General features: G+C 43.6%; 1 protein-coding gene across 1 annotated transcript; it reads right to left on the bottom strand.

Annotated features, from left to right (window-relative positions):
• Nucleotides 1–59,190: 59,190 nt before the first annotated feature.
• Nucleotides 59,191–113,841, bottom strand: TSPAN33 (tetraspanin 33). The gene is made up of 8 exons (XM_040343243.1): nucleotides 113,302–113,841; nucleotides 91,298–91,355; nucleotides 87,910–88,037; nucleotides 78,910–78,984; nucleotides 69,151–69,246; nucleotides 67,107–67,235; nucleotides 64,177–64,338; nucleotides 59,191–59,723 (listed from the first exon to the last, which is right to left on the bottom strand). The coding sequence occupies exons 1-8, from the start codon at nucleotides 113,401–113,403 to the stop codon at nucleotides 59,622–59,624; spliced, it is 852 nt and encodes a 283-aa protein (XP_040199177.1). The 5' UTR covers nucleotides 113,404–113,841; the 3' UTR covers nucleotides 59,191–59,621.
• Between the last annotated feature and the right edge of the window lie 30,338 nt (nucleotides 113,842–144,179).

Below are 144,179 nucleotides of genomic sequence, written 5' to 3'. Positions count from 1 at the left end.
GCGGACGCCGAAGAATTGCGTCTTAGATCCGAAGGCGTACGAAGACGTACGCCTGTCGGATCTAACCCAGATGCCGTCGTATCTTGTTTTGAAGATTCAAAACAAAGATACGACGCAGGAAATTTGAAAGTACGCCGGCGTATCAGTAGATACGCCGGCGTACTCGCTTTGTGGATCTGCCCCTATGTGTGTGATTATATGTCAGTATTACATTGTATATCCCTGTATGTTGTGGTCATTCAGGTGCTTAGCTAATAGTTTTTTGAAATTATTGATGCTCCTCGCTGATACCACCACATGTGGAAGAGAATTCCACATCTTAACCGCTCTTACAGTAAAGAACCCTCTACGTAGTTTAAGGTTAAATTGCTTTTCTTCTAGTTTTAGTGAATGGCCATGTGTCTTTATAAATTCCCTTTTGTGGAAACGTTTTATCCCTATCGTGGGGTCACGAGTACGGTATTTGTAAATTTAAATTATATCCCCTCTCAAGCGTCCCGTCTCCGGAGAGAACAAGTTCAGTGTTGGTAATCTTTCCTCATAACTAAGATCCTCCAGTGTCTCTTTATTAGTTTTGTTGCCCTTCTCTGGACGCTCTCCAGTTCCAATACATCCTTCCTAAGGACTGGTCCCAGAACTGGGCAACATACTCCTGGTGCAGCCGGACCAGAGTCTTGTAGAGTGGGAGAATTATCACGTTATCTCTGTTTAAAAGTGATTCCCCTTTTTAATGAATGCCAATATTCTGTTTGCTTTGCTTTCAGCAGATTGGCATTGCATGCCATTGCTGAGCCTATCATCTACTAGTTAGAAATGAGTTAATGAAACATTACAGAGATTACAGGGCCATTAGGTAGTGGACTATTTTTGGAGAATAAGGATATTGCGCTGTGTCTCTTTAAGAGCAGACCAGGGAATGATCAGGGGGTCAGTAAATGATTCAGTAAGGAATACAAATAAAGGGCACTTAGGGGGCACCAATGCTCCAGTGTCCTGGCAAACTGCCAGCTCAGCTTTCACAAAGATTCCTGCCCGACTCTAACAATCCATTAATATGCACTAAAAACAATGTACCCACCTGCACACACTTGTAGATGGTATACGCTATTACATAAAAGACTACCAAGCCAGAAAAGATTCAACAGCTGTATAATGTCAGCAGAAGCAATGCAACAGTCCAGCCATAGAAATTCTTCCAGTAAATGCCTCCGCTGTGCTCTACAAAAGCACGCTATCCGGTAATGAAAAGTGACAGCTTTTGCTGCATTTTCTGAGATGTTTTTAGTACTCCAAGATATAACAGGAATCGTATCCTTTTAGCTGGCACAGTATGTTGACAATTGCAAGTGATTTTGTACAAGTGTATATAGACAGCTAAAAGGCCCAGAATCCATGTACTGTGTTTGTATGAGTGTCCATGTACTGTATCTGTATGAGTGTCTATGTACTGTATCTGTATGAGTGTCTATGTACTGTATTTGTATGAGTGTCCATGTACTGTGTTTGTATGAGTGTCCATGTACTGTGTTTGTATGAGTGTCCATGTACTGTGTTTGTATGAGTGTCTATGTACTGTATCTGTATGAGTGTCCATGTACTGTGTTTGTATGTATGAGTGTCCATGTACTGTGTTTGTATGAGTTTCCATGTACTGTGTTTGTATGAGTGTCCATGTACTGTGTTTGTATGAGTGTCCATGTACTGTATTTGTATGAGTGTCCATGTACTGTGTTTGTATGTGTGTCCATGTACTGTGTTTGTATGAGTGTCCATGTACTGTGTTTGTATGTGTGTCCATGTACTGTGTTTGTATGAGTGTCCATGTACTGTGTTTGTATGTGTGTCCATGTACTGTGTTTGTATGAGTGTCCATGTACTGTGTTTGTATGAGTGTCCATGTACTGTGTTTGTATGAGTATCCATGTATTGTGTTTGTATGAGTGTCAATGTACTGTGTTTGTATGTGTATCCATATACTGTGTTTGTATGAGTGTCCATGTACTGTGTTTGTATGAGTGTCCATGTACTGTGTTTGTATGAGTGTCCATGTACTGTGTTTGTATGAGTGTCCATGTACTGTGTTTGTATGAGTGTCCATGTACTGTGTTTGTATGAGTGTCCATGTACTGTGTTTGTATGAGTGTCCATGTACTGTGTTTGTGTGAGTGTCCATGTAGTGTGTTTGTATGAGTGTCTATGTACTGTGTTTGTATGTATGAGTGTCCATGTACTGTGTTTGTATGAGTGCCCATGTACTGTGTTTGTGTGAGTGTCCATGTACTGTGTTTGTATGAGTGTCTATGTACTGTGTTTGTATGAGTGTCCATGTACTGTGTTTGTATGAGTGTCCATGTACTGTATTTGTATGAGTGTCCATGTACTGTATTTGTATGAGTGTCCATGTACTGTGTTTGTATGAGTGTCCATGTACTATATTTGTATGAGTGTCCATGTACTGTGTTTGTATGTGTGTCCATGTACTGTGTTTGTATGAGTGTCCATGTACTGTATTTGTATGAGTTTCCATGTACTGTGTTTGTATGAGTGTCCATGTACTGTATTTGTATGCGTGTCCATGTACTTACTGTGTTTGTATGAGTGTCCATGTACTGTGTTTGTATGTGTGTGTCCATGTACTGTATTTGTATGAGTGTCCATGTACTGTATCTGTATGAGTGTCCATGTACTGTATTTGTATGAGTTTCCATGTACTGTGTTTGTATGAGTGTCCATGTACTGTATTTGTATGCGTGTCCATGTACTTACTGTGTTTGTATGAGTGTCCATGTACTGTGTTTGTGTGTGTGTCCATGTACTGTGTTTGTATGAGTGTCTATGTACTGTATCTGTATGAGTGTCCATGTACTGTATCTGTATGAGTGTCCATGTACTGTATTTGTATGAGTGTCCATGTACTGTGTTTGTATGTGTGTCCATGTACTGTGTTTGTATGTGTGTCCATGTACTGTGTTTGTATGTGTATCCATGTACTGTGTTTGTATGAGTGTCCATGTACTGTGTTTGTATGAGTGTCCATGTACTGTGTTTGTATGAGTGTCCATGTACTGTGTGTGTATGAATGTCCATGTAATGTGTTTGTATGTGTGTCCATGTACTGTATTTGTATGAGTGTCCATGTATTGTGTTTGTATGTGTGTCCATGTACTGTGTTTGTATCAGTGTCCATGTACTGTGTTTGTATGTGTGTCCATGTACTGTGTTTGTATGAGTGTCCATGTATTGTGTTTGTATGAGTGTCCATGTACTGTGTTTGTATGTATGAGTGTCCATGTACTGTGTTTGTATGAGTTTCCATGTACTGTGTTTGTATGAGTGTCCATGTACTGTGTTTGTATGAGTGTCCATGTACTGTATTTGTATGAGTGTCCATGTACTGTGTTTGTATGTGTGTCCATGTACTGTGTTTGTATGAGTGTCCATGTACTGTGTTTGTATGTGTGTCCATGTACTGTGTTTGTATGAGTGTCCATGTACTGTGTTTGTATGTGTGTCCATGTACTGTGTTTGTATGAGTGTCCATGTACTGTGTTTGTATGAGTGTCCATGTACTGTGTTTGTATGAGTATCCATGTATTGTGTTTGTATGAGTGTCAATGTACTGTGTTTGTATGTGTATCCATATACTGTGTTTGTATGAGTGTCCATGTACTGTGTTTGTATGAGTGTCCATGTACTGTGTTTGTATGAGTGTCCATGTACTGTGTTTGTATGAGTGTCCATGTATTGTGTTTGTATGAGTGTCCATGTACTGTGTTTGTATGAGTGTCCATGTACTGTGTTTGTATGAGTGTCCATGTACTGTGTTTGTGTGAGTGTCCATGTAGTGTGTTTGTATGAGTGTCTATGTACTGTGTTTGTATGTATGAGTGTCCATGTACTGTGTTTGTATGAGTGCCCATGTACTGTGTTTGTGTGAGTGTCCATGTACTGTGTTTGTATGAGTGTCTATGTACTGTGTTTGTATGAGTGTCCATGTACTGTGTTTGTATGAGTGTCCATGTACTGTATTTGTATGAGTGTCCATGTACTGTATTTGTATGAGTGTCCATGTACTGTGTTTGTATGAGTGTCCATGTACTATATTTGTATGAGTGTCCATGTACTGTGTTTGTATGTGTGTCCATGTACTGTGTTTGTATGAGTGTCCATGTACTGTATTTGTATGAGTTTCCATGTACTGTGTTTGTATGAGTGTCCATGTACTGTATTTGTATGCGTGTCCATGTACTTACTGTGTTTGTATGAGTGTCCATGTACTGTGTTTGTATGTGTGTGTCCATGTACTGTATTTGTATGAGTGTCCATGTACTGTATCTGTATGAGTGTCCATGTACTGTATTTGTATGAGTTTCCATGTACTGTGTTTGTATGAGTGTCCATGTACTGTATTTGTATGCGTGTCCATGTACTTACTGTGTTTGTATGAGTGTCCATGTACTGTGTTTGTGTGTGTGTCCATGTACTGTGTTTGTATGAGTGTCTATGTACTGTATCTGTATGAGTGTCCATGTACTGTATCTGTATGAGTGTCCATGTACTGTATTTGTATGAGTGTCCATGTACTGTGTTTGTATGTGTGTCCATGTACTGTGTTTGTATGTGTGTCCATGTACTGTGTTTGTATGTGTATCCATGTACTGTGTTTGTATGAGTGTCCATGTACTGTGTTTGTATGAGTGTCCATGTACTGTGTTTGTATGAGTGTCCATGTACTGTGTGTGTATGAATGTCCATGTAATGTGTTTGTATGTGTGTCCATGTACTGTATTTGTATGAGTGTCCATGTATTGTGTTTGTATGTGTGTCCATGTACTGTGTTTGTATCAGTGTCCATGTACTGTGTTTGTATGTGTGTCCATGTACTGTGTTTGTATGAGTGTCCATGTATTGTGTTTGTATGAGTGTCCATGTACTGTGTTTGTATGAGTGTCCATGTAATGTGTTTGTATGTGTGTCCATGTACTGTGTTTGTATGAGTGTCCATGTACTGTGTTTGTATGAGTGTCCATGTATTGTATTTGTATGTGCGTCCATGTACTGTACACATTGATATGTGAGCGGAAGGGAGGAAGGCACACGGTGCGTACTTCACCCACATTGCTGCTCCAGTCCAAGTGATTGATTGCTTCCTCGGCCTCCTTTATACAGTAACTGTTTAGAGTAATACAGAAATGTTTATAGGATTGTTAGCCAGCTGGGTATTGTCATATGTACATAATGTCCACTTTCGGATCTGTCCTTTAAAAAAATACAAACGTTTCAAAATATAAAGGGTACTGTGAACGTGTACAAGTCCTATGTTTTTCATTGAATCCCTTGCCAGGCCCTAGTCATCTTGGGTACCTTGGGTTCTAATTACTACAGATGAGTGCATTCATTTTAGTGATCATGAACTCATCCCAATGACACCAATATACCCAAAGCACCAATCTGACAGGGTGGTTTTGACAAAACAGTTTTTATTAATTTCTACATTGTTTCAATTTTCTTAACAAAAGGTAAACATACTTATTATTGGTAAGATTTTCTTAACCACTTGCCGACCACACATTGTACATATACTGTGACAGTGTGGGCTGGCTGTGCAGAATCACCTATAAATACACGTGATTTTACTCTTCTGGGTAGGGGGCATGCATGCGTGCCACCAACGTGCCGCTTGTGCTGTGATTAGTAAGCAAGCTGATCAGCGGTTGCCAGCCAATGGATGTCCGCTAGCACCCGCGGATCGATGAGGAGAAAGACAGAACAGAGCTCCTACTATGTAAACAATACAGAGCTCTGGATGTGCTGGATTTTGTTTCCCTGCAAAGCAAGATATAAAATCCAGCACATCCCTTAGGCTGCATTCACACCTGAGCGTAGCGTCTTTGAGCGCTTTCCGGCGTTTTTTCACAGGTTTTTGCATTTGTCTGCAGCGGGTTTTTTTTGGGAATAGAGAAAACTATTATCTGTTGCTAGGTATTTCAGCTTTTTTAACTTTTCCATTAGCTTTTATTATTATTATTCATTTATTATAATGTTTTTCGTTAGGGTAAGTGGTTCGAGCTCGGTTTAGGTTAGGATTAGGAGTTGGGGTTAGGGTTATTTATTATTATTTTATTTGTTATTATATGAATAATAATAAATGAATAAATAAAGGTAAAATAAATACACAAATAAATAAAAAATAAATACATATAAATAAATAAGTGACAATAAATAAATAATTAACCCTAACTTTAAACCTTACCCCTAAAAAATGTAATTATAGGGCCGGATTCACAAAGAGTTCCCCCGGCGTATCAGTAGATACGCCGACGTAACTCGGAATCTAAGCCCGTCGTAAGTTTAAGTGTATGCTCAAACTGAGATACACTTAAACCTAGCTAAGATATGACGGCCTGTGACGTTAACGTCGAAACCAATGACGTCCTTGCGACATCATTTAGCGCAATGCACGTCGGGAAATTTTAGGGACGGAGCATGCGCAGTACGTTCGGCGCGGGAACGCGCCTAATTTAAATGGTCCCCGCCCCATTTGAATTAGGCGGGCTTGCGCCGGGCGGATTTACGCTACGCCGCCACAAGTTTACAGGCAAGTGCTTTGTGAATCAAGCACTTACGTTGAAAACTTGCGGCGGTGTAACGTAAATGTAATACGTTACGCCGCCGCAGCGTAGGGCAATTCTACCTGAATCTGGCCCTTTATTGTTATTATTTGTAATGGTTTTTTTTGTTTGAGTTTGGGTGTTTATTTTTATTTTATTATTATTATAATTATTATAAGTATTTTTATTAATAATAATAATAATATTAATAATAATAATGTATTTTGTATTTTTTAAGGTTAATTATTATTAATGTGTCATTACATATTATTAACTTATTTTACTTATTTGTGATGATTTTTAGTTATATGTGTATTTTTTTACATTTATTTTTTCATATATTATTACTATTTTATTTCTTAACGTTTTCATTTGAGCGGAAAATCACGTCTACACGCAAATACGCACAAAAATGCGTGAATGGCAGGTTTCCATTCATTTCTATGGAAATAAAAACGCGCAAAAAACGCCAAAAAAATAATCCAGATTAGAGCGACAAAAAAGCTCTAGAACTTGTTTGAGCTTCAGGCGTTTGGCTTCAGGTGACATGGAGTGGAGATGTGAACCATCTCCATAGAGAATGATTGATTTTTTTTTCTCCTCCAGCATTTTTGCGCTTCAAGATACAAAACGCTCAGGTGTGAATGCAGCCTTAGTAAAAACACCACATAGTAAGCACACTTAGATATTTAACCCCTTCCCAGCCAGTATCATTAGTACACTGACTGTATTAGTGTCACTGGTTCCCACAAAGTGTCAAAAGTATCAGATTGTGTCACCAAACAAACCATTGGAAACACAATACGTCGCCATGGATTGAAATTCCACAGCCCGTACAAGGTCCCCCTTCTCAAGAAAGCACATGTACAGGCCAATAAACATCTAAATGATTCAGAGAAAGATTGGGAAAAAGTGCTGTGGTCAGATGAGAACAAAATTGAGCTTTGGCATTCACTCCACTTGCCGTGTTTGGAGGAACAAAAATTCTGACTATGACCCTAAGAACACCATCCCTACAGTCAAGCACGGAGGAGGAAACATGATGCTTTGGGGCTTTTTCTCTGCTAAAGGTACAGGCTGACTTTGCCACATTCAGGGGCCAATGGACGGGCCATGTATGTGTAAAATCTTGGATGAGAACCTTCTTCCCTTAGCCAGAGTACTGAAGACGGGTCATGGATGGGTCTTCCAGCAGGAAAATATCCCAAAATTTACCACCAAGGCAACAAAGGAGTGGCTCATGAAGAAGCACATTAAGGCCATGAAGTGGCCTATTCAAGGGAAAAGTGTTCCTCTGCTCCAGGTGTATGCAATGCAGTGTAAACTTAAAGCAGGGTTCCAACCACAATTAGCATTTTTTAAATGTATGTCCTTTCATCATGCGTTTTTATAATATAAATCCGTTCACTTACTATTTTACAATCCGCCGCCGCTCCGCATAGTTATTCAAAAAAGATGTCCACACTGTTGTAATTTTGCTTGTGGGCATTGTGAAGCCCACAAGCACTTACTTCCTGGAAGTCTTGGATGGGGAATGATAATTGGGTAGCGCACTGCATCCTGGGAAATTATGACACACATTTCCCAGGAGCATTAAAGGGAGATGATGTCAGAATCCTAGGTGATTCCAAAGGCAGATTTCGTGGGACTGCATAGCAACAGGCATTTCCAGATGAGTAAAACATTTTTTTTCTTTCTTTCTTTTTTAGGTCTAATGAGCACAATAATGAAAAAAAAAATTTGGGATGGAAACTCCACTTTAAGAAAAATAAGAAATGGTTTCACATTCAAAAGTTCCAAAACAAAAATACCTTTTATTGAAAAACGACCAGGATGCATCAAGGACACCAGGTATTAGTCACGTAGATGCATTTCACACATCTGACCTGTGCTTAATCATTACCTATAATGATTAATAATAATAATTAGTAATGATTAAGCACAGGTCAGATTTTTGAAACTTGTCTACGTGACTAATACCTGGTGTCCTTGATGTATCCTGGTCGTTTTTCAATAAAAGGTATTTTTTGTTTTGGAACCTTTGGATGTGCAGCCATTTGTTCTTTTTCTCATGAAGTGGCCTAGCCAGTCACCAGACCTTAATCCTATAGAAAATTTATGGAGGGAGATGAAATTTCGAGTTGCCAAGCGACAGTCAAGAAACCTTAAAGCGTAACTCCACTTTTGCTGAGAAAAAAAACATTCCCCTCTAGGTGATATATGTACATTGCAAGGATCAGGGCTTTTTTTCAGGGGGAACTTGGGGGAACTCAGTTTCACCACCTTTGGCTCAGACCCTTTGGTGCCTGCTCACCACAATCACTTGTAAACACAGAAGTCTGGTTTCTGTGTTTACAAGTGACAGCTCTGCACTCCATGTGTGATTGTCTTTTGTGAATTTTCATCCTTTTTTTCCCACGAATAGAGCTTTCTTTTGGTGGTATTTGATCACCTCTGTGGTTTTTATTTTTTGCGCTACAAACAAAAAAAAGAGCGACAGTTTAAAAAAAAACAAAAAACTATGTTTTTTGCTTTTTGCTATAATAAATATCCCAAAAGTTTTTTTAAAAAACAATTTTTTTCCTCAGTTTAGGCCAATATATATTCTTCTACATTTTTGGTAAAAGAAAATCGCATTAAGCGTACATTGATTGGTTGGTGCAAAAGTTATAGAGGTAGATTGGCTTAATTTTCCGCGGGCGTAGCGTGTCACCGGCACCCCCGCACCTCTGGCCAAATGCGGTACTGCACACCCCATTAGCTTGAATTCTGCTCGTTTTGCGAGACAACACTCGCAAACCGAGTCAGAATTGATATCTCAGATACGCTACGCCGCCGTAACTTAGTGAGGCAGGTTCTGTATTCACCAAGAACCTGCGCCCTAGGTTACGGCGGCATAGCGTAAATCTGCTGGCGTAAGCGCGCCTAATTCAAATTGTGAAGAGGTAGGCGTGTTTTTTGTAAATAAAACATGACCCCACGTAAATGACGTTTTTGACTAACGGCGCATGCGCCGTCCGTGAAAGTAACCCAGTGCGCATGCTCCAAATTAACCCGCAAAAAGCCAATGCTTTCGACGTGAACGTAAATTACGCACAGCCCCATTCACGGACAACTTACGCAAACAACGTAAAATTTTCTAAATTTGACGCGGGAACGACGTCCATACTTAACATAGGATACGCCTCATATAGAAGGGGTAACTTTACGCCGGAAAAAGCCTAACGTAAACAACATAAAAAAATGCGCCGGGCGGACGTACGTTTTTGAATCGGCGTATCTACCTAATTTGCATATTCCTTGCGTAAATCGACAGAAGCGCCACCTAGCGGCCAGCGTAAATATGCAACTAAGATACAACGGCGTAAGAGACTTACGCCAGTCGGATCTTAGCCAAATTCCGGCGTATCTTGTTTTCTGAATACAGAAAAAAGATACGCCGGAGCAACCTAGATGTTACGCGGCGTATCAATAGATACGCCAGCGTAACTTTTTTATGAATCTACCCCTTAGCGTCTGCAAACTATGGGAAAGATTTTTGTCATTTTTATTTTACTAGTAATGGCGGTGATCTGCAATTTTTAGCAGTACTGGGACAATGCGACGGACAGTTTGTAGACTTTTTGGGACCATTGCCATTTATACAGTGATCAGTGCTATAAAAATGCACTGTATACTGTGTAAATGTCACTGGCAGGGAAGGGGTTACACTAGGGGGCAATCAAAGGGTTAAATGTGTGTTCCCTTAGCATGTTCTAACTGTGTGGAGATGTGAGTGACTAGGAGAGAAGCCATATCATTTTTCCTACTTTGTAGGAAGAAACTATATGGCTCCTCTCCTCTGACAGCACAGGGATTTGTGTGTTTACACACACAAATCCCCATGCTGGTGTTAATACACACGACCCTCTGGTGGACGAAAACAGGATTTCACCCCAGAGAGCCATTGTGCTGCAGTATATCTGCGTGACACATTTGGCAACTGGTTAATAACATTCAATCACAATATGACTTGTATCGCAATTGTACACGCTATATTATTTTTTTCCCTTCACGAAAGTAGAGTTACCCTTTAAGGATTTAGAGAAGATCTGTAAAGAAGAGGGGACCAAAATCCCACAGGAAAAAAGGGGGGCAGGTCCTATGCTCACCAATTATCAGACAAATGTGTGCAGGGTGTGCAGATGTTTGCAAACCTGGTCACCAACTACAAGAAACGTCTTACCTCTGTGCTTGCCAACAAGGGTTTCTCCACCAAGTCATGTTTTGCTTGGGGATCAAATACTTATTTTATTCTGGATTTTTGGTTGATATTCTGTCTCTATCATTTAAAATACACCTATGATAAAAAAAATTATAGACCCCATATTTCTTTGAAAGTGGGCAAACTTACAAAATTTGCAAGGGATGAAATAATTATTTTCCCCATTGGCGCAAACCAATCTATATACAGTGGAACCTTGGATAATCCATTCCAGGAGAATGCTTGTAATCCAAAGCACTCGCATATCAAAGCGAGTTTCTATATAAAGTCAATGGAAATGAAGATAATTCGTTCCACATTGACTTCTATGGCATGCAATACCGTATGTGGCCAGAGGTGGGGGGCGCCAGAGAACCTCGTAAATACTCAGGGACAGCTTGGCTGATCTCGGAAACACTCGGGAATAGAGGCCCAGATTCTCAAAGGGCTTACGACGGCGCAGCGCCATGTACGCCGTTGTAAGTCCTAATCTGGGCCGTCGTATCTATGCGACTGATTTTTAGAATCAGTTACGCATAGATATCCATTAGATCCGACAGGCGTAAGTCTCTTACGCCGTCGGATCTTAACTGCAATTTTTTTTTGCCCGCTATGTGGCGCTTCCGTCGATTTCCCCGTCGAGTATGCAAATTAGCTAGATATGCGAATTCCCGAACGTACGCCCGGCCGACGCAGTAAAGTTACAACATTTACATTAGGCTTTTCCCGGTGTAAAGTTGCCCCTGCTATATGAGGCGCAACCAATGTTAAGTATGGCCGTCGTTCCCGCGTCGAAATGTATAAATTTACGTTGTTTGCGTAAGTTGTCCGTGAATGGTGCTGAATGTAATTTACGTCCACGTCAAAACCAATGACATCCTTGCGACGTCATTTAGAGCAATGCACGCCAGGATATTTTAGGGACGGCGCATGCGCAGTTCGTTCGGCACGGGGACGCGCTTCATTTAAATGAAACACGCCCCCTACCCGCCGAATTTGAATTCCGCTGGGTGATTTACGTTACGCCACCGCAACTTTACACGCAAATGCTTTGTGAATAAAGCACTTGCCTGAAAAACTTGCGGCAGCGTAACGTAAATCAGATACGTTACGCCTGCCCATTTTTACGCCAATCTACGAGAATCTGGGCCAGAGTGTTTCTGAGTGATTCCAAATACCGTTGAGTAGAGTGTCACCGGCACCCCTGCACCTCTGGCCAAATGCAGTACTGCACACCCCATTAGCTTGAACTTTGCTCGTTTTGCGAGACAACACTCGCAAACCGAGTCAGAATTTTTTTTTTGAAAGTTCATTGTTATTCAAAACGATCATTAACCGCGTTACTCGTAAACCAAGGTTCCACTGTACGCTTATTGGGATTTTTTTGTAGCAGAATACACATTGGCCTAAATTTATAAAGAAATTATAATTTTAAAAATGTTGTTATTGGATATGTTTTATACTAAAAAGTAAAAACAAAAATAGTTTTTGTTTTTAAAATTGTTGGTCTTTTTTTGTTTATATTCGCAAAAAATAAACAACCCAGTAGTGATCAAATACCACCAAAAGAAAGCTCTATTTGTGGGGAAAAAAATGGCCTGACCATGAAGGGGGGTACATTTTCCGGAGGTTAAGTGTAATACCTAATGATGATATTTGGTTTGCTGAAGCCCTAAGCATCATAAATAATTGCCTCTTTCAGCTACTTCATGTCTCCATGTACCCTCTACAGCGTTGGCTGCACATCATTCCTCCAGACTGGATTCCAGTCTGGAGGAATCTAGTGACAACAGTAGACTTTGCCTGAACAATGTATGTTGGCATGGACGCTTGTAACCATAAGGTTGCATGCCACAGGGTGACAACACAGGAGCATAATTGTAAGACAGTTATTACCCAATGATAGGAATTACCTAAACAACTAAAGCTGCAGACTTAAAATGACTGGGGTAGATTCACAGAGCAATTACGCCTGCGTATCCATAGATACGCAGCGTAATTGCTTAGTTGCGCCGGCGTATCTACTTTCTGTATTCGGAAAGCTAGATACGCCGACTTTAGCCTAAGATACGACTGGCATAAGTCTCTTATGCCGTCGTATCTTAGGGTGCATTCTGACGCTGGCCGCTAGGTGGCGTTCCCGTAGTTGTCAGCGTAGAGTATGCAAATTGCATACTTACGCCGATTCACAAACGTACGTGCGCCTGACGGTAGTTTTTTACGTCGTTTGCGTAAGTCGGTTTCGTCGTAAGGCTGCTCCTGCTATTAGGAGGCGCAGCCAATGGTAAGTATGGACGTCGTTCCCGCGTCGCGATTTTCAAATTTTACGTTGTTTGCGTAAGTCGTCCGTGAATGGCGCTGGAAGCCATTTACGTTCACGTCGAAGCCAATGACGTCCTTGCGACTTCATTTACCGCAATGCACGTCGGGAAAATTTAGGGACGGCGCATGCGCGGTACATTCGGCGCGGGAACGCGCCTAATTTAAATGATCCATGCCCCCTACGGGATCATTTGAATTACGCGCGCTTACGCCGGCCCCTTTTACGCTACGCCGCCACAACTTTACAGGCAAGTGCTTTGTGAATCAAGCACTTGCCCGTAAAACTTGCGGAGGCGTAACGTAAATGTCGTTCGTTACGCCGCCGCAGTTTTGCGCGCCCCTACCTGAATCCACCCCACTGAAAACAACTCTCAAAGTAACAATGTTAAAGCTGAACTCTGGGAAAATATTTTATTTTCAATGTAATATATTGCAGCTTAAATTGTGATTAGCATATACAGTGGAACCTCAGATTACGAGCATAAACTTAAGACCCACCTCTTTTGAAGGATAAGGAAGACAACGGATGGAACAAGCGCCTTGAGGCGATTTAGTTTGCATGTGTAGCGCTATACAAGTTATTCACTCACTCACTCATAATCTGTTTCAGGAGAATGCTCGTAATCCAAAGTACTTTCATATCAAAGCAAGTTTCCCCATTGAAGTCAATGGAAATGAAAACAATTTATTCTGCATCGACTTCAATGGCATGCAATACCGCATGCGGCCAGAGGTGGGGGGCACCGGAGAGCCTCGGAAACAGCCGTAAAGGCCCAAGGACAGCTCAGCTGACCTCAGCAAACCTCGGAAAGGCTCAGGAACGGAGTATTTTCATGTCTTTCAGAGCATTTCCGAACAGCTGGGATCGGTGCCTTTCGGCCCCAGCGCTTCCCTCCCCCCTCAGGCCAAACGCGGTACTGCACACCGCTTTGGCCTGAATCCTGCTCGTTTTGCGAGACAACAATCGTTAACCGCGTTACTCGCAATCCGAGGTTCCTCTGTACAAATAAATGCTAACACCATCATCTGATTGATAGCATCTCTAAATAAAGTGCACTGTGCAAATTGTAAATCAACATTGGTAGTGTTGTCCCATTAAAACATTAATCCATTAGTATATATTGATGGGAAGGAATCCAGGAGGTAGGACTAAATGAGTCACTGACGTGTGTGCATCCACCACCCAGGTGAGAAGATTAAATACGCTTGTTAGAAGGTAGCATCAATCATGCATGTGATATTAAAGCTCTGGATAGAGAGTGGTGCAATTCCTCCAACTGAGCCACCTCAGGCAACCTCGACTCGGCATGAATATGATCAGGATGGCAATGTCCCAGATGGTAAAAAACCTCCACCACAGAATGGTTTGGTAGGTTTATGGTTAAAAGCATCCATAAAAAAACAACAGAAAGCCTCCACATAGTGAAAAAACGTATGGTTACGGGTTTATTTGGAATAAAAAGGATTAGATAGATTCCAAGAGGCATTGCATCAAGTAAAAAAATCTCCTCTGTGATCACAAAAGCATAAAATTCAAAAAGGCGCAATGGCATGGAAAGAACTGATCAAACCCAACGCGTTTCGTCCACAAAGACTTCAACTGGGGCATGAGTCCACATCCATACATTGCAAAATAATATACATTTAATAATTAATAATAATTAAACAAACCCGTATGCAACATAATGGCCACATTCAACATGGTATCCAGCATGTATTCCAAGCCTCAATGTGACCACCAATGATAGGTGCTAGACGACAGGGAGGCTTGGATAGAGCCAAGCCTCAATGTGACCACCAACAAGGATAGGTGCTAAACCACAGGGAGGCTTGGATAGAGCCAAGCTCCTGACGTCACTTAACTGCACAGCTGTTAGGTATTGTACAAAACATGATGCGTGTCCTCACACTATGTCCTCTGGAGGCTTGTTCCAGAACAGGACACACAAGAAGTAAATTTGGATTCCTTCCTGAGAGTATCTGTTGTGGTTTATATTTAAATAGCTTTATCTCCATCTCATAGTACAGGAACCTTTTTCCACATTTTCCACACTTCTTCACCTCTCTCTTTCTTTCTCCATCTCTATTTGTATTACAGTTTAGTGTAATGTTTTGAACTTTTTTTTTTTTTTGTATTCACATAATTTTTATTAATATCTTTATACAATATGAGGTTTAGGTCTTGTCTGAGCCATAACAAAAATAATTGGTTTCTTAAGCCTTGCACACACGATCGGACTTCCATCGGACAAATCCGTGGATTTTTGTCTGAAGGGTGTTGTCTATGAACTTGCTATGCATACACACGGCAGAACATTTTCAGCCAACAAACACGAACGTAGTGATGTAATAGATGTACTATGTGTTTTTTCAGCTCTTTAGTGAATGAATGAATGAAAAACATATATAGCGCGGCGCATGCAAACTAAATCGCCTCTGGGCGCTAGTTGACATCAAAAGAGCAGAGTTTTGATCTGTCTTCTGAAGGTTAGGTGGTTTTCCTCCAACCGAATGCTGGTTGGTAAAGCGTTCCATAGTCTAGGATCTTGTACCGCAAACCTTCTTTCTCCCCTGGCTTTGGGTATCTGGAGCAAATTTTGGTCAGTGGATCGCAGAACGCGATTGGAATTGTGGGCTTTTATCTTTTCGCATAGATATTGCGGAGCCTTCCCATGGATGCACTTATGCGTCAGACAGAGTGCTTTAAAAGCAATTCTGTCCTTTACTGGCAACCAGTGAAGGGTTCTCAACGAAGGTGAGATTGATTCCCATGTTTTTTTCCCAGTCACAAGTCTGGCGGCCGTGTTCTGAACGACTTGTAGACGAACGATCCTATACTTTGGGAGTCCGAGGTAAAGGGCATTTGCATAGTCCTATCTGGAATTCACAATTGTTCCCACCACGACTGCTACGTCTTTTTTAGGGATGAATGGAATAAGTCTGCGTAGTAGGCGCAACAGATGGTGAGATCGGCTGACTACTGACTCTATTTGTGCGTCCATTGTCATGTAGGTGTCGAAAGTGACCCCAAGACTTTGGGCACCCTTTGGGCAACTTCTGCTAATGTTGTTTTATGGTTAGCATTGCTTCCGAGCATGCATGTTTGTACTTTGGATTTTAGTCAGTCGGATATGTGTACACGCGATCGGATGATCCGACGTAACACATTTGTTGTCGGACAATTTGAAATCACGCACAGCCAACAATTGTCTGATGGAGCATCCAAAGGTCGAATTGTCCAACAAAACACATCCGTCGGACAATTGTTGTCGGAATATCCAATCATGTGTTCCATTCAAACCTGAGTGTAGCAATTTACTGGTGTTTTTTCATGCTTTTTTTGTGTTTTTGCAGCTTTTTGCAATCATTTTTAAATCATTTTTGGACATGTATTACAAGCGTTTTACAGCTTCAGACATTTTAGCCAATAGAAAGCATTCGGGGGAGGAGAGGAAATTAGGGGTGGAGAGCTGCTGTTTCAGCAGCAAGTGAGCGACAAAACACTTTTAAACCGCTCAAGCCAAGCATTTCTATTAAAGTCTATGGGGCCAGAGACGCTTGTAATCTGCCATAAAGAAGCGACAGAACACTCATATGTGAAGGGGCCATTGAAATAAATGGAATTTGGCTTGTTGAGCGTTTTAGAGCTACAAACTTCAAGGAGAGAATCGCTCAGGGGTGAACGGGACCTAAAGGTTGGACAGCTAGTCCAAGTTATCAGTGACATTCTGCTAATTTAAAATAAGTACTTAAGAGTATTTATTTTTCTGCTACAAGAAGTGTATTGAGCAGAGCTGATGTTATCCTCAAATGCACAGCTGACCCCCCTCCCATACCGATAACGGCAAGAAACCCAGTCTGACCCGGGTTGGTTTTTTAAGATGACAGGATCAAATTGGCTCTTTTATTCCACTAGCTTGGCACACAGGGGGGCAGATTCTTCAAAATGTCATGCAATTCGATACTAGACCCTATACCAGTCAGTACCTGCAGATAATGTCCACAAAACAACACATTTTTTATTCTGGAGAAAAAGTCAGTGTAATCCCGCGTACACACGATCATTTTTCGGCTTGTAAAAAACAAAGTTTTTCAGCCTCTAGAAAAAACAATGTTTTTTCCAACTTCATCATTAAAACGTCGCTGCCCACACACGATCGTGAAAATAAAATGCTCTAGCAAAGCGCGATGACGTACAAGGGCACTATAAAGGGGAAGTTCCATGCGGATGACACCACCCCTGAGGCCTGTTTTTGCTGATTTCGTGTTAGTAAAAGACGATTCACGCTTTTCTGTCTGTTACAGCGTGATGAATGTGCTTACTCCATTATGAACGGTAGTTTTACCAGAACGAGTGCTTCTGTCTCATAACTTGCTTCTGAGCATGCGCGGGTTTTTCACGTCGTTAAAGCCCACGCACGATAATTTTTTACAACCCGAAAAACAACATAGTTTAAAACGTCGTTAAAAATGAAAAATGCTCTGAAGCCCAAACACGATCGTTTTAAATTACATTTTTAAAAAACAAAGTTTTTTACAACCCGAAAAATAATCGTGTGTACGCAGCATCAGATTTTATTGTTTTTTTGTCTTCCTTCTAGGGAGATTCACCTTCTGTACTTGTCCTGTATTTTAACCAGCACAGTAAGTCATGAAATTTCAAAATGGTACTGTAGTTAGTACAACAAGAATTATTGGAGGAGCTTCCATTAGGGACCTTTATAACAGTGACTGCTGTCTAAAAGGGGATTTGAACTTATTTTGGAGATATTTTCTTTCACTTCCTGTTGTGTCTTTGGGATAGGGATTGAAAGCAAAGACACCCATTAAAGCTGGCCTTAGATGGATTGAAATTCGGCCTGTTCAGCAAGGACTGGCTGAATTTTGATCCATCTGTGTCTGTTTCTGTTCAAGACTAGGGATGAGCTTCGTATTCGAGTCAAACTCATGTTCGACTCGAACATCGTATGTTCGATCGTTCGTCGAATTACGAACGTTTTGGGCCGTTCGCGCCAAATTCGAGTTACGTTTCACAGCCCATAATTCACTGCGGCATGGCAGTGCATTGCTGGCTGATGATTGGCCAAGCATGCACTATGACCCGCATGCTTGGCCAATCACAGCTTGCAATAAACGGAGAGCCATAATTGGCCAAAGCCAGGGTGGCTTTGGCCAATTATGGCTCAGGGGGTTTAGTACACGCCCCACAATATAAAAGGCCGTCTGCAGGCCTTGTGTAGTGTGTTGCGGTGGTTAAAAGAGAGAAGACAGAGAGAGAGAGAGAGAGTGTCATTTTTAGTAGGTAGATAGAGCAAGCAGGCAGGCTAGTCAGTTAAAGTTACAGTGTGTAGAGGATATATATGCATCCCAGGTGTTGTATATATATTTATACACTGTATAGTTTAGCTAGATCAGCTCTTCCTAATTTACTGGCAGGCAGGTGATTGTGCTAGCTGCAGTATTCTCACGTGGTGTATTGCCTGTGTCCACCATAAAGCTACGTGGTGTGTACTGCCTTTGTCCTCTGTAGTTTGCACCTAAAGCTACTTGGTGTGTACTGCCCGTGTCCTCTGCAGTTTGCACCTAAAGCTACGTGGGGTGTACTGCCCGTGTCCTCTGCAGTTTGCACCTAAAGCTACGTAGTGTGTGTACTGCCTTTGTCCTCTGCAGTTTGCACCTAAAACTACTTGGTGTGTACTGCCCGTGTCCTCTGCAGATTGCACCTAAAGCTATGTAGTGTGTACTGCCCGTGTCCTCTGCAGTGTGCACCTAAAGCTACGTGGTGTGTGTACTGTCTGTGTCTGTGCTATTTTTCTCAATGATTTTCATCCATATTGCAGGGAACAGACATTACATTAAAGCCGCAAGCAGTTTTAAATTACTTTTTTCTTATAGTAATCTCATTTTGTGCAGGGACAGTTCTAAACATGTGCCACCTCACAGGCATACTATAGACACCCAGCAGGTACAATATTTAAAGGAATTTTTCATTTTTTTATTTTTTATTTAAGCATCATTAAAATCACTGCTCTAGAAAAAACAACCGTTTTTAAAACTTTTTTTACATTGATACATGTTCCCTGGGGCAAGACCGGGTTCTCAAAGACATTTTACGACAATAACTTGCATATTAGGCTTTAAAATGAGCACTTTTGAATCCGAACGTTCGAGTCCCATAGACGTCAATGGGGTTCTAAATGTTCGCGCGAATGGTCGGTCTGTTCAAAGGTTCTGGTGCAAACCGAACGGGGGGTGTTCGGCTCATCCCTATTCAAGACCAGTCGATCAGCACTGTGGGGAAATCACATTGCCAGAATACAACAGTGCAGAGGGGCAGATTCTATCATCAACCTTAATTGTGGATAGGGGAATCACGATCTATGGTCAGATTAAATCATAGATAGCTTTTTTTTTCTTTTACTTTTCTTTTTTTGTTTGTTTGTTTGTTTGTTTTGTTAAGTGTGATATACTGGTATTCTGGAGATTGTCTGAAACTAGAGATTGGTATTGTAAAGAAAATAAATAATATATATATTCTGCAGAAATAGTGACGTGCTTTGGTGTTTTGATGTAATGTTTGAAAATTCTAATAGAAAAGGAAGATTAAAAAATAAAAATCATAGATAGCAAAAAAAAGACATGAATCAACAGGCTTATGTTTGTGCCAAATTTTGGTTTGTCTCCCAAACAAGTCAGTGCAAAAGCATAGAAGGATGCCAATTGCAGGTCTGAAATGGTCAATGGCAAGTCAAACACAGCTTTTAATCAACTTGAAAGCATGCTGACTTTGGTCTTCCACACAAACCCCCAGGTGGGTTCTTCTAGGCTCTTTGTACAAAGTCACTGCCATACACATGGGGTACCATTACTTGAGCCACACTTACAACCCAGTACATAGGTGCGCGCAGCCTATTGCATTAGGGTGTGCACCCCAAAGCCCAAACACACACTACCGATCACTCACGATGTTCACTCAGAAAGAGAAGGGGCTGGTAAATTACATATTTACTGGCCCCTACCCCACCCCTAAAACATTGCACACCTATGACCCAGTAGATAATAAACATGAACAAACTCTAAAAAACCCTCTTGATATCATGTACACTAACACAAACACTTGTGCATTTAGGAGGGACACGTAGAGTCAATGCCCTCATCACCCATCCAGCATATCATCACAACCTTACTCCCAGGAACAGTCTGGGGCCCCCTTTGTGCACCTAGCACGGACTCTTTGCATGCACTTCACTTCACGTAACTCTTCTGTACCTGTGTACAGGCTGCGGACCTCTGCGACGTGAGTCTGCTCCCATTGCTATGGTAGATGGACCCGCTCACAGAGAGCGTGCCAACAACAACCCCCTCCTGCAAGAGGCTGTCCCACTTGCCACATGTACGCATAATGACAGGCTGCTTGATTAATTTCTGTTACCCTAAGTAACCACTTGTTTGTATTCCACACTGTGTCAATTCTTGCAAAGCTGTCTTCATATCCCAATGTGCTTAATAACCATAGACTATATGTGCTGATTACCTACATTAAACCCCTTGTATAACCTCTGACCAGGTGGAAAAAAAGTTTTAAAGCTTTACTTGAAAAAGTTCAAGAACATCACAAAGTCCAACATGCACAGCATTTCGCCTATATCCCTAATCCTAACTCAGGCTTTGTGCTCCCCCCGAAATAGGTAGAGTCCATGTATGAACAGGGAATCCATTATCAAGTGTTGGAATTTCCAGGGACAAGCACCAGGTACAGAGGACCTTCTCTATTACCGCAGATGACATTTGTGTACTACTCCCGGGTGCTGTTTTCAGATCTTCTCCCTTACAGGTTTCTCTCACAGCCTTTGGACCTCTCTGCTCGGGGGCTCTCTGTTCCAGACCACTGTGCCTCTTTTTATAACACAGGACCAGTGGGTCAGACCCAAAGACAACCTGCCAAAACCAAAGAACCAGGAACCCCCACACTCCCATCCAGGGCAACACCTAACATGATTTGAACCTGCTTACAGTCTCCTTGTCTATTATCACCAGATTGAGCAAAATAGTAAACAAATGGGACGATGAGGTGGAAGGTAAATATATTCAGGCCATATGCAAAATATAAGGAAGTTATGTAAAGTATTGCCTTGTGTACTATGTTTCCCTAGAAACAAAGCATTGCTCAAAAAGTAAGGTCTTATGCCCGGTACACACGGTCGGAATTTCCGACAAGAAAAATCAGACGTGAGCTTTTGGTCAGAAATTCTGACCGTGTGTAGGCTCCATCGGACTTTTCCTGTCGGTATTTCCGCCAATCAAAAATTTGAGAGCTGGTTCTCAAATTTTCCAACGGAAAAAATTCCAATCAGAAATTCCGTTTGTCTGTAGCAATTCCGACGCGCAAAATACAGACGCATGCTCGGAAACAATTCGACGCATGCTTGGAAGCATTGAATTTTATTTTCTCGGCTCGTTGTAGTGTTGTACGTCACCACGTTCTTGACAGTCGAAAGTTCAGAGAATTTTTGTGTGACCGTGTGTATGCAAGCCAAGCTTGAGCGGAATTCCATCGGAAAAACAATCCAAGGTTTTTCAGATGGAAAATCCAATCATGTGTACATGGCATTACAAGACATGACTATTTTTTGTATTTGCGCTAAAAATGATCACCCATAAGAAATCTGACATTACAGCTAGATCCACCACTAATTCCTAATTTATTTTCATAAAACGCTCACATTTTTTACTTATAACAGTGTGAATGAGAAGGGGACAGATTCATTTTATACATTTGTGCTTATGGTTGTCTTTTTACTTTGAGTCTTCATTTGCAACCATCCAAGGAAGTTTCCTGCAATAAGATTATAATAACAACTAACTATCTTAAAATGTGCTAACCACACCCAGAACAGTCTTTAAAAGAAAAAAAAATGTGTATTCTGGCCAAAGCTGAAAAGCAGGATGGTAAGTTCTGGCATGAGACACTTTAGTTAACTGCTGTGAGAGCATGGTGCCAGGAACACCACGGCATACCCACCAGAGCTACGAGCTCCGAGTATAAGAGGAACAGAATGTCTTACCCTCTAGAAACGTCCATTCTCCTGTGGGAGTTCATAATAAACCTATATACATATATACTGTTTACAACCCAGTAATACACGGTCTCACTCTGCTCTGCACATGCTCAATTGCTCTCTATTTTTAGGCACTGCCAAGTTTTCAGAGGCCGATCTACTGACCGCCTTAAGCTCCGTACACACGACACGATCATAAAATCATACGAAAAATACAGATTTCGGAGTGATCGTACGACAATCTGATCGTTAGTACAGAGCTTTCGAGAGCCGATTAGGACAGTCCATCCGATATTATTTGATCCGACATGCACAAAAATATTTTTCGGAAGATGCCAGATCGTACGATTTTCATTTAATCAGTACAGTTGTCGTTTAAAAATGAAAAAAAAAAAAAAGAAACACTACAACACATGACATCACTTCTGAATTTTTATTCTGTCGTACGAGAATTTTTCGTGACTTTAGTAAACTCTTCAGGTTCCATCTGAGATTAGCATGCAAAAAAAATGGACGATCATTCGTCTGATAATCTTATTGTGTGTACTAGGCATTAAAGCGGAATTAAATTCTCCTATCACAGCCTATCCTTTACAGCTGCTTCTGTTTGATCTGCAACTCCCATGGTGCTGCACATGTGATCAGTTATGACACGATGGTTGTACATGACTTTCCTTGTTCCCAGGGGCAGAACAGAGTGGTGGGGGAGTGAAAGGAAAACAAATGTAAACGCGGAAGAGAAAGGAGAGAGAATTAAAATTAACCTGTAACTTTGCCCTCTGTGTTCATGGCGCATGTTCACTTTAAGGCCTCATTCACATGACATACCAATCCGTACACCCGTGTGAAGGGCCATCTTCAGCCGTCTAGGATGCACAAGTATTCTGTGCAGGGGCGTGCAGGCAACCTATTAAAATCAATGATAGGTGGCCAGTTGCAAGAACCTTCTGGGATGTTGCTGGAGTGTACATAGTGTCCTAACTGATCGTGTCATAACTGATGTATATTTGATGGTTTGACAGTTTGGTGGAGGACACACGCAAATGTGACAGTTATTAATCCCAGCATTCCAGGAATGTAACTATTTTTTAAACAGTTAAATCGATGGGTTTAATTCCACTTTATGATTTACTGCTGTTCAGGGGCTCTGGGCTTCAGCAAAATGGCTGCAGTCAGCAAGACATAACAGGAGCATTGCTGGAGACAATTTATAGCACACCCTAATGTGAAAGTATAATTAATAGTGTGGAATGTATTTATCTTGCTAAAGAACATTATTTTTTATCAAGTTGTTATGTGCATAGTTCAATTTCAATGGGAAAGAAAACCCTAAATGTAACTATTTTTAAAAATGTTCCCTCCCCCCTCTTCCTACCTATCCTGCCTAACCTGTATAAAAAATATCTGCTTACGTGCCTATTTCTAATCTGCCTCGATCCAGCCACATGATCCTGCAGCTCTGTGTAAGAAAACACTGGACAATGGCTGTAAATTCTGGGACCTGTGACATCAAGCAATTCTTTTTTATGCAGTTCTCAAGTTTCTCAATTACTTCTAAAGGCCTGCCCATTAAAGGGATTATTGCTTAAAGCGGAGGTTCACCCAAAAGCGAACCTCCGCTTTTCGGAACCCTCCCCCCTCCGGTGTCACATTTGACATCTTTCAGGGGGGAGGGGGGTGCAAATACCTTCTATAAAACAGGTATTTGCACCACTTCCGGGTATAGACTCCCGCGGGAGTCCGGCTCCTCTACGTCACCCCCCATTGTGTTCAGGGAAACACTCGGCTCCCAGAACACAATGGGAACCATTGGTAACTGCACAGCGCGACTCGCGCATGCGTAGTAGGGAACCGGGCAGTGAAGCTGCAGCGCTTCACTTCCCGATTCCCTTACAGAGGATGGCGGCGGGGAAAGTCGAGAGCCGAGCTACCACTCGGCTTCGGCGGGTGACTTGGACAGGTAAGTGTTAGTTTTTTTAAAAGTCAGCAGCTGCTGTATTTGTAGCTGCTGACTTTTAAAAAAAAAATTCAGGTGAACCCCCGCTTTAAAGCATTTCTAAAGCCATGTTTTACCTTAATGCATTTCCCGTATTAAGGTAAAAAAAAATCCCTGTATTTGTTTTACCCCCTCACTCCCTTATAATCACCTGAGTCCTCACTCGATCCAGCGCTGTGCCCGTCTATAGTGGCTCTCTCCTCTCTCTCTGCTATCACAGGACAGAGAGGTAGCAGTGGGGTGGCTCCTGCTGCTGTCAGTCAAATCCTATGAAGGTGGTGGGACCAAGCTGCACATTGTGTGTCTATAGACATGCAAAGCCTGGCTCAGGAGCGAGCCCGCAGGTGCGGCATCATAGTAAGCAGCTTCCTATGGTGGTGCACTGAGACGAGAATAAGTCTAGAGCGCTGGCAGCAGACCCCAAAAGAGAGGCCATTGCAGAAAAAAGGGCACACAGAGGACAGTTGTTTTCTAGGTAACCTTAGATTCAGGCTGCATTGACCAATGCTGATCAGTGCAGCTCTATGCATCTGGTATAAACAAGTTATAAACTTTGACCCTGGCAAATCAGCTTGCACACGACTGTCCTTGTTCCCAGGGGCAGAACAGAGGGGTGGGGGAGTGAAAGGGAAAAAAAATTAAAACGCGGAAAAGAAAGGAGGGGGAATTAAAATGAACCTGTTCCCTTGCCCTCTGTGTGCATGGCATAGCTTCACTCTAAGGCCCCGTACACACGACCGAGGAACTCGACGTGCCAAACACATCGAGTTCCTCGTCGAGTTCTGTCTGGAAGCCGCCGAGGAACTCGGCGGGCCGACTTTTGCCATTGAACAACGAGGAAATAGAGAACATGTTCTCTATTTCCTCGCCGAGGTCCTCGTCGGCTTCCTCGGCCGAAAGTGTACACACGGCCGGGTTTCTCGGCAGAATTCAGCTCTGAACCGAGTTTCTGGCTGAATTCTGCCGAGAAACTCGGTCGTGTGTACGGGGCCTTAGGCCTCATTCACACGACATGCCAATCCATACATCCGTGTGAAGGGCCATCTTCAGCTGTCCAGGATGCAAAAGTATTCTGTGCATGGGCGTGCAGGCAACCAGGTGGCCAGTTGCAAGAACCTTCTGGGATGTCCATGCTGGAGTGCACATCGGCATGGATCAGGATGCCTACAGACTTTGAATCTGTGTATCAAACGCACGCGCATGCACATTGAGGTCTGTGTAGTGGCTGCTTATCAAAGATTTCAACAGGCTGCCTGCACGCCCCTGCACAGAACACCTGTGCATGCAGAACATCTGATGATGGGCCTTCACATGAGCGTATGGATTGGTATGCTCATGCAGATGAGACCTAAAGGAAACCTGTACCAAAAGGAATATGTGTTCTCCCATTTGTGAATTCTTTCTGAAAAAGCTAGGTGTCTTGCTAATGCTTTTGTGTCAATAGTTTTTGAGCCACTAATCTGGAACAAGCATATAAATAAGGAATTCAGATTTTTACCAGATTTCCGTTTTCTGCACAAAACACTGAAGCCATACACAGTCAGATAACTAGCATTTTCAGAAGGTTGGGCAGCGGTTGTAATACTTCTTTCACAGTGTACATATAGGGATAGTTCAATTTCCCAACCATAATTCATGTTACACCCATGTAGGCGGGTAAAGTTTGATTTTAAGGATTGCTTTTCCTAGCGGTGCTGTAGTGACGTGGGGTGCCCCTTTAAATAGTGAGTGAAGCTTGGGACAGAGGCAGTCTCTGCCTGGTGCCACAGAAGGAGAGGAGAGCTGAGGGGTCTTGGTGTGCTGTCCCCTTCCAGGGAGAGATGGTGGAGAACTTTGCCCTTACTTTTCAGGAACTGGTTGTGAGTAACACCTTGTTCTTCCACTGCTTTGCAAGATGCCAGACTGTTTCTTAATGGCTGAAAAGTAAAGAAACAACTTTTGCAACAGAAAGCCTGTTTGGTGCTCCAATGGGAGTAATGTGTAAAGTACAGGCAAGGCCTAGGGGAGAGTGTTGTGTTTTACCAGTGCAAGCCTGGTCGGCTCTGGAGCGGGTGGTAATGGAGGAGAAGGAGTCCCGGATTTGACCTTCAGAGCTCATGTATCATGCATTAGGTGACCCTGGCCCCCCAGTCTCATGGATCCAGGTGGACGGCTGGGCTTCTAGAGCTTCTATCTGGACAATGTCTAAAACATAGGCCTATGAAGCTTTGATGTCAGGGAAATAGGCGCATCTCTGTCCCCAATGCCACAAGGATTGTGAACCGGTGTGGGCAAAGACACGCTGACGCGCATCAGCGATCAAGGACACTCAGCATCACAACTAGACAGATGAGCATCGCCGTGACCAGGTGAACGCCCATGCGCAACTGTGTGTGCACAATATGATTGGGGAGCCGCTGCCTATTTAAACGCACTGCTGACAATGACGCATCGCTGGTTTATCATCAGCTACCACTGTGTTCCTGTGCCTTGTACTTCCTGCTGATCTGATCTCCTGTGTACCGACCCAGCTTGTCTGACCTGCTCCCTCTGATTCCTTGGCTTGACCCTCCGGGCTGGTACCTGACTTCCTCCTGCCTGCTTCCTGCATCTGATCCCGGCCTGGCTAACGGACTTCTGCTACCTGTGTACTCCATTGGTCCACACCCACTGGACCTCCTAAGCACGCCTGCTTCCAGTGACGTTGCCTGTCCTACCAAGTTCCTGGCAACCAGTTCTACCAATCAGGCAACATGTGCTTCTGTGGGCACCACATCCCCTGTGTCACCTTCAGGGTTGTGCTGCGCTCGGCCGCAAGGGGAATCCTCCCGGCATCTCAGCCTCCTACCAAGTACTTGACACTTCAGGCGTGAAGAGGTCAATGTGTAAAATGACCAGGAGGATGTGGAGTAGAGGTGTAGGGCCGACATTCATGCATGTGATGAACAGTATGTGGGTTTGGGCTGAACACCAGCATGACGCTCTGGAACCCTGCATGTATGGGCGGGGTCAAGCTGTGCATGTCAGCCATGTGTACATAAGCTGGGCTCCCCTTACACCCATATTTAGCATCCGGTTTATTTTTGATATTAGCGTGGCTTAGGGTGACCACGTGTCCCGGATTGCCCGGGACAGTCCCGCATTTTGCAGGTTTGTCCCGGGTACCTTAATTCCAGGACAATACAGTGTCTCTGAATGAAACTGACACAGCCACCCCCCCGGCCAATCTGATACCCCCAAAAAAGGCTGCAACATCACCGCTTTACTCACTGACAGTACTTGTCTTGGCCGGGAATGCCTGGAGGAGCACAATCCCCACCCCTGCTTGTGATTGGAGACATCATAAATCCCGCCTCTTGTGTCCAATCACTGCGCTGTGATTCGTTATAGCACAAGCTGATTTTTGTGAAGGGAGGGTGTCCCTGCATGGTAGTTTGGAAATGTGGTCACCCTAGCGTGGCTGTGTGCAGCTTCCCCCACATCATCCATTCACAGATCTGTGAATGGAAAGGCAACAAATACCATTTGTCACCACAGCAAAGGGCGTTACAGATCTCAATGAAGCACCACACTTGTAGTCTTTTGATTATATCCTCCAACCCATAGAAGAAAGTCTGTGGCCCTATACAGCCCTGGCGCTGGGATTTAAACAATGCAGGAGTCTGTGTATTGCACACGCAATGCATTGATCATGATTGCAATGCTCTTCAGGCTCAAATGAAAAATTTTTAATAAATGCACATTTTTTATTTGTGAGGTGAGTGAAGGATAAGGTAAGTGAAAGAGGACTGCACTAAGGTAAAGGAAGCTATTTAGGAAAAAAAAATTGTACCTTTACAACCCTTTTAATGATGACAGTTGTAGACAGGACTTTCAAGCATGTCCTTTACCTCCCCAGTGGACAGCATTCAGCAGAAGTGATGGTGGATATGATCTACATATGAATACTGCCTCTATTTACATATCAATGCAGAGGTCTGTGGCTATTTACATAATAATGCTGACACTATTTACATATCAATGCAGGTTTTTTACACAGGGTCACAGGGTCTGCAGGTGAGCCATCTGTACACAGATAGTAACAGAACTTCACGCTGAGATATCGGAACACAGCATGGGACTAAAACTTCTAGGGATAGTGGAATTTAAACCGGGATAGTTGGCAAGTATTAGGCAGCTGCTTTGGGCCCCACAACAATGATGGGGCCCAGGGCAGCTTCCCCTTTTGCGCTGCTTTAACCACTTGAGGACCTTGCCTGTTTTTCAGACTTGGTGTTTACAAGATTAAAACATTTTTTTTTGCTAGAAAATTACTTTGAACCCCCACACAATATACATTTTATTTTCTAACACCCAAATGGCGGTCATTGCAATAGTTTTTGTCACACCGTATTTGCGCAGCGGTCTTACAAGCGCACTTTTTTGGAAAAAATTCACGTCTTTAATTAAAAAATAAGACAACAATAAAGTTAGCTCAAAACCTGCAACCTGTAGAATTTTTTAAACGCTGCCTATGGAGATTTTTAAGGGTAAAAGTTTGTCTCCATTCCACGAGCGGGCGCAATTGTGAAGCGTGACATGTTGGGTATCAATTTACTCGGCGTAACATTATCTTTCACAATATTATAAAAATTTGGGCTAACTTTACTGTTGTCTTATTTTTTTATTTAAAATTTTTTTCCAAAAAAAGTGCACTTGTAAGACCGCTGCGCAAATACAGTGTGACAAAGTATTGCAACCACCGCCATTTTATTCTCTAGGGTGTTAGAAAAAAAAAAGTATAAGACATGCTGATAGGTTAATTGGCTTCTGTCTAAAATTGGCCCTAGTATATGAATGTGAGTTAGGGACCTTACATTGTAAGCTCCTTGAGGGTAGGGTAAGGTGACCAGATTTTTTTAATTAAATCCGGGGACATATTTTTTTTTTACTAGTAATGGCGGCAATCAGTGACTCTCTGCCCGTCACCGCCCACCTCACAGCCTGTCAAGTCTCACTTTCCGTGCCCCGGCTACTACTGTATGGGGTGCGGAGGAAGATCACTCCACCAGGGAAGGTAAGGAGATAAACAGCAGGCGACTGGCCGGGACTTGAGCCAAGGCAGAAGAACATGCGAGTGGAGCTGAATGGGTATGTGCCCGAAACTGAAAAAATATTCCCTCCGCTCCGACCAGCACATGATCATCAGAAAGGGGCACAGATGGAAAAAAATACACCCACCCCCCCTAAGCTAGTAGGAGCGGCGGAGTGGAGGTGTGTAATTCAGATTTTTTTTTTATTCTGCACTGAATGTCCTTGAAATTGCCCCAGCCCCTGTTCAAATCCAATCCAGGGACAAAACCTGGGGACAGACTTGGTCCAGGGACAGTGTCCTCAATCCCTGGACTGTCCCCTAAAATCGGGATGTCTGGTCACCCTAGGGTAGGGACCGATGTGAATGTACAATGTATATGTAAAGCGCTGCGTAAATTGACAGCGCTATATACCGTATTTATCGGCGTATACCGCACACTTTTTTGCCCTGAAAATCGGGACAAAATCGTGGGTGCGTGATATACGCCGATACCCGCTTCCCGCGATTTGTTTGAACCACTGCGCCGACATATACCGAGCGCAGTACACTTGGGTATAGTCGGGCAGGCTCAGCTCCTCTCGCGGTCATGTCCTGTACGTCCTTTACGCGAGAGGAGCCGAGCCCGCCCGACTATACCCGAGTGTACTCCGCTCGGTATATGACGGCGCAGTGGTTCGAACACAGCGCGGGAAGCGGGGATCGAGCGGGGATGGCCGCAGAAGGACGCCGGACCGGACGAGGCCGCCGATGGACGACGGGCAGAACGCGATGGACGACAGGCAGGATGCGATGGACGACGGGCATGACACCGACGAGGGGCATCCAAACTGTAAGTATTTTTTTTTTTTGCAGGAATCTTCCTTCAAGTTTGGGGGTGCGCGCTATACGCCGGGGCGCGTTATAGCCCGATAAATACGGTAAGTACCTAAATAATAATAATAATAATGTTTGGGGGTTCTAAGTAATTTTCTAGCAAAAAGAAAACGTTTTTAACTTGTAAACAACAAATCTCAGAAAGAGGCTTTTATACAGGCATCATATTTATGTTCAAAGAACGTTTAGCAGCCACTATTTATAAGAACAAAGCAAGTATGAGGAAGGAGAGTGGTGCTGGAAAGTTGTGCTGTGTTTTGAATGTCTTTCAGAGAAGAAGCAGTTAAAATCTAGCAGCCCGGTTGAGCTGTGAGGGTGGGCTCTGGACCTGTGAGACAGGAGGAGGTACAGGGGAAGGGATGGAGCGCAGACCACACACACACACACACAAGTCTTCTGCTCCTCCTGCCTCAGCTACTAATCCTCTATGTTTGGAGCAAGCAGGGCAGAAAGCAGCCAAAAGAAAAAAAAAATGAAGAAAAACACCCATGTTACCCCAAGCTGCCAGCTCTGTAGAAATTCACTTTAGGCTGACTTTCACCCTCACAAACTGCAAGAATGTGAGGAATCCATCAAGGCGAGCAGGAGTGTGGGCTTGTTAAAAAAGTGCCTTGTATTAGTGCAGATTAATGTTTCCTAGCACCAGGTACACAGGGTTTTACTAAAAGCTGGAAAACATCAATGTAAATATAACATACAGAGTTACGTACAGTTGATAACTGTTCATTGACGTGTTTAGGAGATGCTAAAGCAGGGATTATAAATGAGCTACTGGCATTTCTAGTCACCTCATGTAATATTAACAGCATAGTCCTCTTCTTTACTGTGTCTTTTTTCTATTATAAGTACCCCTTTTTATTTAACACAACGCAATATATAATATATACCCTTTTAAATCATAAATATAAATGATAATGATGTTTACATTTCTCCTGCATGTGCTCAGGTCAGCAGCTCAAGAAAAACAACATCTACTGTGCATTAACCCCTTCATAATAGAAGGTAAATAAGATCTTAAAGCAGAGCTCCACCCTATAGTGGAACTTCCGCTCATCGGAACCCTCCCCCTCTCCGGTGTCACATTTGACACCTTTCAGGGGGGAGAGTGGTGCAGACACCTGTCAAAAACAGGTATTTGCACCCACTTCCGGGAGTCCTCTCTGCGGGTAGGACGTCACTTCCCGCCCCCACCCGTTGTGTTCTCGGAAACACTCGGCTCCCAGAACACAACGGGAACCAGTGAGGAAGGAGCTGCGTGACTCGCGCATGCGCCGTAGGGAATCGGGCAGTGAAGCCGGAGCGCTTCACTTCCTGATTCCCTCACCGAGGATGGCGGTGGGGGCAGCAGAGTGACGTGCGATCGCTCGTCCTCTGCTGCCGACGTCGCTGGACTCCAGGACAGGTAAGTGTCCTAATATTAAAAGTCAGCACCTTCAGTATTTGTAGCTGCTGGCTTTTAATATTTTATTTCCGGCAGAGATCCGCTTTAAAGTGTTACTAAACCCAGGACCCTGCAGTCATAGCTCTCAACTGTCCCTGATTTCGAGGGACTGTCCTTGATTTGGAAAAATGTCCCTCTGTCCCTCTTTCCTCCTCATTTGTCCCTCATTTTGGTCTGATCTATATAGTTGTATATAAAATGCACTGTTTATCTTTCAAAAAGTGTTTTCCAGCGCTAAACCTTTCATCTGATTTCTAAATTGCTGCATTTGTAAATTCCAGAAGCCAATATAAAGGCATAGTTATGGTAAAAAAGCACTTGTGGGTTTAAAGAGGAAGTAAACCCTTGTTGTTGTTTAAAAAAAAAAAAAAAACTCCAAGATAAAGTCATAATGAGCTAGCTCATTATGATCGACTTACCTGAGAACGAAGCCCCCGAAGTTCTCCTCCGTGCCCTCCGCCACCCCTGCCATGTCTCCGGCGATCTTCTTCCTGTAATCTTTGCTCCGGCGCTGTGATTGGCCGGAGTGTCGATTATGTCATTCCGGCGTGCGCCGTAGACATCGGCCCTGTCATTTGGCGAATATCTCCTAAGCCATGCAGGTTTAGGAGATATTGCCTTAATCTAGGCTTACCTGTAGGTGTAACTTGCAAAAGTGGGTTTACAACCACTTTAATCTTGTTTTTTTTTTACAATTCTCCTTTAAGGGGGCGTGGCAAGGGGTGTGTCCTATGCTTGCATACTTTTGGTGATAGTTGTCCCATATTCCCATTTTAAAAATTTGGGAGGTATGCTGCATTCACTATATCTGGTCTCCCATAGTACACAGAACATGGAAATGCAATTATTTTAGTAAATATAAACTGCTAAATACCTTTGCTCATCAGCAGTTAAAGCAGTCTTGTGACTTCTATCAATTTCCGGCCGAGTACTGGTTAAAGCTTGTAGGAGGAGTTTTCATTCTCCTCTGAGGCTGACTTTCTGTCTGGACAGTGCTGATTGGCCCTGTGCTGAACACATGCCCGCTCCCTAAAATAAAATAAAAAACCTCTCTAGCTATACACACCAAACTGAGCATGTGCAAAGTGAACCCAAGGCTCTGTTCTATCAGCAGATGGATTGGGGACAGTGAAAGATGAGGAGGATCAGAGAAGACAGGATCAAACAGCCTTTGTACACAATGTGCAGAATTAACTACTTGCCGACCAGCTGCCAGAGTTTTGGCTCGGCTGGGTAAATCGACATTACCTTATGTTGCTTTTTCTTTTGTCCACTAGGGCGCAACGTGTACTCTGAGCCGATGCGAGTGCCTGGTGGGCGCGATGACTGCCGTGCACCCGCGATCGCTCGTGACAGCTCGTAAACACACAGCTCCCGGTTCTTTCAGGGGAGTAGAGACAGATCTAGTGTTCATACTAAGTATGAACACCAATCTATCTCTCTTAGGCAGTCCCATCCCCCTACAGTTAGTACACACATAGGTCCTCTAGTGTTAACCCCTTCCCTGCCAGTGACATTTATACAGCAATCAGTGCATTTTTATAGCACTGATCGCTCTATAAATGTCAATGGTCCCAAAAATGTGTCAAAAGTGTCCAATTTGTCTGCCGCAATATCGCAGTCCCGATAAAAATTGTAGATCGCTGCCATTACAAGTAAAATAATAATAATAATAAAAATGACATAAATCTATACCCTATTTTGTTGACGCTATAACTTTTGCGCAAACCAATCAATATACACTTATTGCAATTTTTTTTACCAAAAATATGTAAAAGAATACATATCGGCCTAAACTGAGGAAAAAAATTGTATTTAAAAAAAAAAAAAATTGAATATTTATTATAGCAAGAAGTAAAAGATATTGGGGCTGAATTACCAAGCCTTTGCTCCATGATTAATGGAGCAAAGGCTGGAGCAACAGCCGTTTTGGAATTTACTAAAGGAATTCGCTGGCAATGCAGCACAATTCCTTATTTACTATAATGCCGAGTTCGCCCAGGAGAGGGCACATGGTGCGCCTCTGGGGACCTGGCGCATGGCATTTAGAAATGTAAATAAAATGTGTTTGGGAGTGAGTTTATTAGGGGGGGGGATGTGGGGAAGTTTAGTGACATGTGTTTGTTTAACTTTTACGGGCCGAATTGAAAGTGAAAGTGACTTTTCTGAAAACGAGCCGCTACGTCGGCAAGTACATTTAAACCTGCGGGAGGTTTATTTGAGTACTGTGCATGCATGAGCGGCAAATTCGGGCACTTACGCACGCCGCTCCACTACGCCGGCAAAATATTGGTAAATACCAAGCGGCGTAGCTGCCTTTGCGTGGCTTGAAGCGGCACACGTGAATGCCCTAATCGTTTTCAGCTTACGCTGACCATGAAGGGGTCAAATAAAAAAAAATTCAAAAACGGCGTGGGTTCACCTTCAGGAGCATATCAGGCCCTTAGGTTTGGTATGGATCGTAAGGGGGAAAACCTACGCCGGAAAAACAGCGTGGGGTTCCCCCGAGATCCATTCCGAACCCTTATCCGAGCACGCTGCCTGGCCGGACAGGAATGGGGGTGGGGACGAGCGAGCGCCGTCCCCCCTCCTGAGCCGTACCAAGCCGCATGCCCTCAACATGGGGAAGTATGTGCTTTGGGACAGGGGGGCACTGCACCCCCCACCCCAAAGCACTCTTGTCCCCATGTCGATGGGGACAAGGGCCTCTTCCCGACAACCCTGGCCGTTGGTTGTCGGGGTCTGTGGGCGGGGGCTTATCGGAATCTGGGAGCCCCCTTTAATAAGGTGGCCCCCAGATGCCGGCCCCTCACCCTATGTGAATGAGTATGGGGTACGATCATTCACCTGGGGAAAAATGTAAAGTTAAAAAAACACACTACACAGATTTTTGAAGTAATTAATTAGTCAGCTGGGGGGTCTTCTGCCGTGCCCCCTCCCCCTTTTAAGCTCTTTTACATGGGGGGCAGGCCCGGTCTTCGCCAGTTTTCTGCCGGGGGGAGCCGGACTTCACCGCCGCCTTCTGCCCCCTCCCCATTTAAGCTCTTGTACATTGGGGGGGGGGGGGTGTGCCCGGTCTTCTCCGCTGTCTTCTGCCGGGGGGGGGGGGACCGGACTTCACGCTGTCTTCTGCCGGGGCCCCCTCCCCCTTTCTTCTTTAGGCTCTTTTACACATTCCTGTCCGGCCAGGCGGCGTGCTCGGATAAGGGTTTGGTATGGATCTGGGGGGAGCCCCCACGCCATTTTTTTGGAATTGGTGTTCCCCCTTACAATCCATACCAAATCTTAGGGCTCCTGAAGGGGAATCCACGCTGCTTTTTTTTTCAAATTTGGTACAGAGTTCCCCTTCATGGTCAGCGTCCCCCGCTCTCCCCTGGTCCTGACGTGGGTTCTCGGCGCGCGCGATCACCACCGGGCACCCTCGATCGCTAGTTACAGAGCGAGAACCGGGAGCTGTGTGTGTAAACACACTGCTCCCGGTCCTGTCAGGGGGAGAAATGCCTGATTGTCTGTTCTACAATGGTGTCCGTTTATGAAGCAGTGAAGAGTGGTGATCCCAGGGATCACCAGTGATCACAGCCCATAAACAGTTTATGAAACAGAGATAATCGGGGGAGAAGTGTTTGAATTTGTTCTCTCGCCGATTATCTCTTCATACAGTGAAGTCTCATAGACTGACACAGAAACGGCCAGTTTATGAAGCTGTGATCTGAGCTCTTCACTGGCGATCTGTGTCAGAATTCACACTCCCCGATTCATTATCTCAGAGCTGGTGAAGCGGGGAGTGAAGAGGGAATCCCGGGGGTTCTGAGGAGGAAGGAGGAAGATTTTTAACTTCTTTCTACCTCGTTCAGACCCCCCAACACTGTAACCATGTCCCTCTGTAATATTTATGTGTATACATATATATACATACATATATATATAATGTGTACATGTATATATATATATATTGTGTGTGTATATACATGTATATATAGTGTATGTGTGTGTATACATATATATATTATGAAGGGGGACTCGTTATTTTAATTACATTAACCACACGGTCTGTCAGTGTAATGAGCGGTGATAATTTATCACCGCTCAATAAACTGACATCTCGGTGTTTCTGTGAATTTCTGGTACTGTAATATCGTAGAGTCTCATGAGATTCCAGTATCAGGGGCCGTTCTCCACTGTTTGAAGCGTTGGAAGATCACTTCACTCCTCCGAGGGTGAAGCGATCTTCTCCGCTTGATAAACCGGCACACAGAGGAGAAAAATCTTCACTGTGATAGCCGGAGAACGAAGCAGTGAATAGAATTCACTGCTTCATAAACGGACACCAATGTATGAACAGCGATCAGTCATTTCCCCAAGTCAGTCTCACCCCCCCTTCAGTTAGAACACACACAGGGAACATAATTAACCCCTTCCCTGCCAGTGTCATTTTTATAGTAATCAATGCATTTTTATAGCACTGATCGCTATAAAAATGCCAATGGTCCCAAAAATTTGTCAAAGTGTCCGAAGTGTCCGCCATAAGGTCGCAGTACCGATAAAAATCGCTGATTGCCACCTTTACTAGTAAAAAAAAAAAATATTAATAAAAATGCCATAAAACTATCCCCTATTTTGTACACGCTACAACTTTTGCGCAAACCAATCAATAGACGCTTATTGCGATATTTTTTTACCAAAAATATGTAGAAGAATACGTATCGGCCTAAACTGAGGATTTTTTTTTATTTTTATATATTTTTGGGGATATTTATTATAGCAAAAAGTAAAAAATATTCATTTTTTTTAAAAAAAAACCGCTCTATTTTTGTTTATAGCGCAAAACATAAATACTGCAGAGGTGATCAAATACCACCAAAAGAAATCTCTAATTATGAGAAAAAATTACGCCAATTTTGTTTGGGAGCCACGTCACACGACCGCGCAATTGTCAGTTAAAGCGACGCAGTGCTGAATCGCAAAAAGTGGCCCGGTCATTGACCAGCAATATGGTCCGGGGCTGAAGTGGTTAAAAAATAACAAAACAGTAAAGTTAGCCCAATTGTTGGGGATAATGTGAAAGATGATGTTACACCGAGTAAATAGACACCTAACTTGTCACGCTTTAATATTGCACACACTCATGGAATGGTGCCAATCTTCGGGACTTAAAAATCTCCATAGGCAACGTTTGATTTTATTTTAAAGGTAACCAGTTTCGAGTTACAGAGGAGGTCTAGTGCTAAAATTATTGCTCCCGCTCTAACGCACGCGTCAATACCCCGCATGTGTAGTTTGAACGGCGTTTACATATGTGGACGGGACTTACATGCGTGTTCGCTTCTGAGTGCGAGTTACTAGGGACAGGGGCATTTTAATTTTTTTTTTCTTATTTATTTTATTTTTTTCTTTTTGCACCTTTTTTTTATCACTTTTATTCCTATTACAAGGAACCTAAACATCCCTTGTAATAGGAATAGTGTGTGACAGGTCCTCTTTATGGAGAGAGGTGGGGTCAATAAGACCCCACATCTGTCCTTCAGGCTGGAAAGCATGAGATCGGGGGAAAAAAAACCCACTGATCTCATGCTTTCAGCCGCGATTGCAGCTTTGTTTATGTTTTTAAATCTCTATGCTCCTCATTCGTTCTCCGGGCCTCCGATGGCACGGGAGAGCCCGGAGAAGCACCGGATGGCGATGGGAGGGGGGATGTCCCCTCCCGCCGCCTGTAAGAACGATCAAGTGGCGGAACTGCCACTATGATCGTTCTTATGGTGCGAACAATCGCCGCCTGTAAAAAAGGATATCTGAATGATGCCTGTAGCTGCACCCATCATTCAGATATCCCCCACTGAAGTCCAGGACGTCCTATGGTACGGAAGTGGTTAAAATTTGCCTTGGAGTCAGGGCCGATGCTACCACTAGGCAACCGCCTAGGGTGCAATGGAGAGAGGCGGTGGCACTACCACCCAGGGAGCCCGGCCACCGGTGATCCTACTCCCTCTCAGCAACTAACTCAACAGGCAGCCGCTCCACTATAGAGTCCCTCCGTACAGTGTTAGAGGTGCTGGCACAGCAGCGGTGGAGGAATGGAGGAAGGAAAGAAAACATCCCCTTTGCGCTCCTGATCAACACAGTGCCACTGGCAGTGAGTGTGACCTGTCTGTGTACCTGCGGTCACATCGTTACCGTCCACCACCAGTCTGCCTCTGATGTACCGCTCCGCCTCCGCTACAGCCAGCCAACTCTGCCTCTGAGCCTCTGCCTTTCTGCCCAGTGCTGCCTGTGCCCATATGTCGCATGTTCCCCTCCCTCCATCATGGAGGCCACTCTCTCTCTAACCTGTGTTTTTCCTATTGTGGCAGCCAGCGCAAGATTTACAGTACCCTGTCGCCAAGAACCAGATTAATGAGATAACGCTTAGGTGGGACCTGGGCCCCCATACCCATTTTAAGGCCAATTTATAGAAGATAAGCCAGCCAAGTGGGGTCTAGCAAAATTAACAAGTCATTTCCCATAGACTGCAATGGTATTTATGGTATAAGTTTTGCCCTTGTTAGGCTCTTTGTTTGCCCACCCGGACCAGGGGGTGTTTGTCCTAGAGTCTGTCTCTAATTTTGTAGCATGCTGGATGATGTGATTCATTTTGGACAGGGCTTCGCCTCTGCATTTCTGGTGATCTGAGCATGCCCAGGGACTTAGATTTTTTGATGTTGCTTTTTGTGTGTGAACAGCACATGGATGTTTCTGAGCATGCTCATACAGGTGTACCCACTTTAAAGTTCAGTCTCTACATTGGTTGAACTTGTGTTTTGTGTGTTTCATGGGCTGTGCATGTGTTTTCAATTGCCTCATTAGCACACAAGCCTATGTTATATAAAGCTTGCATAGAGCAGTTGTTACCTGCCCTGAAAAGAGGCCAGATTGTGTGTGGGGCCAGCTGGCAAGATTATATTTGTGTGTCCTTATCGAATGTCTTTGCAAAACAGATATGTTTTTGATCAAGGGTTTTTTGACTGGTTTATTTATTTATTTATTTTGGGTGGGGGCTATCTTCGCCTGAAATATTGGTGAGGTTGTCAATGTATGTTGTTTTTAGGGTGTTCACTTTGATGTATTTGTCTGTGCTGCATTATTTTGCTAAATATTTCTCAAGATATTGTGACTAATTAATGTTTCAATCCTTAATAGATGTCTGGGTCTATTTATCCTGTTTCCAAAGCATAAACCATATTCTGTTTACTGTCTCAAATGTACCTATGTTTATTTTTATTTTTTTATATTTATTTATTTTTGTTTGATTTTTTTGTTTGTTTTTGCTTTTCTTGTTTTGTTGACCAATAAAATTACTTTCAAATTTTGAAGTTTGTTTTTTGTTACTTTTTTATGCTACAGATTTTGACAGCTGCAGCTGAAATAGGCTGATTGGCCTAAAAAAACAGGTGTGATTTTTGTCTCAAAGCTCCTTTTCTGGTGCCTTCATGCATGGATTGTTTGCTGCCATGTATAATCACCAGGAAAAGAAAAATACAGAGCGGTAAGTATTCATTTTTCCTTTTTACTGCAGTGGTTCTCAGCCACAGTCCTCAAGTACCCCCGACAGGACATGTTTTGTGGATTTATCTTATCAAGAATTGCTGTCCAGACTGTCTTTTAAAGCACATGTGCAAGATGAAGGAAAACCTGCAAACATGGCCTGTTGGTAGGGTTGCCACCTCATCCCTTTAAAACCGAACACATATTAATTACACAGGTTCTGTGGCTAATTAAGGTGGTAATTAGACTCATTTGGTGCCTTACCTGCATTAAATTAGCCTCAGAACCTGTGTAATTCATATGTGTTCTGTTTTAAAGGGGTGAGGTGGCAACCCTACCTGTTGGGGGTGTGGGGGGTATTGGCGGACAGGCTTGAAGTGCTGATTTACAGCACTGTGCTTAAATCTAGCGCAAGGCAATTCTATTCTAATTGTGGGTGTTTGAGGGAAGCCAAGTGAGTGGTTCTCGGAAAGCGGTGGCCAGCACACGGGACATCACGCCCCTACAGGAAGTTGCTTGTACTGCTGCTAAAGGTCTCTGAGGCAGGGATGATACTTATTTGCAAATTAAGAAAATTGTTTATTTAACCACGTAAGGACTGCCTCCTGCACATATACGTCAGCAGAATGGCACGGCTGGGCACATGTACGTACAGGTACGTCCTGTACATGTACCCAGTCGTGGGTCGCGCGCTCCCGCGACCCGGTCCGAAGCTCCGTGACCATGACCACGGGACCCACGGACCCGATCGCCGCTGGGGTTTCCCGCGATCGGTCACCGGAGCTGAAGAACAAGGAGAGCCGCGTGTAAACACGGCTTCCCCGTTCTTCACTGTGGCGGCTGCATAGATCGTGTCATCCCTTTTATAGGGGGACACAATCGATGACGTCACTCCTACGGCCACACAGTTGTAAACACACATTATGTGAAACATAACTCCTTCAGCGCCCCCTGTGGTTAACTCCCAAACTGCAACTGTCATTTCCACAGTAAACAATGCATTTTAAATGCATTTTTTGCTGTGAAAATGATAAGGGTCCCAAAAATGTGTCAAAATTGTCCGAAGTGTCCGCCATAATGTCGCAGCCACGAAAAAAAACGCTGATCGCCGCCATTAGTAGTAAAAAAAAATAATTTATAAAAATGCAATAAAACTATCCCCTATTTTGAAAAACGCTAAAATTTGCGCAAACCAACCGATAAACACTTATTGCGATTTTTTTTTTTACCAAAAAGATGTAGAAGAATACGTATCGGCCTAAACTGAGGAAACATTTTTTTTATATATATTTTTGGGGGATATTTATTATAGCAAAAAGTAAAAAATATTGAATTTTTTTCAAAATTGTCGCTCTATTTTTGTTTATAGCGCAAAAAATAAAAACCACAGAGGTGATCAAATACCACCAAAAGAAAGCTCTATTTGTGGGTAAAAAAGGACGCCAATTTTGTTTGGGAGCCACGTCGCACGACCGCGCAATTGTCAGTTAAAGCGACGCAGTGCCGAATTGCAAAAAGGGACAAGGTCTTTTAGCTGCATTTTGGTCCGGGTCTTAAGTGGTTAACATTGGGTTGTGTTTGTGGGGGTCCCTAACACACATTCATACATATTAGCAATGCTGTATCCTGGCCTATTGGCATGGTTATTTTTTCCTAGTCCTCTCAATAAAATTATCAGAAATGTGTGCTTAAAGTAGAACTATAATGAAGACTTGTTTTTTCTTCATTTTGGATAGAGTGAGGGAGGGTGGGTTATAGCCCCTGTCAGTTTATTTTGTACCATCCCTGTCCAATTGCGGAGATTTGCCTTCACTTCCTGCCCCATAGCCAAACAGGAAGCGAGAGAAAAACTATGCAAATTAAGGGAATCCAATGTCCTCCCCCCCAGAACTAGTGTGTGCCCCCCCCTGAAAATTTCTGGGCGGGTCATAAAAAGCCCAAAAGGTCCAGTTGATCAGACCATCCTGGGAAGGGTGGAACTTGAATATTTAATGAAAGATGGCAGTCCTTGAATCCCTCAGATGGCACAAAATGGCAGGTCAGTTCAAACGATGTACCAATAGGTATCAAGGCTCCATCAAAATTAATGTGGGGTATGTCTGTAAACATTTGCTTTTACTCATAGTTATGGAGGCAACATAGAACATCTTGTGGCTTTTCTTTTTAGTAGGCTGAGCGGTTGTGGTGTTCTGTGCACTCTGTCACGGCAGAATTTAGTGGTTGCAAGTCTTTCCAAGATCCCTCTTCCTGTGTCAGCTAAATCAAGGACTCTGGTGGCTTCAGGGAGGCCTCTAATGGACAAGCTGTTACCTCAAGATGTTTTCCTAGTTCTACATCTTGAACATTTGGGATCTGAGCATGTGATGCCTTGGTGGTTTTGACTTCTTCAGTTCTAAAAAATAAGTGTTTCAGATCACTTCTCAATTAGTATACTTCAGATTTTGTTGTTATTATTATTATAAGACAATGCTCAATTTGCTCAAGCAGGTTAGCTAGAGCGCAAGTTAAAAGGAAATTGCTGCTGTGGCTTACCTACCTCTTCTCCTTCCCAGGGTCAGATCTGTGCATGGAGGAATGTGGACTGCCTGGGACAAGCTGTCTGGGGACTGCTGTGCTTTACTTTCTCTCTGTTGTAGTCCTGCAGATCTGAAGTGAGCATTATACTATCCTGTGGAATTGTGGGCCTCTGCAGTCAAATACTTATGGTGCCTGTTTTAGCTGTAGATGGGGTGGTAGTTGGGGAGGTGTCCTTCGCTCCCTTTTGCTCCATGTTAGTCTGATTAGCTTTTTTAGGGTAGTGGTAGTTACTGGAATTCCCAGAGCTGTGTAGAGGGGTTCCACCATTTATCTGACTCAGTCACAGAGTTGTCATACTGCAGGTTGGGTGGAGGAGCGGATGTACTCAATGGCGGCAGCTCTTTGCTTTCCCAGTCTGGCCAAGCCCCTCATCAGTCCTGAGTGCCTGGGGATTTCGACTGCGTTGAAGCTGCAATGCTGAGTAACAGCTGACAGTTCTGTGCTACACAGGGCTGGGTGTTGGAGCAACAAATGTTAAAAATCTTTTTCATTTCCTTTTTTTTTTCCATATATACCCGTATTTATCGGCGTGTAACACGCACCCTAACTTTAAGGCCGGGTACTCACGACCAAACATGTACGATGAAAGCGGTCCGTCGGACCGTTTTCACCGTACATGCCTGCCAGAGGGCTTCTGTACGATGGTTGTACACACCATCGTACAGAAGTCCGCGCGTAAACAATACGCGGGGCGTGTCCTCGTCGTCGCCGCGACGATGACGCGGAGACGTGGGCGGGCCTGCCATTTAAAGGCTTCCACGCATGCGTCGAAGTCATTCGACGCATGCGAGGGACGGCGGGCGCCTGGACATGTACGGTAGGTCTGTACTGACGACCGTACATGTCCGAGCGGGCAGGATTCCAGCGGACGGTTTTAAAACACGTCCACGAATATTTGCCCGCTGGGAAAAGGCCCGGCGGGCAAATGTTTGCTGGAATTCGGCCCGCTCGCGCCTACACACGACCAAACATGTATGCTGAAACTGGTCCGCGGACCAGTTTCAGCATACATGTTTGGTCGTGTGTACGGGGCCTTAGAGGGAAGTTTCAGGAAAAAAAACTTTCCACAGCCCCCTGCGTATAACACGCAGGCAAAGTTTACCCTCTATTTTCAGGGTAAAAAAGTGAGTGTTATACGCCAATAAATACAGTACCTATTGCACATTTACTAAATCAAAATGAGAATATATGTTGATTTCTTAAAATACATACATTTTCTTTGGAATTTAAAGGACATTTTCTGTGTGTTCAAAAGAATGAAATGTTCTAAAGTCTGATGCTGCGTACACACGACCGTTTTTCGGGTTCTAAAAAATTATGGGCCAGATTCATGAAAATTTACGGCGGCTTAACGTATCCCCTTTACGTTACTCTGCCGCAAGTTTTCGTCGTAAGTGCTTGATTCACAAAGCATTTACGTGTAAACTTGCAGCGGCGTAGCGTAAAGTCGTCCGGCGCAAGCCCGCCTAATTCAAATCGGGCGTGTACTATTTAAATTAGGCGCGTTCCCACGCGGAACGTTCTGCGCATGCTCCGTTAGTAAATTTCCCGCCATGCTTTGCGCAAAATTACGGCGGCCCGACGTGTTTTTTGAACGGCGACGTGCGTAACGTACTTTCGTATTCCCGGACGTCTTACGCAAAAAATAAATAAATTTGAAATTTGACGCGGAAACGACGGCCATACTTTAACATGGATGGTCTAATGTTACACCATCTAAATAGGACTCGTAACTTTACGACGGGAAAAGCCGACTAGCGACGACGTAAGAGAATGTGACGAACGCGCGTACCTTCGTGGTTCGCCGTAATCAGCTAATTTGCATACCCGACGCTGGAAAACGACGCAAACTCTACCCAGCGGCCGCCGGAGAATTACACCTACGATCCGAAGGCGTACGAAGCCGTACGCCTGTCGGATCTTAGCCAAAAGCCGTTGTATCTTTGTTTGTGAATTACAAAAAAAGATACGACGCGGCAAATTTTTTGAAAGTACGCTGGAGTATCAGCAGATACTCCGGCGTACTTTTTCTGTGAATCTGGCCCAATGTTTTTTTAATGTCATTAAAAACTATCGTGTGTGGGCTTCAGAGCATTTTTTGGGTTCTGAAAAACGGGCAAATTTTTTTCCGAACATGCTCTATTTTTTCATGACGTTTTTAACGTTGTCGTTTTTCGAGTTGTAAAAAATGGTCGTGAAAAATCTGCGCATGCTCAGAAGCAAGTTATGGGGCGGGAGCGCTCGTTCTGGTAAAACTAACGTTCGTAATGGAGTAAGCACATTCATCACGCTGTAACAGACAGAAAAGCGCAAATCGTCTTTTACTAACACGAAATCAGCTAAAGCAGCCCAAAGGGTGGCGTCATCTAAATGGAACTTTCCCTTTATAGTGCCGTCGTACGTGTTGTATGTCACCGCGCTTTGCTAGAGCATTTTTTTTCACAATCGTGTGTAGGCAAGACCGTTTTAATGATCAAGTTGAAAAAAACTTTGTTTTTTTCTAGAGCCTGAAAAACATAGTTTTTTACAACCCGAAAAATGATCGTGTGTACGCTGCATGAGTCTTTCGGGAGTAATCTAACTAAAGAACACACTAAGCCAAAATGTCAGTACTGTTCACACAAAAAAGAAAGATATGTGCTCATATAAGATAGTAAAAAGATATTATAACATAAAAAAAAAATTGAGTTGTACAATGATATTTAATATAACAAATCATTATAAAAAAACAACGAGAATGTAAAATACAGTGACCCAAGTATTTTGGGATACGAATGTCAGGAATGATCATTTAGATCAGCTACTTTGCACCTTGCTATTTTGTGAAAGTGGAAAGCAGTTTATGATGCACACATTGCATAATTTGATAGACCTCCTGGAAGCATGTTGGAAAAGCACTAGAAGACTGGCCAACTATTATTTCCTTTACTGTGAAGTAAGGAAAACAAAACTTTTATTACCATGCCTACACTTTGTCAAGGCAGACAGAAGATCGTGGTGGGTCCTGGCTGCACAGTGATGTGAGAGAGGGTGGACAAATACATCACAATTTGTTGCTCCATCTATGGTCATCCTAAAAATATACACTATACAAACTGCCATGAAAATAGATCATAAGGTGTCTGGATTTCTTTTCCTCTATATCGGGGGTCTTAAAATCTTCTAAACAAAGGGCTAGTTAACTGTCCTTCAGGCTTTTGGGGGGCCAGACTGTGGCCAGTGGGAATAGAAAACTAAGCATTAGTAAACGGTGCCTCCTTATTGGTTTTAGTGGGAGGAATAGTGCCCCATCATTGGCATCAGTGGCAGGACTAGCGGCCCATCCTTGGTGTCATTGGAAGGAATCGTGCCCCATTATTGGTTTTAGTAGGAGGAATAGTGCCACATTGTTGACATCAGCAGGAGAGATGGTGCTCTATTGTTAGTATTTAGGGGAGGAATAGTGCCCCATCACTGGTGTTAGTGGATGGAATGGTGCCTCAAGGGACGGATAAAGGCAAGCAAGAGGGCACATCTGGCCCACGGGCCGCAGTTTGATGGCCACGGCTCTAGATCAGGAAAACAAATTCTGCAGCTGGATACAGAAATATGCAAATACAATCCTGAGGAGTAAATTAACTTTATGATAATGCTTACGGACATGAATATGTAAACTGTGGACATTTTAATAACTATTTTATATTTAAATTGAGTGCTAGTTAGTAAACTAATTAATTTTGGGCGTGGACCCTGAATTTCTTGTAACCCACTGTCTGAATTTTTAGGGTGGCTTCGGGTCATGTTCACCCAGTAAATAAATGCCTACCTTGAGCCCGTCACGCACACATTTTTGAATCACTTGTACTTTGACTTGCTCTGTCTTGTTTTAAATTTTATGAAATTACGATTATAATTCCAGATGATTTGCATTTGATTTTTTTAAAAGTTATTACTGTTTTTAGCATTACAAAATCTACGTGGCATTATTGACTTGGTCACTGCCAAACTGGCTTTGACAATGCAACAGACTATGGATTCAGAATTCTGACCCATGAAATTCAGGGACCAGAGATTTTGTTGCTTTTAAATACAAGTAGGTGCATTCCATAGGGCTCAATGCCATCTCTGTACATTGCTATGAGCTACAATTTCAGAGCAACGGGTGAAATATACAGCTTACATACTGTGAGGACTTTATATTGACCGTGGGGGTAGGTCCTAATTTCTAGGTAAATATCAGCCCATATTTTTTTCACATTGGGTTAGTTGCGTCGTTAAAAGGGTAACTATGCTTACAAAAAAAAGTCATAGGACACTTTCACACGGGGCGGATCCGTGATGATCGGCCCCATGAACTTCCGCTTGCTCAGCGGGGATCGCGCCGCTGATCCCTGCTCAGCCGGTGGATGACAGGGCGGTCACCGCACACTGTGCAGGGACTGCCCTGTCAGATCTCCGCTCTCGGCTATGGGGGGATCGGATGAACACAGACTGTCTTTCCGTGTTCACCTGATTCGATCCGATGACGAATGGAAAAATAGGATTTTCCTCCGTCTGCAGAATCGGAGCATTGCGGACCCGAATGAGATCAGGTGTCAGTGGATGCTCATCTGCTGACACCCGCTATCTCATAGGGATCAATGTATGACCCTTTTTCATCTGTAAACGGATGGATGAAAAAGCGGACATACGGTCCGCAGGTGTTAAAGGGGCCATACCCATTCTAGTATTTTTTTATTTATGTCAGGAACTAAACTGGAGTGTTAACGATTTTTTATTATTATAATAAACTGTTGATAGTGGGGTTAAAACATAATACATTTTGGGAAAACATTTCAAGAGTCAAAGGGCCAGATCCTCAGAGAGAGTACGCCGGCGTATCTACTGATACGCCGGCGTACTTTCAAATTACCTGCGTCGTATCTTTAGTTTGAATCCTCAAACCAAGATACGACGGCATCTGGGTTCGATCCGACAGGCGTACGGCTTCGGATCGTAGATGCAATACTTCGGCGTCCGCTGGGTGGAGTTCTCGTCGTTTTCCGCGTCGGGTATGCAAATTAGCTTTTTCTGTCCACGATCCACGAATGTACGCGCGGCCGTCGCATTCTCTTACGTCGTCTGAAGTTTTTCCGGCGTATAGTTAATGCTGGTATTTTGCAGCGTATAGATAGACTTGCCATGTTAAGTATGGCCGTCGTTCCCGCGTCGAAATTTAAATTTTTTTTATTTTTTGCGTAAGTCGTCCGTGAATCGGGATGGACGTAACTCACGTCTAAGTTAAAAAAATGACGTCCTAGCGACGTCATTTAGCGCAACGCACGGCGGGAAATTTTGGAACGACGCATGCGCAGTTCATTCGGCGCGGGGACGCGCTTCATTTAAATGAAACCCGCCCCCTAATCGCCGATTTGAATTCCGCCGCCAGAAATACACTACGCCGCCGTAACTTACGGCGCAAAATCTTTGAGGATTCGAAAGTACGCCAATTCTCTGTGGATCTACCCCAAAGGGTATATGAGATAAGACAACCCACTGTTGGGGATTACCATTAAACTTTTAAAAAGGAGACATACTTTAATGAATAAACTAAAATACTTTATAGAATCGGTCAGCATAGTTACAATGTAACTTTAGGTACTTCAGTTTTAAAAGATAAGATTAAGTATATAATTGGTGTCTTGGTCAACCTTTTAGTTTCCTTAGTCTAGTTTTTACAACTAATGCCCTGTACACACGACCGTTTTTTCAGACGGAATTCCGCTCAACACGGTCACACCAAATTCCGACCGTCAAGAACGGGGTAACGTACAACACTACAACGAAAAAAATGAAGTTCAATGCTTCCGAGCATGTGTCGACTGATTCTAAGCATGCATGGTTTTGTGTGTGTCGGAATTGCATACAGACGTACGGATTTTTCAGTTGGAAAAATTGAGAACATGTTCTCTATCTAAGTCTGTCGGAATTTCAGATGGAAAAAGTCCATCGGAAATCCCGACCGTGTGTACAGGGCATAAAGGGTCCCATTTACAAAACATTTTACATTGCATATCAAGTGCTAACCTCTGTAAATGCATGCAAGAGGAAACTATTTTTTATTAAGATTATTTGTTGTTACAGAGTCAAATAGTTACGCAGCCATTCCACTCATGAATAGACAGTGGAAAGAGTAATATTTAAAAGAGAACAAACTTGTCCTGCCTTGCCCTGAGTTTCTGCTGCCAGCATCTTTCCTCTTTCTCTACGGTAGTGACTCACTTGTGAACACATTATTCACACCTACAGCATCAAGCTTCAGGAAGGAGAGCATGACTCTATGAAGAACTGTAGACTGTCTCTGAATAGGAAGGGAGCGCCCTCTTGAGTTTGGAGAAAAGTACTGCAGGAAGTTTGGAGTTTAGGCAATACCTTTTAATAGCAAACTTAAAAAATAACTGAACCCTCCTATTCCTTTCCTCTAGGAAAGCTGCCATCTTGGCCTCTGATCTGCAACTGCCATGGTGCTGCACATGTGATCAGTTATAAAACCAGTCATTTGATGGTTTGACAGTTTGAGAGCACAAGCAAATATGACAGTTGGCGTTCCCGGCATTCCAGGAATGTAACTGTTTTTTTAAATCGTTAAATAAATGGGGTTAGATCCGTTTAAGTTATTAAGGCTGCATTCACACCTAGACGTATGTTACCGCGGCGTATTTTGCCGCGACAAATTGCGGCGTTTTGTCCCGCGATTTGCCGCGACATACACAGGAGGGGTGACAACATTGTCAGCTATGGCCGAACGCTGAAAGCCGCCTGAAAAAAAGGTCCGGGACTTGTTTTGGGCTTCAGGCGTTTCGGCGTGGAGATGTGAACCATCTCCATAGCCGACAATGTAAACTCACCCCTCCAGCGTATCAGGGGCTGCTGCGGCGTTGCGCTACAGGCGTATATACGCCTAGGTGTGAATGGGCACTAAAGATGTAAGCTTTGCAAACCTTTGTGGAACTTTACCCATAAAAACTTGATAAAAATAATGTTCTTTAACAAGGAACATAGGGCCAAATTCTCAAAAAACCTGCCTAACTTAACTTTCAGCAGTTAAGTTACACAGGCGTTAAATTTCTACCTAAGTGCCCGATCCACAAAGCACTTACCTAGAAATTACACGCCGTGTAACCTAAGTGCCTCTGTCGCAAGGCGGTCGTCTGATCGAGGGGGCGATTCCTATTCAAATGAGGCGCGCTCCCGCGCCGGACGTTCGGCGCATGCGTGTGACGTCATTTTTCCCGACGTGCATCGCGCGAACGTACTTTACGCCGGGCTTTGTGGATCGCGACGGGACAATAAAGTTGCGTCGGGTAAAAAAAAAAATACGCGCCGGGAAAAAAAAATCGAAATTTAAAAAAAAACACGGCGATCGAAAAAAAGGTTTGTTTTTACAAGGTCTAAACAGTTTAGGCCTTGTAAAAGCATCCCTAATTTTACGCATGCAAAACGTAACTTACGCAGAAAACAAAAAAACAAAAAAGCTTTGTGGATCTGCCTAAGTACTCATTTGCATACGCAAGCGGCGGATGCGGTACTGCATCCTAAGATCCGACAGTGTAAGTCTATTACAGATGTCGGATCTTCTGACTATCTTTGGAAAAATCCTTCTGAGGATCGTTTCCAAAGATAGCCACAGGGATACGCAGGCTGAACAGCAGTTCCGCCTGCGTATCCATTTTGAGGATTTGGCCCATACATTCCACATTAATAATCATGCTACCAAAATTAGTGTGTGGTGTAAATTTCCATTTTGCTAAAGCCCACAGCAACAGTAAATCATAAAGCGGAACTAAATCTATCAATTTAATAGTTTTAAAAACTGTTACATTCCTGGAATCCCGGGATTGCTAACTGTCAAACATTTGCTTGTTTTCTCAACCAAACTGTCAAACAATTAAATGGCCGGTGTCATGTGCAGCACAATGGCAGTTTCAGAAGCAGCAGCTTCCTTGGCTGTAAAGGATAGGAGGGCCTAATTCTTCTTTGAGGCTGTCAGCAGATCGGCCTCTGCAAACTTGGCAGTGCCTAAAAATAGAGAGCAATTGAGCATGTGCAGAGCACGATGAGACAGTGTTATCCACTTCTCCTCCAGAAGATTCACCCTCCTTCCTGACCCGGACATTTTTTGAGAAACGGCACTGTGTTACTTTCACTGACAATTGCGTAGTCGTGCAATTTCCCACAAACAGAGCTTTCTTTTGGTGGTATTTGATTACCTCTGCGTTCTTTTTTTTATATAGCACAAAAAATAAAAATAACGACGACAAGTTTGAAAAAAATAAAAACAATATTTTTTACTTTCTGCTCTAAAACACATTTAATAAAAAAATAAAAAATAATAAAACTACTTCATCAGATTAGGGCAATATGTATTCTGCTACATATTTTTAGTAAAAAAAATCCCAATAAGCGAATAATAATTGGTTTGCGCAAAAGTTATAGCGTCTACAGACTATGGAATATTATTTATTTTACTAGTATTTGCGGCAATCAACAACTTATAGCTGGACTGCGATATTGCGGTGGATAAATTGGAGACCTGACACTTTTTTTGGGGACCAGTGACATTATTACAGTGATCAGTGCTAAAAAAATTATTTTACTATGGGAAAGCATGGATTGGTGTTTCTGCTTTACAGAAACAAAGACTCCATACCTTCTGTACTGACAGAAGTCAGTACAATCTGCCTTGTTTACATAGGCAGAGTGCCGTTCTGTCAGTGTACTGAAAGATCAGCGGGTGCCGGTGGACATCAAGTCCACGGGACCTGCTCATTAGCTCCCCGCCTGATACTGGGAAGTGCAGGATCAAGTATGTATATCAAGTATGTAATCTGCTATGGGGCAGTCAAGAAATGGTTATACTGGATATGAAACAGTATAGACACTTATTTTTAATGTTTTACGTAGCTATACCTATAAAAGGGGCCAGCCTGAAATGATCTACCAGGTCTTAATTTTATGACGAAAAAGTTCCACTTTAAGCTCCTTTCTCAGGAATTGTATAATTCTAAGGAATCAACCTGGGGAAGTCCTGGGTCCTGAAAGCTTGAATATCAGCTTGTACCTGAGCAGGCTTAGAATGTAACTGCAACTGGACACCTGGGCCCAGATTCACGTAGATCGGCGTATCTTTATGCCGGCGTAGCGCATCTTATATGCGCTACGCCGACGTAACTGTGAGAGGCAAGTGCAGTATTCACAAAGCACTCGCTCCCAAATTTGCGCCGGCGTAACGTAAATTGGCCGGCGTAAGCCCGCCTAATTCAAAGTAGGAAGGTAGTGGGCGTGTTACATTTAAATTAACCGTGACCCCATGTAAATGAAGGGTCGAACGAACGGCGCGAGCGCGCGAATGTTTAGAATCACGTCGCATATACGCCGGCTCAATGCGTTCGACGTGAACGTAACCTATGCCCAGCCCCATTTACGTACGACTTACGCAAACGACGTAAAATCCGACGGCTGTTCCCTGGTCCATACCCTAACATGACTTACCCCTGCTTTATGAGGCGTAACTTTACGCCGGACGTACGCCTTACGTAAACGGCGTAGATTACAGCGACGGGCGCAAGTACGTTCGTGAATCGGCGTATCTGGGTCATTTGCATATTCAACGCGTAAATCAACGGAAGTGCCCCTTGCGGCCAGCGTAAATATGCGCCCAAGATACAACGGCGTAGGAGACTTACGTCGGTCGTATCAAGCCAAAATTCAGGCGTATCTTGTTTCCTGAATCAGGCGCATAGATACGACGGCGCATCCTAGAACTTACGCGGCGTATCAGAAGATACGTCGGCATAAGTCGTACGTGAATCTGGGCCTATGTCTTGGTTGAGACCCACAGTGTCTACCTGGCAAATTGACAGTTGCTAGCACCTGAGCAGGGGCACAGCTAATTCACTCCCATAGGAAGAGAGTGGACATGCTGGTATCGGTGGGGAAAGAGTTATGAGACTTGGGGGTTTAGGTATAGGTGGGGGCCCGACTCCAATCGTGCTTTATTTTTATTGACAAAAATATGTAGAAGAATACATATCAGCCTAAACTGAGTAAAAAAATTGCCTTTTAAAAAACAAAATTGGGGCTATTTATTACAGCAAAAAGTACAAAATATTGTGTTTTTTTCAAAATTGACGCTTTTTGTTTATAGCGCAAAAAATAAAAATCGCAGAGGTGATCAAATACCACCAAAAGAAAGCTCTATTTGTGGGAAAAAAAGTATATCAATTTTGTTTGGGTACAATGTCGCACGACCGCGCAATTGTCTGTTAAAGCGACGCAGTGCCGAATTGCAAAAAATGCTCCGGTCATTGAGCAGCTAATTCTTCTGGGGCTGAAGTGGTTAAATAACACAATGCAAAGAGCAATGACTTGTAGAAAGATAAAAAGATTGATTTAATAAAGGCAAACAGGCTTTGCAAGGGAAAAAATCACTTTACAAAGAATTCCCAATCACATGTTTTTGCCTGTACATGATGTTGTAAGTCAATATCCCTTAAAGAAGCAAGCAGCCTATTGGCCTTTAGTAAATCAACTCCATAAAACCATTTCTAATGATTTCCTTTTCTGCACTACATATTATGGCCACAAAAAAGTTTCAGTAAGTTTAGTTACACAGCACTCTAAAACAATTTAAATGTAAACAGATTTTTAATACTACATTTTCAGATTACAAAATCAGCCATGAGATCAACAAATACAGTTTTTTTATACTAACTCAAACAAAATACATAGGCGAGACAACTGCTCAGGTGTAACACATGCTCCTCATTTACTAAGACTGGAGCAAACAGAATCAGGAGCAACTGTGGATGGCAACCAATCAGCTTCTACCTTTCATTTTAAAAGCTTAACTGAATAGACTAAAGATAGAAGCTGATTGGTTACTATGCACATCTGCTACAGTTTCTTTATGCTCCAGTTCTGGTAATTCCCCTAATAAATAATATTTTTTTTTTGGAGATGTACAAGTTAAACCCTTTAATCCAAATAACATGATTAGTAATATTCTGTCTAACCACTTAAGCCCCGGACCATATTGCTGCCTAAAGACCCAAGGTGTTTTTACAGTTTGGGACTGCGTCGCTTTAACAGACAATTGCGCGATCGTGCGACGTGGCTCCCAAACAAAATTGGCGTCTTTTTTTTCCCACAAATAGAGCTTTCTTTTGGTGGTATTTGATCACCTCGGCGGTTTTTATTTTTTGCGCTATAAACAAAAATAGAGCGACAATTTTGAAAAAAATGCAATATTTTTTACTTTTTGCTATAATAAATATCCCCCAAAAACGTATATAAAAATTATTTTTTTCCTCAGTTTAGGCCGATACGTATTCTTGTACCTATTTTTGGTAAAAAAAATCGCAATAAGCGTTTATCGATTGGTTTGCGCAAAATTTATAGCGTTTACAAAATAGGGGATAGTTTTATTGCATTTTTATTAATTTTTTTTTTTTTACTACTAATGGCGGCGATCAGCGATTTTTTTCATGACTGCGACATTATGGCGGACACTTCGGACAATTTTGACACATTTTTGGGATTTTTGCCATTTTCACAGCAAAAAATGCATTTAAATTGCATTCTTTATTGTGAAAATGACAGTTGCAGTTTGGGAGTTAACCACAGGTGGCGCTGTAGGATTTGGTGTACACTGTGTGTGTGTTTACAACAGTAGGGGGGTGTGGCTGTAGGAATGACGTCATTGATCGTGTCTTCCCTATAAAGGGGATGACGCGATCGATGCGCCGACACAGTGTTTACACACGGCTCTCCCCGTTCTTCAGCTCCGGGGAGCGATCGCGACGGAGCGGCTATAAACAAATAGCCGCGCCGTCGTCCCGGATGGCTCCCCGAGGGGACCTGACCGCCGCAAGTCGCGGGGGGGGGGTCCCGATCGGACCCCCGACCCACGTCTAGGCAGGGACGTACAGGTACGCCAATGTGCCTGTACGTGCCATTCTGCCGACGTATATGTACATGCGGCGGTCCGGAAGGGGCTAGACAAGTACAGGCTTCATGGAAGTAGTACAGTAATACCTTGGATTACGAGCATAATTAGTTCCAGAAGAATGCTTGCAATCCAAAGCACTCGTATATCTAAGCAAGTTTCCCCATAGGAAATAATGGAAACTCGGATAATCCGTTCCACAGCCACTGCTCGTCTTTGCAGTACCTCATGTGGCCAGAGGTGCGGGGGCACCGGAGACACTCAGAGACCCCCTGGGACACTCAGGAACGGAGTGTTTCTGAGCGTCACCGGCGACCCTGCACCTCTGGCCAAATGTGGTACTGCACACCACAGAGGCTTGGCTTGAATCTTCGCGAAATGTTTAACCGCCTTACTCGCAATCCGAGGTTCCACTGTACGTGGAAAATGTAATCTCGTCACATTAAGATTTCTCTTGTTCAGCCCTATGGGCTGAATGAGAAAAATCACTTGATTTCCCCATCAAAGCTAAACGGCGTAGATGGAGGAATCTGCAGTTGTTAGCTATTGTATTCTGAAAGTACCTGAATAGTCGCTGCATCTGAATTGACTTTTTTTCGTCCAGCCCATTTGACAAAAGTCAACTGAAAAATCGACTTTTCTAGTGATGGTGATGCCAACATTGCCACCCATGGAAAGAGTTCTGGCCAATTCAGCAGGAATTGGCTGAATTTTGATTTGTATATGACCAACCTTAAAGTGGAGGTTCACCCGAAAACTCAATTTTTAACATTAGATTGAGGCTCATTTTGTGAAGGGGAATCGGGTGTTTTTTTTTAAATCGAAGCAGTACTTACCGTTTTAGAGATAGATCTTCTCCGCCGCTTCCGGGTATGGGCTGCGGGACTGGGCGTTCCTATTTGATTGACAGGCTTCCGACGGTCGCATACAGCACGTCACGATTTTCCAAAAAGTAGCCGAACGTCGGTGCGCAGGCGCCGTATAGAGCCGCACCGACGTTCGGCTTCTTTCGGCTACTCGTGACGCGATGTATGCGACCGTCGGAAGCCTGTCAATCAAATAGGAACGCCCAGTCCCGAAGACCATACCCGGAAGCGGCAGAGAAGATCTATCTCTAAAACGGTAAGTACTGCTTTGATTTTTAAAAAAAAAAAACCCGATTCCCCTTCACAAAATGAGCCTCAATCTAATGTTAAAAATAGTTTTTCGGGTGAACTCCCGCTTTAAGCGAAGTTCCACCCAAAAATGGAAGCGCCACTTATCTGTCTTTCAGGGGGGAGGTGGTACCTGTTTTTGACAGGTTTCTGTCCCCACTTCCATTGGACCTCGCCATGGCGAGGTACGTCAGATGTTCAGCCTCCTTTCCCGCCGCTGGGCCATTCAGAAAGCGTAGCGTGCTTCACACATGCGCAGTAGGGAATCGGCTGTGAAGCCGCGAGGCTTCACTGCTGGTTTCCCTTACAGGCTATGGCAGCGGCAGAACCCGAGAGCCAATGAAAACTTTGACTGGGGTGTCGACATCTCTGGATCCCTGGACAGGTAAGTGTCCTTTTAAAGTCAGCAGCTACAGTATTTGTAGCTGCTGACTTTCAATTTTACGGTGGGTGGGCTGGAGCACCGCTTTAAGAAAATTGTGATTTCACACGTAATTTGATAGTGAATATCTTCAAATCAGGAAAATGTTGTCAAGGATTGGATTAATGGGAAGATAAAGAAGAGACAGGCATGGCTTTCTTAATGTATTTGAGGAAGAAATACAATACATACAGTAACAACTAACAATGTCACATTATTGGATAATCCTGTTTTTTGTTCTGAAATATATTTTTGTAAAACTTTGTAAATCTTCATTTTATTACACATTCTTTTTTTTACCAAGTTTACTTACACTATATATTGACAGCATACAGTACATAGTTACAGTACATGACCTATTCACTTTTGGGTTTATTTAATACGGCAGTGCAAAGAACAGGGAGGATGGTAAAAGTTTAGCAGTTTGGTTCATGGGAACCAAAAAGATTTCATGGTTTGGCGTTAAGATTTGCGCAAGATCTGATTGCTGGTGTTCTGTCAAGTTCTCCAACCCGTCAGAAACTCCAACCCCGTAACTTCTGGTTTGTTTAAAGCCCGCAGTAATTGGAGATTTTGATGAATTGGTGGTTGGACACAACACTGGCAACAGAATAAAGTCCGGTGCAGGATATTATGAGCAGAGATTTTTACTCCGCCTCCGATACTAGCCAACCAAATGGTTGCCTCCGAGGCGGTGACAACTCTGTCCTCGTTAGCCGCTGTGCTGTCAAAACAGCACAGTCTTCCTGTACCGGGACTCTATTCGGTTGTCGGTGTTGTGTCCAACCACCAATTCGTCAAAATCTCAGATTACTAAGGTTTTAAATAAACCGGAAGTTGTGTGGTTGGAGTTTCTGATGGGTTGGAGATATTGACAGAATACTGCTTGCTTCTGAATTTGTACAATGTTCAGAGGGACATTAGATGACAGTGTCCCATTCCAACTGATCACCAAGATTTCTGGGTTAGAAAAGCCTGAAGGTTATCTCGCAACCCTCTAATATCAACATGGGACTATAATCTCAAAAATACATTACATTTATGTTTTAACCTGAAAGTATAAATTCAGTTGAAATACTGTAAATGCATTTTCTGCCTGCGGATGTACACCTATTTTCACAACCTAGCATGTGCTGCCAGACTAATACTCCTAGTCCTGTTCTAAATGCGATATTACTAGAGCAACAGGATGGGCAAAAAAGTAAATTACAACCAGTGTCAAAACTGCTATATACCGTACATAAATTTGTAGTAAGCTTACTGCCCCCTGAAAAGCAATTAGTGGTGGATCGCTCTTTCCGAGGGTGGTATAGCATTAGCTGACAAGCATTCAGGAGGTGCTACTGCTGCCTCCTGGATGCCTGTTTTTTTAACACTTCGAGACCGCACTGCAGCTGCGAGCAAAGCAATTGGCTCACAGTTGAAGTGCAGTCCCATTGAACTCAATGGGCGAATTTGACAGGTGGCGCCACCACCTAAATCCTGCAGCCCAAGATAAAATGGCATGGCAGTTCTGTCTGGCTGTATTGTTACAGTTGGTGGGCAGCTGGGCCGGTAAACTCGGTACTCAAATAGTTATAGCATATGGTAGTGTTGTGACCTTTCTTTGGTTACAATACAAGAGTTACCACATGGTACCTCATAATAACAATGTAAACATTCTATATAGGCTTTAGCTAAAATGTAACCAAAAGAATGTTCTCATATGTAAAAAAAAAAAATTGTCTTAAAGTGTTACTAAACCCAGGACCCTGCATTCATTATTTCTGGTCTCCCACAGTAACAGTAATGTAATTTCAGTAAATATAAACTGCTAAATACCTTTTCTCATTAGCAGTTAGAGCAGTCTTGTGACTTCTATCAGTGTCTGGTTAAAGCTTTTAGGAGGAGTTTTCATTCTCCCCTGATTGTCTTATGAGGCTGCAGGTTTTTATTATTATTATTAATTTGTTACATTCCATTTGTTTAGATGTGACATTCATTATTTCGGATAATTCGTAACTTTGGATAAGTTCGTATTAGTTACGTTCACGAACAGCCAAATTTGAAAGGAAATTCCAATACCTATAATTTAATAGTTAGTTATTATTAGTCAGTTATTATTTCGGATTTTCTAATTTTTAAATTTTAGAAAAATTCGTTAATTCAGAAATATTCGAATTGACGAAAAACCGTTTAACGAATTTGTTAAATTTAGTCGAAAAACGAATTTGGTTGTACCAAAAATAGCTGTTTTTGAGACAGAAATCTAAACTTTTCACTAAATATTTTCATTGGACGCAAGGCAACGTAGTGTACTTTCTTAACCTCCATTTGACAGTCTCACTGGCTTGGTGATGGAGAATGACCGTATAAAGTGAGGAAACATCGGCCGTGGTCATAGTTTCTGTTGGCGGGATTTCTTCTAGGGTCTGTAGCATCTGCTTAGTATCCCTCACATATGCCCGTGTTTTTTGTACTGCCGGCTGTAAATAGTGATCGATATATTGTCCCATCCTAGATGTGAGGGAATCAATACCATTGACTATAGGTCTTGGGGGTGGATTAGTGCTGTCTTTGTGACTCCGAGACTGATTCTCTGCTGCCTGCCGTGACTGTGATTTGTGGCTCAGAGACTGATTCTCTGCTGCCTGCCGTGACTGTGATTTGTGGCTCAGAGACTGATTCTCTGCTGCCTGCCGTGACCGTGATTTGTGGCTCAGAGACTGATTCTCTGCTGCCTGCCGTGACTGTGATTTGTGGCTCAGAGACCGATTCTCTGCTGCCTGCACTGATCCCGATTAGTGACTCCGAGACTGATTCTCTGTTGCCTGTACTGATCTTGATTAGTGACTCTGAGACCAATTCTCTGCTGCCTGCACTGACCCTGGCTTGTGACCTCAGCACTCATTCATTGCTGCCTGCACTGATCCTGATTAGTGACTCCGAGAGTGATTTTCTATTGCCTGTACTGACCGTGATTTGTGACTCCGAGACTGATTCTCTGCTGCCTGCCATGACCAAGATTAGTGACTCCAAGGCTGATTCTCTGCTACCTGCAATGATCCTAATATGTGACTCCAAATGATTCTCTGCTTCCTGCACTGCCTTGATTGTGGCTTATGACCTGGACTACTTGCTTTCTCTAGATCCTCTGAGAAATGTGCCTAGCCTGATGTTCTGGCCTCTGATCTCCGCTCTCTACAGTTACATTTCTAAAAGGTGCATTCCCGCATTGGAAGTTCATTCTCCCATAGCCCATGTAGACACTGTGTAGACAATAAATTTAAAGCATGTCTGTGTTAAAAAGCCTGAAAATGCCCTGCAAAAGCATAAGACTAGTCAAATACAGGTTATTTTACTAAAAATGCAAATGGTCTGAGCATCTTTAGCAATTATATGGCCTGTGCAAACGATGCAGAGGAATGAATTCTGCATTAAGGGTTAGGGATGAGCTTCGAGTTCGAGTCGAACTCATGTGGCGTGGAGTTTCCCCAAAAATCCACACCAGACCCCTTTTCCGAAGCTTTGAGAATGGTAACAGAGTTTCTGATAAGGCTCTACTGAATCCACCAATACTATAGTATTTAAGTATTTACAGTCTTACTAAACCCAGGACCCGGCATTCACTATATCTGACCTCCTACAGTACACAGAACATGGAAATGTAATAGTTTTAGTAAATATAAAAACTTTTAAATACCCTTTTTCATCAGCAGTATATAGCAGTCATGTGACTTCTATCAGTGTCTGGTTAAAGCTTGTAGGATGAGTTTTCTTTCTACTCTGACTGTCCTATAAGGCTGCAGGACCTTCTGTCTGAACAGTGCTGATTGGCCCTGTGCTGATCACATGCACCCTCCCAAGAAAAAAAAACACACCAAACTGAGCATGTGCAGCTTGTCCCCTAGCCTCTGTTCTATCAGGAGAACAGAGAAGACAGGATCAAACAGTCTTTTTACACAATGCAGAGGATTAACTCCTTAGGTTCCACAGTGAGTATAACAGACATGCTTTACTGCATAGACAGACTGATTTTACTGTTGTGGGTTTTGTAACACTTTAAGCCAGATATGTCATGTCTTACGCCTAACTCCAAAATCACTGGTATGAAAAATATAACAAAGCTAATAAAGCTACTCTAATGCCATGCTGGCGTTGCACCCTTGCAGATTGACCTTCAAATGTAAATCCTTGAAATACATTATATAATACTTCAGGCAAAAAGCAACAGTCATTTATAAGGCTTGGCTGCTCCAGATCCCTTTGTGAAGCCAGTATTCTGAGTCTGCACGCTGTGCTGAGCATCCTGTGACAGACATGTGACCGATTCCTTTGCATCTTCTCCCTGCTTCTGGAAGAAGAGCTCTTGCTTACAGCAGTGTTGTCCACTCAACTTTGTCCCTTTCTCAATACCAAGGGTCTGACCGGTGCTGCAAGTTATACCTCTGAAGTTTTATTTGGTCTTTTATCTGGTTAATCAAGACCTGAGAAAGAAGAATTCCAACCAGCTTTGAAAAAAAAAAACAAAAAAAAAGATGTTACTAAGAGATTCACAGACTATGAAAACTTCATTATTTGGTTCACACATATTGTACCAACATCTCTAAAGAAATGCAAAGAATACACAAGTAACCCAAACTGCAGGACTTTTTAGGTACAGATACACATATATTAAAAAAAAAAAAAATTTTTGTTCTAAAAAAGTTTGGTTACCTGTGTATTCTTTAAAGAATGGAGGTTTGTCTTATATTTTGATATCTTTAGGAATAACATAGGAAAATGTGACATATTTCTTAAAGGGGTTGTAAACCTATGTGGTTTTTCACCTTAATGCATCCAATGCATTAAGGTAAAAAAACACCTTGCAATGACAAAGTGACGCAATGACACAGGAGTGCCCCCGCAAGGTAGCCCCCTCAGGAGACAGCTTCCCAGGGGGGGCCATCTAATGCGGGGAGGAGCCGAGATAGCCGCCGGTGGACCCCAGAACAGCTGGATTTGGGCCACTCTGTGCAAAACGAACTGCACAATGGAGGCAAGTATGACATGTTTGTTATTTAAAAAAATTAATAAAAATGGGAACCTTTAACCACTTCCTGCCGGCCGTACGACTTTATACGGCCGCAGTGTGGATCTTAATTGCCGGGTGGTCGTCTATATACGGCCTCCAGCCACTGGGGGGCGCGCGAGCGCCGCCGACGGCAGAGCGCGCGTGCCCGCCGCTTCACAGTTAGAAACACTATGCAGCGTACACATTTAACCCCTTCCTCACCCCCTAGTGTTAACCCCCTTCAATGCCAGTCACATTTATACAGTAATTAGTGCATATTTATAGCACTGATCACAGTATAAATGTGAATGGTGCCAAAAATGTGTCAAAAGTGTCCGATGTGTTCGCCATAATGTCGCAGTCCCAATAAAAATCGCAGATCACCGCCATTACTAGTAAAAAAAAATAATAAAAAATAATAATTCTGTCCCCTATTTTGTAGGCGCTATAACTTTTGCGCAAACCAGTCGCTTATTGCGATTTTTTTTTTTTTTTAACAAAAATATGTAATTTTGTTTGGGAGCCACGTCACACGACTGCGCAATTGTCAGTTAAAGCGACACAGTGCCGGAAGCTGAAATTTCACCTGGGCAGGAGGGGGGTATAAGTGCCCAGTAAGCAAGTGGTTAATATCACTTTAATCATATCATGGCAAGTACAAATCTTCTGGAATAAAAGTATCATATCTGGACGAATCCCAACCACCAAAAGTAAGTAGTGATAAGCCCTAATAACTAAACTGTCCTAAGTGTCAACTGTTAATCAGCCTGTGCTTACAACACTGTACATGAATAGAACATAGGCCCAGATTCAAGAAGCAATTGCATCTGCGTAACCGTAGTTACGCAGCGCAATTGCTTACTTGCGCCGGCGTTTCGAATGCTCCTGATTCAGGAAGCTCGTTACGCCGACGGCAGCCTAAGATATGACTAGCATAAGGCTCTTATGCCAGTCATATCGTAGGCTGCATTCTTACGATGGCCGTAGTGGTCAGCGTATAGTATGCAAATTGCATACTAACGCCGATTCACAACCCTACGCGAGCCCTGCGTACGCAGTTTACGTCGTTTGCGTACGTCGGTTTTTGCAAGGCTGCCCCTGCTAATAGCAGGGGCAGCCAATGCTACGTATACCCGTCGTTCCCACGTCGCAAAGTTTAAATTTTACGTCGTTTGCGTAAGTGAATCGTGAATGGCGCTGGACGCCATTCACGTTCACTTTGAAGCAAATGACGTCCTTGCGACGTCATTTACCGCAATGCACGTCGGGAAAGTTTCCCGACGGAGCATGCGCACTACGCTCGGCGCAGGAACGCGCCTAATTTAAATGATCCACGCCCCCTACGGGATCATTTAAATTACGCGCCCTTACGCCGGGCAGTTTTCCGGAGCGCACACGCAATTTACGGAGCTACTGTTCCGTGAATCAAGCGTAGCGCAGGAAATTTACGGAGGCGCAGTGTTAAAACGGTACACTGCGCCTCCGTAAGAAAGGGGCAAGTCGTACCTGAATCTGCCCCACAGTATATAGCAGTTACACCAAGGAAAGGGGTACAAGTTAAAGCTGGAGAGGCACAAGCAGATGCAATGGGAGCAAAGACTGCTCCATGACATGCTGGAACAAAGGAGAGCATAATGTGCTAAGCCAGGTCCATTTGCCACAACAAAGTTACAGGATGATGCATGGAGGTAAACCCTAAGAGCCGGTTCACACTGGGGCGACTCGTCAGGCGACTCACCCGCCTGACAAGTCGCGTCCCATTCTATTCACCAGAACCGTTCTAATAGGAGCGACGCAAGTCGCTCCAAATTAGAAAAAGGTTCTTGTATGACTTGGGGGGCGACTCGGGCGACTTGCATTGACTTCTATACAGAAGTAATATTGCAAGTCACCTCTGAAGCCGCCTTCAGGACGACTTTCTGAGTCGCCTCCCAAAGTCGTGCCGCCCCAATGTGAACCGGCTCTAACACACAAGGCTACATAAGAATCGGAAAGAGGTGCACTACATGGCACAGATTAGGGTAACAGAGTGTCCAAAATTGGACATAAGCTATGAAAATAGTGGTGTAATGTATCCTCAGCACCTAACATGACCGTTATTCATGTCATTGGAAAAAACAAAGTTTTTCTCGACGTGATTCCTCTCCAGCCTGCCTTGCATACACACAATCCTGAAAAAAAAATGCTCGAGCAAAGCGCGGTGACGTACAACATGTACAACGGCACTATAAAGGGGAAGTTCCATGCGAATGGCGCCACCCTTTGGGCTGCTTTTGCTGATTTCGTGTTAGTAAAAGTTTGGTGAAAGACGATTCGCGCTTTTCAGTCTTTGTGTTTTTCAGTCCGTTACAGCGTGACGAATGTGCTATCTCCATTACGAACGCTAGTTTTACCAGACCGAGCGCTCCCGTCTCATAACTTGCTTCTGACATGCACGTTTTTTTCCCCCTTGTTAAAGCCTACACACGACCGTTTTTCACGACGTGAAAAACGACGAAAAAAAATAGAGCATGTTCTAAATTTTTAATGCCCATTTTTATTGTCGTGAAAAATGCTCTGGAGCCTACACACGATCGTTTTTCACAACCAATTAAAAAAATTGCATTTTTCTCGTCATGAAAAACAGCTGTGTGTACGCGGCATGAGGTTGTTCTTTTATACTGTGTGCTGTTACTTTTCAGTGCTATACTGTATATATTTCTTAAAGGTGGAAACAATAGTTTGGATGAGCTGATAATGCACAACTATTAGGCTTAATGTACACGGGACGTTTTAAAACCTCTCCTTAACGATTTAATTTGACAGATAGTAACCGACATTTAAAAACGTCCATTTTGTCGCATTTTTTTTTTTAAATAGTCAAAAATGTATCTCCATTAAAAAAAGCCTGTAAATGAAACAGAATTTGGATATTTCGTAAAAATTCTTATATTAGTTACCAAAATACACATGTCTGCATTTGTTAGCCGTGTTCATGATGATTTATAACATGGTGGGTACCTAAGTTTAGGCCCTTATTGCTAACATTTGATAAATATTCATAAAATAAAGATGAGCTCCAGTTGTTTTTGTGTTCATTAAAAGTCAGCAGCTACAAAAACTAGATCCAGCGATGTGCTCACCTGAGCCGTCCCTTCCCATGGGTTTCTCTCCCCGGCATTTCAACTTGCAGCTTTACAGCCGGGTGCCCACTGCGCATGCATGAGTCACGCTGCGTATTGTGAATGGTCCTCCAGTCTTCTGGGACCTGTTACGTGTCCCAGAAGACTGCAGGGAGGGAGGGGGAGATGAGAACTTCCGATCCGACCAAAAGTGGGAGTGCATACCTATCAAAAAAGTGCCATTTGTGGTCTTAAATCAGAACTTCCCCTTTTGGGTGGAGCTACTTTTTTATAGTGGTTGTATAGGCAGAAGGTTTTTTACCTTACTTACCTTACGTAAAAACCTTCTGCATGCTGCTCCCCCTGCAGCTCTCCCTAAATACATACCCGAGCCCGATTTTGATCCAGTGCTGTGCACGAGAGCCAAAGTGGTCTCGCTCCTCATTGGCTCAAGTACAACAGCAAGAGCCATCAGCTTCCTCTTCTGTCAATCAGAGCCAGTGACAAGCGTGCGGGGGTAGGGCCAAGCCAGGCTCTGTGTGTCTTTTGGACACACACAGTCAGCTCATAAACGAGCATGCACGAGTGCCCCCCATAGCAAGCAGGTTGCTATGGGGATCACTTGGCAGGGGGGGTGGAGTCTGCACCGGTGGGGGACACCATTAGAGGAAGATCAGGGCTGCTCTGTGCAAAACCATTGCACAGAGCAGGTAAGTATAACGTGTTTGTAAAACTTGTTTTAATAATAATAAAATAACAATCACTTTAAGCATAATTGAAATATAGTATGTAAACAGTAAAATGCGTTACCTGAGGAATGGCCAGTCCCAGCGCCACCCCACCCAGCAAGAAAAGGTTACTGTGCAGCCAGTTAACCAGCCTGTCAATGCAGCCATTGGTGTGAATATATTCTCCGGCTTCCAAATAGTCTAAAGTTTGCATGCCATGTCCACACATGGTATTTATGACGGTCTGTAAAATAACAGGATGGAATTTTTAGAGCACATCACAAATGGAGTTCTACAGAACAACAAATATGGAAATGTATTTGTGTCAAATGAATATACCATATACTGTATAGTTGCCTTTTTCATATATTGCTATGGAAGTAAATATAAATATAATTTTGATCAGCTAAAAAATAGGTCATTAGAATACCAATTTGTAAAAAGTTCTCAATAACCCTGTATGCTTCTAGAAACATTTCTCTAGAAAAAACAGGATTACCTGTCTTAGATAAAAGCCTGACAATCAATACACATTCTGCCATTTTCTTCCCACACAACCCTATTGGGCAGTGAAGCAGCCTATCATAGTGATGGGCCAAGTGGTTATGCTTTCATAAGTGTGGGAAACAGAATCTTAGTTACAGAATAAAAATACAAGAGCGCATAAAGGATGTAAAGCCCTGGTGCCCAACTTGCAGCTCTTTGAAACTTTGTGTGGGTCCCTGCAGGCCCTAATTTGTGTTTCCCTATTGCCCTGTTATTGCAGTGATCTCTATCAAACACTCCTAATATTTCTCCAGTCCATGACTCTCTAAAAACATGTTCCGGTTATCCATCAACTCCTATATCACGTTCAGCCTCTGACATGTCCGCAGTCTCTGACCATCTCTTATATCATGACCATAGTCTCTGACCTTCTCTTGTATCATGTCCGCAGTCTCTGACCATCTCTTATATCATGATCATGTAGTCTCTGACCTTCTCTTGTATCATGTCCACAGTCTCTGACCATCTCTTGTATCAGGTCAACAGTCTCCAACCATCTATTGTAGCGTGCCTGCAGTTTCTGATTATCTCTTGTATCAGAGGTAATGTCTGACTATCTCTTGTATTAGGCCTGCAGTTTCTTACCATCTCTTTTATCAAGCCCACAGTTTATGACTATATCTTGCTGTGTGTCTGCTGTCTTCGAAAATGATTATTCACTTAATTTAATGTGTGACCCTTTGGTGATGTTGGTGGCCACACTTGAGGCCCATATCAAGAAACTTGACCACGAATTATGTAAAGCATGTTTTTTTCAGATTTTTCTTTTTAATGGGACTTGAGTAGTGAAAGCCTGCTAAAAGTGTAATACAAGCAATGTAGCTGACAGTCATACATGACTTATTAAAGGGGCTGTAAAGGTAAATGTTTTTTCACTTTAATGCATCCTATGCATTAAGGTGAAAAAACATGCGATGGTACTGGCCCCCCCCCGAACCCCCGTTTTACTTACCTGACCCCTCGAAAGTCCCGCGCGCGTCCATGTGATGGTCTTCGGTTCCCAGCCTGGCCATTGATTGGCTAGGCTGGACGGATTGATAGCAGCGCAGCTATTGGCTGGCGCTGCTGTCAATCACAGCGGATGACGCGGCGCGCCGGGGGCGGGGCCGAGTGATACAGTATCACGGGAGCGCGCTCGCAAAAGCTTTCCACCATGCGAGGTAGGTATAACATGTTTGTTATTTAAAAAAATAAATAAATTCTGCCTTTAGTGACCCTTTAACCACTTGACTTCCGGAAGATTTAATTATTAATATGTTTTTTCACCAGTAATGGTGGCGATCGGCGACTTATAGTGGGACTGCGATATTGCGGCGGACATTCTGACACTGACACTTTTTGGGGACCAGTGACGCTAATAGTGATCAGTGCTAAAAACATGCACTGTCACTGTACTAATGACACTGTCTGGGAAAGGGTTAGCATCAGGGGCAATTAAAGGGTTAACTGTGTGCCTAGCCAGTTTTTTACTACACTGTGTGAGGTGCTTTTACTAGGGGAACTGAAGGAATTTATTACCATTGCAGGGACACAAATTCCATCCCTTCCCTCCTATAAGATAGCCCTTCTGCCTTTCTGTAAAACAATCAGCAGGTGCTGGCGGACATTGGGTATTGTGCACCCGCTGATCAGCTTCCACTGTGTGTAATCACAGTGGAAGCGAGCCGCCGGTGGCACGCATCCTACCCAGAAGTGACAGATCACGTATAATATGTGTGTGTGTGTAGGTGTATATATGTATATATATATATATATATATATATATATATATATACACACACACACACACACACACACAAATGTGATCCGGCACACAGGTGCCACCCTGTAGCAGTAAAACTGCTAGAAGGCAGGCCTGAACTGGTTAAAGCACTGGCCCTCAATGTATTTCCACTGGGCGTCAGATGTTAAAGCGGAAGTCGACCCAAATTATAATTTTTTTTAAAAGCCAGCAGCTACAAATACTGCAGCTGCTGACTTTAAAAAAATGGACAATTACCTGTCCAGCACGCACGCGATGTCGGCAGATGAGGCTGAGCAAATCACTAATTTCTAAACCCATCCTCGTGTGGGAGTCATGAAGTGAAGCCTTGCGGCTTCACTGCCTGGTTCCCTACTGCGCTTGCGCGAGTAGCGCGGCGCGCTGTCACTTTGTCCATGCTCTCTCCTGGGACCAGTGTATTTCCCAGAAGACAGCAGGGGGTGTTGCCGGACATGGCGTAGACTCCCGGTAGTGGGTGCAAATACCTGTCTTAGACAGGTATCTGCACCCGCCTCCCCCCTGAAAGGTGCCAAATGTCACACCGGAGGGGGGGGGGGGTGTTCCGAAAAGTGGAAGTTCCATTTTTGTGTGGACTTCCGCTTTAAGCTCTGATGATTGCCACACATGTTGCAACCTTCACCCCAAAGCAACAACTACTGCCAGCTTTGACTATGTATCCATCCTAATTGCACACCAAAATGTACCTCCTCTTCCTCAAGTAGGCAGCAGGAATACGGCACTGCACAACGTTCTCTGCTTTGGTTTTCCGATGAACAGTTGAAGTATATATTCTGAGACCAGTCCTTGTAGGAGATGCCCCCGCAGCAATTAAACTTGTATGGAAAAAAAAAAAAAACAGAAAACAAAAGGACAATATATTAAGGCGAGGTGATGGCATCCACAAAACGTAGAGATCATTGCGGGCAATAATACCATAGAACATGCCATAAAGTAACTAAAAAAAGTATATATACTGTATACATAGCTAGGCTCCATGATAGAAAGAGCTTAAATTCATTGAATGAACGGGGTGGGACAGTAAGGCTGGATTCACACCTATGCAGTTTTGCATTTTGCAATATAGTCCATTTAACATGATTTCTTATGGAACACGTTCTGTAGTGCAAATCTGCAAAATCTAAAAAGCACTAAAACTGCATAGGTGTGAATCCAGCCTAATATTGGGATGAAAAACCTAGATAATGCTGGATATTCTCAAGCCAGGAAATGACTTTACTTCCTACAGCTTTTAATGCACACTGTGAGAAGTGGGCAGAGAAATCAAACTAAGCAATATTAGTACAGGGCAGAAGCCTGTTCAACTATGAAAAACTGAAAAAACTGAAGGTACGGCTGGAATTTGGCTTTAAAGCGGAGTTCCGGCCACAATTTCACTTTTTAAATATAAATACCCCTGTAATACACAAGCTTAATGTATTCTAGTAAAGTTAGTCTGTAAACTAAGGTCCGTTTTGTTAGGTTGTTACAGCATTTAGACACTTTATAAAATAGAAATTGACTGGGGCCATCTTAAGTGTGGGCATCATGAAGCCAGACTGTATGACTTCCTGGATTTCAGCCTTGCAGATCTTCGCACATGCTCAGTGCTGCACAAGCAGTGTATTAGGTTTCAGATCAGGTTTCAGCACCTGTACTGTCCAAGTCACATGATTCTTTGAGACTGGGGAGTGCACAGACTCCTGGAAAGTTACACCCACTACATTCCCAGGAGTCTGTGCGGTGTAGCTTAAGCACCTAGGTGCAGGAAGTGGGAAGATTAACTATTCTGCCTAGCAACAACACTTTGAAGGCATCTAAAAAAAAAAAAATGTTCTTAAAGGACTAATGAATTTTTTTTAAAACTACTGATGTAATGTTATATTTATGGGTGGAACTCCACTTTAAGTATAAAAAAATAAAAAAAAGAATAATAATGTAATGGAACCCCTACCTTCACGCACGCAAACGCCTATAGCATAACATAACATGTTGGCATTCCTGCGTGTGCAGACGGAGAAGAATAATTCTTGAGTCAATATTTACAGTTACCGTATTTATCAGCGTATAACACGCACCCTAACTTTCAGAGGGAAGTTTCAGGAAAAAAACGTTCCACACTCCCCTGCGTATAACACGCAGGCACAGATTACACTCTATTTTCAGGGTAAAAAAGTGAGTGTTAAACGCCAATAAATACAGTAATTCCAAACTGATAAGCTGAAAAGATTTTTATTGCATCGATAAATATGGGTATTGTAAATTTTACCGTTTTGCAGATGCACACAATTTTAAGATTTTATATATTTGCCATTTTTTAGTCTGACAGTCTCATATTTTATTTTTCACTAAAATATTTAGATTATATTGTGCGATCTAAAATTCATTTAGGTTGTTTGTTACTGAAAATATAGATTTGATAAGCATTTGCAACTACCGTTCTGTTATTTTATTCTACAGGTCCTCTGCTTTCAGAAAATCGTTTTGGGATTCTTTCAAGCAACATTTGCACATTTTGATGTGTGTGAAAAATGAAATAATTTGCTCTGGCAGTGAAAGGGTAAATAGTGCTCACTGGTTGCGCAAAACTACACTATCCGAGTATCCGTATTAGACACTGATGTCTTTGTTCTTCCAATGCCGCAAGTCATAGTAATTTCTAATACAGTCAATGGAAATATATACAGTATTTTTGAATAACAGCTGCAATCTGATATATAGGTTTATATATCGAAACTTCTGGAAACTTACCTCTTTTTGGCCAAAGTCTATAAGATTCTGCAAGTCCAGGTCATCCCTATAGTGTACAATAGCATTGCCAATCACTTCACTGACTTTTCCCCGAGCCTGCAACACAACACATATTATTTAATATACAGCCACATTAAAGGATATCTAATGGCCCTTCCATTCACATGCATAACACTTATGTCTCATTACGTTATCTAACAGACACAGCACATATGTATTATGACACCTCCAGCAATATTAGGAAATATTATATTATATCGACCTACTGTACATTGTCTGCTACATTTCATGGTATGGAAAACAATACACAGCTTGAAGCATTAGACAACAGAACAATAAAGCTCTTTTTGTGACACTGGGGTATAAATATGAAATAAAATATTTTTTTGCTAAACTAAGGGTTAATTTATATTGTTTTATGTAAAAAGTAGAGATTACTTTATTATGGAAAGCTTGCACCCTGCTATTCCATAGAATGACTTTTAAGGTGAAAAAAAAAGCCATCTAACTGGCTGCTTCTGGAACCTAAATATTTCTAAAGAAAGCTGATTAGGGTTGAGCTCACTTCTATTCTGTGAGTTCATAGTCGTGCGCACAGGGTGTGCCAGATGTGCCTGGGCACACCCTCAACACCCCACGTGCATTAGCATTTTTGCTCTATGTGCCAGTGGGAAATTAGGAACGATCTCACTCTTACCGGCTCTGCCATAAGAGACGCACTTATGCACTTCTTTTTCGCTGTGCCAGCAGGGAGATTAATATGCCAGGGCCATATACAGTATCTCACAAAAGTGAGTACATCCCTCACATTTTTGTAAATATTTTATTATATCTTTTCATGGGACAACGCTGAATAAATTACACTTTGCTACAATGTAAAGTAGTGAGTGTACAGCTTGTATAACAATGTAAATTTTCTATCCCCTCAAAATAACTCAATACACAGCCACTCATGTCTAAACCGCTGGCAACAAAAGTGAGTACACCCCCAAGTGAAAATGTCCAAAAATCCAAATATATTAGCCATTTTCCCTCCCCGGTGTCACGTGACTTGTTTGTGTTACAAGGTCTCAGGTGTAAATGGGGGGCAGGTGTGTTAAATTTGGTGTCATCACTCTCACTCTCTCATACTGGTCACTAGAAGTTCAACATGGCACCTCATGGCAAAGAGCTTTCTGAAAAAAAGAATTGTTGTCCTACACAAAGATGGCCTAGGCTATAAGAAGTTTGCCAAGACCCTGAAACTGAGCTGTAGCATGGTGGTCAAGACCATACAGTGGTTTAACAGGACGGGTTCCACTCAGAACAGGCCATGGTCGACCAAAGAAGTTTAGTGCACGTGCTCAGCGTCTTATCCAGAGGTTGTCTTTGGGAAATATTTGCTGCTGTCCAAAAAGACAGTGTGAGGTTGTTTTTAAGGAGCACAATTCAACGATACTTGAACAAAAAAGAGCTGCATGGTTGAACTGCCAGAAGGAAGCCTTTACTGCGCCAATGCCACAAAAAAGCCCAATGAGGCAGTAAAGGCTTCTTTCTGGCAACTTCACCATGCAGCTCTTTTTTGTTCAAGTATCATCGTATTGCGCTCCTTAAAAACAACCACGCCATCTTTTTTCAGAGCAGCTTGCATTTCTCCCGATGTTACTTGTGGGGTTTTCTTTGTATCCCAAACAATTCCTGTGGCTGAAATATTTCTTGATCTATCTGATCTTGACTTGGTATCAAGAGATCCCCAAATATTCCACTTCTTATTAAATGATTGAACAGCACTGACTGGCTTATTCAAGGCTTTGGATATCTTTTTATATCCTTTTCCATCTTTGTAAAGTTTCATTACCTTGTTACGCAGGTCTTTTGGCTGTTCTTTTCTGCTCCCCATGGCTTAGTATCTAGCATCCATGTGAGAGCTAACAAACTCATTGACTATACACAGACACTAATTGTGATTTAAAAAGCCACATATGTGAGAAATTAAACTTCTTCAATAGCCATTTTAGCCTGTGTGTGCCACTTTCTGTGTCAGTGCCAATTCCAAACATTGAATGATATGTATCTCTTTCATCAGGGCCATTTGGGTGATTTCTGTTATCACTGTGATTTTAAAAGGAGCCAAAAAATGATGTGATAATAAATGACTTTATGTGATCACTATCCTTAAATGGCATGATTAGTCATATATTCAATATAAATGCCAACATTTCACAAATTCACAGGGTACGCAAACTCTTGAGCAGAACTGTATGTCCGGTTTCCTGTAAGTATTGTAGAATATAAACGGCCCCTTTAATTATCTAGATACATCTTTCATGCTGTACATCTGTTTTTGTCAGCAGTATAAAAGTCTATCCACAGCTGTGTTTAAAGGATTCTTAAGCAATGAGTGGGTTCTTACATAATGAATATCTTTAGAAATATCTAAATGTCTTGCTGTCCATAGTTTTAAACAAAACTTTTTGTTCCATTATACTTGTCAATGACCACTGTGGCACAAGTCCAAACTACATTTTTCTCTTCTACAGCCATGGCCAAAAGTTTTGAGAATGACACAAATACTAATTTTCACAAAGTCTGCTGCCTCAGTTTTTGAGATGGGAAATTGCATATACTCCAGAATGTTATGAAGAGTGATCAGACGAATTGCAATTAATTGCAAAGTTCCTCTTTGCCATGAAAATTAACTTAATCCCATAAAAAAAAATTCCACTGCATTTGTGAAGAAGGCTTCAGGGTGCCCAAGAAAGTCCAGCAAGCGCCAGGACCGTCTCCTAAAGAAGATTCAGCTGCGGGATCGGAGTGCCGCCACTGCAGAGCTTGCTCAGGAATGGCAGCAGGCAGGTGTGAGCGCATCTGCATGCACAGTGAGGCGAAGACTTTTGGAAGATGGCCTGGTGTCAAGAAGGGCAGCAAAGAAGCCACTTCTCTCCAAAAAAAACATCAGGGACAGATTGATCTTCTGCAGAAAATATGGTGAATGGACTGCTGAGGACTGGGGCAAAGTCATATTCTCCGATGAAGCCTCTTTCCGATTGTTTGGGGCATCAGGAAAAAGGCTTGTCCGGAGAAGAAAAGGTGAGCGCTACCATCAGTCCTGTGTCATGCCAACAGTAAAGCATCCTGAGACCATTCATGTGTGGGGTTGCTTCTCATCCAAGGGAGTGGGCTCACTCACAATTTTGCCCTAAAATACAGCCATGAATAAAGAATGGTACCAAAACACCCTCCAACAGCAACTACTTCCAACAATCCAACAACAGTTTGGTGAAGAACAATGCATTTTCCAGCACGATGGAGCACCGTGCCATAAGGCAAAAGTGATAACTAAGTGGCTCGGGGACCAAAACTTTGACATTTTGGGTCCATGGCCTGGAAACTCCCCAGATCTTAATCCCATTGAGAACTTGTGGTCAATCCTCAAGAGGCGGGTGGACAAACAAAAACCCACTAATTCTGACAAACTCCAAGAAGTGATTATGAAAGAATGGGTTGCTATCAGTCAGGAATTGGCCCAGAAGTTGATTGAAAGCATGCCGAGTCGAATTGCAGATGCCCTGAAAAAGAAGGGCCAACACTGCAAATACTGACTCTTTGCAATAATGTCATGTAATTGTCAATAAAAGCCTTTGAAACGTATGAAGTGCATGTAATTATATTTCACTACATCACAGAAACAACTGAAACAAAGATCTAAAAGCAGTTAAGCAGCAAATTTTGTGAAAACTAATATTTGTGTCATTCTCAAAACTTTTGGCCACAACTGTACACTGCTGCTTAGGACATCAAGCTGGTTTGATCCCAATTGTCTTATTGTCATTGGTAACTTTTTGCTGCTGTGTAGACTACCTGATTATACCTAAGCCTGAAATATTACCCCTTCATCCTAGCCCACCTATTCTTGAAGAATGCCTGCCTTACCCAGATAAAATTGTCTGGTGGAATAGTCATGGGGCATAAGACCATGGATTACACACATAAAGCAAATAATTGTGGTGACTTCTATGGATGAATTGTACTGCAGCATTGGCTATAGTGTCTAAGTTGGCAGTCCGCCCTAACAGAGTGGTATCAACTATGATTACTATAGCTACTTAGGAACTAAACCACTAAAGAGCAAAAGATTTCATATCTTAGAAGTTAGGCTTGGTCCTGCTTTATCTAAGTGGATCATGTACATATTATGTTAGCTATAATATAAATACCATCCTTTAAAAGCATGTTTCACATATCAAATATTTGTACAAGTAGTGGGCGTTTCCTAATCATCCCATGATGTAATCTACAAGATCTGCCTGGACACATTTGCACAGGATGTAGTTATTGAATAGACAGATCAAACAACATACAGTTGTGCTCATAAGTTTACATACCCTGACAGAATTTATGATTTCTTGGCCATTTTTCAGAGAATATGAATGATAACACAAAAACATTTCTTTCACTCATGGTTAGTGTTTGGCTGAAGCCATTTATTATCAATCAACAGTGTTTACTCTTTTTAAATCATAATCACAACAGAAACTACCCAAATTACCCTGATAAAAAGGTTGACTTTGGCCTGATAACATGCACACAAGTTGACACAAAGGGGTTTGAATGTCTATTAAAGGTAACCATCCTCACCTGTGATCTGTTTCCTTGTAATTAGTGTGTGTATAAAAGATCAGTGAGTTTCAATGAGTTTCTGTACTCCTGACAGACCCTTGCATCTTTCATCCAGTGCTATATTGACGTTTCTGGATTCTTAGTCACAGGGAAAGCAAAATAATTGTCAAAGGATCTGCGGGAAAAGGTAGGAAGGGAGTCACCGCTCCAGGTGGATCTTGTATGCAATTAAGGAACCTCTAAGCACTGAAATAGTGTGAAACGCATCGGCTGTCTCTTCCTTTTGCTGTGTTTTGTGATGCATGCCCATTTTTACCAATAAAAGACAACTTTTGAAGTTTCCTTGGAGTGCGGCTGTCCATCATTTTGAAACTCTACATTTGCGGGAAAAGGTAGTTGAACTGTATAAAACAGGAAAGGGATATATAAAAAGATATCCAAGGAATTGAGAATACCAATCAGCAGTTTTCAAACTCTAATCAAGAAGTGGAAATGAGGGCCTCTGTTGAAAACAAACCACGTTCGGGTAGACCAACTAAAATTTCAGCCACAACTGCCAGGAAAATTGTTCGGGATGGAAAGAAAAACCCACAAATAACTTTAGGTGAAATACAGGACTCTCTAAAAACATCTGGTGTGGCTGTTTCAAAATGCAGAATAAAGAGGCACTTGAAGAAAGATGGGCTGCATGGTTGAGACGCCAAAAGAAAGCCATTACTACACAAATGCCACAAAGTATCCTGCTTATAATATGCAAAACAGCACAGAGACAAGCCTTAAACCTTTTGGCACAAAGTCATTTGGAGTGATGAGACCAAAATTTAGCTTTTTGTCCACAACCATAAACACTACATTTGGAGAGGAGTTAACAAGGCCTATGATGAAAGGTACACCATTCCTACTGTGAAACACGGAGGTGGATCGCTGATGTTTTGGGGGTGTGTGAGCTACAAAGGCACAGGATATTTGGTCAAAAATTGTTGGCAAGATGAATGCAGTATGTTATCAAAAAATACTGGAGGAACATTTGCATTCAGCCAGGAAGCTGCACATGGGACGTACTTGGACATTCCAACATGAAAATGATCCAAAACACAAGGCCAAGTCATTGGCTACAGCAGAAAAAAAAAGTGAAGGTTCTGGAGTGGCCACCTCAGTCTCCTGACCTCAATATCATTGAGCCACTCTGGGGAGATCTCAAATGCGCAGTTCATGCAAGACAGCCCAAGAATTTACAGGAACTGGAGACTTTTTGCCAAGAGGAATGGACAGCTTTACCATCTGAGAAGATAAAGAGCCTCATCCACAAATACCACAAAAGACTTTAAGCTGTCATTGATGTTAAAGGTGGCAATACATGTATATTAAGAACCAGGGTATGTAAACTTTTGATCAGGGTCATTTAGGTAATTTCTGTTGTGATTATGATTTAAAAAGACTAAAACACAGTTGATTGATAATAAATGGCTTCAGACAAACACTAACCATGAGTGAAAGAAATGTTTTTGTGTCATCATTCATATTCTCTGAAATTTTTTCAAGAAATCATAAATTCTGCCAGTTTATTTAAACTAATGAACACAACTGTACATTCTGGTAAAAAAAAAAATTATGTATAAAACTTACAACATAGGTTGTTGCAGCACATAGTAGTAAGCATTATTTTTCTGAATTTATAACTCGACTATCTCATACTGCTATAAAGCAATGTGAGATTCTTACAGTACACATATTTAGTACAATAAACAGTTTGAAACAGATGGTGACGTGGTTTTTAATACTGGTGAATTGTTAAGCTGCCCTAAGCATACTTTGGCTCTGTTAGAAAGGACAGACACCTGGATAGGTGTTTCTGTGTACTCACGCTTGGCATTTCCTGAACAGATGGACACGTTTGATGCCAAATTCAGATGTTAAGAATTGTTTTAAAATCTGCCTATGCCTCCACTGGGTAGATTTGCTTTCACTATTTGTCTTACTAACCATTGTCAAAGAGATGGGAAATCCAACATTTTTCAGTTGTGAGTGTACATTTTCCAATAGGAACAACTGTTCCAAGGACAATTACTTACTTTGTAGAGATTTCCACTCATTTCCTGTTGTCTCCCAGACAGGAAGTGAAGGAAAATCTCCATGAGCAGACAGCAAAAAAAAAACAGGGGTTCTTATACCCCCCTGCTCTATCCAAAATAAAAGGCTTTAGTTATACATGCATTTTATACAGCCTGTGAATGTAAGATGACAGTTCTTGGTGACAATCTTATCCCTATGGTGGCAAGAAGACATCTGCTGGTTAAGCACAACGATCAGCCATGTAAACCTACCACAAAACATTAGTGTTCTCCCCTGAGATGAGCAATACTGGGAGCACATGCCTGCTCCGTGATACTCTGACTGACAATTACTTGGTAATGCCATACCAAATGACATTTTATATACATTTTTTTGAGACAGATGGAGCTTTCGTTTGGTGATTTTTAATCACCACTGGATTTTTATTTTATATAAAGGAAGAAAAAAAAATTGAAGCATTTTGATAAATGTTCTAAAACAGATGAAATAAGTGCAAGTGTATATTAGTCAGTCTGTGTGAAAGTTGAAAGTTATAGAGTCTACAAACTATGGTATGTATATATATATATATATACACACACACACACACACACACACACACATATACATATACATACATATATATATATATATATATATATATATATACACACACACACATATACATATGTATATATATATATATACAGTATATATATATATATATATATATATATATATAAAATCAGTTCTGGTGTACTGACTGCCTATCAAATTTATTGAAACCCCAAAATGGCAGGACAGTATTAACACCCCAAAAATGACCAACTTTTGGAGAGTGGACACACCAAAAGTATTAACTAAAGTGGCTGTAACCCTTAAAAAAGAAAAAAAGCATAGCATACTAGCTCGTTATGTATTACTTCCCTTAGATCGAAGCCCCAGCAGTCATCCTCAACCCCTCCTCCGGTCATGGAATCTCTCCCGGAGCTTACTTCTGGGTATCGTGGCTCCAGTGCTGTGATTGGCCAGAGCCGCGATGTCACTTCAACTCGTGCGCGTGGGAGCCGCCGGTAACGGTACATCTAACTGAAGCAACGGCACAACGTGCCATTGCTTCAGTGTGCATGTGCCGATCACTTCGGCACATGCAGACACAGGGGGATATCTCCTAAACTGTGCAGGTTTAGAAGATATCCAGGGTAGCTACAGGTAAGCCCTAATATAGGCTTACCTGTAGCATAAAGTTGTAAAAATGGGTTTACAACCACTTTAAGAGACATGGTGAGTATTTCACAGATCTCATTATTTTAGCACAATTTTTGCATAATGATTGAAAGTAAATTTTACACAAACGTTTCACTTTAATAACATAATTTCTCAAACACAGCATAGTACTACTTACAATTTCACCCCAAAATACATTCTGATACTCTTCTCGAATATGGAATACCACATATGTGAGACTTTCATGCAGCTTAGCTGCATAGAGGAGCCCCGTAAGGCCCCATACACACGAGAGGATTTATCCGCAGATACGGTCCAGCGGACTGTATCCGCGGATAAATCCTCTCGAGGATTTCAGAAGATTTCTATGCAATGGCGTGTACACACCATCGCATTGAAATCCGCGCTGAAATCCTCTGCCGATGACGTGTCGCGCCATCGCCGCTATTATGACGCGGCGACGGGCGCGACGCTGTCATATAAGGAATTCCACGCATGCGTCAAATCATTACGACGCGTGCGGGGAATCCCTTTGGACGGATGGATCCGGTAAGTCTGTACAGACGAGCGGATCCATCCGTTGGAATGGATTCCAGCAGATGGATTTGTTGAGCATGTCAGCAAATATCCATCTGCTGGAAATCCATCCCAGGGGAGATTTATCTGCGGATAAATATCCGACGGAGTGTACACACCATAGGATCTATCCGCAGAAACCCATTTGATGGGATTTATCTGCGGATAGATTCTATGGTGTGTATGGGGCCTCAGGCTTTCAAGGATGTAAATTACACATCTGATTTCCTGAGTACTCATCTTATTTTCAGGGGCCCTGAAGACACAAGACAATCGCCAAGACAATGACCACATTTTAGAAAGCAGCCACTCCGTGGTATTTGATGAGAAGCATGGTGAGTCTTTTGAAATGTTTAGTAATTGAAGATAGAAAAATTAAAAATGTATTTTTATTTCCATAAAGTTGTCATTTTAGTAAGCTTTTTCCTCACATGCAGCATGGCCATACTTCAAGTTGCATCCCAAAACATAATCTGCTACTCATCTTGAGTATAAAGTTAACAAAATGTGTGATTTTTTTTTGTTTCAGACTAGTTGGTGTAGATCTGGCCAGTCTGCCTGTGGTAATGTTAGAACTTGCTGTAGGATACTGAGCATTCACAATACATGTGTACTAGTCTGTGGAAAGCAAGACCGTTCCATTACTGGATGACGCACTTATGTGTGCTCATCTTACATCCCCTAAAATCCATGGTCTGATTTGCAGTCACCCAGTAGTATAATTTGTCAGTTCTATGTTTGTACTCGGCATCTCAATGAGAAATCGAGTAAGAACGTGATAAGGAAGACATGGAAAAGACCTGGGGTGTGCCAAAGGTCACGTGGTCAGTATTCCTAAAGGGGGCATACCCAAATATGAAATGAGAAGGGAAAAGGTGAGAATAAAAGGGCCGGGAGGGTGGGATACAAAACGCCAGATCGATAGGAGTAAGGAGGAGGGTGGGTTTAAATACCACCTGACCCCTCCTACAAACTCAGGCCAGTCTTCCCATCAATCCATTTTTACCACAAATTATTAATTTCTCCTAAACCTTTTACCTTGTGTACCTAAATGTCTTGCCTCTGACTCCTATCATGTCATACCAGTCTCAGCTAACCTATACATGAATTTGCTTTGGTGCTCCTGCTATCTGCATGTTACCAGCCTGTGCTACTACATCTGGAACATATTATTTACAATGAAAAGTCAAAAGGCTTACTACTTTTCATAAGTGTCACCTGGTAGGCAGGATGGAAATACAAAGTAATCTCTTTAAGAAAAAAATAAAATGTTCTAACCAAATATATTCAGAAATCCCACAATACCTTGTCAGAGAAGACAAAGCCCACGATGCCCGCAGACAGCTGCAGCAGAAAGACTATTGTCAGGCAGATGGAGAACTGAGGATAAGAGAAGTAAATCATTTTATTATCAAACACATCAAAATAAATGCACAAAGGTAAAAAAAGTGACTACAGACCCAAATAATTAACACTTGCAGTTTCAAAACTGTGTTTAGTTGCTTTGATGTGGGAAATTTAGTTCAGTGGTACAAGCATTTGAGTGAGGGTTGTAAAGGTTCGTCTTTTATTTACTAAATATGTTCCTATAAGCTAGTGCATTGTTGGTTCACTTACCTTTTCCTTAGATTTTCCCTTCTAAATGTTTTTTTTCTTTGTTTGAATTTCTCACTTCCTGTTTCTCCTCAGTAAGCTTTCCACCATCATCCGAGCAGTGGAAAGTCATTTAGAACAGCTTACTGAACACCTTACTGAGGAGGAACAGGCAGTGAGAAATTCAGACAAAGAAAACAAAGAAAAAAAACATTTAGGAGGGAAATTGAAGGAAAAGGTAAGTGAACAATGCACTAGCTTAAAGGAACATATTTAGAAAATAAAAAAGGAACCTTTAACAACCCCCTTAAGTGAGAATCATGCCAGCCCCTTTCACAAAATTTGTCCATGCAGGGGTTTCAGTGTGACACAGCAAAACAGGTTCATGAAAATACCAAGCCACCTGTCCTTCTCCAGCAGTACTGCTGCTCTTGTCACTGGTCCCTCAGACCATCTCACCAGCTCTCCTGGCTCTCTGAACGCTCTCCTGGCTCACTCAGCCTTTCATTACAGCTTCCTGCTGTGCGGGCCCAATCCTGGCCTCTTTATGGAGTTCTCCTAACCCCCTGGACTTTCTCACTCCTCTGAGACCTATTGCTTCAGTCCCCTGGACTCGCCTAGATGTCCTGACTTTCTCAGTCTCCCAGACTCTCTCTGTCTCCCAAACTCGCATACCCGCCTCAACTCTCTCAGCCCGACATAGAATCTCTTCCACATGCTTTCTCATGTGTAGAGCACCTCTGTCTCCCAGGGCCGGCCTTAGGCCTTTAGGCGCCCTGTGCGAGAAAGATTTACAGCGCCCCCTAGTGACCACGCCCCTCAGTAACCACACCCCTCCATAACCACGCCCCTCCATAACCACGCCCTTTCAGTGTCCACACCTTTCTCCAATACCGGCTCCATTTAAAGCCTTCCATTCCCAAAAAACAGATTACAAGCTATGATAAAAATACAACTTTTATTCACATAATAACGCCACCTATACTGTATATCACACGCTATAATAACACCGCCTATACTATAAATCACACGCTATAATAACGCCACATATAAAATAAATCACACGCTATAATAACGCCACATATAAAATAAATCACATGGTATAATAACACTACCTGTAAATTTACTATCAAATATCAAACATAATTACAATAAAGTATTTTTTTACTTTTGTATTTACTGGTCCTTTAAGAAACACCCTATTTAAATAGGAAAATACAAAAACGGACAATAAGCAGTACAGTGCATTTATAAAAAAAGAATTTACTTACAGAAAAAAGTTTTTACATCTGCCACCTGCTTCTGTGGATTCTTGCGCTCCTTTGTCTTCTCAGTGCGCATGGCATATGAGCTCCTCATTCCTGCTCCTCATAGCAAGGCAAGGACAGCCGCCCACGCCTGTGGCCTGCCAGTACTTTGTCCAGTTTTAAAGATGGCCGCCGCACTGTTGCCGAGCGGCGGCAATCTTAATGAATAACTCACAGACTGCCAGTGACAGTGATCTCCGACTCCTAACAAGGCAAGGACAGCCGCCCACGCTGTCATTCCTGCAGAATCCGCCTGTGGCCTGGCTGTACCTAGAGCATTTGGCACCCAGGACGGATCCTATATGTGCCCCCCCCCCCCACGGTAAAATTTAAAATCCCACTGTGCCCCCTGCATCCTTCAATATCTCTGTCACTACTGTGTACCCCTCTCCACAACTGCACCTCTGGACCCCTTTACATTATACAACACCCTGCATCACTTTACATTACACAGCCCCCCACAGCTCTAGACACCTATATGTTACACAGACACCCCTCTAACCGTTCTGGACCCCCTGCATGTCACGCAGACCTCCCTACAGTCTCCCCCTACAGTGCAGACCCATCCCCCTACAGCCCCCCCTACAGTGCAAACCCCCCTTACAATACAGACCCCCCCCCACACACAATACAGATCCCCCACAATGCAGAACCCCCCTCCCCCCTACAATACATAACCCCCTCCCCCCTACAGTACAGAACCCCCTCCCCCCTACAATACATAACCCCCCCCCCACAATACAGACCCCCCCCACAATGCAGAACCACACACAATACAGACCCCCCCACAATGCAGAACCCCCCCCCACACAATACAGACCCCCCCATAATGCAGAACCCCCCCCCACACAATGCAGAACCACACACAATGCAGAACCCCCCCACACACACACAATACAGACCCCCCCACACAATACAGACCCCCCCACACAATACAGACCCCCCCACAATGCAGAACCACACACAATACAGACCCCCCCACAATGCAGAACCCCCCCCACACAATACAGACCCCCCCATAATGCAGAACCCCCCCCCACACAATGCAGAACCACACACAATACAGACCCCCCACAATGCAGAACCCCCCCACACACACAATACAGACCCCCCCACACAATACAGACCCCCCCACACAATACAGACCCCCCCACAATGCAGAACCACACACAATACAGACCCCCCCACAATGCAGAACCCCCCCACACAATACAGACCCCCCACAATGCAGAACCCCCCCCCACACAATGCAGAACCACACACAATACAGACCCCCCACAATGCAGAACCCCCCCACACACACACACAATACAGACCCCCGACAATGCAGAACCCCCCCCCCCCACACACAATACAGACCCCCCCACAATGCAGAACCCCCCCCACACAATGCAGAACCACACACAATACAGACCCCCCACAATGCAGAACCCCCCCACACACACACACAATACAGACCCCCGACAATGCAGAACCCCCCCCCCCCACACACAATACAGACCCCCCCACAATGCAGAACCCCCCCACACAATGCAGAACCACACACAATACAGACCCCCGACAATGCAGAACCCCCCCACACACAATACAGACCCCCCCCCACACAATACAGACCCCCCCCACAATGCAGAACCACACACAATACAGACCCCCCCACAATGCAGAACCACACACAATACAGACCCCCCACAATGCAGAACCCCCCCCCCCACACACACACAATACAGACCCCCCCACAATGCAGAACCCCCCCCCCACACACAATACAGACCCCCCCACACAATACAGACCCCCCCACAAGGCAGAACCACACACAACACAGACCCCCCCACAATGCAGAACCCCCCCACACACACACAATACAGACCCCTCCCCACAATGCAGAACCACACACAATACAGACCCCCCACAATGCAGAACCCCCCTCACTCACAATACAGACCCCCCACAATGCAGAACCCCCCTCACTCACAATACAGACCCCCCCCACAATGCAGAACCACACACAATACAGACCCCCCCACACAATGCTGAACCACACACAATACAGACCCCCCACAATGCAGAACCCCCCCACACACACACAATACAGACCCCCGACAATGCAGAACCCCCCCCACACACAATACAGACCCCCCCACAATGCAGAACCCCCCCCACACAATGCAGAACCACACACAATACAGACCCCCCACAATGCAGAACCCCCCCACACACACACACAATACAGACCCCCGACAATGCAGAACCCCCCCACACACAATACAGACCCCCCACACACAATACAGATCCCCCCACAAGGCAGAACCACACACAATACAGACCCCCCCCACAATGCAGAACCACACACACAATACAGACCCCCCCCCACAATGCAGAACCACACACAATACAGACCCCCCACAATGCAGAACCCCCCCCCCCCCACACACAATACAGACCCCCCACAATGCAGAACCCCCCCCCCCCCACACACAATACAGACCCCCCACACAATACAGACCCCCCCACAAGGCAGAACCACACACAATACAGACCCCCCCACAATGCAGAACCCCCCCCACACACACAATACAGACCCCTCCCCACAATGCAGAACCACACACAATACAGACCCCCCACAATGCAGAACCCCCCCCCCACTCACAATACAGACCCCCCCACAATGCAGAACCACACACAATACAGACCCCCCCACAATGCAGAACCCCCCCCCCCACACAATGCAGAACCACACACAATACAGACCCCCCCACAATGCAGAACCCCCCCCCACACACACAATACAGACCCCCCACAATGCAGAACCCCCCCCCCCCCACACACAATACAGACCCCCCCCCACACACAATACAGACCCCCCACACAATACAGACCCCCCCACAATGCAGAACCACACACAATACAGACCCCCCACAATGCAGAACCCCCCCCCCACACACACAATACAGACCCCACACAATACAGACCCCCCCACAATACAGACCCCCCACACACAATACAGACCCCCCCACAATGCAGAACCACACACAATACAGACCCCCCACAATGCAGAACCCCCCCCCACACAATGCAGAACCCCCCCACACACAATACAGACCCCCCCACACAATACAGACCCCCCCACAAGGCAGAACCCCCCCCCCCCCCCACACACACACATACAATACAGACCCCCCACAATGCAGAACCACACACAATACAGACCCCCCCACAATGCAGACCCCCCCCCCACACACACAATACAGACCCCCCCCCACAATGCAGAACCCCCCCCCCCCACACACACACAATACAGACCCCCCCACACACAATACAGACCCCCCCCACACACAATACAGACCCCCCCCCACACACACAATACAGACCCCCCCCACACACAATACAGACCCCCCCCCACACACACAATACAGACCCCCCCCACACACAATACAGACCCCCCCACACACAATACAGACCCCCCCACAATCGGACACAATACAGATCATTTGAGCCACGTGCTGCACACACACAGCACAGGAAAAGGGGGAGGCGGCTGCACTCAGTGCACTGTGCCGGGCTGCCTGTGACTGAGACAGTCACAGGCAGCTGAGACTCATCAGACCCGCGGCGCTGCAAAGAGAAGGGGGGTTATTGCTGCCGGGTCTCGGGTGTGCTGACGGCTCGCTCGGGTGCGACTTGCACCCTCCATGCCTGCTGTGTGTCTGCCGCTGCCTCCCGGCTGTCACCAAGCATGCCACCCGGCGCCCGCTAACGGCGCTAAGTCTTATTCAGTCACGCAGGGGGGGGAGGGGGGGGCGCCGCGCTGCGCCGCCGAATCTGACTGTGACCATTGGAATCTGTGCAGGTCGTCAGGCGCCCATGTTGCTATGGCGCCCTGAGCGACCGCACAACCCGCACACCGCAAAGGCCGGCCCTGCTGTCTCCAAATAGGATCACACGGCGGTCTTCAAACAGAAGTACACCTACCTCCTGGCCTGAGCCCTGAGCTTTACCCAAACCTTGCTTCAAACAAGTGTGCACACACACACACACATAACCTGCAAGTCTCCAATAAGTCCTGGACATAGGATTGAAGTCTTTGTCACACCCAAGTCTTTGTCACACCCCACTTTGAAGCCCTCAACCTCCTGACCTTCACCCAGGATTAAAAAAAACTGGAGAAAACTGATTACCCAGTTTTCTCCGCTCAGTCAGAACACTCCGAAGCCCCGCACTATGCCTTAGTGCAAGCCCCGTGTCAAAATGCTCACCCAGTAGCAGGGCAATGCACTCTCAGGCCTCGTACACACGACTGAGTTTCTCGGCAAAAACCAGCAAGAAACTTGCTGGGATTTATTTTTTTGCCGAGGAAACCGGTCGTGTGTACATTTTTCGACGAGGAAACTGTCAAGGATCCCATCGAGCCAAAAAGAGAGCATGTCTTCTTTTTCCTCGACGGGAATGGAGAAACTTGCCTTGTCGAGTTCCTCGACAGCCTGACAAGGAACATGACGAGGAAAACGATGTGTTTCGCCCGTCGAGTTCCTCGTCGTGTGTATGAGGCTTCACAATGCGTTCCGAGCACATTTCTAATTATCTATATTTTCAGCTTATGAATTCTCAATAGTATCATCCAGAGTGGATGTTTAGCTGCGTTTAAAGCTATTCTGTATAGTTTTGTTTAGATAAAATAGAATTCTGTATATCCAGAATCCAATTGGAATCTCTAAACATTGCTATAGTAAGAATGTGTCTGAATCTGCTTCAAAAGTATGACATTTCAAATTGCAGCTCTTCTGGTCCTACTTCTCTTGTGGGTCACAGGAGTGTGGTTAAGTTCTGCACTCCCGTGACCCAGGTTTATCCAAGAGTGGGCTAAAGCTTGCTGTCGTTTGGTGCTACTCAGCCGGTCCAGACTCTGGAGAGATCCTGGCTTTAATGTTAGGATCTGCCCAGATGCCTGACCAGCTGCCAAGAGCCTGAGCCAGACACTCCTGCCCCCTGCACAGCCTGGCACTCCACTGAGAACTGGAGGGGCAAAGCAGAGAGCCGGTGACTGACAGTCACTGCTCTCTGCAGATCAAGAACTAAGTGATCTGTGGTCTTTGATCCCTAAAGTCTCGGTCTTAGGGGTGGCAGGGGACCGATGTTGCATTCACCTAGGTAAGTAAGTAGGTCTCTTTTAAAGTTGCATTTAACCCAAAATATTATTTTTTATATATTGCAGTTTACCAATCCTTAGATGTGGTGGCTGCATTAATTTTTTTTTTTAGCCTTTTTCCCTCAGTTTTTTTCTGGTGATCTGGCCAATAACACACCTCCTGTATTAGGCCTAATGTCGACATTCAGCCCATCTGTTCTGTCGAAGTGGCATGACCGAAAAAGGTCTGCCGACTGGCTCCCAATCAGCGCTCCCAGGCGTTCCTCTGTCAGAACACAACAGAACAGCAGGGAGGATTGCTGTACTAACATCAGATAGTTAGCACAGTGGCTCCTCCTGAGCTTTAAGAGCTGAACAAAAAACAACTACTAGTGTATACAAGGCTTTAGAGTGTCCCCACTCTGGATGAATGAGCGCAGTGGCACCTCTGGACAGACAACAGCATCGTCAGAGTGGGCAGTGTTAGATGTACTAGCAGATTTAGACACACTATAAAAATTGAAGCCAAACTCCAGCTCACACTGCAGTTACATAACCAGTTATAGAAACAGTTGTTTTGTTCTGGGATAAAGGTTTTATATAAATAAATAAATAAAAGCTGATCATTGTGAACACCCCAGGCAATGGTAAATGGTTTGTCTCAACACTCCTAGTTGAAAAATTAGCAGGACAGCTTGTTTTCTTGTAATACAACAGCATTACTGGCTTGATCACCAGATGAAAATAAAGGAAAGAAAGCCTTAAAAAGAAAACTGATGCAGCTATCACAGTTTACGCCTCTTGATGTAATCCCCCGTGGATTTTGAGGTGTGTTTAGGATCATTATCCATTTGTAGAAGCCATCCTCTCTTTAACTTCAGCTTTTTCACAGATGGCATCAAGTTACCATCCAAAATTTGCTGAAACTTTATTGAATCCATTTTTCCTTCTACTCGTGAAATGTTCCCTGTGCCACTGGCTGCAATACAACCCCTAAAGCATGATTGATCCACCCCCATTCTTAACAGTTGGACAGAGGTTCTTTTTATTAAATTCTGTGCCCTTTCTTCTCCAAACGTACCTTTGCTCATTCCGGCCAAAAAGTTATATTTTAACCTCATCGGTCCACAGAACTTGTTTCCAAAATGCATCAGGCTTGTCTATATGTTCATTTGCAAAGTTCAAACGCTGATTTTCTTCTGATGACTCTTGCATGAAGACCATATTTGTACAAGTATCTCTTTATAGTGGAATAGTGTACCACAACTCCAGTGTCTGCCAGATCTTTCTGGAGGGATTGTGCAGTCAAACATGGGTTTTGAATTGCTTTTCTCACAATCCTGCGAGCTGTTCTGTCTGATATTTTTCTTGGTCTTTCAGATCTTGCTTTAACTTCCACTGTTCCTGATGACTGCCATTTCTTAATTACATTCCAAACAGAGGATATTGACATCTGAAAACGCTTTGCTATCTTCTTATAGCCTTCTCCAGCTTTGTGAGCGTCAACTATTTTCAATTTCAGTTTTCTAGACAACTGCTTAGAAGAACCCATGGTGCTGATTGTTGGGGCAAGGTCAGATGAGTCTGGGCATTTAAAACCTTTGAGATTGACATCACCTGGTCTTCCCAGACGATGATTGAGAACAATCCATGACACTGGCAGGTCTCGGCTTTGCAAAGGGGGCAGTGCATGCTATAAATTCTGCAGGGTGCCCAAACTTTTGCAGACGCCATTTTTTTGTTTTCTGTAATTTTGAAAGTGTAAATGATGGAAATAAAATCTAACTTTTTTTGACATATTATAAGAATGTCTAATCTGTAATTTGATGCCTTTTGGAGATTTTTCCATCTTTCCTTAGCTTCGTTATGCACATTAATACAAATTTTTACCTGGGGTGCCCAAACTTTCGATCCCCACTGTAACTGTTTGCTTTTGGGTCTAATACCACTTTAATATCTGCATACATTGGGCAAAGTGTTTTAGCTGAAGACCCAGGATAATAAATGTGGCCCTATATTCACATTTCTGTGATCTGAACTTTGGGATTTGGCAGATAAAGTAATTGCTTGTCTTGTTGTCAGAGTGCAGTCAATCACTCCAATGATTTCAATGCACTGTGAGCATAGATAGTTCTGAATAGGCTGCTGGCATTCTTTCTATTTGTAATTGTTTGGAAAAAAGGCTGTTATGAATATTAAATCAATTCCAGATTCACAGGGAAAGTCTTTTAAAAAGGAGCACCAATCATAAAAAGTTATACTGCGTTCATTTGTGAAACTTACAGTTTGAAGGAGGCAGATGTTTTCTCTTAGAGATCCAATACATCCACAGAAGGTAATGAGGAACATCAAAACACCAACGGCTATAAGTAGTAAAGCAGGATCAATGGCAAGACAAGCCATAGCAGCCTCTGTGGAAGATTAACAAGCAAAATATTACATGCAGTAGCAACTGTAACACTTTCATATGTCAAAGCTTCATGCACGTGGGCAAAAAACAATGGCGCTGTGAAAGGTGTCTGGCGTTTTTTTTACGATTCTGACTGTCGATATGTCAGTGTGTATTAGAGGAGCACCCATCGATCTGTCAGTGTGTATGAGAGGAGCACCCGTCGAGCTGTCAGTGTGTATGAGAGGAGCACCCGTCAATCTGTCAGTGTGTATGAGAGGAGCACCCGTCGATCTGTCAGTGTGTATGAGAGGAGCACCCATCGATCTGTCAGTGTGTATGAGAGGAGCACCCGTCAATCTGTCAGTGTGTATGAGAGGAGCACCCGTCAATCTGTCAGTGTGTATGAGAGGGGCACCCGTCGATCTGTCAGTGTGTATGAGAGGGGCACCCGTCGATCTGTCAGTGTGTATGAGAGGGGCACCCGTCGATCTGTCAGTGTGTATGAGAGGGGCACCTGTCGATCTGTCAGTGTGTATGAGAGGGGCACCCGTTGATCTGTCAGTGTGTATGAGAGGAGCACCCATCGATCTGTCAGTGTGTATGAGAGGAGCACCCACCGTTCTGTCAGTGTGTATGAGGGCAGCACCCACTGATCTGTCAGTATGTATGAGAGGAGCACCCACATGCATGATTTCCTGAAAGGTGACTGTGTGCATGTATGAGTAAGTGACTGTATGCATGTATGAGTAAGTGACTGTATAAGACTGTGTGCATGTATGAGTAGGTGACTGTATGAGACTGTGTGCATTTCAGAGTAAGTGACTGTATGAGACTGTGTGCATGTATGAGTAAGTGACTGTATGAGACTGTGTGCATGTATGAGTAAGTGACTGTATGAGACTGTGTGCATGTATGAGTAAGTGACTGTATGAGACTGTGTGCATGTATGAGTAAGTGACTGTATGAGACTGTGTGCATGTATGAGTAAGTGACTGTATGAGACTGTGTGCATGTATGAGTAAGTGACTGTATGAGACTGTGTGCATGTATGAGTAAGTGACTGTATGAGACTGTGTGCATGTATGAGTAAGTGACTGTATGAGACTGTGTGCATGTATGAGTAAGTGACTGTATGAGACTGTGTGCATGTATGAGTAAGTGACTGTATGAGACTGTGTGCATGTATGAGTAAGTGACTGTATGCATGTATGAGTAAGTGACTGTATGAGACTGTGTGCATGTATGAGTAAGTGACTGTATGCATGTATGAGTGACTGTATGAGACTGTGTGCATGTATGAGTAAGTGACTGTATGAGACTGTGTGCATGTATGAGTAAGTGACTGTATGAGACTGTGTGCATGTATGAGTAAGTGACTGTATGAGACTGTGTGCATGTATGAGTAAGTGACTGTATGAGACTGTGTGCATGTATGAGTAAGTGACTGTATGAGACTGTGTGCATGTATGAGTAAGTGACTGTATGAGACTGTGTGCATGTATGAGTAAGTGACTGTATGAGACTGTGTGCATGTATGAGTAAGTGACTGTATGAGACTGTGTGCATGTATGAGTAAGTGACTGTATGAGACTGTGTGCATGTATGAGACTGTGTGCATGTATGAGACTGTGTGCATGTATGAGTAAGTGACTGTATGAGACTGTGTGCATGTATGAGTAAGTGACTGTATGAGACTGTGTGCATGTATGAGTAGGTGATGGTATGCATGTTTGGCTAAGTGACTGTGTGCATGTATGGGTAGGTGACTTATGTGGCTGTGCATGTATGGGTAAATGACTGTGTAAATTAGTGTGTGCAATTATATGGATAAATGACAAGACACGTAGACTGTTATGAGGGACTAGCAGAACAATGTGAAGAAAACAGAGGACTTTAAAGGTGGCCATGTTGTAACCCCAGGTAAAATAAGCGAGTACACTACATAAAAGTATACAATTAAAAAGTTTATTCATAGTACAATATCATCAAATGGTATGACAAATGTAACTAGTGTCCCCATTGGGACTATAGCTGGATAGTCTGCCACAACCCAGCCTATTTACATCATAGATACATATTAAATGTAACCACAGTTGGCATATGTAAAACTGGCTACTGACAGCCTTTGCAGCTGTCGGCTTGTAGTTCTCAATGAACGAACACGTCGCTGTTGAGAGCGATGTGGTAGTTTCTTGATTCTTCCCGTCAGTGTGAAACTGCCTGCCTGTACAATATGCGGCTGCTGCAGGGGAGGGGAGGAAGTGCAGACAACGGATGGGCCTTGGGAGCATATGGGAGATGTCATGGCTACAGGAATCCACAACTATTGTCAATTGCTGCCTCACGTGGGGGGAGCCAGAGCTACAGGATCATATGACCACATGTGCGTGGACTAAGAAAAAAAAATGTATCTGTTATACAAATTATGCTGGATAAGGAGGATTATCCTTTACTCCCACTTTAACTACATTTGAGGTACACATAGTGGCACTTTATTCATTTACCACTGCGGTGGGGGTGACATTTTTTGCCCACCTGTGCACTGCGATAAAATGGTACATGTCTGGGATTTATGTCAGTTTGCTGCACCATACCTCCAGGCTGCCTTTCTAAGTGTCCTAGCAGTGACTGGTGCTTATCTAGTGTGGAACAACGCTAGTAATCTTACTAAGTGTGAATGAGCCTGTAGAGCAACAACAAGTGGTAACACATTGGGGTTGATTTACGAAAGGCAAAATAGACTGTGCACTTTGCAAAGTTGCTCCTGAGCTTAGTAAATGAGTAGAAGCTCTGCTGACTTCCATCATCCAATCATGTGCAAGCATTCATATTTTCTTTGCACATGATTGGGTATTCTTTGCAAAGTGAAGATTTACCTCATTTACTAAGCTCTGTACTTTGCACAGTCTATTTGCCTTTTGTAAATCAACTCCATTATGGCCAATCAGCTCTCATTATTTTGTCCACTTTAACTTGCCGAAAGGTTTTTTCTTACCCGTTGGCATCGGTTTATATACTCTTTAACTGTACCTCAATAGAAGCAAATGCGGGATTAAGGTTTTATAAATATTTTCTGCATGAGTATTCAGAAAAAAAAGCAAAGGGTTACTGATCCAGCTTCATGACATCAACCCCAGTTTCCTGTTTTAAAGACATGCAGGCTTCATATAAACAAAGAGATAATATCATAGTAAAATTTCACTGTGTGTGTCCATCAAGAGCTTCGCAGTGAATGCAAGAAACATGAAAAGAAAACATTCTGAAGTCTCCTCCACTCACCAGCATGTTTCAAGAGTCTAGCATACACTCCAATTCCCACCATCACCAGAGATATGCCCTAGAAATGCAGGAATAAAGTATAAATTAATACAATTACTACTCAACTTTAACATTGCAATCAAAACTAAATATAGACTTCATATTTCTCAAAAAAAATAAAAATAATAGCATGTAAACCAAGTCTCACTAAATGAGTCTAAAATGATTTTAAGATGTACATGTATTTAGGGCTGGATGTAAGTTAATATTTATAAACCTGTTTTTATGTACCATATATACTCGAGTATAAGCCAAGTTTTTCAGCACATTTTTTTGTGCTGAAAATGCCCCCCTCGGTTTATACTCGATTCACCTTTTTGCTCCTAATCTCCCGGATTTTGGAGACCCGGTACCAAACTTGGCACACATGTAGCCCCACTCTTCCTCTACAAGCAGGGCTCAAGTCCTGCGGGAAGGCGTGGGAACAGAGTCCCTGCACTTTTTTCACAGCAGGAACTTAGTTCCCTTTGCAGGACTAGAGCAGCCTCGAGCAACCGAGCCAATCCTTCACTAAGCGGCGATGCCCAGCTCGAGTCACTGTCAGGGGTTATCGTGGGATTTGCTTAAAGTGGAGTTCCACCCATAAATATAACATTACATCAGTAGTTTTAAAAAAATGTCATTAGTCCTTTAAGAACATTTTTTTTTTTGTTATGCCTTCAAAGTGTTGTTGCTAGGCAGAATAGTTAATCTTCCCACTTCCTGCACCTAGCTTCCTAACCTACACCGCACAGACTCCTGGGAATGTAGTGGGTGTAACTTTCCAGGAGTCTGTGCAATCCCCAGTCTCGAAGAATCATGTGACTTGGACAGTACAGGTGCTGAAACCTGATCTGAAACCTATTACACTGCTTGTGCAGCACTGAGCATGTGCGAGATCTGCAAGGCTGAAATCCAGGAAGTCATACAGTCTGGCTTCATGATGCCCACACTTAAGATGGCCCCAGTCAATTTCTATTTTATAAAGTGTCTAAATGCTGTAACAACCTAACAAAATGGACCTTAGTTTACAGACTAACTTTACTAGAATACATTAAGCTTGTGTATTACAGGGGTATTTATATTTAAAAAGTGAAATTGTGGCCGGAAACTCCGCTTTAAGTTCTTTCTATATCCCACGATAACTCGCGGCAGACCTCCGCAATGTCTCCTGGGAACAATGAGAAAAGCTCCCAGGAGACATTGCGGCATCGAGGAAGTGACGGAATATCCACACACTACCCAATGAATCCACATACAGGAAGCGGCCAGTAACATAAAGGATTACTAAGGTACAGTGGATCGAAAAAAAAAACAAAAAAAACATGCGGTTTAGTAATGAGTAATTTAGTAAATGAGCGTATCATTTTTTTTTTTTTGGTGGGGGAGTGGATCTTGGGTGGGAGTTCCCACACTTTTTCCCCCAGGACTTGACCCCTGTCTACAAGTGTGCAAAGTTAGTTGTCTGGGGGACCTACGGCCAGGGAGCACTGATTTTTCAAAGCCGGGCACCCCTTCCATAGACTCCCATGTTAAACATCAGTCTAGTCATGGACACAGTGAGGCATGGGCACAGTGAGGCATGCACATGGACACAGTGAGGCAAAGCGAGGCACAGTGAGGCATGCAGATGGACACCCTAGGTCAATAGGTTTTCCCATTTTTTTGTGGTAAAATTAGGTGCCTCGGCTTATATTTGGTTCTGCTTATACTCGAGTATATACGGTATGTTTTATGAGTGTAATTATATTTCCATAGGGGCAGCCATATGTGTTAATTACCGTATTTATCGGCATATACCACGCACAGGCGTATAACACGCACCTTAATTTTAAGAGGGAAGTTTCAGGAAAAAAAATACAATTTTAAATAAAGAACTTTGAAGCAAAATAAGGGTCATTGCCCATTAATGCAGCTTGATCAATGCCTATCCGCAGCCTCACAATTGCCCATCAATGCCCATCTGCCGCCTCACCATTGCTCATGAATGCAGCTTGATTAATGCCCATCTGCAGCCTCCCCATTGCCATGAATGCAGCCTGATCAATGCCTATCTCAGGGAGGGGGGTGGGATGAGCGCCGTCAGAATACATACAAGCGAGGTTCTCCTGTTTACTCGGAGGCCTCTTTTATACAAAGTCCCGCCTCCCTGACCGACTTCTATGACAGACTTGCTGTGGGGGCACTGGACGGGGTGGGAGGGAGGTGCCAAGAGCAGCGAAGAGGGACCTATGAAGAGGAGGAGCTGTGCTGCTCTGTGCAAAACCACTGCAACAGAGAAGGTAAGTATAACATGTTTATTATTTAAACATTTACATTTTTTTAAACTAGATTTTACAATCACTTTAAACCTTAGAATTATGGGAGTCAGTTTTAAATGACTTTGAGAATTGTTGACCTTTGTCAAGAGAACTGCATTCCTCATTTTAATGAGTCTGCAGGATTCATTGCATAGCTCAGAGGAAAGCATTGCATATTACAATAAGTATGACATTGACCAGGAAGTCACAATGTTTTATTGTGCTAAATGTATTTGTATGATTAGACCCTTCAGCAAAAACATTCACTTCTTGTCTCTGCTAGCCCATGACAGTGATATGAATTTAGAAAACACGAGTTAAAAACGTGATGTTTTGAATGTAAAACTAAATATACCGACAAGTAGAAAGATGAGACAAGCTGAACATTATTCCATTTTCTGATTCAGCCCTGGTTCACACTGATGCATTGCGGGAAACGCACAAGATTAGCTGCATTTCCCCCGCATCGCACTGCAAAGAAATTGCACGGCGTCCAATCGATCTGCTGCGGGTGTCAATGTTCGATCAACAAAACCCCGAAAGAGATTGCAAAATGCACTGCAACTACCAGAATCGTACTGCATGGGTGAGAACACCCATGCGATGCAATTCAGGTGTAGGGCGGGGGAAGGGCCCAGCACCATTTTGGTGCTCAGTGTTACCTGAAATAAAAGACATTGATGAAAGTATAACTGGCCTTTCTTCTGTAAAGAGAAGTTTCAACAATACAGACAACTGGCCACTGTCCTCACCTATAACTGGCCTTTGCGGCAAGGAGCACATTTCCAGTCAACTAAGGCCCCTTTCAGACTGGGGCGGGAGCTGCGGTGGTGGTATAACGCCGCTAAAAATAGCGGCGCTATACCGCCGGAATTGCCGCTGGTATCAGCCGCTAGCGGTGCAGTATTAACCCCCGCTAGCGGCCGATAAAGAGTTAATACCGCCCGCAATGCGCCTCTATAGAGGCGCATTGCGGGCGGTATTGCCGCGGTTTCCCATTGTTTTCAATGGGAAGGAGCGGTGAAGGAGCGGTATACATGCCGCTCCTCTCACCGCTCCAAAGATGCTGCTGGCAGGAGATTTTTTTGTCTCCCGCCAGCGCATCGCCTCAGTGTGAAAGCCCTCGGGCTTTCACATTGAGTCTGCAGTGAAGGAGTTTTTCAGGCGCGATAGCAGCGCTATTTTTAGCGCTGTACCGCCTGAAAAACTCCTCAATGTGAAAGGGGCCTTACTGACCAGTCTGATAACAAACAGAATTGTCCTGTCTGATGCCGCGTACACACGATCATTTTTCGGCATGAAAAAAAAAAGTGTTTTTAAAAACGTCATTTAAAATTATCCTGTGTGGGCTGCACATCGTTTTTCAGTTTCTGAAAAACGACAAAAAAAAATTCGAACACGCTGCATTTTTTAACGTCGTTTTAAAAAATTTCGTTTTTCGGGTTGTAAAAAATGATCGTGTGTGGGCTAAAACTACGTTTTAAACCCGCGCATGCTCAGAAGCAAGTTATGAGACGGGAGCGCTCGTTCTGGTAAAACTACCGTTCATAATGGAGTAAGCACATTCAGCTGTAAAAGACAAAAAAGCGCAAATCGTCTTTTACTAACAAGGAATCAGCTAAAAGCAGCCCAAAGGCGAAAAAAACTTCCCTTTAGAGTGCCGTTGTACGTGTTGTATGTCACCGCGCTTTGTTCATCATTTTTCAAAAACTATGGTGTGTGGGCAACGTCGTTTTTAATAATGAAGTTGGAAAAACTTTGTTTTTTGAACATGCTGAAAAATTACATTTTTTTTCCATACCGAAAAGTGATCGTGTGTACGCGGCATTAAGGTTTGACCTCATATTAGATGGTTTTGGTAAACCTGAAGAGAAAAACCTGCAAGAAAACTGATAGTGTGTATGGGGCTTGAGAATTTATGGATCAATCTGCAATCCTGTAGTAAATCAGTCTGATAAATTGTTTCAATGCTCCTGCTTTGCAATGCCTTGCAGCAAGATGAATTCATACTAGGACAAGCCCAAATGTAAACACTGCAATGTGTGAGCGGCACTACAATACTACAGATGGTAGGCCCCTTGTAATATACCTATACTCCTACTAATATTAAACAAATTGCAAAAAAGTTATTTTAACAAAAGCAAATGGAGTATCACTCTACTTCCAAGACAATGGAATATGGACTCTGGGGAGTAAAGACAAGTCAATGAGAATCACATGGGTATCACTTACACCTCTCCTCACGATCGTTCATTTGATAGCGTACTCTGTTCTCCAACAACCACTAAAGAGCTTGAAACATTCCTAAAGGGCTTTAACACAATTCAGCCCGCTCCTCTAACAAACACAGCGACACGGCCCTTTCCAGACCAAGTCGATTAAACCGTGAATTTGGAAACCTCACACCTTTTCCTCAAAGTAAAGAAAGGTAAATAAAAGGACCATGTATAGAGGGCCACAGTAAACAAAACTAAAAACAATCAGGTACACTTCTTATTTTTATCACCTCAGCTTGTAGAAATACTAAGATCTGTTAATGTCTTCATATTTAAGACCAAGGTTCCCTAAACTTTCCAGTAAGAGGGCAACAAGGGCCGGATTCCAGACCAGGCCAGGCCTCGGGGCGGCAGTGGGTGCAGGGGCGGCACTGCGGCTGAGAGGAGAGGACACTTTTACTTTCATATCGGGAGTTCCCCCCTGTCATGCAGATGGTGAGAAGAGAAAAAACAGAGGGAAGAGGAGGTGAGATAGTTCTTGGCAGCAGCAACCCCCCTCCCGGTTCTCAATGTCATTTTCGGCAGCAGCACCCCCCAATGCTCAATGTCATTTTTGGCAGCAACACCCCCCCCGCTTCTCAGTGTCCTGCCGAAAAAGTCCCCCGGCGGATAATATCCCCCCTGTACTGCGCAGGCGGGGGCGGCATTGAAGGACCTGGCCTTGGGACGGCAAAGGGAGTAAATCCGGGCCTGAGGGCAACACTGTAAAATGTCTAAATATTCGTGGGCAGAAAATTGGTTTTATAATTGAATGAATAAAATGCATGAATTTAATAAATAAACAAGAAATAACTTATATCATACGCCCCATAACATCAGAAAACCTCACTTACATAAGAGGGCTTGCACATCAGAGCCCCACCTTGCATACAAGATCCCCTTCTTCCACATCAGAGCCCCTTCTTCCACATTAGAGACCCCTTCCTGCACATCAGATCCCCCATCTTGCACATCAGAGCCCTCTTCTTGCAAACTAGAGCCCCCCTTGCATATAAGGCCCCCCTACCTGGACATCAGATCCCCAATCTTGAACATCAGAGCCCCTCCTTGCATATAATATCCCCCTTCCTGCACATCAGATCCCCCTTCTTTCTCATCAGAGCCCCTTCTTGCACATCAGTTCCCCCATCTTGTACATCAGAGCCCCCATCTTGCACACTAGAGCTCCCCTTCCTGCACATCAGATCCCCAATCTTGCACATCAGAGCCCCTTCTTGCATATAATATCCCCCTTCCTGCACATCAGATTCCCCTTCTTGCTCATCAGAGCCCCTTCTTGCACATCAGATCCCCCTTCTTGCACATCAGATCCCCCTTCTTGCACATCAGATCCCCAGCTTGCATATAAGGTCCCCCCTTCTTGCACATCAGATCCCCAGCTTGCATATAAGGTTCCCCACTTCTTGCACATCAGAGCCCCTTCTTGCATATAATACAGAATACTTTATTAATCCCAAAGGGAAATTTTAAGATCTTGCATATAAGATGTGGCCCACAGGCCATAGTTTGAAGACTCATTTTAAACCAAACAAATAAATTACAATGTTGTTCTATACTAGAACGCCCAATAAGCCAGTAAAGGTTTTTCATTTTATTCAACATTTGTTGAAGGTGGTGGGTGGGTGCTGCATTCAACAGATGCAGTCACTGCTTGGGTTATAAAGATAGCCGTGGGTGCTGACTGTCAAAATACAATAGCTGGCTGGTAAGGATCCTTCATCCATGTTGTTTAGCATGCATAGAGATTTCTATTAGATTTCTCTTCTACAAACCACAGGGAATGAGAAAAATCTACATGTGTTTGAATAGCTTAAAGCAGGGTTTGACAAATTTGCTTTGAATCTAGGAGCCAGCTAAAAAAGTTAGGAGCCAGGAACGCGCCCCGTCCCGCCGAGCTCGCGCGCAGAAGCGACCTCATATGTAAGTAGCGCCGGCATATAAAAAAAAAAACGATGTTCAAACAACACATGGGAGGTATCGCCGCGATTGGTAAAGCGGGAGAAATAATTCTAGCCCTAGACCTCCTCTGTAACTCAAAAGATGCAACCTGTAGATTTTTTTTAAACGTCGCCTATAGAGATTTTTAAGGGTAAAAGTTTGTCGCCGTTCCACGAGCGGACGCAATTTTGAAGCATGACATGTTGGGTATCTATTTACTTGGTGTAACATTATCTTTCACAATATAAAAAAAAAATTGAGCTAACTTTACTGTTGCCCTATTTTTTTATAAAAAAAAAGTGTATTTTTCCCAAAAAAGTGCGCTTGTAAGTGCGCTGCGCAAATACGGTGTGACAGAAAGTATTGCAACGACCGCCATTTTATTCTCTAGGGCAGGGATTCTGCCCTAGGTGCTCAATCCTGATCCAAACAAAGTAGTATACAGCTAGCTCACAGCTGAAGTCACAGGGGAGCTGGTTTAAAAGTTAAATTCTGATCATGTCCACAGAGGCAATAAAAAATTAAATGCAATATTGCTACTGAGTAGACAATTGTAACAAATGTTACAAAAAACATTTGAATGAAAAGTATTATTGGAGATAAAACAAAAAAACTCAAAACAAAATTGACCTAATAACTAAAATCAAAGTCTTGTAGTTCAGTCTCTTAAACCACACTTGATACTATATGGGTTCAGGCTGCTGCCCATTCAATTCCATCTTGGGGGGGCCGGTGTCTTCAAAATGGTTTATTAAGTGGAAATATAATAAAAACACTTGAGGCAATGCATTGTACAAACATGTCAAGGTGGTATGCAGTCCTTCGCCCCAGGCAGATGGATGGCTTGAGTCGCTGACAGGTGAAATTGACAAACAGCTGGAGAGGCGAAGTTGGAGCTCTTGTGCAAAAGCAGGGAGCAATGCCGGCAGTGGAGCTGTGGAGGCAGAAGCAGCGGCCTGTCTGCTGTGTGATCCTGGTAAACCGGAATTGTACTGGAAACAACTACCATGTGGGGAGGACGTGACTGCCCAGACCATAAGAGCCCTCTGCACCAGATTTGGTGAACATAGGAGGAATGTAGAGGATGAAACTCCATAATACAATATTTCCAGACACTTCCATAGTATAAGAACAGTGACTCTTCCACGCTTAGAGTCACATCGATTCAATCTAAACCCATGACCCTAGATGAAGGTGGGAGGTTTAAGAAATGATGTGCCCATGAGAAATATTGGATCTTCGAACTGGGCAGCCACACACCTAATGGTCTCAATGAAGAATTGTGGAGTAAAACCATAATAGTAGCTCTTGGTGCTTTTCTCTCCTACTACAGTGACTTTTGGCATCCCTGATGGCCCTCCAGATGTAAGACATAGATAATTAGGCCTCATGCACACTGGGTGTCAAAAACACCACTTTTCACAAAGGCACTTACTGAAGTTTACAACCAAGGTCCCCAAGGTGGTCCAAAACGAGTTTAAGAATGTATATCAGCTTCAATAAGACCCTCAAATTCTCACCTTTCTAAATTGCCTACCCACTGTCCTCTTCATCCCAATAATTCATTGCCAAGTAAGCAACTTTCATCACCTGCCCTTACTACCATCAGTGGTAATTAACCACTTGGTGACCAGCTCATTGTAGCTTTATTGCGACAGGGTGGTTACTCTGCAACGAATCACATGTATATATGCGTGATTCTGTCCTTCCGGGTAGGGGGCATGCGCGTGTTTAGTAACACTTTAACTCATAAAATTACATCTTGTCACCCTCTAGTTCTGTATTCTCCAAGTGTTCACTAGCAACAGCAATGCCTTCAGCTCTGTAAACTGTTCTTGAGCAACTGTGTGTATACAAAAGTACAATGCAAAACCTAACAAGGAAACTTCACAAATACGGAGAGCGCTGAAATAGTTATTTATTTATTTGTTCGTTTAGTTTGCCAATTGTTAGTTATGATTGTCAAACTGCTATTTAGGAATATGTATCACTTTAGTATTTAAAAGTCACCATGGAAACATAATAACACATATAACATTTAGTGCATGTAAGAGCTTGCTACATATAATAATAATACATCCCGCTACAGCCCATTACAAAGCAACGTTCAATCTCTGCAGAGACAAGCTATGAAAACAGTGTGATAAACCTATCCCAATGTGATCAATCGAATTCCAAACAACAATCAACAATATATGAAATCCAATTCTAAAAAAACGATTCCAATGCAGTATTGTGTGTCTGCCTCTTTAAATGGAACGATCCGCTAATATAGATGCCAATAGATATAAAGATAAGGCACTTTCACACTTAAAGCGATAGTAAACCTCAGTGATACTGCACTGCATCTGAGCACCACAAACCAAAAATGCTATGAGACAACAAGCAGGAAGGCATATAACCAAATAAAAGAATACACCGGACACCAGGCTTGGATAAATTGGCCACTGCTCATTATTATTGGTTTAACCTCTTCACGCCTTGGGATTACAACCAATGCAGCTAAAAGACACTCGGCTGTTATCCCAAGGAGCGGGAGGGGGCATCCCCCCGCCCCTCCCACCGGGAGGCCCAACGACCAGTTGGCACTTCCACTGGCTGGCCGATGACTCAAACGAACCTAGAATCGGCTTTGATCGGGTCTCGGATCTAGTACTCCGGAAACAATGTCATGACATCACTTCCAGTTTACAGAAGAATTAAAGGTGCCAATTTTTTTTTCAAAACTGCTTTTAAAGTGGAGTTCCACCCAAAAATGGAACTTTCGCTTTTCGGAACCCTTTTCCCCCACCGGTGTCACATTTGGCACCTTTCAGGGGGAGGGGGGTGCAGATACCTGTCTAAGGTATTTGCACCCACTTCAGAGCATTGACTCCTGCGGCAGTCATGGCCCTACCTGCACCCCCCCCCCCGCTGTCTTCTGGGTAACACACTGTTCCCGGTAGAGAGCGGGGACCAGTGATGGTGCGCCGTGCTACTCGCGCATGCGCAGTAGGGAACCGGGCAGTGAACTTCCTGATTCCCTCACTGAAAATAGCGGCGGCAGCATCCGAGGACCGAGCGATTGCTCGACCTGATTTGCCGACATCGTGGGCGTGCTGGTCAGGTAAGTGTCCATTTTTTAAAAGTCAGCAGCTGCAGTATTTGTAGCTGCTGGCTTTTAAAAAAAAAAATTGGCGGAACCTCCGCTTTAAGCACAAAAGAGGGATTTGGGGTCTTATAGACCCAAGATCCCTCCATAAAGAGTACCTGTAAAGACTATTACTATCACAAGGGATGTTTATATTCCTTGTAACAGCATTAAAAATGATCAGATTTTTTTTTAACCACTTAAGCCCCGGACCTTTAGGCAGCTAAATGCCCAGGCCAGGTTTTGCGATTCGGCATTGCGTCGCTTTAACAGACAATTGCGCGGTCGTGCGACGTGGCTCCCAAACAAAATTGGTGTCCTTTTTTCCCCACAAATAGAGCTTTCTTTTGGTGGTATTTGATCACCTCTGCGGTTTTTATTTTTTGCGCTATAAACAAAAATAGAGCGACAATTTTGAAAAAAATGCAATATTTTTTACTTTTTGCTATAATAAATATCCCCCAAAAACATATATAATTTTTTTTTTCCTCAGTTTAGGCCGATACATATTCTTCTACCTATTTTTGGTAAAAAAAATCGCAATAAGCGTTTATCGATTGGTTTGCGCAAAATTTATAGCGTTTACAAAATAGGGGATAGTTGTATTGCATTTTTACAAAAAATATTTTTTTTACTACCATTTAGCGGCGATCAGCGATATTTTTCGTGACTGCGACCTTATGGCGGACACTTCGGACAATTTTGACACATTTTTGGGACCATTGTCATTATCAAAGCAAAAAATGCATTTAAATTGCATTGTTTATTGTGAAAATGACAGTTGCAGTTTGGGAGTTAACCACAGGGGGCGCTGTAGGAGTTAGGGTTCACCTAGTGTGTGTTTACAACTGTAGGGGGGTGTGGCTGTAGGACTGACGTCATCGATCGAGTCTCCCTTATAAAAGGGATCACTCGATCGATACGCCGCCACAGTGAAACACAGGGAAGCCGTGTTTACATACGGCTCTCCCCGTTCTTCAGCTCCGGGGAGCGATCGCGACGGAGCGGCTATAAACGAATAGCCGCGCCGTCGTCCCGGATCGCTCCCCGAGGTAAGCCGCCCGCAGCGGAGGGGGTCCCGATCGGACCCCCCACCCGCTAGAAGGCAGGGACGTATATATACACCCATCTGCCTGTCCGTGCCATTTTGCGGACGTAAATAGTCGTGCGGCGGGCGTTAAGTGGTTAAAGAAACAGTGTAAAAAAATTAAATAAATAATATATATATATATTTTTTTAAAGCGCCCGTCCCTCCATGCTCATAAGTTGCACCCCCAAATATAGACAGTGATTAACCACTTAAGGACCGCCTAACGCCAATATACGTCGGCAGAATGGCATGGCTGGGCACAGGCACGTATCTGTACGTCGCCTTTAAGAGCCCAGCTGTGGGTCACGCACGCAACTCGGTCCGAAGCTCCGTGACTGCGCCCGCGGGACCCGCAAACCCGTTTGCCGCCTGTGTCCCACGATCGGGTCACAGGAGCTGAAGAACGGGGAGAGTTGTGTGTAAACACACCTTCCCCGTTCTTCTGTGTGGCAGTGTCACTGATCTTCTGTTCCGTTATAGGGAACAACAATCAGTGACATCACACCTACACAGCCACGCCCCCCTACAGTAACAATCACTCCCTTAGGGCACACTTAACCCCTTAGTGCCCCCTAGTGGTTAACCCCTTCACTGCCATTGTCATTTTCACAGTAATCAGTGCATTTTTATAGCACTTTTCGCTGTGAAAATGACAATGGTCCCAAAAATGTGTCAAACGTGTCCGATGTGCCCGCCATAATGTCGCAGTCACGAAAAAAATCACTGATCGCTGCCATTACTAGTAAAAAAAATATTAATAAAAATGCCATAAAACTTTCCCCTATTTTGTAAATGCTATAACTTTTGCGCAAACCAATCAATAAACGCTTATTGCGATTTATATTACCAAAAGTAAGTAGAAGAATATGAAAGGGTGGTGGTGACTGCGCTGTCTAACTAAAATAAACAAAAAAGCGATAAGGGCCCACCAAGTGGGTAAATTGACCACTAGGGGCGGTAACCTCTATTGGATAAATTAAGGTGTACAGGGTGTACCCAAGAAAATATTAACAACAGTGTGAACACTTTGCATAGGCCCTAAACAATCTTAAGGCAAAGCAAAACAATATACAAGTGAAACAATATAAATGTGAAATGAGTCTAGTGAGTCAACGTCCATGTGAAGTAAAACACACGAGTGTAAAATTAAACGTATCTGGAGATACGTTGTTGTAAGTCCTTTCTGAATCCGGCCCATAGTATTTTTTTCAAAATTGTCGCTCTATTTTTGTTTAAAACGCAAAACATAAAAACCGCAGAGGTGATCAAATACCACCAAAATGACGCCAATTTTGTTTGGAAACCACGTTGCACGACCGTGCAATTGTCAATTAAAGCGACTCAGTGCGGAATCGCAAAAAGGGGCAAGGTCCTTAACCTGCATAATGGTCCAGGTCTTAAGTGGTTAAACCACACATGTGAGGTATCGCAAGTTTAGGAGATATTCACAGTGCCAATAGGTAAGCTTTATTATAGGCTTACCTGTAGGTACAAGTGGTAAAACTGAGTTTACTACGGTACCACCTTAGTTGTCATATTCTTTAAAGTGGTTGTAAACCCTTACAGACCACTTATACCTACAGGTAAGCCTAGATTAAGGCTTACCTGTAGGTGCAACAAATATCTCCTAAACCTACACGGTAGGGTTGTCCCGATACCACTTTTTTGAGACCGAGTACAAGTACCGATACTTTTTTTCAAGTACTCGCCAATACCGAATACCGATATTTTTTTTTAATGTCATGTGACAGTGGCAGTATTTTTTTTTTTTTTTTACTATTTTATTTTACTCTTTTTTGAGGGGGGGTGGATTATCAGTGTGTGTGTTTTTTTTATTATTAATATATTTTACATATTTTTTATTTTTTTTATTATTTATTGCATTTTTTTTTTTATCAGCCCTGTTGGGGGTCTTTGGTGAGATGTCAGGGGTCGTAACAGACCTCTGACATCTCCTCTTTGAGACAAAGAAAGGGACTAAGGACACAGATTCCCCAGTCCCTTTCTCTGCAGCCTCAGTTAAAATGAATGGAGAAGCTCCTCTCCATTCATAAACTGAGCATCGTAAACACAGGTTACGATGCTCAGTTATGTGAATGGACAGAGTCAGTGATCACTGACTCTGTCCATTCGGAAAAGGTAGGAGCTGGAAATTAGCGGCTCCTACCTCCGGCACGGAGGGGGGAGAAGACGGCACGGAGGGGGCAGCACACGGAGCGCAGGGGGGGGGGGGAAGGAGAAGGCAGCACACGGAGCATGGCGGGGGGGGGGGAAGAAGGAGAAGGCAGCACACGGAGCACGGGGGAAGGAGAAGGCAGCACACGGAGCGCGGCGGCGGGGAAGAAGGAGAAGGCAGCACACGAAGCACGGCAGGGGGGGAATAAGGAGAAGGCAGCACACGAAGCACGGCAGGGGGGGAAGAAGGAGAAGGCAGCACACGAAGCACGGCGGGGGGGGGGGGAGAAAGAGAAGGCAGCACACGGAGCAAGGGGGGAGGAGAAGGAGAAGGCAGCACACGGAGCACGGCGGGGGGGGGGGGGGAGACAAGGCAGCACACGGAGCACGGGGGGAGGAGAAGGAGAAGGCAGCACACGGAGCACGGCGGGGGGGGGGGGCGGGGGGGACGAAGGAGAAGGCAGCACACGGAGCACGGGGGGGGGGGAGACAGCACGGAGAAGACTTGCAACTCCCCTACCGCACCGATCACCCTGACTGCCCAGGTATCGGGTGAGGCATCGGAGCATTTCCCCCGAGTACAAGTACTCTGGGAAATGCTTGGTATCGATACCGATACTAGTATCGGTATCGGGACATCCCTACTACACGGTTTAGGAGATATTTATATCTATATAACGGCGCAGGCGCACTGAGCGTGCCGTTAATGAATGGTACATGCCGTTAGTGGCCACCTATTGGCGCATGCGCAGGAGTGACGTCATTGCGGCTCCAGCCAGTCACAGCTGTAATGATGTGTATGCTTTATGTTATAATTTAAGTTCAATTGTTATACCCAGTTCCTTATCATGTTAGGAAACAGTTAACAGTTTTGGTCATGTGATCTGGGGGTGGGGATCTGTGGTTAGTTCTCTCATTATGAGTTTGTTCAAATCACGTGGGTCAATGCATATACGAATTGCACCTGTGTTCTTCTTCTCCACCACAACCATAGAACTGACCCATTCCGATGGTTCCGTGACGGATACATCATTAGAGGAACCGCGTGACAAGAATGGGCCAGTTCTATGGTTGTGGTGGAGAAGAACACAGGTGCAATTCGTATATGCATTGACCCACGTGATTTGAACAAACTCCCCACCATAGAGGATATATCGCACAAGCTAGTAGGAGCAACAGTATTCAGTGTACTAGACGCCCATTCTGGTTACTGGCAATTGCGTCTTGATGAAGCCAGCAGTTACTTGACCACTTTTAACTCCCCTTCGGGTCGATGGCGCTTCACAAGGGTACCTTTCGGCATAGCATCTGCACAGGAAATATTTCAAAATAAATCACACAAATTGATCGCCGGTCTACAGGGTGTTGAAGTAATAGTTGATGATTTGCTGATCTATGGAAAGGAACAAATGGAACATGACAAAAACCTTACTGCTTTGTTCAATCGGTGTCGTGAGAAGAATCTCACACTCAATCCAAACAAAATACAAATTGGGGTAGAAGAAGCTACATATTTTGGACACCTACTAACCAAAGAGGGTCTGAAGCCTGATCCAAAGAAGATTACAGCATTTCTTAACATGAAAGCCCCAACCTCCAGAAAGGAGCTGGAGACGTCACTAGGTATTTCCAACTATCTATCCAAATTGCCTCAGGGCCTTGCTCAACAGATAGCAGCGCTACGTACACTGCTACAGAAGGATGCCGTTTGGTGTTGGGATGCAAACATGGAAAAGACTTGACAAATTGAAAAAACTGATCACTAAGGCCCAGATTCTCGTAGATCGCCGCATCTCTGCGGCGGCGTAACGTATCTCATTTTACGGGCAAGTGCTTGATTCACAAAGCACTTGCCTGTAAAGTTGCGGCGGCGTAGCGTAAATCCCCCGGCGCAAGCCGGCCTAATTCAAATGATCCGGGTAGGGGGCGTGGATCATTTAAATTAGGCGCGTTCCCGCTCCGAACATACTGCGCATGCGCCGTCCCTAAAATTTCCCGACGTGCATTGCGCTAAATGACGTTGCAAAGACGTCATTGGTTTTGACGTGAACGTAAATGGCGTCCAGCCCTATTCACGGAGGACTTACGCAAACGACGTAAATTTTCAAATTTCGACGCGGGAACGACGGCCATACTTAACATTGACTGCGCCTCATATACACAGGGGCAACTTTACGCGTCGCAAATCGTAACTTCACTGCGTCAACCGTGCGTACGTTCAGGAATTTGCATATTTTGCTAATTTGCATACTCGATCGGGAAAACGTCGGAGGCGACACCTAGCGGCGGAAAAAAAAATTGCATTTAAGATCCGACAGCGTAAGAGCCTTACGCCTGTCTAATCTAATGGTTATCTATGCGTAACTGATTCTAAGAATCAGTCGCATAGATACGACGGCCCAGATTAGGACTTACGACGGCGCATACTAGCTATGCATACTAGCTCATTATGTCTTTGTCTTGTAGAGAATTTATTTTTTTACTTTCGTTACAGAGGGTTTACTTCCTCTTTAACATTAAAGTGGATGTAAACCCCAATTTTTTTTATTTTTAATGTCACAATGTAGAGTATAGGATTTCCTATCATCTGGGCCCAGTCTTGACACACAGAGTTAATCCAGCTCTGAGCAATCCTCTTTTATTGTTCAGTGAAAATTAACAGACTTCCAGATAAAAACCTGTCTAAATAAAAAGTCCTTTCCTCCCTCCTTGCTTTGAGTGATAGGTTATTTACATATCTAGCTTGGACATGTTTATCATATGTTATGTTATGTTTATCATAATATGAGGTGATCCACAGTATAAAAAGTGAGAAATCCACCCCTCCCCCACATAACACATCCTGGTAAAATACAATGAACTGTGATTCACCTCATATTATGATAAACATAACATAACATATGATAAACATGTCCAAGATAGATATGTAAATAACCTGTCACTCAAAGCAAGGAGAGAGAAAAGGACTTTTTATTTAGACAGGTTTTTATCTGGAAGTCTGTTAATTTTCACTGAATAATAAACGAGGATTGCTCAGAGCTGCATTAACTATGTGTGTCAAGACTGGGCACAGATGATAGGAAATCTTATACTCTACATTGTGACATCAAAAAAACAAACGACAAAGTTAAATTGCAAGTGCAATAATCTGAAACGGAAATTAAAGTGGAGTTTCACTCAAAAGTGGAACTTCCGCTTATCAGGTACCTGTTTTTGACAGGTTCTCCCTTCACCACTTCTGGAGATGGCGCCGCGCCGCCATCCCTAGGAAGTTCGGCGCCCCTTCTACTTTCTCCACCGGGTTTATTAGAAAGCGCAGTGCACCTGGTTTCCCTTACCAGGAATGGCGGGAGCAGCACCCGACAGCCGATCCGACAATCGGCTGGGGTGCCGACATTGCAGGAATGCTGGGCAGGTAAGTGAGCTAATATTAAAAGTCAGCAGTCGGAACACCTCTTTAATATCTTTAAAGTCCATTAGCGTGAAAATCCCAGCACCATAGTGTGTTATAAAAGTATCCAATTCTTCACTATGAGCAGTTAGTCCACAATTCTTCACCACTTGTGCTCAAAAGGCTAAAGTGCCCACTCACCAGAGCTTTGTGAGCCCTTATTACAGATGGTCAAATAGCGCTTGTGTCATCCAAAAAAGTTCCTCTTTCAGGCTCCACCCTGATCCTTATATTCTAAAAATGTGCTTGTACTCATATGGTGAAAAATACCAAATGGAAGCCTCATGGTGTAATATTTATTATAAAATAAGAAGGAAAAGAATAAAACTCACATGGTACAGTGCCTATATACCACCACCAGTGTATACAGCTTGTGATAAATCAACCCACCTGCAGCATCTCTCTCACAGATCGGCATGCGTTCCAAGCCTCGATTTCAATCTGGATGTGACGTCATACCGCCACTACCGGGCCTTACTTTGACGCCAAAGCATTTTCTACTCCCAATGACCACATTCCGGCCCCCAGAGTGACTGAAGGACAGTAAACTGGCCCTTTGTTTAGAAAGTTTGGAGACCCCTGTATTAACCACTTCCCGCCCACCCTAAATGTACTGCATACGTTGCTGTCTACTTCCGGGTCTAGGGTGCGCATGTGTGCACCCAGGGCCGTTTGAAGGAATTTGGGGGCCCCAAGCAAAATGGGGGCCCCAAGCACCCCCCTGCGCACGCAAAGCCTACGTTTTTTTACACCCATGTTCTTACTCCCCCCCCCAGTCCCTATGTTTTTCTATTCTCACCTCCCCTTCTTCCCTGTAGGCTGCCGCTGTAGTGTGTCCGAGCTCCTCTGCCTCCTGTCAGTCCGGTGTTCTATCAGTATGGGTCCCCAGTCCCCTATCAGATAGTGCCCTGGCCGGGTACCGTGCGGTACAGGAGATTCAGTTTCATGTGTTCCCGGCCGGACTGACAGGAAATGCGCACTCAGTGTGCACTTCCTGTCAGTCTGGCCGGGAACAGGAAACTGAATCTCCTGTACCGTGCGCAGTACCTGGTCAGACTAACAGGACTCCAAGAGGCAGGAAGAGGAGCTCGGCCACGCTACAGCCTAGGAAGGGGGTGTTGGGGGCCCCAGACCAGCTTGGGGCCCCAAGCAATTGTTTGTTTCCCGCCGATTCACAGCCGGGACCTGCTGATCAGCTGTGTACAATCACAGCCCAGAGCTCTGTGTTGGTAAACAACACAGAGCTCTGTACAGAGGGAGCGATCTGTCAGTTTCTCATCCCTACTTTGCAAAACTGAGAGGTCTTTAGTGAAAAGCAGCGCACTGTACACAAATTACACATAGTTAGGCACACATTTAACCCCTTGGTGGCCCCTAGATGTTAACCCCTTCCCAGTCAGTGTCATTAGTACAGTGACAGTGTATAGTATTATCACTGATTACTGTATTATTGTCACTGGTGATGTCAGTGGCAGTTAGTCAGTCCCCTCTAGCATCAGTTATGCCGCTTATACACGATTGGGCTTTTGCCCGGCCAAATCACATCAGAATTCCGACAGAATTCCATTGGAGTAAAAAATCTAAACTCCGATGGAATTCATCGGAATTCCAAAGAAAAAACTCAGATGGGGCTACACACGATCGGAATATCTGATGGAAAAAGTCCGGAATATCTGATGGAAAAAGTAGTAAAAAAAAAAAAAAAAAAAAAAAAGGTAAAAAAAAAATGCAAACCAATCAATATACACTTATTGGTATTTTTTTTTGATCAAAAACATGTAGCAGAATACATTTTGGCCAAAGTGGATGAAGAAATTAGATTTTTTAAAAAAAAAATTGGGCTATGTTTCATAATAGAAACTAGAACATTTTGGGCCAGATTCTTGTAGAATCCGCGGCGGCGTAGCGTAAGCCATTTACACTATGCCGCCGCAAATTACTGGAGCAAGTGCCGTATTCTCCAAGCACTTGCTCCGTAATTTGCGGCGGCGTAGTGTAAATGGCCCGGCGTAAGGCCGCGTAATTCAAAGGGGGCGGCTTGTATTTAAATTAAGTGCGCCCCCGTGCCGATCAAACTGCGCATGCGCCGGGCGGAAAAATAGCCCAGTGCGCATGCTCCAGCTCACGACGGAAAACGTCAATGACGCCGACGTGAGCGTCATTGACGTAAAGTCGTATTCGCGGACGACTTAGGAAAACGATGTAAAAAGCCGACGCTGACCCGACGCCAAACTTAACATGGCATACGACGGACCTTCGTAAACTTACCCCTCATATAGCAGGGGCAAGTTTACACTTACGGAAACGTCGTAAATTCACGGCGTCGTCCGCGCGTACGTTCGGGAATCTCGCGTAAATAGCTAATTTGCATAGACGACGGGGAAAACGATGCGGCGACACCTAGCGGCGGGAAAAAAAATTGCATTTAAGATCTGACAGCGTAAGAGCCTTACGCCTGTCAGATCTAAGGGATATCTATGCGTAACTGATTCTAAGAATCAGTCGCATAGATACGACGGCCCAGATTAGGACTTACGATGGCGCAAATGGCGTTGCGCCGTCGTAAGCCCTTTGAGAATCTGGGCCTTTGTTTTATTTTTTTCCAAATTTTTGGTCTATTTTCCAAAAGGTAAATAAATACCACCACAAAGAAAGCTCTATTTATGAGAAAATAAAAAAAAGGACGTACATTTCGTTTGGGTACAGCGTTGCATGACCATGCAATTGCAAGTTAAAATAGCGCAGTGCTGAAAAGCAAAAAATGTTCCGGTCATGAAGGGGGTAAAACCTTCTGGAGCTGTAGTGGTTAAGCCTAGGTTCACACTAGATGTGGTGCGAATTCACTGCGGATTCAGCACTGCAAATAAATCGCAACCCGTCCATGCGAATCGATTGCGGAGTGTATATTGCGTTAACGACAATCGGTTTGCAAAATGCAGCGCGATTTGCAGAATCGGATCACATGGGTGTAAACACTCATGCGATCTGATTCTGGTGCGAACAAAAAAAAAGGGTCCTGCTTGAGTTTGGTGCGAATGCGGTGAGATTTGAGCCATGCAAATCCATTGCTCAAATCGCACTCCAGAGACCTGGCATGTAATTCGCACAGAAATGTGCTGCGATTCCTGTGCGAATTACATGCAGTGTCTCATACACGCCCTGCTCACCCCCCTCACCTGTTCCCCCGTAATAGAGAGCTGGAATTTTTTTCTGCAGTCGCTGTCACATAAAAAAATTGACATGGCTGTGTGGGGGCTCCGCCTACAAATCCGTGTCATTCCTTCACAGGGATCTGTGAATGAATGAACTACAAGTCCAGTCTGCCACCACAGCAGAAAGCCTTGTAGTTCTCAATGTACTAAGAGTGATCAGCATGCTTGTAGTCCGCTCTCTCTTCCTCCAGCTTTGTAACTGAAAGCGGGTAGGACAGAAAGCTGGAGGGCGCTTCTGCAGGAGTCTGACATTGCACCCGCGATCCACTGATTGCATCTCCAATGCTTTGCAGGCTCGTTTAGGATAAATTAATACATGCAATTTTTTTTCTGCAAAAATATGTGCATTTCTTTTTTCCTTAAAGGGGTGTTCCAGCCTTTTTTTAAGCTTATTAAAAGTCAGCAGCTACAAAAAGTGTAGCTACTGGCTTTTAATAAACAGACACTTACCTGCTCCACGGTTCCAGCGACGCGCCGGCCAGGGCTCCGCTCCTCACCCCCCCCTCGCCGGCCGGCGTCTTCATTCCTAGTGTGGGCACCCGGCAGTGACAGCTTTCGGCTTCACGGCCGGGCACCCACTGCGCATGCGCGAGCGGCACTGCGCATGCGCGAGCGCCGACGTCCGATCTGACAGGCGCTCGCCTACAGGGAGGGGCTGCAATAAGGCGATTAAGCTATTCGCCTTACCAGCCCCTCGGCGGAAGGAGGAAGTGGGACAGGAAGTCCCACTCCTCCTGAAGCCCCCACTCCCCCCCCCCCAAAAGATTACATGCCAAATGTGGCATGTAAGGGGGCAAGGAGTGGATTAAGCAGAAGTTCCATTTTTAGGCTTTAAAAGCCTAGGTTCTCACAAAATACTGTGTGTGATACCCACCGCATTCTTGTGCAATTTCTGTGCGTCACGATTTGAGCTATACATTTTGTTTGGCTCCAATCGCATCCGCACCAAAATGGTGCAGGACCTTTTTTTTCCCCCCACTTCAGAATGCCATTGCAATAGGTGTTTACACCCATGTGATGTGATTTCTGGCAATCGCCCTGCGTTTTGCAATCTGTTTTGGTATGCCGGTATTCTAACATTGACACCCTCAGCAGATGGCATGGACGCCGTGCGATTGCTTTGGAGTGCGATGAGGGAAACGCAGCGAATGTTGTGAGTTTCCCACGTCACATCAGTCACATCACCAGGGCTAAAGGTGGACTTATCCTTAACCCTAGGTTCACATCTATGCGGCTGAGCTTGTATGCATTTTCCCGGAGCGTTTTTTGTTTTTAATGTGTTTTTGCATGCAGGTCTCATGCATTTTGCGTCCCCCCCTCTTTAAACACGCTGTATATAACTGGTTGCTAAAGAGGGGGAGTCATGAATGTAAAAAATAAAATAAAATTGGCAGCAAAAAAAAAAAATTGTAAAAAAAGCAGCTTGGGGTCTCCCCCCAGGTCCATACCAGGGCCAAAATGTAACTAAAAAATGGCATGGGGTCCCCCCCCCCAAAGTCCATACCAGACCCCTGTCCAAGCATGCAGCCTGGCAGGTCTGGAATGGGAGGGGAACACACGAGCAAGCAATCCCCCCCAATTCTAAACCATATCAGGCCGCATGCCGTCAATTTGGGGGGTGGTGGTTTTTTTTTCTTCTAAAAATGGTTTCTTCTCCCTCTGCTGTCTTCTCCCTCCAATGTTTCTTCTCCCTTTCCGGTGATGTCTTCTTCCACTGCCCGCTAAAGATTAAAAAAAAAAACAGGGTCTTCCTCGCTAGCTGCATCCGTTGTGTCGTATCCCGCTGTCTGACAGTTCTTATATAGCCATGGGGCGTGGCCATCTGGTGATGTCACCCGGAGATCCTGCCCCTTGTGACGTCACATGCCAGGGGGCCAGGATCTGGAGGACCCCCTGGTTAAAGGGGGCTTCCAGATTTGGATAAGCCCCCTGCCCTCAGACCCCCACAACCACCGGCCAGGGTTGTCGGGAAAAGGCCCTTGTCTCCATTAACATGCCCCTGCCCCAAAGCACCACCCCCCAATGTTGAGGGCATGTGGCCTGTTATGGTTCAGGAGGGGGGGGGGGCGCTTGTCCCCTCCCTTTCCTGAGGATAAAGCTTGGAGTGACACGGCGGTCAGGCGTGAACGGGCAGCACAGAATATAATGGGATGTTTGGGAAGCGCCCTTCCAATCGCTCAGGTGTGATCGGGGTCGTCATACTCATTGACTTATATATGTACCTACCTCTAATAACTGTAGATCGCACTTCTATTGAAAACACCTAAAAAATGAATGTGTTCATAGGAAGCCCTTGCAATGGTCCCCACCCTGCAGACAGTGACACAGCAGCCTCCGGATCAGTGACATGGGACAGGGGCGATCTGTGGCTGGAAGGGGCGGTAGGTGGCCCCGGTAATGTACACATCACTCACCCAGAAGAGCATGTTGAAGAAGAAGAGCAGATACTTCACCACCGGGCTGACGAACGAGAAGTCCTCCCCGAGGACGTTGGTTGCTGCTGATCTCCTGGCCATGGCCGGTCCCGTGCGATCCGCTCCTATGGAATGTGATCAGTGTGTAGTACACAACACCCGGGGACATGTGTGTGCAGATCGGTGCCTGGCCGAGCACAGCGACCGCTAGTGTCCTTCTCCGGCCATGGATGATCCGTACATAGAGGAGCCCCGAGCACCCCGGACAGCCCTCCACACCACGGATAACGTGCGCACACCAGCCGACCACCTGTAGCTGATTGGATCCCCGGAATACAGCCTGAAAAGTGATTGGTGGCCGGGCCTGCCGCTCAGGAGGAGAGCCCACGGAAGGAATGAACACCTGTATGGGGCAGTGACTGTGACTGCTCGGCGGAGCGCTGGAGCGTGAAGAACACGACGGCCACAGACAGCGACATTCCATACAGTGACAGTCATAGAGGGTCAGAGTGACAGTCCATAGAGTGACAGCAGAGAGTCAGGGTGACAGTTCATATTGTGACAGCAGAGGGTCAGAGTGACAGTCCATATGGTGACAGCAAAAGAGCAGAGTGACAGTCCATAGAGTGACAGCAGAGGGTCAAACTGACAGTCCAAATAGTGACAGCACAGAGATCAGTGTGACAGTCCATATGGTGACAGCAAAACAGCAGAGTGACAGTCCATATGGTGACAGCAGACGATCTGTTTGACAGATCATATAGTGACAGCAGAGAGATCAGAGTGACAGTCCATATGGTGTCATCAGAGAATCAGAATGACAGATCATATAGTGACAGCAGAGAGATCAGAGTGACAGTGATCGAAGTGACAGTCCATATGGCTACAGCAGAGAGTCAGTCCGTATAGTTTCAGCAGAGGATCAGTGTGACAGTCCCTATGGTGACAGCAAAGGATCAGTGTAATAGTCCATATATAGTGACAGCAGAGAGTCAGAGTGACAGTCCATATGGTGACAGCAAAGGATCAGATTTACAGTCCATATGGTGACAGCAAGGGATTGATGTGACAGTCCATATGGTGACAGCAAAGGATCAGATTGACAGTCCATATGGTGACAGCAAGGGATTGATGTGACAGTCCATATGGTGACAGCAGAGGATCAGTGTGACAGTCCATATGGTGACAGCAGAGGATCAGTGTGACAGTCCATATGGTGACAGCAGAGGATTGGTGTGACAGTCCATATGGTGACAGCAGAGGATTGGTGTGACAGTCCATATGGTGACAGCAAAGGATTAGATTGTCAGTCCATATGGTGACAGTAGAGAGTCAGAGTGACAGATAATATGGTGACAGCAGAGGATCGGTGTGACAGTCCATACAGTGTAAGCAGAGGATCGATGTTACAATCCATATAATGATAGCAAAGGATCGTGTGACAGTCCATATAATGACAGCAGAGGATCGGTATGACAGTCCATATGGTAACAGCAGAGAGTCAGAGTGACAGTCCATATGGTGACAGCAGAGAGTCAGAGTAACAGATCATATGGTGACAGCAGAGGATTGGTGTGACAGTTCATATAATAACAACAGAGGATCGGTGTGACAGTCCATATGGTGACAGCAGAGGATTGGTTTGACAGTTCATATAATAACAGCAGAGGATCGGTGTGACAGTCCATATGGTGACAGCGGAGGATCGGTGTGACTGTCCATTTTGTGACAGTAGAGGATCAGTATGACAGTCTATATGGTGACAGTAGAGGACCTGTGTGACAGTCTATATGGTGACAGCAGAGGATCGGTGTGACAGTTGATATAATGACAGCAGAGAGATCAGATTAACAGTCCATATAATGACAGCAGAGGATCGGTGTGACAGTCCATATGGTGACAGCGGAGGATCGGTGTGACAGTCCATATGGTGACAGCAGAGGATCGGTGTGACTGTCCATTTTGTGACAGTAGAGGATCAGTATGACAGTCTATATGGTGACAGTAGAGGATCTGTGTGGCAGTCTATATGGTGACAGCAGAGGATCGGTGTGACAGTCCATATAATGACAGCAAAGGATGGGGATGACAGTCCATATAATGACAGCAGAGGATCGGTGTGACAGTCCATATAATGACAGCAGAGGATCGGGATGACAGTCCATATAATGACAGCAGAGGATCGGGATGACAGTCCATATAATGACAGCAGAGGATCGGTGTGACAGTCCATATAATGACAGCAAAGGATGGGGATGACAGTCCATATAATGACAGCAGAGGATCGGGATCACAGTCCATATAATGACAGCAGAGGATCGGTGTGACAGTCCATATAATGACAGCAAAGGATGGGGATGACAGTCCATATAATGACAGCAGAGGATCGGTGTGACAGTCCATATAATGACAGCAGAGGATGGGGATGACAGTCCATATAATGACAGCAGAGGATCGGTGTGACAGTCCATATAATGACAGCAGAGGATCGGTGTGACAGTCCATATACTGACAGCAGGGGGAAGATGCTGTCATACTGCTTGCTTTTTATATGGACTGAAAATAGATATTCTTTTCTCTGCAGTGCCCAATCTTTGAAGAATTCTTACTCCAGACACTACATAAGAATAAGTGTACAGTATGTGGATAGTGTGGATATGTGGATACTGTGGTTTGTTTTTCATAATAAAAGAAGCAATTCTCCCTTATTGTACACCCAAGGGCCCATTCACATGATCTGTATAAGGTTTTTGTAAGTTTATTGAAATGTCACAAAGTTGCATTTCATTCAGCTCTATGCACCACAGCACATTGGTAATCGCTGTAGTGCTTCACAATGAGCTGTATAAAAATGTAACCGGTTATACTTCTTTTCAGCATCCTGTAGTGTGCAGAATGTTGATGTGAACTGAAACAATATTAAGACAAATTTACTTGTCCATGCATTGGTATTGCATTGGCAATGTTGCCCAACACATGAGAAGGAGCCCTAAGCCCCCTTTCACACTTGTACGACTTCAAAGTCGCACGATTTTACCGCGATTTCGCAGCCGCGATTTTGCCGCGATTCGCGGCCGCAATTTCAATGAATGCCTGTGTAAGTGGCATCAAAATCGGACCAAAGTAGTGCAAGGACTACTTTGAAGTCGGCACTACTTAAAGTCGTGCCAGTATGAATGGTAGTCATTGGAAATCATGGAGAATGACTTGTCATACGATTTTGCCGTCCAAAATCGTGAGACAAGTCGTATAAGTGTGAAAGGGCCCTAAAAGATCACACCTGTAAAAACTGTTGGAACTAGAATTGTTACAATCCAATCAGATTGCAGCATTCATCTCTCCCTACATAGCAGGGGAGGGCCTTAGGCCTGGGGGGCAAGTCCAGTCAAGTGGCCCATAGAGCGTGGAAAAGTGATGGATCGAGGAAAACAGTCTAAGATTTTTCATGATCACAAGGGTGGGGGGTCCCAGATATATTTAAGTATTATTATGCAGTACATCTATCTAGATTAGTGGACTGGTGTAAACATGTTAGATCTAAGAGGTGGGTTGACATAGAACAACAGCTGAGCACAGTTCCTTTAGGTAGAGCACCTTGGTGCTATACAGTATTACCGGCTCCTCTTAAAAATCACCCTATAATTGGCACAACACTAAAAATTACTGCACGTATATGCCAAAACGGGAACTTTTCTACAGTGCGATCACCTTTGTTTCCCATATTGGGGAACCCAAGTTTTAGTCCGGGTAATGAAAGAGGATCTTTCCAGTTATTAATAGAGAAAGGAGTATATCAGGCCTCACATTTTATTATATCAGAAAACTGGCCATCGATTAAAACATTAATACAAATAGGAGGCCCTTTTGAAGTCAATATCTGGCAGGCGTTGCAATTAAGTAATTTTTTTAGATCATTAGGCCCGGGAAGTAATTTTCATCGTCAGTTAACAATCTTTGAGTCGTACTGTAATGATTTAGAACCACTAGCCCGAGGGATCTCTAAAATGTATGGACTATTAAATAAATTTAGGGAGGATCAGGAGATACCAGGCCTTAACAAATGGGAGAAGGACCTAGATAGGACCTTCTCTGCATTACAACGTAAACAGATTATCTTTTTGACTCTAAACTCTTCAATCTGTACACGAATTCAAGAATTAAACTATAAAATCTTGATGCAGTGGTACCATACTCCAGTACGACTCAAAAAATTCTGCAATGAAAATTCTGACAGATGTTGGAGATGTGGAGAAGAAAGCGGGACATTGATTCATATATTTTGGTTTTGTAAAAAAATAAGAGTTTATTGGTTGTCAATTATGAGAATCTTGCAAAAAATTTCTGAGTTAAAAATACCCAATGATCCCGCTTTTTTCCTACTTCACCTATCTGAGATTCCAGTTCAGACTTATCGGAACTCAGTACTGTGCCATTTGGTGAATGCAGCTAAAGCAGGTATACCCTTACGGTGGAGGGATACTACGTCACCAACAGTTTTAGAGTGGATAAATAGAGTTAGAGATATAGAAGCTATGGAAGACCTAGTTCTCTCAGCTAAGGGTAAAAATAAACTATACAAAGAAACGTGGAAGAGCTGGAATTTGTTTAAAAATTCAGATGAGGGGAAAAGATTAATGACTGAACCTGATAAATGAAGAATCGGATACGCGCAGGGAATTATAATGTAAAATATAATATGAAGGATAAACCGACTTTCCTGTTATGAATTGTGGTTTAAGGGAGGGAGAGGATGGGGCTCCCCTTCTCTCTCCCCCTCTTTTATCTTTTTTTCTTTTTTTTCTCTTTTTTTTCTCTCGTCTTTTGAGGGGGGGAGCTGGGAAAGGGCATATGCATCACTTGTCTCTCTGTGAGAGAGAGTGATGACTAAGAAAAGGGTTAGAGTGGGAAGATTTAGTGAGGGAGTTTATGGGAGGGTCCAGAGCGAATATGTATGTATTTTTTTTGTCAAGAGGATTGTATTCATGTTTGTTTTTGGCAGAGTATTTGCCCTGTGCCTTTCCATATGCTGTTTTATGTAAAGAAAAGAAAAAAACAAATAAACATATAAAGTACAAAAAAACAAGGGTGGGGGGAGGACAATGTGGCCCTCCAGAAACCCTGACAGGGGCTGACTGGCATCTTTTGGCCCAGAGGCAAGTATAACCCAGAGGCCCATGGTGGAGCAACTTTGCCCCACTCTCCCTCTTCCCTGCCTCCTCCCAACTCCCACTCTTGTCATCCATGTTAATTTACCTTTTCTTAGCCAGAGCCATTTTTGCACACGTTTAAAAAATCATTTTAGGCCTGAAGATTACACAAAACCCCCAAACATTATATATTTCCTGAAAGCGGACATCCTAGACAATAAAATAGTGGTCGTTTTTTATGTCACATGATATTACCGCAACATTTCTATAATTTTTGTCATCACATAGGGGACTTTTTGTCCCTTATGTGATGATTTTAAGGTGACAGGAGGCGGGATGAAGAGTAGGGGCCTGGAGTGCTGGCGGGGGACCCCAGAAGAAGAGTCTGGGCTGTTCTGTGCAAAACCCTTTGCCAGATCAGGTAAGTATGACAAGTTTGTTATTTTTATATAAAAAAAAAACATTTACAATCACTTTAATCTACAATGCTATGTGGAATATGCAGCATGGAGGAGGTTAATGTATTGCTATTGGTCACTGATGCATTTGTGACCAGTGGCAGTTAATTAACCCCTTTATGCTGCATTAGTGGCAGACTTGCAGTGACACCAGTGTCAGTGCTAATTAACTCCTTTATGCTGCAGCATGAAGGGGTTAATTAACACTGACACCACTGCTGCTAATGCAGCACAAAGAGGTTAATTAACTGCCACTGGTCACAAATGCATTAGAGACCAATAGCAATACATTAACCTCCTCCATGCTGCATATTCCAAATAGCATTGTAGATTAATTAACCCCCTACCCCAATTTTATTAAATTTTTTAATAAACCACTTCAGTGAAATGAAAGCAGTGCAGCCGCTCACTCACCCACTGTAGTGGACATTCCCCGCAGGTCGCAAAGGGACTCCTCCTCTTCTATCCCAGCCTCTGAATGATGTCATGATGGACAGGAACTAGGAAGCTCCTGTCGTGCGGAGATCCCTGACAGGGAGAGCATTATGGTAAATTTCCCGGCAGGGGTGGACTAACAACACTCAGGGTCTCCGGACCAAATAAAGCAAGGGCCCCCTGTCAGGCCCCATCCATGACCCACCCCTGCCCTGTCCATGACCCACCCCTGGCCTCGCCCCCACATTTTGTACAAAGTACAACAGAGATTCTGTTAAAAGGCTTCTCCTCCAGGCTCCATTAGAGACTACAAAGTATTATTATGGAACCTGGAGGGGGCCTCTTTCTAACAGAGTGTACAGTGAACACCTTCATTCACTCTGGTCCTCATGGGACCCCCTCCTTGTGCCATGACTCTCACCCCTGTACATTACACACTCCTGACCCCTGCACCCTATACATTATGTTATGTACATTATTATGTAAGCATCAGAGTCCGCACAGAGCCTCCCCTTACATCAGAGTCTGCCCAGAGCCTCCCCTTACATCAGAGTCCGCACAGAGCCTCCCCTTACATCAGAGTCTGCACAGAGCCTCCCCTTACATCAGAGTCCGCACAGAGCCTCCCCTTACATCAGAGTCCGCACAGAGCCTCCCCTTACATCAGAGTCTGCCCAGAGCCTCCCCTTACATCAGAGTTTGCCCAGAGCCTCCCCTTACATCAGAGTCTGCCCAGAGCCTCCCCTTATATCCGAGTCCGCCCAGAGCCTCCCCTTACATCAGAGTCTGCCCAGAGGCTCCCCTTATATCCGAGTCCGCACAGAGCCTCCCCTTACTTCAGAGTCCGCACAGAGCCTCCCATATACATCAGAGTCCACACAGACCCCCCCCCTTACATTAGAGTTCGCACAGACCCCCCCTCTTACATCAGAGTCTGCACAGAGGCCCCCTTACATCAGAGTCTGCACAGAGGTCCCCTTACATCAGAGTCTGCACAGAATTTCCACTTAGGGGTGTTCTGAGAAGCTTGATTTAAGGGTGCATGCTGAGGACTATGGTGTAAAGGGGGTCTCTTCTCACCAAAGCCTGCCCCGTCTCCCCTTTAACAAAGTCCACAGAGCACCCCTTTTTATACACTGGGAGGCAGGAGAGACTAGAGAGGGTCAGCTTACCAGGATGGAGGCTGAGACGCAGGCAGGCTGTCTGATGCTTTTTTGGGTTCAAACTTCCTGTCCAGTGCCCACACATGCCTGGGGAGTGTGGGTGGGGCAGACTCAGAAGGAGGAGGAGCAGATGAGCTCTATCTCTCCTCGTGTCTGTGCAGAGAGAGAAGGGGATGTCAGCGCTGGTGTGCTCTGAGGCTGAGCTATGTGTGAGATGAGACATAGCTCAGCCCTGCAGCCATCTACCTCTGAGCTGACACAGGCATGGCTGCACAGCGGGAGGTGAGCAGGGGCCGTGACCTGTGTTAACAGAGCTCCAGCAGGCATATTCCTGCTCTGCAAAAACAGCATTTGGTAGTGGCGGCCAGTGGCTGTGCATAGTGTCACCAGCCCGGGGGGAGATTTCCACCCTGCCCCCCCCCCCCCCCCCTGCCAGCCCTCCCCTGCTACATAGGATCTGTCAGAAAGATCATTGATGCAATATAGTCCACAGAAAGTAATTTGTCGTTGGCTGTCAACTGTTTGATGTAGCAGGATCAGAGGAAGGAAAGCGCAGCATGACTGCTGAACACTCCATGGCTACTAGTTTAATTGGCTCCTCTATAAGCAGAGGAGCAGGGGTTGATTGCTATGGGCTGTTCAGTGTCTCACAGCTGCTGTTCTGCTACACCCCCTGTATTCTGGAGAGTTCTGGAAGTATTGTGGGAGGGAGAGCAGAAAAAGCCACCTGAATATTCATGGTTCTCCAGCCAATCCCTAGAGAGGTGTGTCCAGCAGGTGGTCGGATGGCATATAAATACTCTGAGGCCTGGCAATCAAGTGCATAGTTTCAGGGTCCATCCTGCTCGAGGAGACCCCTGTGCTCAGTGTTGGGACAAGACTACCCAGCGCCCAGGGTGAAGATGGCAAACTGAACTTCCCCAAGTGAAGGAGGCAGAGCTAATAACAGCACAGTGGTGCTCTGCAGAAAACAAGTTTAAAATCAGTGCATAAAAAAGGGGCTTACAGTAGCAAAGCAAAAAAAAAGTCCCTGTGTTGGTGGTGTCACTGGAAGATGTAGCTATGAGGACAATACATCAGGGTCAATGGGGGAACACTGCCGCTGGTGTCAGTCTGAGGAGGACTGTCAGTGGAATGAAAGAGAGAAGGGGAGGTGGGCTCTGAGGGGTGCATAAAACTATAGGGATCTACGGAGGCTCTGAGGGGTGCATAGAACTGTATGGATCTATGGAGGCTCTGAGGGGGTGCATAGAACTGTAGGGATCTATGGAGGCTCCGAGGGAGGATTAAATAGGCTCTAATTGCTCATTTAGATGTGCAGCTATGATTTCCTGCCCCTCTAAAAAATGATCTGTGTCAGATCACTTTTCAGAGGGCGTTTAATAGACAGTGAGGAGGTGATATTTCGTCTCCCTGCTGCCTGTTTTAATTTCGTTGACCCACTGTGCTACAGCAGAGTGTATTGCATCCAATTGCATTGTGACTAGGGATGGGAGAACGGTACGGCCCGAGCAAGATTTCAGGCCTAACTTTGGCTGTTCAGATGTTCTATGTACAACTGAATTATAGGGTCGTTCGTCCTTCAACCAGGGCACAGAGCACTGTCAGAGCCATGATTGGGCACTGTCATCTTTACATTAGTGTCAATAGTATAGTTCTGTGTGTTACTGCAAGTTTAACGCCATGTATTTCAAGGTTTAGTCGGTGCAGGCTCTCTATCTCCCCTTACAGGCTAGAGGGAAAATAGCTGAATCCTCTCCTTCAGCAGAAGCTGGCCGCTGGCTCCTTGTGACAGGAGTGAATCACCGTCAGTGAGGAGGGGCACATGTGATTAAGTCGCCAGCACGCTTTTGCTCTCAACACGGTGCCCAGGGCAGGTGCCCTCTTCTCCCATCTCTTGTCCTGCCCTGCAAAAGTCTAAAGTTTTTTTTCACCTTAATGCATTGAATGCCTTAACCACTTAAGACCCGGACCAATATGCAGGTTAAGGACCTTGTCCCTTTTCGGCACAGCGTCGCTGTAACTGATAATTGCGTGGTCATGCGACGTGGCTCCCAAACAAAATTGGCGTCCTTTTTTTCCCACAAATAGAGCTTTCTTTTGGTGGTATTTGATCCCCTCTGCAGTTTTAATTTTTTGCGCTATAAACAAAAATAGAGCGACAATTTTGAAAAAAATTGAACATTTTTTACTTTTTGCTATAATAAATATCCCCCAAAAATATATAAAAAAACTTTTTTTCCCTCAGTTTAGGCCGATATGTATTCTACCTATTTTTGGTAAAAAAAATCGCAATAAGCGGTTAACGATTGGTTTGCGCAAAATTTATAGCGTTTACAAAATAGGGGATAGTTTTATGGCATTTTTGTTAATAATTTATTTTTTACTACTAATGGCGGCGAGCAGCGATTTTTTTCATGACTGCAACATTATGGCGGACACATCAGACAATTTTGACACATTTTTGGGACCATTGTCATTTTCATGGCAAAAAGTGCTATAAAAATGCATTGATTACTGTGAAAATGACAATTGCAGTTTAGGAGTTAACCACTAGGGGGCGCTGTAGGGGTTAAGTGTGACCTTATATGTGTTTCTAACTGTAGGTGGGCGGGGCTGGAAGTGTGACGTCATTGATCTTCTTTCCCTATATCAGGGAACAGACGATCAATGACAGTGCCTTTGTGAAGAACAGGGAAGGTGTGTTTACACACAACTCTCCCCGTTCTTCAGCTCCTGTGACCGATCGAGGGACAACGGCTTTGGACCGGGACTCGTGCGCACGCCGGGGGCGTGCGCGTGACCCACGCTGGGCTCCTAAAGGCGACATACCTGTACGTGCCTGTGCCCAGCCATGCCATTCTGCCGACGTATATGTGCAGGAGGCGGTCCTTAAGTGGTTAAAGGGGTTGTAAAGGTTCTTTCTAAATAGGTTCCTTTAAGCTAGTGCATTGTTGGTTCACTTTTTCTTCGATTCCCCTTCTAAATGTTTTTCTTCTTTGTTTTCTTTGAATTTCTCACTTCCTGTTCCTCCTCAGTAAGCTGTTCTGGCTGACTAACCCCCAGCCAGATGATGGGGGCAAGCTTACTGAGGAGAAACAGGAAGTGAGACATTCAGACAAAGAAAAAAACATTTAGAAGGGAAAATTGAAGGAAAAGGTAAGTGAACCAACATTGCACTAGCTTAAAGGAACCTATTTAAAAAATAAAAAACAAACCTTTACAACCCCTTTGAGGTAAAAAACCCTCTGTGTCACAGAGTTCCCTCCTCACCCCCCTTATACTTACCTGAGCCCATTCTGGATCCAGCCATGCAAGAGAGCAGCAGCTCTGTCCTCTTCTCCCCCACTTTCACAGGATTTCCTGAAACCTGCAGAAACCATTGGCTCCCACTCCAGCTGTCTGTGTCAATGGGCCAGGCCTGCACGAGTGCTCCCATAGAGAGCAGGTAAGTATAACATGTTTGTTATTTAAAATAAATAAATAAATATAGCCCTACAATCGCTTTGACCCCTTTCAATCTGGGGCGGTGCAAGCGTTAGTGGTAAAGCGCCGCTAGTTTTATGCTTTACCTCTGTTATGGCGGCGCTTTGGCTGCTTTCAAACCGCTTTTAAGGCGTTTTGAAAGCGGCGCCTATTAATTTCAATGGGTAAGGCGGTGGAGGAGCGGTGTATACACCGCTCCTCCACCGCCCCAAAGATGCTGCTTGCAGGACTTTTTTTCCTGTCGTGCAAGCGCACTGCCCCAGTGTGAAGGCTTTCACACTGGGGCTACAGAAGAGAAAGTTGACAGGTGCCATTTTTAGCACAAAAACGCCTGTAAAGCGCCTCAGTGTGAAAGGGGTCTTTAAGTCCCCATCATCCCACACATACCAGCTAAAAGTTAAAACAAAACTAAAGGCGTGGGGCTAGATTCATAAAGCCCGCCGTAAGTTTGTGCGGGCGTAGCGTATCTGAGATACGCTACGCCGCCGTAACTTAGTGAGGCTGGGGCTGTATTCACAAAGAATTTGCGCCCTAAGTTACGGCGGCGTAGCGTACATCTGCCGGCGTAAGCGCGCCAAATTCAAATTCTGAAGAGGTGGGCGTGTTTTACGTAAATAAAACATGACCCCACGTAAATGACGTCTCTAACGAACGGCGCATGCGCGGTTCGTGAAAGAATTCCAGTGCGCATGCTCGAAATTCCGCCGCAAATCGTCAATGCTTTAGAAGTGAACGTAATTTACGCAAAGCCCTATTCGCGAACGACTTACGCAAACGACGCAAAATTCGACGCTGGCCCGATGTCCATACTTAACATTGGTTGCTCCTCATATAGCAGGAGCAACGTTACGCCGGAAAAAGCCTTATGCAAACGACGTAAAAAATACCGCCGGTCGCACGAACGTTTCCAGCTCCAGCTCATTTGCATATTCTACAGCGTATCCAGCTCATTTGCATATTCTACACTGGCCCAGATTCAGGTAGAATCGCGCAATATTTGCGTGGGCAAAGAGCAAAAATTTTTCTCTGCGCCCACGCAAATATTGCGCTTTGCCCGCGATTCACGGAGCAATTGCTCCGTAAATTGCGCGGGCGATATGTTAATCAGCCGTGCGTAAGGCTGCCTAATGTAAATGATCCCGCCGGGGGCGGGAATCATTTAAATTAGGCGCGCTCCCGCGCCGAGCGAACAGCGCATGCTCCGTCGGGAAACTTTCCCGACGTGCATTGCGGCAAATGACGTCGCAAGGACGTCATTTGCTTCTAAGTGAACGTGAATGGCGTCCAGCGCCATTCACGGTTCACTTACGTAAACGACGTAAAATTTGAACGTCGCGAGCGGGAAGCGCAGCTATACTTTAGCATTGGTTGCGCCTGCTATTAGCAGGAGCAGCCTTATGCTAAAGTCGCCGTACGGAAACTCCGTACCTTGCGTGCGCAGGGCCCGCGCAACTTTTGTGAATCGGTGGTAGTATGCAATTTGCATACTATACGCCGATCACAAAGGCCGCGCCCCCTAGCGGCCAACGCAAGAATGCAGCCTGGGATGTGAAGGCATAAGGAGGCTTATGTCTGTCACATCCTAGGCTGCAGTCGGTGTAACGAGGTTCCTGAATCAGGAGCACTCGTTACACCGGAGCAAGTAAGCCCTTGCGCCGCGCAACCTATGGTTGCGCGGGCGCAAGTGCTTCTTGAATCTGGGCCACTGAAATCTACGGAAGCGCCACCTAGTCGGCCAGCGTAAATATGCAACTAAGATACGACAGCGTAAGATACTTACGCCAGTCGGATCTTAGGCAAATTTCGGCGTATCTTGCTTTCTGAATACAGAAAGAAGATACGCCGGCGCAGATTTGAATTTAATTCTTTATGAATCTAGCCCAAAGTATTTTTTTTTTTTCATTTTGGAACGAGTGCCAGAACTAGTATCCTCATTGGAAGATGACCCCTCTATTCCTGTTCTGGTAACAACTACAATATTTGGAAACATATTTCACTTTTGGTGGTAATGCTCAATATGAGAAATTGAGAAATTGCCCAAAGGGGCACAGACAGGCTTTGTTGGGGGCTCTACCTCTGGGGCAGAGAGGCAGAGGATGAGTCTCAGAAGTCCCTATTTTTGGAAGGCATCACGGTTTAAGCCAGGCTTACTTGAGTGCCCTAACAGAGAGCTAGAGCCTGGGTCAGAGTCTGGATAAGTGCCAGGAGGACAAAAGTGAGCAAGCTCCACCATTCTGGGAGTACTTGCTCCAGCTACAGTGGAGAAGTAACTGTGGGGTGATTCATCTTACAAGCCAGTTCATGATGTTGCCAAGAGTTGTGCAAGACAACCAGGAGCATGCCATACTGTTAAAGTGATGAGTGCAGCCAGAAGCTGTGGAAGAGAGCCAGCAGTTGTATTAAAAATCCAGGAAAAAGTACAGTGCAGCCTAAAGTTGTCCAATACAGTTTGCAATTTGTACACAGCAACCAGGAATCTAGCAGTCCTCCAGTTCTACAGTATGAGGTATACCATGGTCCCCATCCCTATCCAAGTTCCTGTTCAATACAAACCCTAAAAAGAAACCCATAGACTGATTCTTGATCCAGTGGAAGAATGCCAAAAATGCCATTTGCCTGGCTGGGCATGCTGTGAGTGGGGAAATAGGCCCAATTACCAGCGGGTAGGTAGCGATACATGTGGGGGCTCATCCAGGATTCCTCAGCTCGACATGCCGTGAGAAGGTGAAATGAAGCCTACACCGTCACTAAATGGTGTCGGGAACAGAAGGGTCAACCAGGCTTTTGTGTGGTGCTTGATATTCCAGGGGGATTCTGGACTGAAGAACAAGTGAAGCAGATGGTAGTCACACTGGTTCCAGGTCATTGAGTGTTACTTTTCAATTTAAAGGAAAATAGATACAACCCACACATACATTCTGAAGCAGGGAAGAAAGGGGTCCCTGCCGTGTTACAAGGGGCAAGCCTTCCTTTGACTTGGATATGGCTACCTTCGCTTCCTGTTTGGCTATGGGACAGGGAGTGAGTACAAATCTACCCAATGGGACACAGCAAAAAAAACAAAAAAACCGACAGAGGTTAAAACTCTCCCTTACTCCATTCAAAATGAAACAAAAAGTTTTGCCTTTAGTTCTATTTTAAGACACTATTGACTGTGATTGCGTAGACTCGCTAGAATAAGGCCCCTTTCACACTGGGGCGCGGGCGGCATCGGCATCAGGTATTACTGTCATTATATTCAGATCAGTCACTTAAATATGTATACACAACTGCACCATAAACAGCATTACCCAATCTCTTGGTAGATGCTTCTCACTTCTGGGGGTTTGTGTGGACTTTGACTGTCTGCACAGTGAGTTGGGTAATAGGTTTTAGTTTATTCAGATTAGTACGCAATGAAATTTGGTTACTAGAAGTTACTGTAGTCATTTCACTTTTAACCACTTTATATTCAAAGAATGACAGATAAGAAATGCAACAGAAAAATGAAACTAACATTCAACAGTCACGCCCCATTAACAAAGAAACAGTTGGGAAAGCATTTCAGGAATTTGGCTTTCAGGAATTAAGCTGGAAATATTACAGAGTTACAAAGTCTGAATTCTGTAACTTAATCCATTTCATTTTTAAACTTTTCCTTCTGGAAACAGATAAAATATGAATGTATGAAAATCAGGCAAGGAGAATGAAACCTGATAGTCATCCAATCGAGTGCTTGAACCTTTTTTTAAATAAGGTCAGAGTTACGATGGCCATACAATTCTCTTGTAGAATTTTCCTTTAGATTTACCAAAACCATATAATATGAGATCAAACCTAAACATTTTCAGTTGGTATGCAATCAGGCAGGCACCAGCACTACATAATTGAAGGTAAATCTAAGGCCCCGTACACACGACCAAACATGTATGCTGAAACTGGTCCGCGGGCCAGTTTCAGCATACATGTTCGGTCGCGTGTAGGCGCGAGCGGGCCGAATTCCAGCAAACATTTGCCCGCCGGGCCTTTTCCCAGCGGGCAAATATCCCTGGACGTGTTTTAAAACCGTCCGCTGGAATCCTGCCCGCTCGGACATGTACGGTCGTCAGTACAGACCTACCGTACATGTCCGAGCGCCCGCCGTCCCTCGCATGCGTCGAATGACTTTGACGCATGCGTGGAAGCCTTTAAATGGCAGGCCCGCCCACGTCGCCGCGTCATCGCCGCGTCATCGTCGCGTCGACGACGCGGACACGCCCCGCGTAGTGTTTACTCGCGGACTTCTGTACGATGGTGAGTACAACCATCGTACAGAAGCCCTCTGGCAGGCATGTACGGTGAAAACGGTCCGACGGACCGGTTTCACCGTACATGTTTGCTCGTGAGTACCCGGCCTTAAGGAAATTTAATAAGAAAATGTTATACAGTGAGGAAAAAAGTATTTGATCCCTTGCTGATTTTGTACGTTTGCCCACTGACAAAGAAATGATCAGTCTATCATTTTAATGGTTGATTTATTTTAATAGTGAGATACAGAATAACAACAAAAATATCCAGAAAAATACATTTAAAAAAAGTCATAAAAGTATTTGACCCCTTCGCAAAACATGACTTAGTACGTGGTGGCAAAACTCTTGTTGGTAATCACAGAGGTCGGATGTTTCTTGTAGTTGGCCACCAGATTTGCACACATCTCAGAAGGGATTTTGTCCTACTCCTCTTTGCAAATCCCCTCCAAGTCATTAAGGTTTCGAGGATGACTTTTGGTAACTCGAACCTTCATCTCCCTCCACATATTTTCTATGGGATTAAGGTCTGGAGACCATCATACCTTTGATTCAGTGAAGTTGTCCTGTCCCCTTAGCATAAAAATGCCCCCAAATCATATTGTTTCCACCTCCCATGTTTGACGATGGGGATGGTGTTCTTGGGGTCATAGGCAGCATTCCTCCTCCTCCTCCAAACACGGCGAGTTGAGCTGATGCCAAAGAGCTTGATTTTGGTCTCATCTGACCACAACACTTTCACCCAGTTCTCCTCTAAATCATTCAGCTGTTCATTAGCAAACTTCAGACGGGCCTGTACATGTGCTTTTTTGAGCAGGGGGACCTTGCGGACGCTGCAGTATTTCAGTCCTTCGCAGCATAAGGTGTTACCAATTGTGTTCTTGGTGACTTTGGTCCCAGCTGATTTGAGTTCATTGACAAGATTCTCCCTTGTAGTTTTGGGCTGATTCCTCACCGTTCTCATGATCTCTGAAACTCCACAAAGTGAGATCTTGCAAGATTTTGTGTTTCTTCCATTTGCGAATAATCCCTCTCACCAAGCTGCTGGGCGATGGTCTTGTAGCCCATTCCAGCCCTGTGTAGGTCTACAATTTTGTCCATGACATCATTGAACAGCTCTTTGGTCTTAGTCATGGTGGAGTGATTGGAATCTGATTGATTAATTGCTTCTGTGGACAGGTGTCTTTTATACAGGCAACAAGCTTACTCCCTCAGGCTGGGTTCACACTACTACACTACTTTCATCCTACTTTGCTCTGCTACATCGGTCCTACATTTATCCTACATTGGTCCTACATCCATCCTACTTTCATGAACAGGATACTACTTTGGTCCGACTTCAATGATATTCAATGGGCCTGAAGTAGGATCAATGTAGGACCAAAAGTAGTACAGGGAGCATTTTCAAAGTCGGACCGACTTGTGTAGGATGCTACAAGATGCTCTCATAGGGAAACATTGAACACAGAGCAAAGTAGGATGAAAGTAGTGTAGTAGTGTGAACCCAGCCTTAGTCCCCTTTCACACTTATACGACTTGTCTCACGATTTTGTACTGCAAAATCGTATGACAAGTCATTCTCCATGATTTTCAATGAACACCATTCATATTGGCACGACTTTAAGTAGTGCTGACTTCAAAGTAGTCCCTGCACTACTTTGGTCCAACTTCCATGCGAGTTGATTTCCATAGACCTCAATGTTAAACCCTCAAGTAGCATGCAAATCATACCTAAATAATATAGACATGATTTCAGTACAACTTTGTAAGCACAAGCAGCTTTTTAACCCTTGTCCCACCCAATCCTTTCAGCATAGTAGCCCCTCCCAAGCACATTTTTTCCACCACACATTCCCTTCCTGGTTATTCCCTCGGGAACAACGTGCTCCAAACAGGTAAAAAAAAAAGACGTCCGTGATAATGAGCAAATCATTCGATTTATCCGTGAGCACCTCAATGTAATAATTAGTCTTTCCACAGGTGGAATACTTATTCTGAACCTAGTATTAAGTCGCTCTAGACGGCTAGACACCAAGCCAAGTAACTCATCAAAACTGAGAATTAGAATAGGTGGAGGTGGCCATTAGCAACATTCAACGTGTGAACAACTAGTGCACTTTAACACAGATGTTCTCACCTGTTAATTGACATCCGTGTATAGTTAAAAAAAATGTCATTATGTGCACAAAGATCATTATAGAGGACCCAAAATTGACCCCTATCTTCACTTTTGGCAATGATGGGACGTACCCAATATTGACGTCTTCTCCGCCTCCGCTTCTCCTTCTCCTCTTCCTCATGCACTGCTGCTACTGCTGCAGCAGCAATGACAACTGCGGTGGCAATAAATTGAGTAGCAAACATTTTCTGTCACAACACACCACACCACAACAACCAGAAAGCAAACAGGAACTGGAAACTATGGCAGGAAAAGGAATTGCCTCACACCATGTATTTTTTCATTGGTTAATGCCAAAGTTGTGGCAAAGTCGAAGTTGTAATGATCCCAAATCGTGGCAAAATGGCGGCCGCAAAATCGCGGTAAAATCGTAGTAGTAGTAGTATAAGTGTGAAAGGGGCCTTAGGCTGGGTTCACACTATACTACACGACTTTTATCCTACTTTGCTCTGCGACATTGGTCCTACATTGATCTTACATTGGTCCTACATCCATCCGACTTTCATGAACAGGATACTACTTTGATCCGACTTTGTGATAGTCTGACTTGTTCTTTGACCAATCAAAATAATCCCAGAGTGAGATAAATTCCTTTTACTGCTGCTGTAATCACATGTCGGATGTCAAAAGTCAGATGGTAAGGACAGGGCTTCTACTTTGATCCGACTTCAATGATATTCAATGAAATAGACAGATATCTCACTGCTCCAGGTGAGCCCCGTGAGCAATCAAGGGTTGTTGAACCACCAAGGTGCTGGCAATGCTAATGATAGCAAATAAATGGACGAGAACTGGACAGCCGCACTCCAAAATCACTTAAAAAAGTTGTCTTTTTATTTTTCAACTGCACAAACAGTCACTGCAAACCAACAAGATACAGTATGGCCGACGCGTTTCGCTCTTACAGTCAGTGCTTAGTCATGGCTAAAAAGCCATGACTAAGCACTGACTGTAAGTGCGAAACGCGTCGGCCATACTGTATCTTGTTGGTTTGCAGTGACTGTTTGTGCAGTTGAAAAATAAAAAGACAACTTTTTTAAGTGATTTTGGAGTGCGGCTGTCCAGTTCTCGTCCATTTATTTGCAATGATATTCCATGGGCTGAAGTTGGATCAAAGTCGGACCAAAGTAGTACAGGGAGCATTTTCAAAGTCGGACCGACTTGTGTCAGACCAGTTAAGATGGCTCTCATAGGGAAACATTGATTTTCACACGTCATGCGACATGAGCTCCCAATGTCGGACCGTTTGTCGGACAAGTGTGAACCTGGCCTCAGAGAGAGTGATTCTAATCTCAGCTCGTTGCCTGTATAGAAGACGCCAGGAATCCAGAAATCTGGCTGATTTATAGGGGATCAAATACTTATTTCACTCAATAAATGCAAATAAATGTATAACTTTTTTGATATGCGTTTTTCTGGATATGTTTGTTGTTACTCTCTCACTGTTAAAATAAACCCACCATTAAAATTATAGACTGATCATTTCTTTGTCAGTGGGCAAACATACAGAATCCGCAGGGGATCAAATACTTTTTTCCCTCATTGTATTATATGGCCAGCCTAGGGCTTTAGTAAAGACTCATTTTAAAACTTGAAAATTTTGGTCAAGGATAACCTAAATCTCCCCTAACCTTGTTAAGTGTCTATTAGTTTTATCTGTTTTTAATTTGATATGACCATATCCCTGATTTTTGGGATCCATTTGCACTGCTGCCAGTGCTAGCAATCGGAGAATAACTTAAATTTCATTCAATTAATACGGGGAGTTCTCTGATTGGACAAGATGAAGTGACAGTGTTGATGTCACAATCTCCACTTTGTCCATTTAGGCCGCGTACACACGATCGGTCCATCCGATGAGAACGGTCTGATGGACCATTTTCATCTTTTCAAACCGATTGTGTGTGGGCCCCATCGGTTATTTATCCATAGGTTAAAAAAAAGCAATCTTGTTTTAAATTTAACCGATGGATACCTAACCGATAGAAAAAAAACGATCGTTTGTAGGCACGTCCATCGGGTAAAAATCCACGCATGCTCAGAATCAAGTCGACGCATGCTTGGAAGCATTGAACTTCGTTTCTTTCAGCACGTCGTTGTGTTTTACGTCACCGCGTTCTGACACAATCGTTTTTTTAACCGATGGTGTGTAGGCCTAAGGCCTCGTACACACGACCGGACATGTCCGCTGAAACTGGTCCGCCGACCAGTGTCAGCGGACAGATCCGATCGTGTGTACAGGCTAGCGGACAGATTTCCAGCGGACAAATGTTTCTTAGCATGCTAAGAAACATGTCCGCTGGGAAGCTCTCTGGCGGACATGTCCGCTGGTTAGTAAGTCTAACCAGCGGACAGAAATCCCGCGCATGCGTCAAATTGATTAGACGCATGCATGGAAGCATTGAACTCGCGCGATAGAGAACGTCGGTGTTGTCTACGTCACCACGTTCTCTGTCCACGCGGATTTCGGTTTGATGGTGTGTACAGCCATCAGACCGAAATCTCCCAGCGGACATGTCCGATGAAAACGGTCCGGCGGACCGTTTTCATCGGACTGTCCGCTCGTCTGTACGGGGCCTTAGAGCTGGACCAATGCTGCTAAGCATTAAAACCCATGCCTAAACTTCAGCTTTAACTTCTTGTAAGTGCTTGCAGAATATAATACTCATTCAAGTAGAACTAAAATGATCAAGCTTATCTTTGCATGATTTCAAGACTCAAGAGCTTTAAAATTATGATTTGTAGTGAAACTACACAGCAGTAAAACATAACAATAATTATTTTAGGTAGCTGTCACATTGCTAAGCTTTGCCATGTGAAGAGAGAGATGGTGACATGGTTATAATGAATGGCGGCGTCTGCTTGCCTGAAAGAGAAGCTTCTTTGGTTTGATGGTTAGACTCTCGAAAAAGCACTGGAGTGAACCTTTTATTTGAACATAATTTACAATCCAGTCACAGCCCAGTCTGAGTTCCCCATTATAAAGAGAAGAAAGTGGTCAGTCTCTGAGCCATGCTTGAAACATTCATCTGATAGGGGGGCTTCAGGTCCCCGAGACGAAGGCTGTCTCCAGTTTTCCCTGGAAGCTCAAAGCATGCCTATGGAAACAAAAAGGAGTAGCCGAATATCAATAGCACACACATAAAATAGCAAGAAATAATGTTATCCAGACTTGCTTGTATCATAGGTTTGTGAAGAAGGTGCATAACTTCTTACTATGAAAAATAATTCTGTTGTTGCTCTAAGAATAGATTTTATATCAGAGATACAGTACATGCGTTATCCTCCAGAATACATAGCAATTGATGCATAAAAAAATGAAATCCATCTTGTTGCCATCTTGTGGCCTACAAGTATACTGACACAGGACACTCAAAGTGAGGTAGATGTTACAGTAATTGAAAATTTTCCCTCACTAAATCTGCCTATAAAAGACTAGCCTTCAGAATAAGGTAACCCTGAGTCATATATAGGCCGGTAGGTCATTAATATACTCTCTACAACACCGTGGCTGTGGGAGAATAATACTCAATCACATTGTTCTAAGGCTAGTAGAGACCTTGATTTTTACCAGATAAGAAGGAGATCCACTGACATACAACGGAACTCTACAAGGATTCATACTGATAATATTAACAGAGGCATAGGTATATACAGTGATCCTTACACCCTGTGTGGTGTCAAATTATCGCCTCAGATCTGGATGCAATACCTTGGAAAACATTTATCTCTTCTATAAACTGAGGATTATCCTATGATTATCCCTGCTATGGGAATTTACTGAGGTGTTTCAACGCACCGTCTGATGTTAGTCGACATAAGCTGCAATCCTATACGCTAACATGAAACCTGCATGATATGTAATTTGAGGCATTTTTATGATGCTGGTCTTTTTACAATACTTACTATAAAGGCTCAAAACTGGGTTTGGACTGATCACATAATTAACACCCATTGACTGATGATAGTTATAGGTCTATTACACCTATAGGAGCTGATATTGGAGTGAACTGTTGATTCTAAACTATAGAGCGACTTTACTCATACTGATACGGATTCTTTACAGCACTTCTTATATATGAAGGGGAAACAGGTTAAAAAAAAAAATAAGAACTCAATTATCAAAGAGTGTCTCCTTGATATGGACACCCCTCCTATTACAGGCCCTCAGGTGTCTATGGTGGAACCTCAGTTAACTGAACAGTTCTCGTCTCATGTGCCACCCTCCTCATCATCTCCTTCATTAGGTTCAACTACAACTACAGCCTTATTTTCATCTGTAGTACGGGAGGGCATAATACCTGCAATGGCGGATTACGGGATTTCTGTGGTGCCTCCCTCGCATGACCCTATACAAGTGACTGCTAACACTGAAAATGCCCCAGAAGTTTCTTTCAATGTTGCTGATCTCTATAACAGGATCTCTGAAATGATGGAAAGGGGTCTAGCTCTTACGGCTGAGAAAATTACTAAAGATATTAGGGCAGACTTCCAATGTCTTGGCAACAGGATTGACTCGGTGGAACATAAATTGGACACTAACGTTTCGAAAACTGAACAACATGATGACCATATCCACTTCCTACAGGAACAACTGGAGGCCGCTCAGGCTAAAATAGATGATTTGGAAAACAGGTCAAGAAGAGAAAACTTCAGGGTTAGGGGTCTACCTGAGTCCATTATGGACGTTCATTCAGCAATACGAGACATTATGAAAATCCTCCTTCCATCTATGCCTGATATAAAATTGGAAATTGATAGGGCTCATAGATCATTAGGTCCACTAAGAAGAGATGGCTTACCCAGGGATGTGGTGGTCAAGCCTCATTATTTCTCTACCAAGGAGGACATTATGAAACGGTCCAGACAACAGGAGAATCTTCAATACCAAGGTAATACCATACAAATATTCTCTGACATTTCTCCATATACCATTCAGAGAAGAAGAGCAATGAAACCGTTATTGTCTGCCCTTATTAACAAAAACATCAAATATAAATGGGCTTTCCCCTTCGCCTTAAAATTCAATTATAATGGTAGAAACCATGTGATCCATAGTTTCCAAGAGGGTGAAAGACTTCTGTTTGATCTGAAAATTATTTCTCTTGAACCTGCCATGGACACTACTCCACCTCCAGCTCAATCTACCAAGAGAAACACTCCTACTAGTCCGACTCAGAATCCATGGAACAAGGTCAAATTCAGGAAAATTGGAGGTGACCAAGTCCCCTGAATATTGAATAGAATTACCCAGGATGTTTCTCTTATTCTTTGATTCAGATGATTCAGAGGGGAAAAAAAAAAAAAAGAGATTCCGGGTTTGAATACCTGGTTGAATGCAGTTTTTCTTTAGATTTTTCTCCTCTTTTTTTCTGGTCATCATCTGATTCAAAATGCCTTTTTTCTTGAAAATTGTTTTTAGATGTAATCTTTTAATTTGTCGACAACTGACGACGGTGAGGTATTAAACCTCAACTTATCTCTTGTGTCGACACTTTGTCGACCCAATGGGTAAGAATATAGTCCTTTTATGGGACTATGCTAAAATTTCTTGTTTGAATGAGGGAAGGAGAATCAATCTCTTCCCTCATTCTTGGTTACGAATTGAACTTGCACGATCTAATAGTTTGTTGTGCACTATGTTTTTTTATTTTTCTTTTTTTATCTCTTCTTTATATTTCTTTTTCTTTCTTCCTCATATTCTCCTCTTCTCTTCAGCCTGCCTGCCGATGCTCATATTTACGGAACTACTGGTAATATCTATATGGTTCTGCCTGTCCGTTGATGATGATGAGACTTATGGCTGGATCGAATGATGTATCTAAACCCCTTAGTGTTGTTACTCACAACACTCAGGGGTTGAATTCTCCTACTAAGAGGCGCACAGCCTTTCAAGTATACAAGTCTCTCCGTGTAGATGTGGTTTTCCTTCAAGAAACCCACTTTCCTAAACGATATAACCCCTCCTTTTTGCATGCCCACTTTCCGTTATTTTATCTTGCTAAAGCAGAAAACAAAACTAAGGGTGTGGCCATTCTGTTTTCTAGGTATTGTAATTTTAACCTGATTAAAGAATTTGGAGATCCGGAAGGTAGGTTTCTTTTGATACAGGGTACCCTTGATGGAAGACTGTACACATTTATTTCTTATTATGCTCCTAACAGAGGTCAGAAAAAGTTTTTTTCACAGATGCTTGATACCCTTAGTCCATATATGGAGGGGATCGTTCTTATGGGTGGGGACTCTAACCTAGCTTTCGATGCAGGATTGGATAAATCCAAACCTTCTATTAATGGAATCATCAGACCAACTAAAATTAGTTTGCAAGTAGCACGCATTATACATCAGTCTAGATTGACTGACATTTGGAGGGAGTTGAACCCCAAAACTAAAGATTATACTCACTATTCTAACCCTCACCATTCATATTCTCGTATAGATCATATATTAATCTCTAACCATCACATCCCAGCTGCCATTGAGTCTCATATAGTTGATGTTCCATGGTCAGATCACTCGATGGTTCATTTGTCACTGAGGAGAGAGGACACTTCTCCTAAAATATCTCATTGGACACTTAATAGGTCTATTTTGAAGGATCCTATCTTAATGAAGGATATTGAGCGATCTCTTTTAGAATATTTTGAGCATAATGATACAGATGATGTATCCCCTGAAACTTTGTGGGCTGCTCACAAGGCCTTTATCAGGGGCAAAATAATACAAGTGGCCACTAACCTCAAGAAACAAAGGAACCTGGACATAAGGAGACTGGAAAACAACTATTTAGAACTCCGTAAAAAACATAAATCTGATCCTCTTAACTTTCCAATTCAGGCACTTGATGCAGCTAGATCTGCATTAAATTTGGTACTTACAACTAAAGCAGGGGAAGACTTGAAATGGACTGGTGCTAATTTCTATAAATTTAAAGATAAAATAGGCCCAATGCTAGCTCATAAATTGTCACCTAGATTTCAATCACGGACTCTCCCTAAAATAAGAATGAGTGATGGTTCTTTCACCCTGAATCCTAGGAAGATAATGGAGGCCTTTCAGGACTTCTTTTCTAAGCTTTATGCATCCGCTGCTGATTTTTCTTCAGTGGGAATGGATGATTTTCTGGACAATCTGAAACTTCCTCGATTGACTGAAATTCATAGAGAAGTAATGGAGTCTCCCATATCCGCTGAAGAAATATCGTTAGTGATTAAAAATCTAAAATTAGATAAAGCCCCGGGCCCTGATGGGTTTTCAAGTGCATATTATAAATCATATTCGAGCATTTTGACACCCTACATGGTTAGATTTTTCAACCACATGACCGGTGGAGTTCCCATAGACAGGCAACTTAATTTGGCTTATATTTCGGTTATCCCTAAGCCAGAAAAAGACCATAGCCTGGTGGAAAACTATAGACCTATATCTCTCATTAATAACGATCTTAAGATACTCACTAAGATAATGGCCAATAGAATGTCCTCTTTCATTGGCCAGTATGTTAGTAAAGATCAAGTAGGCTTCATCGCTGGAAGGCAAGGTCCTGATCAGGTTAGGAGGGCTGTGGATCTGATCTCTATTTTGAACTCGGGTTGGACTGGTGATACTAATCAAAGGGGAATGCTTCTTTCTATAGATCTTCAGAAAGCATTTGACTCAGTATCATGGCCATTCATGTTCGAAGTGATGAAACGTTGGGGGTTTGGCACGAAATTTCTTGGAGTCTTATCTGCACTTTACTCTCACCCTAAAGCTAATATACGCTTTCAGGGTATTTTTTCGGAACCTATTGAGATTCATAGGGGTACTAGGCAGGGTTGTCCTCTGTCTCCCCTGGTGTTTGCAATAGTTATGGAATCCCTGGCTATAGCTATTCGTGAAAACACAAACATCAGGGGAGTTAGATGTGCCAAAAAGGAGCATAAATGTGCCTTATTTGCAGATGACCTTTTATTGTTTTTAACTGATCCAGACACATCCATACCAGAAATATATTCTCTTTTAGACAAATTCTCTATGGTTTCAGGTCTAACTGTGAATGTGGCCAAGTCTAGGGCCCTCAATGTTTCTCTCTCTGAATCCACGGTTTCTTTACTGAAGAAAGATTATGGATTCAAATGGGACACCTCTTATATCAAATACCTGGGTATCTATTTGACCCCCAACATCCAAAATTTGTATTTGGCCAATTATCCCCCTATGTATAGAAAACTTGAGAAAGATTTGAAAGATTGGGGTACTCAGAATATAGGTTGGATTGGTAGAATTAACTCGGTAAAGATGACTCTTCTCCCTAGGCTTTTGTATCTTTTTAGATCATTACCCATACCGATAATTAAAAGTCATCTAAAATCTTTTCAAGGAAAGATTATCAAGTTTATTTGGAACAACAAGGGTCCACGCCTTCCATCTCGCACTCTCTATAACTTACCTGAACAGGGTGGTCTGGGGGTACCCAACTTATTATGGTATTATCAATCAGCGAGATTGGCACAATTATCGGAAACCTTTCTTAAACATGAACGCCCTGACTGGTTAGATATAGAAGAGCAGGCGACCCCGAATCTAAAGATAGAGGAGTTGATGTGGAGTCCTACCAAGAATAGGCCTTCTATATTATCTCCGACTCTTTCTCAAACCTTAGTTTTATGGGATTCACTTAAAAACAATCCCTCTCTAATTTCTAAAGGCAGGCCTTTATCAAGCGTTTTTCTAGACCCACTCTTTGTTACTAAAATTGATATAGATTCTTTCAAATGGTGGCATGATAAAGGGTTGTATCGTATAGGTCGTTTTTTTTTCACGCTCAGGTCCACTTCCTGAACAACACTTCATAGCCAAGCTAGATCTTCCTGTCTCAGAAAAACTAAGATTTTCCCAACTACATGATTATGCACAAAGCCTATGGGATAGTGACTCGATCTCTGGATTATTGACACCTTATGAAAGTAATTGTGATCAGGGTTTGATCAGGAAGGGAAATATTTCAATCATATATCAATCTCTTGCTAATAATTGTACCAAATTACCTCATATGTTGGCCTGGGAAAAGGAACTTAATAACACTTGGGATTTATCTGACTGGTGTAATAACTATACTAGATCCATTAAAGGATATGTGAATATATCCCTTGTAGAGGCTAATGTAAAAATTTATACTAGGTGGTATTTAGTTCCTGTTAAACTGGCTTCCATGTATCCGTCAACCTCGCCCCTATGCTTTAGAGGTTGTCAGGGACTGGGGTCTATGGTACATATATGGTGGGAATGTCCAAAAATACGGGGATACTGGAATAAGGTGTTTAACATAATAAGACGAGTCACAGGATGTAACTTACATCAATCCCCCACTATTGCTTTACTTAACGGAATGTTACCCCAGACCTCCAAGGTTACTAGAAAACTCATCCAATACATTCTGACGGGTGCCAGGATCACAATCGCAGCTGCGTGGAAAAAAACTACTGTCTCCATCAGGTATATGAAACAAAAGGTTACATGGATCATGGAACAAGAAAAGAGGGTTTGTTCCATGTTGGATATGTCTACTCTTTTCCATGAAATATGGGAACCTTGGATGAAATTTATGGGAATATCTTTTACCCCGTGAAGGCTGTGAAGACATTTATATCCTGAAGATGATGGTGTTCATTGGCAGGCAGGCTGCCATATCTTTTTCTTTTTCTCTTTTCTCTTCCTTTCTTTGATTTTTCTGTGATTATTTCTCGTTGTCTTATCTATGAGGATAGAATCCTCACTATTTCTCATTCTCAGGGTGTTATGTTTAGGAAAGAAAAAAAAAAAATATATTATAAACATTTGTATTTACCTATGTTTAGGTTTTTAAAGGATTACACCAAACTTTTGGGGATATTAGGTTTGAGGAGGGTTTAGAGAATATATGATTATAGAAACCGGTGGGTTTTAATAAAAACTATTAGAGGGAGGGAGGGGGGATTGAAGGGGTTGCTTGATCTCTTGGACACAGGCAGTTCCTGTTGGGGGTGTCGGAGAGGTTATTGTTCTCCAGAAATCCTATCCTTTATTTGTTCAGTGAACTTAGGTCTAGTACACACATGGGGATTTTTTTTTCTTATATATAATTTATTGTGTGGTAACGATAGCCCTAAGGGATCATATAGCATATTAAATTGTTATTTTATTTAATTATAAATTATTAGTTACACCTAATTTTTCTCCTTTGCTTATATGAACTGTCTTAATCTCACCGTATGGTGAAGGACATGAGAAATGGATAGATGTGATGGACAGTTACTATGACAGGAATGTCTAATATGTGGAGTAATGTACTTGCTTTACTGTTTTCTGTATAATATTGATTTGTATACTGCTGATATAATACAAATATATGTACTTTTATTGAAAATAAACTTAAAATTGAATGAAAAAAAAAAAAAAAGGAAATCCGCAAATATTCGTTTATATCATCTAAAGTTCTGCTTCATTCTTAGCAGGATACAATTGTTGATAAATATATTTAAAGGATAAGTTCACCTTTTTGGGCAGAATTTCAAGTTTTATAATAAATAGAAGTGTTTTTCAATGCAATTTCTTAGTCATCACAATGTGCTTTTCTCTTACTTACTGTATCTTATCCACAGGAGGTTAAAAATCTTGTCAGCTTATTTGTATTTTTGAAAGGATTTTCAGATTCCATCACTTCCTCAGCTTTCACTTCCTGTTTGGTCATCTTACTTGCCTTCACTTACTTGTTGCCTTAACTTACTTGTTGTTCACCACTCTGGACCACACCTCCTTCATTACAATACGACCTTCCACCCACTTCCTATGCAATCTGATTGTACAATCTCTGTACAATCTCCTTTAGATTTTCCAAAACTATATAACAGGAGGACACACCACTTATCCAATCACTCTGTATCCAATCAGGCAGGCCCTTGCACTACATAATTGGGTGTTGGACTGCATGGACTACATGTGGCCCCAGGGAGTTTAGCATGTAGCCTGAGCCAATCTGTAGGGGCCCTGGAGAAGCCAGGCAAATGCACACATTGAGGAATGCTGGGGTGTGCGGTGAAAATGTGGGGCCAGATCCACGTACCGCGGGCGCAACTTAATTTTTAGGATTTAAGTTACACCGCCGCAAAATTTCTACCTAAGTGCCCGATCCACAAAGCACTTACCTAGAAATTTTCAGCGGTGTAACTTAAATCCGTCCGGCGCAAGGCGTGCCCAATCTAATGGGGCGAGTCCCATTTAAATTAGGCGCACTCCCACGCCGGACGTACTGCGCATGCTCCCGACGAGATTTTCCCGACGTGCTTTGCGCGAAGTTACGTTGCGCCGAGTTTTGTGAATCGCACCGGGTAAAAAAAGTTGTGTCGGGAAAAAAAAGAGATGCGGCGGGAAAATTTTTTTTTAAAAAAAAAATTTGACAGCGTCGCGGGAAAGAAGGGTCTACTTTTACATGGTGTACTAACTTTACACTTTAAAAAGCAGCCCTAATTTTGCATTTGCAAACTAACAACTTACGGAGACTTCACGAAGGGAAACCGCTTCGTGGATCTCCGTAAGTGCTAATTTGCATACCCGACGCAGAATTTCGACGAGAAATGCCCTCAGCGGCGGCCGAGGTACTGCATCCTAAGATCCGACAGTGTAAAACTATTACACCTGCCGGATCTTAAGAATACCTATGCGTAACTGATTCTGTGAATCAGTCGCATAGATAGAAACAGGGATACGACGGCGTATCAGTAGATACGCCTGCGTATCCCTTTTGTGGATCTGGCCCGTAGTTCCTGGGTGAAGGTGTGCTAATGAGGTCAGCTCAGTGGCGGTTCGTCCAAAGAGGGCGCTGGCGCGCCGCCCCCTCTGGCTCTCACCGCCACTGAGTCTAATAACATAGATTCATGCATTGCACAAATCTATGTTATTGTCCCGCTGCCGCCCACTATTGAGCTGGCCGGATGTTGAGCGCCAGCCAGCTGAATAACGGCAGCTGGTTAGCTGTACGGAAGTGCCTATCAGAGCCAGCGGCTCTGATAGGCTTTCCGAGTACAGCCCTCGGGTCCCTGGAAGCTTATCCTGGGAACGCACGGTATGTGCGCTCCTTGGATAAGAATGACAGGCATCTCAGCCAATCAGGTTGGCCGGTTCTGGCTACCGGTAACCTGATTGGCTGCCGCGTCATCGAGGGCAGGAGAAGACATTGAGGCGAGGGTCGAGGACGTAGATGGCTGACTCCAGTAAAGGTAAGTTCTGGGCGGGGGGGGGGGGGTTTCAGGGTCACAGCGGCGACGAAGGGCACAGTGACATCAATAGGGACAATTGGCACATCGGCGACAATTAAAGGGATCGGCACAAGTTGGGCACAAGTGGCTGCATATGATGGGCACAAGTTGGGCACGAGCGGCTGCATATGATAGGCACAAGTTGGAGACAAGTGGCTGCATATGATGGGCACAAGTTGGGCACAAGTGGCTGCATATGATGGGCACAAGTTGGGGACAAGTGGCTACATATGATGTGCACAAGTTGAGTACAAAAGGCTGCAAATGATCGGCACAAGTTGGGCACAAGTGGCTGCAAATGATCGGCAGAAATTGGGCACAAGTGGCTGCATATGATGGGCACAAGTTGGAGACAAGTGGCTGCATATGATGGGCACAAGTTGGGCACAAGTGTCTGCATATGATGGGCACAAAGTAGGCACAAGTGGCTGCATATGATGGGCACAAGTTGGGGACAAGTGGCTGCATATGATGGGCACAATGGCTGCAATCAATGATTTTTCCCCCCAGTATTTTTCAGTTTGTTTGCACCCCCTCAAAAATTTTGAGCACCAGCCGCCACTGGGTCAGCTGGTAAACTAATTTCTGTGTCTTACTGGTTTCTCTGTCTCTGTCTGTAAACCAGGGAGTCTCTGAATGTTCTAAGAAATATAGCAAAGGCTAAGGTAAGGCCCTGTTCTCAAAATCAAAGAAACCTTGTATTTTTCTGCAACCGAGGTACAATAATGGTATATTGGTACATAGGGGAGCTGGATTTTAGATAAAAAAAAAGTGAACTTAGTCTTTAATGTTATGCAGGTTTGCTATTGGTCTGTGAACTGCATCAATAAGGGCTGAAAATCAATGGCTTAATCCTAATTTATAATCAAGACATTTTATGGCTGATGAGGGTTTACACTGAAATAAAATTTAAAGATTAGAAATAGCTAGTTTGTGTTCTCAGAAAAAACGTGAGCCTGATAAAACCGCTGATATACTAAAGGAGTTAAGAATCTTTGCACAATAAATTATCCAATCAAGTGAATGGCAGTTTCATGTTTATTTATTACATATGCATACAATTGAATCATTTTATACGTGAAAGTTCTGAACACCTTTGGTAAATCGAACTAAACGCCACATACTGGATCAAATTTTTTATTTATTTTTTTAAACGAAAAAAAGAAACTGGTGACCACAAAGTATGTGAAACTATAGTGATTTTTTCAATTTGTATATGAATGGACGACTGGCTCATAAACTGTGAAGTGAAATGAACAACAAACCATTAGTAAAAGAGTGATTTTCGCCATATAAAACATATTAAAATTTTGGTTAAAGGAGTTGTAATGGAATTTTTTTTTGCTGAACTGAAATGACTGTTTACAGGGTATAGAGACATAATAGTTAACTGATTCCTTTTAAAAATGATTAAAAATAGATAAAAACCAATCATATAATGTTCCTGTAGTTTCAGTTTAGTTTTTGCTT

Source organism: Rana temporaria, chromosome 3 (assembly GCF_905171775.1).
Source record: "Rana temporaria chromosome 3, aRanTem1.1, whole genome shotgun sequence".
In the NCBI taxonomy this organism is placed as follows: Eukaryota; Metazoa; Chordata; class Amphibia; order Anura; family Ranidae; genus Rana; species Rana temporaria.
Note: the sequence above shows the minus strand (reverse complement) of the source record. Positions and strands in the feature narration are given on the sequence as shown.

Excerpts from the sequence above, each read along its gene's own strand:
- TSPAN33 (XM_040343243.1), bottom strand. The coding sequence starts at position 113,403 with ATGGCCAGGAGATCAGCAGCAACCAACGTCCTCGGGGAGGACTTCTCG. Across the intron at positions 88,038-91,297 it reads TAGACTCTTGAAACATGCTG|AGGCTGCTATGGCTTGTCTT; the intron begins GTGAGTGGAGGA and ends AATCTTCCACAG. Across the intron at positions 69,247-78,909 it reads GCTTTGTCTTCTCTGACAAG|GCTCGGGGAAAAGTCAGTGA; the intron begins GTATTGTGGGAT and ends GTTGTGTTGCAG.